Genomic DNA, 110,956 nt, shown 5'->3' with positions numbered 1-110,956 from the left:
CTTGTGCCCTCAAGAAATCAAACCTTAAAAAAAAAAAAAAAAAAAAAAAACCAAAAAGACTATCGCTTATATAGTTTAGATAAGATGAGATATTTTGTTAAAAGTTAAATAAAATATTAGTACCATATAATTTTTTAATATAATTTTTATTTTAAAATTTAAAAAAATTAAATTTTTATTAAATTTTGTAAGGGAGTTTAAAAAAATTATAATAATTATATAAGATAAGATAGTTTAATTTCATGTAATCAAACCAATCTTATGACTTTCCTATTCTCTATTATTTTTTAATCATCATCATTTTATCATTCTAGATGTCACATCAAATAATCGACAAACCATTTATTTATTTATCGACCTAAATTCAATCCCCGAAAAGCAACCCTGTTTCCCTTTATTTATATTTAGCTTTTACCCTCACTTCAAAAGTATGAGCAAGCCTGTTTCCCTTTATTTATTTTTAGTTTTTACCCTCTCTTCAAAAAAGTATGATTACTTGTGGCATACGCATAAGAATTCCAAAAGAATGAGAACTCTCGAAGAATGGTTGTCTCAATTTTAGATTGCGTTTGAACGTTGAAGTGAGTTAAATTGAGTTAAGTTGAAATGATAAAATATTGTTAGAATATTATATTTTAATATTATTATTATTTTGAAATTTGAAAAAGTTGAATTGTTTATTATATTTTGTATTAGAATTTAAAAAAATTATAATAATGAGTTGAGATAAGTTAAGATAGGTTGAGAAATTAATTAATCCCTCTACCAGTCTCACCATTATGTGTAAAGTATGATTATGTAAATGACCTCCCATCATTGATTTTCAATACTCTTAATGAAAAGCAAAACACATCTCTGTTTATTAACAAAATTTCAAAAGAGCTTTATTGCTTTGCTAACAAATTTAACAGATTCGGCTCCGTTTGGTAGGGCTGCTACCCGCATGGTGCGGGGCGGGGGGTGCCCTTCCCCGCACCATGCGGGGTTGGGGATTTCCCCACCCGCCCCGCCCCCCGCCATTATGTTAAAAAAAAATTTTTTTTGGTCTAAAAATATTTTTTTAGACCAAAATTATAATATATTTTAAATAATAAATTAAAATTTATAAATATAAAAAAATATAAACTCATTAGAGTTAGATTTTGGATTGATTTGGCCTCCTAGGCCAAAACAATCCAATGACTTGAATATAATTTTAAGTCTTTTATAAATTGTGTATATCTATATACAATATATTTATTTAATATATATAAATAAAATTTTTTTTTTTAATGTGGGGCGGGGGCGGGGGCGGGGCGGGGCCCCGCTGGGGTCATCCCGCCCCCGCCCCCGCTATACCCTCTCTATGCGGGGCGGGGGACCCCGCCCCCGCATGGGCGGAGCGGGTTAGCCCGCCCGCCCATGCGGGGGCGGGGCGGAAGCCGGGCGGGGCAGCGGGGGCGGGGCCCCGCTGCCCACCCCTACCGTTTGGATTCTCAACTCACCTCATCATTTTAACTTTTCTCAATTTTCACACAAAATATAATAAACAATTCAAAATTTTCAAATCTCAAAACAATAATAATATTAAAAATGATATTCTAACAATATTTTATTCAACTCATGTAAAACCATCTCAACTCATCTCTGAATCCAAACGGGGCCAGTTTAGTGTGACAAGCACGACACACATGGAGAGCATAATAGTTAGAAACTAAAACCCTCAACATAATGAATTGGTGAACATATAGCATAAAGATCCAAGAGCTGCATAGAATCTATAAAGAAAAATCAAGTTGAAAAAGAAAAAGAATCTAAAAAAATCCGGGCTCTAGATCTACATATCTGCTAAAAGAAACCAGTGGCTTGCTCAGGGCAATGTAGAAGAGAACTGGTCTTGTCTGGAATCACTTGGAACAAATACAGGAAGCTGGCCACCCCTCTGTGACCTACCCAGTTGATAATAACTTGATGTAGAGCCTCGATTCATGCCAGCAGCCACTGAACTTCCATCTCTTGTTTCTTGGGCAGGTTGTTCATTCACAACAGGCCCACTAAAGAAAATGGATTGACCTGTGTACAAAAGCTCGGTTCCAAAACCTCTGGAAGATGAGGAAACAAAACGTCCAGCTTCTTGATCCCAGAAGACAGAAGATCTCGTGTTTTCAGCAATACCCAAGTTGCTATTTCTACTAGGGATTTGTGCTACATTCTTATGACCTGCATTTTTGTTTTGTTCACTTCGCTTTGATGACCAAGGAGATTGATCAGCCGACGATTGATACATAGGATTGAAGTGATTTCCGTGTGCAGTTTGTTGCTCCAATGGCGAAGGTGTGAGGTTGGAGAATTGAGGACTGCTGAGATTATTCACACTATGATGACATGTTTCAATATCTTCCTTGCTGGTGCAACTTGGTGGATAGGAGCTCCTGGGAAGAGATAGCTTCATTGTCCTGGCTCTAGCATTTCTATTGCGAAACCCTTGGTCAGTACTGATCGGACTGCTTCTTCCACTCACATTGCTACTGGATAAATGGTCGGCATCATGTGGATGATGTCGTGAACTAATTGGACGGAGAACAGAAGATGATGCTCTAGCTTTAGTGGCTGCTTTAATTGCTTCATTAGAATCCAGTTTAGCAAGTTTCCATGCACTGATTCGGACTGGACGCTGGGGTACCTTTTTTCCCAGGTCAGACGGTACTGCATCCGGATCCACTGTAGATGGTAGGCGTCCTGGCTCCAAATGTGGTATAATTTCATCCTGCTCATTAGACACTCGTAAAACAATCAATTCTTGCACAAAATTCACTTTATCAAAGGAGGACAACACAAGCGATCATGTGACATCTTGCCCCAGCCTAATCGAATTCATTCTTAGTAAATTATTGGATAATATAATTAAGGATTTAGCAGGAAATTTCTACATTTAATCAAAGATTTAATCTAGATCCTAGTCTCCTCTATATGATAAACAAAGGCGGTAATACCTGATGGTCCATGAAGATTCTTGGAGGGGTACACCAAGCACCTTTATATTGCAAGCCCATTCCAAGAGAGCTTTTACCACTTATAGCAGTCACAGATGAACTAGTTGGTGATGATGCCAGACTTTGTTGATCACCACCATCTAGAGATGGACCAGGCGGTTCACTTTGGGTTCTCATGGCAACAAAGTACTCATAAGTTGTAATACCCTACAGCAAAAGCAACAATGGTTTACCACATGCATGTTTAGATAGGTAGAGGGGGTAGGCCATTTAAGGAACATACCTTTCGAATCAGAATCATGTGGAAAAAGAATAGTTCTCCCAAAGGCACAGTGGCTAGGAAAGAAACAACCGTGCATAAGGCCTGTTATCATCAGAGAATTCATGTTGTTTCAGGCTTTACAATTCCTTCATCACCCAGCATCTAAGATTTATTTTTTTGATAAGTAGCGTCTAAAGATTTATTATTATCAAAACAAGTGTAGTACATGCATTCTTGGTGCAAGATTACTTCAGCTGGCTTTGCTTTTCAAGTCATAATCTGGCCAGATCACTTCAGCTGGTTTAACTTCAGCAGATGTAAAAAGTTGTCACTAATAAAAAAAAATCCTTGGTGCAAGATTACTTCAGCTGGCTTAATGAAATAACAGCACTACATGCATTATTCACAGATTAAGCCACATAGGACCATGTAAGGAGACAAAAACCAGCCAAATATATCAGTTCCATTTACAGAATCTACCATTTTGATGTTACAAGTAGGTAGAGCCTAGTAGGACTGTGTGAGAAGAACCCAAAATTAGGTCCACTTTTCTGGCTGATAGATTCCCTGAAAAATAACTTAATATTTAATAGACCGATGATCTCTACAGTAAAGATTCTTTTGGACTCTGCCATTTTTCTTACCAAGAAGAATCCCGTGTTCCCATGTGTATGATTACAAAATCAGCCAGATACAAAGAATCCGACAGATAAGCCTGATTAGGCATTTCTTGGCATGGATGATAGGTGCCCGACCATGGTGATTCTTACAGGCCAATAAATACATCAACTGCAACAACATTTTACTATTTTTTATGATCTATAAAAGCCACACCAGATATAAAATCATGATACCATTTTGAAGGAGAAAATCAATACAGGCTGAAGGCAAACAAGGCAGCAAGCATACCACCACAGTAGCAAAGGGGGGCCGGGAGAATCCGACTCCAAGTTTATCAGCTATCTGGTTCTCTGTACCCTTTTTATCAATAAAGCATCGGACAATTACAGCAATGCCAACCCCGCATTCAACAATAAGCTGTTATTCACACCAACAAAAGAACCCGAGAGAAAATTTTTTAGATCAAACAACAGGATTTATACCAAATAAGACAGGCCATAATCCATGGAAAATGAGAATCCCAAACAAGGATATTATACTAAAACTTACCCAAATGAGACTCACAGCCATAAGGCAAACAAACGTCACATAATTTTTCCTCCCTACACAGTTATTCAACCACTGCACCACATTTTAGAAATGTCAATACAATAGTTAGAGATATGGACAGGATGTTGCTAAGCAAAACCAAGAATATCATCTTTAAGATAGAAATGTTGGAACATATTTGTAATCATCTAAGCAATAGAGTCTTCTTAGATGCCTCCTAGATAATTCTACATGACTGCAGGTCTTAAAGTAAATGAAGCTTACTTAGATGAAAAAAAAGTCCTTGAAGCCAGAGATTCACAAGAATATTAGAACATTTTTTAAGCTTACCCGGCAATGATGATCAAATCCATCAACACATTTGTCACAACTTCTACAATGTTTGCTGAACTGGCGTACCTACAGAAAAGACATAATGTGATCCTTATAATAACTCCTCTCAGTGGTTTCATCTGTAAATGAAGATTATTCTAACCAATGGTTGTAATGGATAAAACCATTTAACAAAATTCAATAAACATGACCTTGTTCTTGTAGAAGAAAATATTACACCAACAAACATTACAAAACAAATTCACAGATTGAGATCTAATTTTGACAGTCCATATAATCTAATTGCAACTTGTTCGCTCATAATATGTCTATGTGAAGATATGTATACCGAATATGCAAAGCAGTATATGATGTGAGGCTCCAAACAATCCTCAAGAGGCAGATATAAACCAAACTCTAGGAGCTAATGTTCCACTTTTCTTTATTTGAATTTGAAAAAAGGGAAAAAGAGTTGTAAGATGCACACTAAAAGCAAACCTTATTCAACAAATTATTACAGATGCAACCTCTATCGTCATTGAGTGCAACTCTTGCCACTTTTCATTTAATGCATTCATATGCATACAACACCTGCTGTACATGCTTCTTCAACACATCAACTAAAAGTGGGCCTCAGTGTATATTTTAAATGGGTAAAAAACACCAGTAACATCTAAAGATCACCTCCCTAGAGGGAGAATCAAGATTCAAAGTGCTACGTCAACTTAATAAATTTCACATATAAGCAACTATCTGAACTAGGTATTGGGAGTTTACCCCAAGTCTTGGAATTTCTGTTCTGTTAAAAGCTTTTTTTTTTTTTTTTTTCAGTTTTTCTCCTTTGTGCATACTTTTCTGGGTACATGTTCGGGACAGAGGAGATTTGCTAAATATAAGCAAACCATTGCATGTGTTGAAACAAACTTTTTTCTTGTTATATTTTTCCCAAAAAGAAGAAGCCTTGCCAGCAAGACTCTTGTACCTCAGCATTACATAATGTGCAGAATAAAGCATCCTCATCTCCAGATTGTTGCTGTAGAAAATCATCTCTGCGGCAATCTTCTTTTACAAGAAAACCACAAAAGAAATGTCCGACTTTTGAACGGCAACCTGAACCATGCCTATCAGATTTCTCTCCATCCTTTAATCCCATCTTGCCGGATTCTTCAATAGAAGATGCATTCCCTGAGACAATAATCACACACCATGCTGTTTCAATGAGAAATTGCAAAGAGCAAAGGCATAAGGAGATGTTCATGTTCTAAATTTACCCGGTGGTATACCAAAAAGGAAAAATGAGTATCACTCTCATTTTCATTAAGGGAACCAGTCCACTTCTGCCATTAAAGTAGACAAATCTAGGTGGCTAGACATGTCAGAGGTTTCCTGGTAAAGATTTGGACATCCTTTGGTCATTACAACTGTTTTTTTTTTTTTTTTTGAGAAAAAAAACCTCAGGTACATCAATCAAGATTCCTTTCTTCTAATGGTCCAATGTGTACATGCAACTGCATTAAAATCATTCGTATTACAAATCCAATCCCCTTGAAAGTACTTGCTAAATGGTGAGAACCTTGACACGAATATCTAATACGATACTTCACCAATTCTAATGTTTTTAAAAAGAAAAAAAAATAAAACTATACTGTATCACGAATACTGACCATGCAGATCCCTGTCATTGGCAGATTTATAGGCATATGTCTTGTCAGCATCAAGCAGAATTCCAGGATCAGCGGGGTCAATAGCCGTGCATCGAACATAAAGAATAAATACAGAGAGTGCCTGAAATGATAATCAAGAAATAAGACAAAGGCAGAAACACCCATCAAGTAATTATGGATGGGAAAAAACTTGAGGATTGTGCTTACCAAGAGAGAGTAAACACCAATAGCTACATATTCATATATTTCCGTTCCAATAAATGGGGCCAAAAAGGCATAATATGCGACTGATAGCAAGAAAAAAACAGTTATAGCCACAACCTGTGCAGGAGGAGAAAATGAGGCTTAGAAATCTTCATTATCAAAAACCACATAGAAGGTGCAGACAGTGTACCAACTCTCACGGCCACCCAAAACATAAATCCAACAACCCGTGATCACCATTGGAGGTTATCTTATTTTTTCTAGAGAGGGGGTTATCTAATATGACTACAATTGTGCTTGACTATATTCATCCTCACCACGACAACTTAGATCAGACTACTTCTATAGATTTAGTTCGACTTAGGCTTATTTGCAAAAAGTTTCCATTCCAAAATTTTTATCTCATCTCATCTCCTTCCCAAACATCACTCAAACATAGATACTTTCAAACTAATCATTACAACTTTCCTAAACTTTCAAACAACAATTCAACTTTTTCAAATCTACAAACAAAAATAATATTAAAAAATTATATTTTAACAATATTTTAACTTTATAATATTTTTTATTCAAATTTTTCTCTCACCTTTCCCAAAACTCCATAAAACTCAAACTATCTCCCTATTATTCACAAACTATCTTACCACTATTCACAAAATTCTAATCTCATCTCACTCCCCAAACTTGTCCGACACTAGTTTTAAAGAGACAGCGTATGAGAACAAAAACCTTAATTTCTCAGAACTATCAACTTTACCGGTATCATAGTTCCTAACTTTAACATAATTTACGAGAAAGCATAAGATTTAAAAAAAAAAAAAAAAAAAACAAATAATACGTAATTAGAAGTTGTATATAGAACCACCCCCCAAGGGAAAAAAGAAAAAGAAAAAAGCATTGGCTTTATGTACAAAAACCCCAACAAATGTTCAAGAAAAAACAAAGACCCCAACAAACCACATTTTCCAGAACAAGAGTTTCGTAGTCTACCAAACGTACAGACAATTCAATTCACCTGAAAGGTGTGGGCTGGAAGTTGCCATCCATGATGCCGAGCCATGGCCAAAAACTCACTCCAAACTCGTCAAGAAAGAGCAAATTGAAGCAAAACGAACCACCTCAACCTAATCGAGCCCCGGAACTTCAATCCAACTCAAAATGTCAGAGTCACGACTCACCAGTTAAGTACTGGTCCATTCTTGGAGTTCTTTTCTTTCACCAGTGAAAAACATGAAGAACTCGAAGCGTTTGCTTAGGTTTCAATATCGACCCAGAAGGAAAAAGAAAAAAACGGGGCTTTTCTAGTCCACCAATCCAGTTGGTTTCGTGTTCTAAAGGCCTGTCAAGTCCAATTCATAGATAAAAAAAACTTGGGAAGAAGAAGAAAAACTGGACTAACCAAACTGTGCGATACCATCTTTGATGTACCGCAGGTTATAACCATCTTATTTTATTTTATTACCTAAATCGTGTTTTTTTAGAGAAGTATTCATATTTTTTTTTTATTAAATGAAAAGCAATACATATTTCAATAAATTAATTCGTTTAAATTTAATTATTATTTTTCATTTTGTCAGTTGCTTTTCACTTAGAAATTGAGTTGGGATAGTTTGTAATTAGTAAAATAAAAATTGAATAATTTATTATATTTTGAGTAAGAATTTAGAAAAATTATTTTAAAATTTAAAAAAATTGAATTATTTATTATATTTTTTGTAAAAATTTAAAAAAATTATAATGATGAGATGAGATGAATTAAAATGTGTTTTGAATTCAAATGAAGCCGAGTCAGTGTGGCAGCCACGCCTAGTGTCCATGTCAAGCGTACACTCCAGTGATAAGGTAGCACTGCCATGCGAATTAACTTTAGACAAATTATAATAAGAAAAATGTTAATAGAAGTTCTCAAAATTACAGTTCAATTTAATTATTTATATATATATTATTTAATAATTAAAAAAGTGACTATTATTAAAATTATATATTTTTTAATAATTGAAAATGTTAAAAAAATATTTAAAATAAAATAATAAATTTATAACTAACGGTACAATCAGCAAAAAATACTAGACGGCCCGTTAGCATAATCCTTATAATTATTGTGTTATTTTATTAAAAATAATTATTAAAAAATGTGTCACTGTCTTTTCATGTGAATTGAAACTAGGTGTATCAATTAATTGAAAATATGTATCCAAATCCCAGAATTCTTGAGAGAAGATGCAAACAAAAAGGCAGTTCAGTTTTGGCATTTGATTGGGTAACATGAAGACAAATAAAAGATCACAAATATTCCACTTTCCTAAGATTCTGTATCTATTTTTGTGGAATGATTGAGAATGTAGGTTGGGTATGGCAACTCCATTGACGTAGACATTTCAGCGTCTAATCGGATCATCTTTTTGTTAAATGGTCAGATTCAAGATGTGGTCCAACCATAACTATAAAACTTGCATCCAAATTTATGTCGTAACCGATTTTAATTTTATAAGAGAAATGATAGTTACAATTGTGAGTATGTAAATATTGTGTAATCACTTTAAAAAAATAAATAAATACAGGATCCATATGAAAAAAAAAATTATTTTTTTAATTATAGATCATACTATTTTTTAAAACGACTGGATAGCGCTTGTATACTTCACAACTACATGTAGCATTATTCATTGTACAAACATCCTGCCTTTTATATTCATATAGAGAAGTGTTATAGTTTACAGCTATAAAAAAATTATATAAAATTAAATTTACAAACTTTATATAATACGTTAATTTTTTTTTTACAATAAAAAGTAACTTCACAATTTAAAATATTTACCGCATCAAGACATATCAGTTTGTAAATTTATTTTTATGAATAAATAATTTATGAATGAGCTATTTTGTAATTATCAATCATATTAAGCGCTACGATATTTTTTGAGTGATTTTATAAATTAAATATTTAAATAAAAATTCACTTCAAATGTAACATATAAACTTATCGATGAGCAACATTGTTGCAATGGGGCCAAAATAGATATGAGACATTTTAGGGATTATATATATACTATATATATATATATATAATATATATATTCCTGGAAAATAAGCGCTTTGACTTGCTTAAAGTGGGATGCATCAACAATTGGACTATAATTATATAATATATTATTGTTCAAGACGGACTTTATTTTTGTCTTAATTAATATGGTTGTGTTGTTTTATTGCGAGTGCTTTTTTCTTTTTCCTTTTTTATAATCTAGAGGAAATTTGGACCCTTAAATTATATGAAGATTGATGCATTTGTCTGTCCCACTAATGATTTGGAATTTTCTTTGTTTTATTAATTCGAAGTTTCCTTCACGGGAAAGCAACTTTTTTTTTTTTTTTCAAGAAAAGCATATATTTAACTACGTAATTACATAAATACAAGATTTTATAGGATAGGAGTTCCCAACAATCCTTCAAAAAAAAAAGCAAAAGCAACACTATCAAATAAAAATAAAAAAAGCAAGTTCTCGAATCAAAAGATTGACTCTAACCCATGTCTCGGAAAGAGAATGCAACGTAAAAGCGATTACAATGTCTGATAAACAGACTAAAAAACTACAACTAAAAGTTGCAGTCGAAATGAGTGTGCTGCATTTTGCTGGTCTAGTCCGGCTGAGGGAGACTATCACCGACATTTTATCTTAATCAGTGGTTAGAGAAAACAGGAACATATGAGAATAACAACCTGCAGATAAACTGATACACCGGCATAGGACCGTCACTGGTTGTGGTGGCGCGTGTAGATCACGCGCCACACTAGGAAAAAAAAGAATAGTCAGATTTGAGAGAGCCGAAACCACTAATCCCGACACTGTCACGTGTGGCGGCAGAGGGCTCCACTTGGCAAGGCGATGCGTGGAATCCATGTGCATTGTAGGCCGCGCGTGAGATACATGCGTCACTCGTTGGATGATATTCTCCTACCGTTCGACAGATCGACGATGGAGAGTCCGATGGTGGGGCGCGTGGCAGCCTTGGAAGGCCAAAAAGCAGTAGATCAGAGTATCTAGATGCTATCATCGGAAAGCTTGAGAAAAACTAAAAAAAACCTATAGACAGTGACGACGATGGCTGGTTGAGCGGAGGGAGGGAGGAGCCAAAGCTCCAACCCCCTGGGCGATGAGATTGTAATTGTTGGCTCTTTAGGTAGAGAGAAATAGGCTGGAGAGATAAACAAGCAGTCACGGGAAAGCAACTTAGCTAGACATTGTAGTGCCCATCAATCTAAAAAACTCATCGATTCCCATATGTGGTTTTGCTTTTGTCTTTTAATAGCTAGCCCTCCAAATTAATGTAATTAAATGCTACATCTTACTTTGATTAGAAGCATGATGTTAAAATCAAGAATAATACAGATGTGGTCATTTAATTGCATTTCAAACTCTTTAAAACGTTCTAGAAAATGGGTGACTTCAAAAAAATACAAAAAACCAAATTGATGAGTCGTAAGTCATTTATTGAGTATTTATTAATGTTGTAAGTAAAACTCTGAACTCGCATGAACAACGATAAATTTTGTAAGGAGAAATTGTATTTGCAATTTTAGAGTGCGGAAGTGTCGTTCAATTCATTTAAAAAAAGTGAATAAATATGAGATCCACATAAAAAAAAATATATTTAATAGTGGATCGATCCCACTCTTTTTCAAAATAATTATGCGGTGCTTGCGCACTCCACTACTGTACGTAGAATTACTCAACCCAATTTTGTTTGCATAATTGTTTTGTTGTTGTTACAAGAATTTAAAAAAACTACGTAGGAATTAAATAAACATGAGTTAGTATGGATGAAAGGGACTAATTACTTACTGACTCAATGGTAGCTCTACCCAAAAAGAAAAACAATTTAATTGTCAAAATTTGGGTGCCCTTTTAAGCCTTAGAAAATGAAAAATCAATACTATGGAAGTTTTCATCTCTTGGTGGTTGATCATGATGATCATGACCTATTGATTGATGATCAGGGGAACCGATCTGATCAATTTCTGAAAGGTCAGTATCATCTTGGTGGGATCTTGGGGAACTGAGAACACCAGCTTCGAGCTCTAATTTACTGGACTTGTACTTGTAGTTGTGGAGCAAGTGTCTGGGTGATGTTCCTTGGCTAGGTGTGTTTTCCCCACCCATCAATCCTGAACAACTAGTATCTACTCCACTAGCTTTCCTCAACTTGTTTCTATCTTTTGCATCCTTGTGCCATTTCTTAAGAGCCTTTGCTGTTTGCTCCTCAAATATAGCTTTCTTCATATGAGATCCCATCTATAGACATGATGAATTGAGAGTCAAAATTTTCATGTTTGATGATACATTTAGTTCACTGAATTCAAATTCAAAATGGGCAATCGAGACATTCTCTAATTTTTTAAACAGACTGGATGGTCTAACACTAAGAGATATCAGTTCAGGTAATTTAATGTTGTAGAACGTCTCACATAATGCATTTATCTCTTTTTAAAATCGAACAATCCAATTCAATCAATCCGCAAATATTAGCTACTACTTACATGTATTACTAAGGCATAGAGAGGGAAGGTGATATAGCTGCAAAGGATGAGAAGGGCTATGCCGAGTGAAACCTTAGTCAATGCTGCCGGCAAGTTTCCACGAAAGCAAGATGTCATCCCAAACTCATACTGGCCATCTAATATTTCCACAATTATATATGCAAGAAATTAGTTCCACTTTTACACTTTAATCAATGGATAAAATAAGGTGATGAGTTGAAATAATAGCTTGAGTGCAGAAATCATGACTTACACAAATCCACAAGAAAATATGCCAACTGGAAAGCTGACTGTACAAATGACTCAAGTCATGTTACAACTATGTAATAATATTGGAGATCAAATGATGTTCTTAATCGTAAATTTCATTATTTCTATGTTGTATTTAAAGTAAATAAATGACAAAATCAGTACAATATTAAGATAGTCGAGCGACATTTTACCTCGAAAATGGTAAAATGTATGAGAAAGAGAATCCATCGAGGACTGTTAAACCAGAAGTACTTATTGTTTGGCTCTACCACTGGAGCTCCCTCAACAACCGTTGCTCGATCTTGTATTTCTTGAGCCATCTCAATGATAATAAGCTCAAGCTTTGTGCCAACTAGTAGAAGTATCTGCGCAAGAAATTAATAATATCATACAGATCAGCAGCTCAGCTAGCACTAATATTTAAATAATTTCAAACTATAGTATAAGATGATTAGATTATGTATGTTTTGAGACAACCAGTATATAGAAATTAAGGTCAGTTCTGATCAATTTCTTACAACTAGTGGTGCCAATGACAACCAGGTGAGCGAGTACCATTCTGCATCATTTAAGAGAAAATTGTTAAAATCATCGTCATTAAATTTTTTAATTATTTAATATTGAGTAATGTTGGATACAGTTATAAAGTGTGCAAGTCTTGCACAGTCTATTTGAAAAAAAGCGAGGCCCACCATGAAAAAGTAGTTTTTTGGGTCCCAAATACGCCTCAAATGTAGTAGTATTATCTAACATTATTCACAGGAAATTAGATCAGAGATTTACTGTAAACATTGAGAAGCAAGAAAATGACAGCAGAAAGCCACAGTGGAAGGCTGCAAAAATAGGAACAAACAGAAACTTTAGGACGAGAAAACAATGCGAAGGAAACAATTAAAGTAGTACTGTAATTTGGACTGAAAGATGCATGGAGACTGACCTGATACCCACCACCATTTTGAAGTCATCTTCCATGGATCTTTTAATATACTTATGGAAATTGAACTTGCTGTTTGGGGCAAAATGTGCCTGCAATTCAAATAATGAATGATATGCATTAACTACTATTCACTTTCATACCTCATATCTATAGCTTTTTCATAGGGTGTGGATGTGTTTTTCATAGGGTGAGAGGGTGTTTTTCATAAAGTGTGGATTGTGGGATGGTGAATAGTACTGACAGATGAGAAGAATTTTTCAATTCAAATGTGTTTTGAGTTTGGTCTGATTTGCATGGTACACATACACGAAGACAGAAAGAAAGAGTATGAAAAAACTGGTCATAATTCACTCACATTTATAAATCCACGACGTATAGTAGCATAGTCCACCTTTGACACCGAGCCAAAGAATTGCCTCAAAAACGCCACCTATGCATGAAAAACATCATTCCAAAACAACAAATTCAGAGAAATTAAAATCGAAATAAGAAGAAGAAGAAGCTTACGATCCATCTTATTCCAGTTGTTGTTGAGAAGCCAGAGTGGCGCTTCACAAAAGATGTTTGATGTGTGAACCTAAATCTTGTTGGGTCTGAAGAATCAAAAGTTCCATTGCCTATTAGTTTTGGGTTCAATTCCTAAAAATATAGGCCCAACCCAATCAATTTGCAGAAAATAAAAGAGAAATTATTAATAGGCCTTTTTAATCACTTTTTTTTTTTTATGAAATAATTCATAAGAGAAAAATAATTTATTAATTATTATTTTGATGTTTCACTAATGTTAAAGAGTAATGTTAGATATAATTATGGGTTGTACAAGTGCCACACATTTTTTTGAAAAAAAGCGAGGTCTAATGTTAAAAAAAAATTTTTTATGTGAGTCTTATATTTACTTACAACATATGACGGTATCTAGTATTACTTTTTAAAAATTACGATGAATTTTATTTCTCAAAATAAAATGTAACATTACTCTTTAAAAAATATGATGAATTTCATTTCTCAAAATAAAATGTATAGTACTCCAAGAGAAGAAAAAAAATCACCATTGGTGCATTGGTATTCCAAGGATGATGTTTCCGATTCCCATGCTTTCCATTTGTTCGTCTGATCAATATCCACATGCAAAATAAGAAATAAAATAAAAACCTATAAAAATAAGAAATAAATAAATATCTCTTTGATGTTTATATATATTAACTTAATATTTCTAAAACAAATCCATAAAAATAAGAAATAAATAAATATTACCCTTTTTTCTCCTTTGTAAGCAGTAATTTTATATTAGCATGGAGAAAATATTTTCCAACCAAAAATAGTAAATAAATAGCCTTATTAAGAATTAATATAATAAAGGAGATCGACATACTTTAGCTTGCGCCAGTGCCATGGTAATGACGCTGTAGAGGACATGAAAAACAGCCAGGACGAATATGAATATGTGCAATTGGTGCACCCCAGACGGTGAGATCAACGGGACTTTATCCTAATCAAATACCACAAAACCTTAATGGGTTATTTGCCTTCACATGATCACTATACAAATAAATATAATTTTTCTTCAAACTTAATTGGAAAATGGAACCCAATGGATTAAATTTGTCATCTACGTCCCTTTAAAATTCGAATTAAAAAAAATGGTTTAGCCATGTATAAAAAAAATCTCACAAACTGACGTAACTTGATGTAGTATGTTAGATTATGAAATTACTTTTATTGTAAAGTATATCTAACACGTGTTAGTTTGTAAGTTTATTTTTATGAGATTTTTATTTGTGGTTATGACAGTACTTAATTCTCTTAAGAAAATATGTACTTGTTTAAGAGGTACTCAACGATATTTTAAAATTAGACTTTTTAAATAGAGAAATGATATTTGCAATCGTGAAGTGCATAAATGCCTCACAATTTATTTGAAAAAGTGAGTAAATGAAAAAAAATTAATTTTTTAATAATAGATCTTACTATTTTTCAAAACGATTACGTGCCGCCTGCACACTCTACAATTGTACGTAGTATTAATACTCTTTTAAATAAGACTTGCTTCTCCTATTTTCAACGGACACTTCATGTCAAAGTTACAAACTTAATTTGGATGAATATATAATCCGAAAGTTTGAAGGAAAAACCTGCTTAAAAGTCTTAAATCATGTTTCAGAATTAAAGTAATATGTATATATATATATATATATATATATATATATATATATATATACTAGTAATAGGGTAACGTCCAAGGGGCGTTTGCCTAATTTAGTTAATTAAGAATATTATCATATTTAAATTATGTTAAAATTCTAATTATTTATATAGTTTTACTTTTTTTAAAATATTTAACAAAATTTCATCATTTATTTAATGATGAAAGATTAGTATTTTATAAATTAAATTTGATAGTTTATTAAGATATGATATTTATATTTTAATTATCTATTTTAAATTAGTTCAAATCAGTGTTTAAATTTCTACCATTGGATTAAATTTAGAGACTTATGATGAAAGGTTGGATTTAAATCTCCAAAACTTTCATTTTCTCCTCACTTTCTCTTTCCCCCTCTCTCTCCTTCCACTTCAGCAGCCACGTCTTCCCTCTCTCTCACCCGATTTCCTCCCTCAAGCAGCCGTGCGCCACCGTGTTGCGTCACTGACCACATCACCAGCTTCCCCTCACACAGGCAACCAAACCCCACCGTCGAAGCCCCTTGACAGCTCCTCCCTTTGCCGCATGTGTGCAACTCGAAATGGGTCTAAACGCATGGGTTCTCCACCCTTGCGCCACAGCAACTCAACCCTAACTCCACCAAGCTGCACCACTATTGAGTTCCCCTCACGTTGTGGACCACTTCCATAAAACTCACCACCCGTAGCTCCTCCCTAGCCCTACCACACAGCGCCTCTACAAGCACATGTTTCTCCCCGTAGCGCTGTTGTTAGTCAAGCCCACGCTACCGCACCACCACGACAGCCTAGATCTGCCGCATACAGCCCATGACGCCACCACCAACCTTCCACGGCACCTCTCCTGCTCCTCCATGCCCAGTCGAGCCTCTTCCTCTCCCATTTTGTAATTTTGTAAATTTGTACATTTTGTGATTTTGTAAAATTATGATGATTTACGGTGAATTTGTGATCATCCTATGGTAATTTTAAGATAATTTACGGTGAGTTTGTGATCATCCTATGGTGATTTTGAGATGATTTACGGTGAGTTTGGTCTATACTTACTATGCTTGTTGTGATTTTGTGATCTGTTGTGGTGATTGTGATTATTTTATATGGTGATTTTGTGATTTATTGTAAAGATTTTGTGAAGAATATTACTGTGAGGATGTAGAGAGGAACGAAGAAGAAAAGTATAAAATAAGAGTACTGTTTATTGGGCAATAGACACTTTTAAGTATAAGGAGATATAACATGCAGTTTCTTACATATTTTGAGCAGTAGTCGTCTCCAGCAGGGCCGCCAGCCAAGACTCGGCGCCATACTACATTTTCAGCATATGAAAGTAACTTTCTTCTGTCATAATTGCCACCTCCTTTATCATCATCATCTGTGTCGTCCTTCTTATATTGATCATAAGGTTTGCATGGAAGCATTGTGTCTTCAAGTTCTGCTGGGATGCATATCTTTGCTATAAATCTCGTACTCACGGTGAGCAGTAGGGAAATAAAACCTAACAGCATCAACTCTGCAACACAGAAAACAGACAATTACTTTTAATGCGAAATGTGATTGGTAAATATATATCATGTTTCACTTTTGAATGTATCATTTTAATCTAATGCACGGTTGATGGATACTGTCGCGTCAGCATATAATATAATAAGATGAAATTGAGACGAGTGTCGTAATATATAGCATATATATATATATATATATATATATATATATGTAACTCGTTGGACCAACACTCCAATCTATTAATGGCACAATAATTATATATATATATATATATATATAAAAATTATAAATACGATACTCTAATTAATAGATAATTAACCAGCTTTGATTTTCTCCAATGCTTCACTCATGGCCTTCTTCCGGCGTTTCTGAAACCACTGCATGATCAGGACAGAAAAAAGCAAGGTAAATGGGGGAGATGTAGCAGTAAACCATGCATGCATGCATATATATGCTACGTACCCAGAAATTAAAAAACCCATGCATGATTGATATTGGCTAAAACAATATACCTTTCCAACGGAATGAATCCCATGTTCTATCAGGACAGATATAATCACAAAAACAGCACACACAACCGCCAGCGCCCATGTGGGTGTCTCCTCCAGAGTCCTATCTCTTGCAGCAGTACTACCGGCAGCCATTACTGCACTGCTTCAAGAAAATTAAGCAAACTAAAGTACGTACTTGGGATAGATCATATGATCAGTCGACACGATCTTAATTAAGAAAAACTAGGCTAATTCCCAGAATTATAAGTTTTGCATGCAGTTCCTAGGCAACAAGAGGATGGATCTTATAAGCATTTAAGTACCCTTGGAAAAGCTGATGATTGCGCGTTTGAGATCCTAAAATGATACGTTAAACTTGTCCCGTACTTATGTTTTTTTCCTCCAGGAAAACGATACGTACGGTAGGTAATCCTTAGAATGCTAGCTGTTGCCCCGTCAAGCCGGCTAGGCGCTAATATTGCAGTCAAAATAGAGAACGAAACCAGTCAAAGTCGAAATGGTTAATTAACAGTGGGTGTTCTTGACATAAATGATTTAATAATAAAGAGATCTCAAAAAAAATAAATAAGATTTAATGTGATATATTATATTATAAAATTATTTTTATTATAAAATAAATTTAACGTATCATATATATAAAATCATATCAATTTATAGATTTTTTTTTGTAAAATCTCTTTATATAAAACTGTAGCACCTCTTATTCTTAAATTATTAATTACGAGCTGATAGGTTAATGACAATTTCCCAGCTTCCTCTAGCTTTTGTTCAATCCGGTGATCTATAAGTGGGATTATTGCTAGTAGATGGTGTTAAAAATTTCTTAAGAGAGATCAGTATTATATCGATTATAGTTCAACTAGGATGTCATCCTTTTGTTGTTGGAAGATTGGGATCGTGCATTTTAACTCCGGTGTGCATGTCTAATATATGAGAAACCACAAAAGAAGTATGTATATAAAAGTAATCTCACAAATTAATTATGTAGTTTGTCAAAATAAATCTGACAGATAAAATAAAATTACGTTAATTTGTATGATTATTTATGTGTAATCCATTTGTAGTTGTAGCACTCATTGTAAGTATTGTTTGCCAAATTTAAAAAAGAAATTCCATCTAATTAATACCCTTTAAAAATTAGTTTTTATTTTTAAATATTACTTAAAAGGTAGGTGTGTAATGCCAAATAATCTAATGTATAGAATAAAGATTATTAAGGTCTTTTGGAGAATTATATAATATGTATGGATGTTTATAGTTATTGTTTTCCCCGCTAGGAAAGTAGGTAGCTAGCTTTAAAGACACCAAAGAGAATATTCTAATGTATAGAATTAAGATTATTAATTTTATATTTTATTTATAAATTTTTAATAAAGAAAATTTTGAAAATGTAGATGAAAGATTGCATAGTAAAATTTAAATAAAAAATTTTATCTGTAGTCACTTTTACGTATTTTTTATGCACTCCACTAATATAATTAACTGTATTATTTTTTTTAATATAAAATAATTGTTTTGACCAATCATATCGATAGAATGCATAAAAAATATATATATAGTTAGCAGAAATCAATTTAAATTATTGATTTTGATCATTAAGTACGGGATAAAAAAAATCTGGTAATATAACTTGTGGATTTTGATATTAAAAGGTTTAGGTTAAAAATGAAAATTTTTATTTTTAAGTAGATATAAAATATTTATATGATATAATTTAATTTAAAAGATAAATTTTAAAATTTAAATCATTCGTTAAATATTATACTTATCCGACTTGGGAATAAAACTTTTTATTTAAAAATGCAATAACTCGCTAAAAAATGGTCATAGTTTGGAACGAAATGTCTCCTTAAATTAAAGTTAAGTTTCCGCCTCGAAGCCTAGTAATCATCGAATTCCGGAAGCTTATCTGCTTTATTGTTCACTGCTGGAAACCGTCTCGCAGTTATTCCCACACTTCCTCTCTCGGTGCGCCTTTTTGCTTACAAACAATGGCCGCTGTTTCGAATTCGTTGATTTTGATGAGCAATCCGGTTACCCAGTTACCTGGTAACCTTTTCTCTCGCATTTCTGCCTTCCTTTCTCGGATTATTTTAATTTTTCTTCAGATTCTCCTACAGCAATTTCTCCATTCTGTGTTTTTTTCCTTTCTTTCTTTTCTTTGATTGCGTTCTTAAATTTAACAACCTGTCCGAAATATCCTATCGATCAAGTTGAAAGATATTTAGTAGCGCGTTCATTCCATTTTATTGAACTAGCTAATGTTTACTTCTCTCAGCTTATGTTCTAATAATTATCTTTGTCTTAAAGTATTTTGTTTTGGGAATCTGCATCTTTTAGTTTCATTCATGGGTTTTTTGCATGCTTAGAAAATTAGTGTGGTTCTCGGCGAGAATGAGAGAAAGAAGGCTGTAGAGATGATAGATTGACTTGTATATAATACCCTTTTTTTATGGGATGCTGATCTTGCTCATCTTAGAAAAACCCACAAGAGTGTAAAACATCTGAATGTAACTTTTCAGCTGAATATAAAATTGGGTCTTAAATGTATCGAGTTCTTGATATTGGAAAATTAAAAGAAAATATAAGATAAAAACACGGAAACAAAAAATATTTCGGACTTCAAGTCTCGATCGTAACGAAGATTTCTTTAGAACATATTTTGTCCCCTTTCTTCGTGCTACAGAGTATTGACAAAACCTCGTTATTTTAGATTAGCACTTTCTATAATAACTTAAAACACCCTTTATGAGAATTTTGAGATAGAAAGGAATTGTTGGAGAGAAGTTGTTATCATTTTCGAAATGGTCAGGTGATTATATAATTATAGACCATCAAGAGTACAATAAAGTTGGCCATTCAAATTCAAAACTGATGGCCATAAATCCCACATGATGTGCATATTAAATCCCCTTCTTGAATATGGAGTTTGTAACTCCTGTATGTAATAAGGCACATCAACAGCTAGAAAACGGCTAGTTTTCTATTTAATTTCGGATCTGTAACTCTTGTAGGCAAGACTTAATATTTCAAAAATAATTTAGTGCTCCTCATGACGATGTGTATGCTGCCACTGCTAGGCAGCTTTTGAAGCCCTCTTCTCCTTCACTTCAATACAATTCTATGTTAAGGAGGATTCAATATAAACATTATAAACATCTTGTCTATTTTATAACTACTCAATGTGGGATTCACATTTCTCCTACACTTCAAAATCTCCATGATTTTGGATTACCATAAATATAGTTGACTCTCCATCAATGCACAAGATTTTATTTAAACATATAAGGAAAATGAAATACTACATTGTTACATTATTATCTAAAATACCCAAAATAGTTTTATTATTTTAACAAAATCTAACACTTGAATCAAGGTTTTTTTTTTTTTTTTTAATTTTTTTATGGAGATTGGGCTTTGGATGTTGAGTTTCAGAAATCTAGCTCAGGCTCTTCAGATTTTTTAGGGTCTGCTTGCTTGGGTTATTTAGGTCGAAGAGTTTATCCGCACCTGGATTTTTACTTATCGTACTGGCATGGCCGCCTTCATTCCCAATCTTAAGATACTTGATAACCTTGTAATACTGGATTTCAGATATTTAACCATGCTTCATACTCAAATATTGTATTTTCTTGTATATGAGGCAAATAATCTTATTGGTTTGTTTTTGTTCTTGTTCTTTTTTGTTTTTAAAAAAATGATAGAAGTAATTTTTTTTTAATATTTGTAATAGAGTTGGTTGCCCTTTCCATGTCTTGTCGCCTTAGGAAGCAGTGGTTCTTGAATGTAGATGGCTGGCATACTTGACAGTCTGCTGAGGTTCATGCTGCATATTTACTCACCATAATTCAAACCCGTCGCAGAAGGTTTTATGTTGTTTTTCATTGTTTCTTCGTGGGATTATATTTTAAAAATGTATTTGTTGCTCACAATAAAGCTACATAATATATCTCTACCTGTGGAGCTAGGTTCCCACACTGTTTTCTGTTTAGTTTTAAAGTATGTATGTTTATCTATTCCTGTGGACTCTTTTCTAGGATCTTCCCTGAAGCCATTGGACCAATTTCTTGGAAATGCAGCCCCCACCAACCGGTTGCTTAGTACCAATCGCATGGGGAAAATGCAACTGAGTATGTCTAGAAGGCCACTCATAGTTCAAGCTGGGTATAGGTATTATATTTGCTGTTACTTTGTGATCCTAAAACTGTTGTTCTTATGTGTGGTTTCAATATGCAAGTTACAGTTCAAAATGAATCATAGCTCTTGATTTTCTGAGTTTAAAGTAAGGATCATTATTGGTTTTGAATTTATATGTTAACTTTAACTTTAGTTTTTATTTTTGTTTGGGTTAGGTTGGGGCATATTATATATGACAGGAAATTATTAATGCAAGTATCATGCTTATATTTTGTTATTACAGTGATCGTGGAGGGCCAAGTAGTGCAAGCATCTTTGCAGGTGGCTTTGTATTGGGAGGACTAATAGTTGGCGCACTCAGTTGTGTATATGCACCTCAGGTCTGGTGCTTCTTTACCCGGAACTTTACCTGCAAATGGTAGAAGCCACTATACTGTGGGTGGCCAGCAGCTAGCACTTCTCTTTGACTGTCACGTGTCGATCTGGATATGTTTTTTTTCTCACTACATTTTTTTATTTTGATTCATCTCCTACAGATCAGCAAAACTCTGGCTGGAGCTGACCGAAAGGATTTAATGAGGAAACTGCCCAAATTCATATACGACGAAGAAAAGGCTTTGGAGGTGGAAACTTGCCCTTGACTCTGTCTATAATCAATTCACAGGATTAGTATTTAAAATTTTAAATGCATATGATTTACTTGTTCCTAATGGATAATCATGAAATATTAGAATTTTATTGCTGCTTTATAATATTTATTTGGTTGCTCATGTAGTATTAGTGTTCTGCTGAAATGTGATTTCCCCACTTTCCATTTTCACATTTTCACTTGTTTTATCTCTAGAATACCGTAAACTGCTTTTGCTTCTGTTCTGAAATATTCTAAGTTATTGTATCACATTTCACCTTACATTTATTATCTGAAAATATTCATGTTTTATGAATGGTCCACTTCCTTCTATAGAAAACACGGAAAGTACTGGCTGAGAAGATTGCACAGCTGAACTCTGCCATAGACGATGTGTCTACTCAGCTCCGATCAGAAGAAACCCCAAATGGTGTGGATGCGATTCCTGATGAAGTTGAGGCTGCCATATAATTTCTCTTGATTACATTATGGTATAAATGGCCTTCGCTACCTGTATACTTTGAGACTTAATAAATTATTGTTGAATTTCTTGTAATGCATTCCTTTCACTCTCAACAATCACTTTAGTTGTTTCTTCAAACATGATGGCTTTTGGCAGGATGGGCGAAAAATACAATTATCTGGTCAATTTGAAATTGCTCGGAATCTGGTCAATTTGAAAGCAATATTGTATAGTGTGCGTTTCCAAGCGTGTGTAACTGCAGCTATTTGAAATGTCCATGTTGTAGGCTGTTACAAGTTAGACACGTTTTTTTAACTCTCCCAAGTTAACCCTTCTCAGTTTACTTTGTTTTGTTGAAGTGATCATGAGAGACTTGGATTGGATAAATATACACTGCATTTGTATCCTATAACGGTTAACATCCTAGCCATTGATTCATAAACCAGTTCTAACTCCAATGACAGAGACCCTAACAAGAACATCATTGAATATCGTCAGTTACCCAAGTTAGGAACTTGGGAGAATCTTGGACACCCTGGATTTCGTTGTCATATTCTATAATTAGGTGGTTCCCAAGGTGATTTCTGTCCTATTTCTCTGTTTTATTTTCCTTGTTATATAACAGGCTAAAGGTCCTTACAATTATGACTTACGAGTCATGTTTACCAACAGAAGCAGGGATTATTGACAAATTGCAATACTTATTCTTCTGTACATCATCAAGAAATTGCAACCTAGGCAAATTCACATACATATTATATAGCCTGGGAAATGTTGATCTTGAAAATGGTTTGGAAAGTCTCTTCCTGGTGATGGTGTTATTTCTTTCAGCTTGAGATCTCCAATGTGGCTAGCGTTCTTGATAATTATTATTTTAATATAAGGGGAGTAGAGGGTTTCGAATCAGATTTTTTATTTAGATAATCGGATTATATGCCATCATACTCTTGGCAGCATCCTCGATATTTACGCTGGCTTTGAGTGCCATAAATCGGCCCATGTTGAGAGACTTTCCAGAGCTCACAAACTTTCCCGTTGAATTTTTGGTAATATTAACTACCTGGTCTGGTCCAGCAGCATGGGCTTTTGATCCTAATTTTTTTTTTCTTTTTTCCCATCAACCTGTCAAATCAACGAGATGATACCTGGGACCTTAGCACATCCCTTTGTTTTTGGAAAGAAGACCATAATAATTTGAATTATGAGTTAAAGGAACCCTAATAAAATTTCAATTCCTGATTCAATCCCAACAAAATAACATAAGAGGAAGACGTTTGGGATTCCATCCATCTTAGGTGCAAAAGCTGATGGACTGAGCTTTTTTAGCTCAAAAAAGAGACAACATCTAACCCCTTTTTTAGAGGTGCATCGGACTATCTATGTTTTACTTCAGTGCCACGTATATTCTCCTTTGAGTAAACTTTCTCCACCATCATCCATGATTTTCCAATAGCCTGAAATTTGGTAATATATCTATTGGTTTGGATACGTTGTCCCATTGAGAAAATGCAAGGGCATTGCTGGAAGAAACTAATGGGTGATCAATCTGTGGCTAAGATTCTGAAGTTGCAGACACAAACAGCATCTTATCTCGTTTATCTTCACGTACCCTTCTCACCACATGTTGCTTACAACTAACTTGTGACCATAGTTTTTTTTAATGATTACAATGAACTCACGACTCTGCATGAAAGTTGATATATTAACTGAAAAAACGGAATAGTACCGTATAAAATACGAGGGAGTTCTATCACTTAGCTTTAGTTGCAGACATGGCCAGCCACGCTGCTCTAGCTTCTTCAAGAATACCAACCAACACAAGGCTCCCTTCAAGGAATTCCCCCTCTTTCCCCACCCAATGCCTCTCCAAGGTCTCTTTGATCACTCCCTTGGTCGTTAGACTGTAGCTTTATATTTTTACGGGATGTTCAATTCATTTTGGTCTTGCAGAGGGTTGGAATGGCTGAGTACTCTGGCCTAAGATCCAGTAAATGCATGACCTACGCCAAGAGTGGTAGAGAGTCATCCTTCTTCGATGTCGTGGCTGCCCAACTTACTCCCAAGGTTATCTTATTACTCCTTCGGATATGTGCATGTTTAGCAGTAGGATTGACTTGATTGTTGTTTTTGTTTCAGTAATCCATTGATAAATCTGATGCTTTTTGACACCATAACTTCAAGCATATCTAACATGCAAGCCTCTAAACTTTCGATTAAAAAAAAAGGCTTTGCCTTAACAAATGTGGAGCCGAAAGTATAGGCCAGACTTATCAAAGCAGCCTTGATCCAAGTTCAAGTAGCTTGGTTTGTTTTACAACCTTACTTAGCCCCCTCTTGTACTCTGCATAATTAACATGTTTCACAAGCTTAGACCTATTCACATACTATAACTAGCTCATGTAAGACTTTTCAGGAAAGATCTTCACTCTGCGCAGAGTTTAAAATTTTGGAAAACAAGCAATTATCTATTAGAATAACCATGCCAAACTGCCACATTCACTAAAAATTTCATGTAAAGCTTGTAAGTGGGATGCATAAGATTTACAATTCACTGAAGAATTCCCCCAATTAAATTGCCACTAACAAGTATGCTGTTCTTGAAATCAGACAACCGAATCAGCTCCAGTAAGAGGAGAAACAGTGGCCAAACTGAAGGTGGCAATCAACGGATTTGGACGCATTGGCAGGAACTTCCTCCGATGTTGGCATGGCCGCAAAAACTCACCCCTCGATGTTATTGTTGTCAACGACAGCGGTGGTGTCAAGAACGTAAGAACTTTATTTATAAATTCTGATCGATGCTGTGCTTTTGGGGAATAAACTTGGTTAGTATTGATAATTTTCATTTATGATTGCAAACACAGGCTTCACACCTGCTAAAATATGATTCTATGCTGGGAACTTTCAAAGCAGATGTGAAAATACTTGACAATGAAACCATCACCGTTGATGGTAAGCCTGTCAAGGTTGTCTCTAACAGGGACCCTCTCAAGCTCCCTTGGGCTGAGCTTGGCATTGACATTGTTATCGAGGTAGGCTTGCATTCAATACTCCACTACTAGCTTTAAGTTGTGTAGACAAGTGGCGATTTTTCACGATTTACATAACAAATTTCTGTAACCCAAGTGAAGAAATTTCCAAGTTGGCTCAACTTTTGACAGACCTTAGACGATTGCCAACAATTTGTTCTATAGGGAACAGGAGTGTTTGTAGATGGCCCGGGTGCTGGGAAACACATCCAAGCTGGTGCCAAGAAAGTCATCATTACTGCTCCAGCTAAAGGCGCTGACATTCCAACCTATGTTGTTGGGGTAAACGAAAAGGATTACGACCATGAGGTTGCTAATATTGTAAGGTCAGTAGTCCCAAGTAGTCTATCAAACTATTGAAACAGTTATCAGTTTGCTTGAGCCAATTGATTTCTTAAGTTACCTCTTAGATGGTATGTTCTAAACTGTTATGAAATCTTTTAACCATTCACAGCAATGCTTCTTGCACTACAAACTGTCTGGCTCCTTTTGTGAAGGTCATTGATGAAGAATTTGGTAAGGGCTCATAAAATTCCACTGCATTAGTATTAATATACATATATACAACCTTTTTCACATCTCTTTTCACATTTTTTCTTTTAAATGGAAGACATTTATGTAAACTTTGAAATTCAAATAAAATTTGTTTAGTATTTTTTTTATGAGGTGGCATCATTACATTGGTTGGTTACAAAATGGGTTATAAAATAGGTATATAAATATTAATTACTATTCTTTTGTAAAAGTACATCTTCTTTAAGACAGCACTATGTTGCAGGCATTGTCAAGGGAACCATGACCACCACTCATTCCTACACCGGAGACCAGGTAGACAATCAAACACAAAATTTCTTTCATCTCTGTAGGGTCTAATATATAGCTGCTATTTTAATTTAACACAATATTCTAATAATTTAAAAGATCAAATGATGTTCATGAATAACAAAGTCATGACCTACATTGTGTATCTTCAGAGGCTTTTGGATGCTTCACACAGGGACCTGAGGAGAGCCAGGGCTGCAGCCCTGAATATAGTCCCGACAAGCACAGGTGCTGCAAAGGCCGTGTCTTTAGTGCTACCCCAGCTCAAGGGCAAGCTGAATGGCATTGCACTCCGTGTGCCTACACCTAACGTGTCAGTTGTTGACCTTGTTGTGAATGTTGCGAAGAAGGGCATAACAGCAGAGGATGTTAATGCAGCTTTCAGAAAAGCAGCCGAGGGACCATTGAAGGGCATATTGGCTGTGTGTGATGTCCCTCTTGTTTCAGTAGACTTTCGGTGCACTGATGTTTCTTCCACCATTGACTCTTCATTATCCATGGTCATGGGTGATGATATGGTCAAGGTGGTTGCCTGGTACGACAATGAATGGGGATACAGGTAACATGGTTCAAACTTATAACGTAGTTTGCTATTAATTTCGAGTTCATTAATATATATGCAAGAGTATTTGTTTTGTTTAATAACTTTGAATATTTCCTAACAAATTGTGTGATTTTGTTTGCAGCCAAAGGGTTGTTGATTTGGCTCATCTAGTAGCAAGCAAGTGGCCAGGTTCACCTGTAGCAGGAAGTGGTGACCCATTAGAGGACTTCTGCAAGACAAACCCGGCTGATGAGGAATGCAAAGTTTATGAAGCTTAGATGGCTGGCTAAACCTCATCTACTTTGGCTAATTGCCTAGCAAGGGCCGAGATTTCAGTACTGTTTCATTTTATTTACCCTTATGTTGTAATCAAGGTTGAGGGAGATCAGAGGTTACAAAATCATCAGACTAACGTAACTTTTAAAATAAGGATGGTCAATGAGGAGCCACGTCCGTGAAATATTACTGTTTCAATAGTTGTGCCTACAACCCAATTAACTGTTAGAATCGAACCGAACCGAACCGGTTTTTGACTTGTTCTGTTAAATTGTGGTATATTTTAAATTGCGTTTGAATGTTGAACTGAGTTGAGTTGAATTGAGATGATAAAATATTATTAGAATATTATTTTTTAATATTATTATTATTTTAAAATTTAAAAAAGTTGATTTTTTTATTATATTTTATGTTAAATTTTAAAAAAGTTATAATGAAGAGTCGAGATAGGTTTGGTAACTAAACACACTTATTGTTTTTCGTTCAGCTCATGTTTTGGTTTGGCTCTCGAATGGGCCTTGAAATCCAATTAAGGGTTCGGTCTTACAAATGAGGATCAGCTTGCTATAAGTTATTATTTAAGTTCAAATCATCAAACAATTAAGAGAAGTGCTACAAATACAAAAAAAATTATATAAAAATAAACTTACAAACTGACGTGACTTCATATGATTCGTTAGTATTTCCCATCAATACCATTCCACATGATGCGTTCATGCCATAGGCGTAAGAAATGGGGCGGAGACGAGACAATTCCACATGATGTGTCCATGGTTGTAATGCGAATCAATAAGTTATGAAGTACGTGAATGTGATGAGGTATTGCAAGTAGAAATCAATTTCACAAAAGAATACGTGAAACAGGTCTTGGCTTAATATCGCAATACTGTCTCACAAAACATGTTTACATAATCAGCAAGCAGTATTTTTCCTCGATTGATGTTGTAGGAGCTTCCCAGGACTGGTTTGAGGTACCAAAATATGCTGAATTAATTTGTGCTGAAGCTCTCAGACAGGAGGAACTCGAAAGGACTTGTACAAAACATGGTACGATCAGTTGTCAAGCACATAAAGAGTGGCAAATGCTGTGAGCTTGGGAGCGGTAGTGTACAAAGTAAAATTGATGCCTAAAGCCGTGGTTAGGACAAAGCGTAACAAATCCTGAAAGTACAGCATAAACAAAAGGATTAGAGAGATGAAAACAAGGAATGTGCAATGTCCATGGGTGTGTATCTGAGATGTATGCGTCTACATATTTATGTATTTATCTGTATGTGTGCCTGTGGACACTCACACAACAAGCACAAAGTAAGAAGCACGTTGAAATCCCTTGACTTGAAATATGCATTGAAATCCTTGAAACAAGATCTTGGAAAGCAAAATGCTTCCAGAGTTATTCTTATAAAATAAAGGTGCTTTCTTATGGTGCTAAACAAATATAAATGATATGATCACACAAAAATATAAATCACTCACATGTAATGATACTATGATTAGGGATGCCCCAAATGAAAAACGAAGTTAATTGCTTGAGCTGATGTTGGTCCCAGTAGTCATTCCAGTCTGTCTCCTACTTACCCACTCACTGTCCTTGGAACTTTCAGATAATGATCTTTCCACTTTCCTTCTTTTACTTCCACTATTTGAGTGGTCTACTTTCTCATCCATCAATGACAACAATCTCCTGACACGCCCAGAAATTGAGTTATTTGGACCAGCTGAGATAGATTCAGAGGGGGCAGTTCGGCATGACTGCTGCATAATCTGCAAGAAATATATGAAGAGAGCAAAGAAGCAAGCTATCCCACAAATAAGAAAGAGACCCCAGAAGCTTTTAAGTTGAAGCTGATCTGATTCAATTTCAGCAGTCTCTAAACTGCAAGTACTTCGCATCAACCACTTATCATGGATCCGCTGAAGATCACCATTCTCCGACAGTTGTAGAATAGCAGTTGACATGTCAATTGCTAAAGGAGAGTCCCGAGGAAATGCCTATCATGTGAAAGAAAGGAAAAGGAAATGAAAAAACATCAAACTTAAGTGTGTCTTTATTTACTACAGGTTGGAATCTAGATACAGATTTACTAAAGTACATCTGTCTTTGATCAAGTAGATAGCAGTGTATCAGTTACCATATAAAGGAGTATTTTTCAGCCTTTTAGAATAATTTCAATAGATCTCTTCCTGTTATAATTTGAAATATATGTTATCTAAAATTCTCATTAAAAATCCCTCTGCAAAACAGATACTCACAAAACCCCAGCCGCTTTTGGTGAACTCTTGACCTACAACCCTGAATTTGCACTGGCTGGAGAGGAATAGTTCTACATAAGGAAGTTCATCAACAATCGCTGCAACACCGCCTTTTTCAGGACCGCGCTGAAGGGCTAAAGCATATGCATCAGGTGATCCAAGGGCAACAAGCCTAGATCTGGATATGCCAAGTTCCTCCAAATAATGTTCAGCAAAGGAGCCCACTTGGTACCCTATTTGCTCCTCACTCATCTTCAAGCTTTCAATCCCTTTAATAGGCGAAGACAGATGCTGCACTGTGAGGATTGATGTCAGACTCGCAGTATAGCTTGAGTTGATTATCAATACCACAAAGAGCCATATGATTAGCACCATTCGACCAAGGGTGCTCACAGTGTTTTCTCCTGCAAAAGGAATAGAGGTGGCAATTTTAATATTAAAAATGCTGCACTATGCTTATGAAAGGAGTCAAGGACCTGATTTCTACTTACTATGGGCAAAAAACATAGTTGAGAGGCTAAACCTGCAAGTTTAGCAAACAGGAGATGGATCAGAAACAAATTATTTAGAATGTTAGGAAGATGTTCTATGGGTTTCCCTTTTCAATCAATCTATGGGTTTAGAAGGTGACCATCTAAACAATCTATAAATCATGAGACATGATTTAGAGGCCCCTTAATAGTTAATACACCTCGGTGGTATTAATAGAAAAAAGAGTAGAAATTAGCCATATGGCAGGAGGCAGGGTAAAGAAAAGAAAACCATGAAACCCTACTTCCCAACCCCCCCAGACACCTACACGAAATTTCAACATAGTGGAGCCCATTTTACGTATCAGACATGGAAAGCTCTTGATTTAGTGAACAATTTGGCTTCCTTGTGTCCCTACATTTTCTGTTTACGGTGGGCCAATTTTTTTTACAAGAAGCTCTGTATGAATGGCAAAAGAAGCTCTTAACATACAGTAAGGAGAATGCCAAATGCGTCTACAAGAACATGTCAACCCAGACCAATCAACTTGATTGATGTCTCCCCCAACCATCCCCCACCATTCCACTATCAAGAGATGTATTATCCTAGTTAATTATAGGCTTTTTTGTCCATATATAATACATACCAATATATAGACATGAAGTAATTGCAGCAACCAATAACTCACCATAGAATGGTTATAAGTTGTTTTTTAGGAGGGCCCCTGAACTCATCATTTGTTCTATGCTCCAGAATCCACACAACAGTGCCAATCAAAAGGAAGAAACAAGCACTGACAATCCACATATTTCGACTAAATGGCCGCAGGAAAGCCCAAGCACCAGAGTTTTTTTTTTTTAATGGGACCACAACAACAAGTCCAGATGAAGCATATGGCTGTGTAAAATCCACAATTCTTGTTCGATTTGTGACAATTGCAATGTCACCAACAGCAGCATCAAAATCCTATTACAAGGAAATGAGAGATTTAGCCAGTGAAAAAGAATGAATTTATATAATTATAATTTTGTAAAGTAATACTCACACCAGTTGTGATCATATTTACAAGCTCTGTGTAGCTTGGGTTTTCGAGACCATTTCCAAAAGGGACAAATCGGTATGGAACAGCATAAGGTAACAAGTTTACAGCAGCTGTAAATACATCTATGCAGAAACCCTTAAACATATCAGTTCCCTGCACTCGTGATACAAATGCTCGGTAACTAGCTCGATTAGGTACACCAATTTTCAGTTGCTTCCCATTGTTTGGGAAAACCCATCCACGGGGCTTCAATAATGTTTCTCCTGGCCAGATAACACTGTATAGTTGCTGGTTTGCACTTGAATGATTAGGTGGCATTGCATAGAGCGTCTCAGGATCCACAACTGATAAGCCAGAATAGTTTGACCAGTAACCAATCCGTCGAAACCCAGTTCCTATGACATTAATGATATCATATGCAGGACGAATAAGAGACTTATCTGAATTAAACTTAATAGGACCTGTCAAACCAACAAGGTTACTCTGCAGGATGCTCTGCAACAGTAGAATTCCATCATCAAAAATATTCATTGCTTCAAGGTGGAGATTGTCACCTAATGCAGACTGCAACCTAGAATCATTAGAAAAAGAAATCACCCCTCCCTGGTTAAAAAATGCATCAATAGCATGGGCAAGCAGCCAAACAGAATCATAAGCAGAAAGACCATATGAATGCAATCCCAAAGAACCACCAGTTAACTTTTTCCACCTAGAGAAAAAAGCTTTTTTTCTATCTGAATATGGTGTATGTTGGCGCAAAACAAGAACTCCTTGTATTGAATCCATTGTCTCTGAAGGAAGAGGAGCAGCAGAATCTAAAACAGAGGAGAGCCAATCAGTAGCTATCCATACAAAGCCATTTCCCATCATTCCAAGATATTGTGCTACAGAGAAAACCATAAATCCTGAATCAGGATTTACATGCAGAACAATAATTCGAGACTCCATTAATTCAACCTTGATAAGAAGATCCATAATGTCACCCCGATTAACTTCAGACCCAGGGCTAATTCCCTGCTTGTAGGAAATTCTACAGCGCCTCTCTGCTAGTTTATCATCTAATGCTGACACACCATTCCGTCCGTAGTCATCGTCAATGAAAATGGCAATTACATCCTTCCAACCATAATAATCAACAACGTCAGCCACTGCTGTCATTTGGTACAAATCGCTCGGTCTTGTTCTAACAAAAAAGGGAAACTGAAGGGAAGAGAGGGTGGGATCTGAGGCCCCAAACGATAATAGAGGAACTTGGAGTTCATTTGCTACATGGGATATAATATGCGCAACTACGGAAGATTGCGGGCCGATGATGGCAACTATATCAGTCTCCATAAATTGCAAAGCTGTAATTTGACATAGCAGTCAGGCCATGTGATTAGGATTGTTAGATTCTTTTGGGAACAGAATACTTGCCTATAATAAAAATAAGCTAAATCGTTCAAGAAACTTAGTAAAATAAAGTACCTCCAACCATGCCAAAAAACCCACTGCAATTGGAATCTTGCATAGTTACAGCAAGTTTTGTTCCATGGAGAATGCTGGAATCGGAGTTGACATCTTTCACAGCTTCCTCAATGGCAATCTTGGCGACTCTTCCTATGGTAGATTCAAACGTAAAAAGAGCTCCAATATTCACAACAGCAGGTCTTGAAGAAACATTCTTACTAAACCCATATGTGGACAGCCCAAAATAGAGAAACAGCGACAAAATAAAGCAAATAAGATTCATTTTGAGAGGCACAACAATTTCTTCACCTGACCCAATATTAATCTTACGCAGGATTTCCGCCAAAGCCTTTGTACAGAATTGATAACATAGAATTACCCATCAGAGCTCGTATTAAATGATTTCCATCTGAAAAAGAAAATTGAAGTGTCAGAATGCGTATAAAAGACACAGACCAAAGCCTCAGTCTCGACAAAACCAATGACCCATACTCCATTTCATTTCATATCTTTCCTTCAGGCTTCTCGTCGACCAATATAACAATGGAAAAACAACCAAAAAAAAAGGAAAGCTAGCGTATTATCATAAAAAAATCAGAATCTTACAGATTAATGAGAAAGCAATCCACTCAGCCAAGTAGTATAATCCCCACCGAGAGAGATGGGACCATTAATGAGAAAGCAATCCACTCAGCCAAGTAGTATAATCCCCACCGAGAGAGAGGGGATAGCCCGGGCGGGCGGGCGGGGGGGAAACGAAATATAACTCACAGGTCAGGAACAGTAACGACTACCACAAATTGCAATTCACGACATTCACGTGGGGAAAAAGGCACACAAAAATAAAGAGTAACGAAAGATTTAAATCTCAAATAGATAAGTCTATATAAATTTTTTATAAAATAATAGACTAATAAATAATAATTTTTTTTATAATTTTTAAAATAAAATTTAATTTTTTATAAAATCTTATACGAAACTTGTCTAAAATTTATACAAATCATTTCTCTAAAAACAAAAGCTGAGGAATTTATTCTGGGAAAGTGACACTGAGACAGCACGCTATGCTGGTGTGTCCGACACGTGAGAATCTAAACATGCTCGAGAACCACTTTTGTTTTTTTTGGGGTACCTTTCTACTATTTATTTATTATTATTTATTTATTTGATTTTTTAAAATTTTTTTATTTAATGATTAAAAAAAGACTATTAATAAAATTATATATATTTTAAATTTTTTTTAATGATTAAAAATGTTAAAAAAATGCTTAAAATAAAATGATAAAAAATAAAAAATTTTAAATACACTACAAATAATAAATAGGTAATAACCTATAACTACCCCCTCACGTAAATTATTTAAAGAACAAGGGACAAAAATTGAGAGGTAACGTTCAAAATCACGGTCAATCTCTTTGGAATTTAATAAATGCTCAGATGTATCAAAAAATAAATAAATGCTCAGATGTAACAGAGAATCGGTAGCTCGAACTTTTTAATCCTGATGAAGCGGACAAACACCATATAACTGTAAGGAGAAATTAAAAAAAAAAACATATTATAAAGTACTATATAATAAATAATTTAAAATACCGTTGATATTAGCATTTTGATAAATTTAATTAAATATATCATGTTTCATTTAAAAATTTCACTTTTAATTAAATTAATAAGCCAATTTGAATCTTTTATTTTTTATTTTTTATCAAGTTTAGAGAAGTATTATATCTATAAAGAAATTTTATAAAAATAAACTCATAAATTAATATAATTTGATGTAATATGTTAAATCTTTTCATAAATTCACTTTCATCAAATATTACGTTAGAATTTAGCAATTTGGGGAAGGAAAGAATAAAGTGAACATATGATTACAGCCCATAAGCAAGTATAGTCTGTTTCTTTACTTTTATTGTAATGGAATTTTTTCTTTACACTCTTTTTTCTCTTTAATTTTATAGACGGGAAAATGAAAATGTTACACGACTTGATCAAACCAATCTAGGATTCTACTAGAAGGGGCGTGATTGAGTTTGGGAAAGGAAGAAGAGAGGAATTCTCGATAAGGTGTGTCAGTCAAACACGTGAAGTAAGATGAGATTAACAAAAGTCTTAGTCGTTTGGGAGTCAACAAAAGGGCTGGACCGGGCCAAGCTTTATCACTAGATTTGCTTTATTTTCGTTAATGGGCTGGGAGTGTGCTCCCCTAAGACTCAATTATTTTATGTTTGTATTTCTTTGCTCTGGCCATTTGGCTTTACGACAATATGGCCTCTATGGTCTGTTGCTTTTATTGTTAGTTTATTTTGTTTGTTTTCTGACTGTTAGCCAGCTGACACCTTTTTAAGCTGGACAATATCCTTGCTACGACATGCTAAATGAATTCAGACTTTTTGTCATCTTCTATCTTTTCTCCCTATCTCTCATTCTCTCATTTCTGGAGGAGCTCCCCTCGAAGAGAGCAAACCCTAGTTTTTCTAGCCTTTTTTTTCAATAGGCTTGTTACAAAGTGGTACCAGAGACACCTCCTATGAAATCCTGCTTTACCCTTTTCAGTAATGGCAAACAACACAAGGCTCAAGGACTTACAAGAAGGACTGAGCAACCTAAAAAAAAAATACAAATGGCCAATATAAAACTATGGAAACCGGAATGCTGTTAATAAAAAGATAGATGGATACAATGCTACAATAGATAGCAATAATATCGAGAGGGTTGTAGAAGAAGGGTTGCAATCACAACTCTAGAGGATCTTCTTCAGAACTGCATGATCACGAGGAAGATGGGGACAGGAGGCATGCAGGTGATGTGCAGACAAGGACTGTAAGGCTTGACTTCCCAACTTTTCATGAAGATGATCCAACTGGATGGATCTACTAGGTACAACAATTCTTTGTTTTTCATAACACCCTGCCACAACAGAAAGTTAAGTAAGTCTCATTTCACATGAGTGGTAAAGCTTTAACTTAGTTTCAAGATTGAGAAGAATCAGGACAAGAACTTGAATGGGAGTATATGACTAAGGCCTTGTTGGCCAGGTTTGGTCCAAACGGGTATGATGACCCAATGGAGTCTTTGAGTCGGTTAAAACAAAGCAATACGGTGGAGGAATATAAGGATAAATTTGAATATTTATCTAATAGACCGAGGGGCTTATCGGAGCAATATAAGCTAAGTTGTTTTCTCAGTGGTCTAAAAGATGAGATTAGACTAACTGTTAGAATGTACCCACCAAATCTAACCATAGCTTATAGTCTAGCAAAAATACAAGAGGAAAAAGTGAACCTCTCCAAGAAACCAAACAGATTTGGTTTTATGTATTCACCTGATCCAGAAATACTCAAAAGACCCAACCTACCCAACAGTGAACCTCCCAAAAAATTTCCCAAACCTAACCTGCAGATCCAAAAAATAAGCCAAAACCAAATGAAAGAAATAAGGAAAAATGAATTATGCTACCATTGTGACTCTAAGTGGACAATAGGACATAAATGCCAAAACCTAAAGTTTTACCTGTTAGAGGAGGTGTTGTTTGAATCTGAAAAAGAAGGGGATATGGAGGAAACCGTGGGTGAGGTAGAGAATCCAAACATTTTAAAAACAGAACTAGACCTAGCCATAAACCCAAAAATATCTCTCCATGCCTTAACAGGATCCCAAAACTCAAAAACCATGAGAGTGATCGGGAAGATTGGACCTCAGTGCTTGACAATACTCATAGATACTGGATCAACCCACAATTTTTTGGATCCAGCTGTGTTAAACCGAGTCAAACTACCCATTAATCTTGAAGAGAAAGTAAAAGTGAAGGTGGCAAGCGGGGAAATCCTACCTAGTGAAGGGAAGTTCAAGAGAGTGAGTGTTAACATTCAGGGTACCAACTTTATAGTTGAGGTGCATGTATTAGTCCTAGCAGGTTGTGATATGGTGCTAGGCATCCATTGGCTACAGGAGTTGGGTATTATTTTGTGGGACTTTCAAAAGTTTACCATGAAATTTTCTGTTAAGGGAAAAATAGTGTAGTTACAAGGGTTGACAGCAAAAAGATTGATTGAGGAAGGCTCTCTAAATGTCTTTAATAAACTGGAGAAAAGGGGCATAATTTTACATGTCATGGAAGGTGAAAACAAACCAGTTGAAGATCAAATTCCAGCAACTATAAAGAGAATACTCAAAGAATATCCTTAAGTGTTTAAGGAGCCAAAAGGCCTACCCCCCCACCCGAACCCATGACCATTCTATAAATCTCATACCCAACACCAAACCCATTTCCATGCGCCCTTACCATTACCTATATTTCCAATTGAAAAGATAGTCAGTGAATTGTTACATTCAGGAGCAATAAGGCCTAGCCAAAGTCACTACTCTTCCCCGGTGTTGTTGGTTAGGAAGCGGATGGGTCGTGGAGGTTATGTATGGACTATAGGGGCCTTAATGTAGTCACTATTAAGGATAAATTTCATATTCCTGTAGTGGAGGAGTTGATGGATGAGTTGCATGGTGCCATGATCTTTTCTAAACTAGATCTAAGGTCGGATTACCACCAAATTCGAGTGAAACCCTCTGATATACACAAAACAGTCTTTAGGACCCATGAGGGTCATTATGAATTCTTAGTGATGCCCTTCGGGCTAACTAATGCCCCTTCTACTTTCCAAAGCTTGAGAACAAGGTGTTCAAACCTCATTTGAGGAAGTTTATACTGATATTCTTTAACGATATAATGATTTACAGTAAATCTGAAACTGACCATTTAAGGCATTTGCAGGTGACTCTCGAAACTTTAAAAGAGCACAAGTTGTTTGCTAAGCTTTCTAAATGCAGGTTTGGGTGCAAGGAGATAGCCTACTTGGGACACTTAATTTCTGGACAAGGGGTGAAGGCGGATCCAGAAAAATTACAAGCCATGCAAGAATGGCCCCTTCCCGGATCTATCAAGGCATTACGCTGATTCTTGGGGCTGACCGGATACTACAGGAGATTCATTAAAGGCTACGAGACATCGTTAGCCCACTAACTAGAATGTTGAGAAATGATGGATTCAAGTGGAGTGAGGAAGCTAAAATAGCTTTCCACAAGTTAAAGGAAGCTGTGTCTTGCCCCCCGGTGCTAGCTTTACCAGATTTTACAACACCATTTACTATCGAATGTGACGCTTCGGGCATAACTATTGGGGCTATCCTTATGCAACAAGGGAGACTCATTGCGTATTTCAGCCAATCACTAAAAGGGAAGGCTCTACACTTATCCACTTACGAGAAGGAACTATTTGCACTTGTGAGTGCAGTGGTGAAATGGAGACTGTATCTACTTGGGGGAACTTTCAAAGTTAAGACGGATCAACAAAGCCTCAAGCATCTTTTGGACCAAAGAGTAGGAACTCCAATGCAATAAAAAGTTTCCAAATTGTTGAGGTATGACTTTATTGTGGAATACAAAAAAAGGGCTGAGAACAAAGTTAGTGATGCCCTATCCAAAAAGGAGCAAAATGAAGAAGGGACATTAATGCTCATTTCCTTCCCCACTGTGGAATGGCTAGAAGACCTAAAGGCTGCCTACGAAACTGACCCTAAGGTACAAGCTCTAATCTCTCTTTTTAAGGAAGATAAATTAGGCCCCAAGTATACAATGAGGTCAGATTTACTTATATACAAACAAAGGCTGTACATTCCCCAACATAAGGAGTTTAAGACTTGTTTGTTGGAATTGGGCCATAGCAGCCCATGGGGGGACACTCAGGTTTTGATAAAGCCATTTAGAGGATGAGGAGGGATTTTATTGGCCAGGTCTAAAGAGTGAGGTCAAGCAGTTTATCAGAGAATGTGACCTCTGTCAAAGAGTTAAATCTGTCAAATGGGTTATTACAGCCCCTTCCCATTCCCACTCAACCTTGGACACACATCACGATAGGCTTTGTTGAGGGTTTGCCTAATTCTCAGGGGTTTAACAGCTTATGAGTAGTAGTTGATAGACTCACAAAATACTGCCACATAACACCCCTAAAGCACCCATACACTGCCTAAGACCTCGCTAGTTTGTTCATCAAACATATCTTTAAATTACATGGCTTACCCCTCTCAATAGTCTTGGATAGAGACAGGACCTTCACAAGCAAATTTTGGCATGAGCTATTCAGTTTACAAGGGGTCCAAATGGCATTTAGTACAACCTACCACCCTCAAACGGATGGTCAGACAAAGGCTGTAAATAAAACCCTTGAAAATTTTCTAAGATGCTTCTCAGGTGACAGATCTAGGGACTAGGTAACATGGATACCACTAGCTGAGTGGTGGTATAATTCTTCCCCACACGAGTCAACCAAATTAACCCCCTTTGAGGCACTATATGGATACCCCCCTCCCCGTTGGTTAGAATATATACCAGGCACTACAAGGGTTGCAGCAGTGGAAGAACACCTCCAAAATAGGGACCGAATTTCATGGGTCATCCAACACAACCTACAAAAAGCCCAAGACCAAATGAAAAAATACGCCAATCTGAGAAGGAAAGAGAGGGAATTCACAGAAGGGGAATGGGTTTACCTCAGACTCCAGCCGTACAAGCAAGCTATGGTGGCTCTCCGTCGAAATCTCAAGCTAGCTCTGAAATTTTTTAGGTCGTTTCAGATTATCCAAATGGTGGATAAGGTTGCTTACAGACTAGATCTACTACCACATGCACAGATCTACCTCACTTTTCATGTATCTTTACTCAAAAAGAAAATCGGGTCTTCAACAACAGCCATGCGCGATCTCCCTCCAGTAGACCACGATAGAGTCCTCTGCCCAGAGCTTGCTGAGATACTAGCATGCCGAATGGTGAAGGTGGGTAATCAAGTAAAGGCCGAAGTTTTGGTGCGATGGCAAGGCCAGGACAACAGTGAAGCGACGTGGGAGAAATATTTGAAGCTGAGAGAGGATTTCCCACACCTTGCGGGTAAGGTGTTTTGAAGAAGGGAGGGTTGTTACACGACTTAATCAAACCGATCTATGATTCTACTAGAAAGGGCATGATTGAGTTCGGGAAAGGAAAAAGAGAGGAATTCTCGAGAATGTGTGTCGGTCAAACACGTGAAGTAGGATGAGATTAACAGAAGTCTTAGTCATTTGGGAGTCAACAGAAGGGCTGGACTGGGCCAAGCTTTATCACCAGATTTGCTTTATTTTCGTTAATGGGCTGGGAGTGTGTTCCCCTGGGGCCCAGTTATTTTATATTTGTATTTCTTTATTCTGGCCGTTTGGCTTTACGACAATATGGCCTCTATGGTCTGTTGCTTTTATTGTTAGCTTATTTTGTTTGTTTCCTGACCGTTAGCCAGCTGACACCTTTTTAAGTTGGACAATATCCTTTGCTATGGCATGCTAAATGAATTCAGACTTTTTGTCATCTTCTATCTTTTCTCTCTATCTCTCATTCTCTCATCTCTAGAGGAGCTCTCCTCGAAGAGAGCAAACCCTAATTTTTCTAGCCTTTTTTCAATAGACTTGTTACAAAAAACAAATCATTGAGCTCATATGTGTGTTGGTATGCAGGCAGGCTCTCCGACATGTCATCTTCCCGGTCGATTCCAGCTTCTACTCTTGGCCATTCAACACCTCCCACCCCGACCACTCCCCCCCACCGGCGGAGAAATGAGACATTGATTATTCAATATTCAAGTTGTGTACGTTATTTAGTATTCATTCATCTAATTACATGATTGTTTTAGATTTTATGTTTACGAATAGTTTATTTAATTTTCAATAAATTCAAAATTGTTGATAAATTGATTGATTATTTTCTTAAATGAAACAAATTCAACTAATGAAATCTTATAAATTTTCATAAATTCAAGTTAATAATAAATTAATTATATTAAGATTATATCATTCAAGTAAATAGTAATTAGGAAGACAAGCAATTTATAAAAAGCCAAATTAAAAATTATGATTTTTTGAGTAAACCATACTTGTCTTTTATTTATAATCTTGTCTACAAAATTCAACAAATTGAATTTGAGTTTAAGGATTAAAACATTATCTATTGTTTTTTTAAAAACCTTGTAGAGATGTGGTTTTTGGGAATTTTGTAGAAGTGGTGAGACCATTAAAATTTTAAGTTAATGGATCGACTCAAGGAAGTCCATGCAACTTAAAAGATAAAACAATTATAATAACCACTTTACACACCGATGTGAGAATATAATTTTTATGAATAATATTATATATAATTATACAGTATGTAAGCATTGTGCATTCTATTTGAAAAAGAAGTGGAATCTATTATAAAAAAATAATTTTTTATGGATTTCATATTTATCTATTTTTTTAATAGAAATATCTGAGATGTACATACCCATGACTATATCAAATTCAAAATTCTTATATATATAAAGAGATAAAATATTTTCTAAATTAAAACACACACAGCCTAGTATTATAAAAGACGTGAAGATTCCAGAATTAGACACAATTGTTATAAATTTTTAAAAAAATAATATCATTTTATTAAAAATTGTGAATAATTATATCCAAGTAAATTCTCATTGCAAAATGATTGGTGGTACTTCGAACGAGAGGCACCCGGCCCTCTAACGGCCGTTAACGAACCTTGGAGGAGTTAAGGACGACGTGACATAGTTGAACCGTCCATTTCCTTGTTTGGGAGATCGAAAGGTTGGGAAGCACTGGCGGAACCGGTCCACCAACTAACACAAGGCCCATCAGTGAGCCAGAGCATATCCAACCAAGTCTAACCACGTGTCAATACCCCCATACCCACCAATACAGCTGGTAGACCGTAGATCCACCCGATTACCTGAATCCTCGGTGGCCAACCACATTCCAACAAGTAAGATCTCCCTCCCCCCCCCTTCTCTCTCTCTCTCTCTCTCTCTCTGTTGCCCTCTTCTGAGGGTTTCTTCGATTATTCGACCACGAAAGAGAAAAGCATAAGCATCAGGATCGTCATCGTCTTTTGTGAGAAATTATCCAACTTTATACTGGGGTTCCGTGCTCAATTTGTGTTGAAAGATTTGTAATTACTGTGATTCTTCTTCCTCGACACATTTTTGTAAATTACCGGGGGTTTAATGGTTTGATATGCTAATTGATTTAGGTTCTGTAGCGTGTTCGAGATTTGGGGATCAGTGGGAAGCTTGAAAAATTGAAATTTGAGGGTTGCTTTCTATACTTTCGTGTTTGTCTCCGACTCTTTTTCTTTTACCTTCAAGGAACTATAAACTTCAAAAATCAGATTGGGTAGAATTGGGAATTTCTTTAAGCGTTTACTTTGCTTGGTATATATTCTTCTTTCTGCTTTTGTTAGATAACTTAAAGGAATTCTGTACCTCGTGGAGTGAAGTTTGCAAATTTTGGCTGCTTGTGAAGCTTCCATTTGGATAGATTCAAATATTTTAAGCTGCTTGCTCTTGGATTCTGTTGCCATAAAGCAATTTTGAAGTGTGTTTTGCTTTGAACCCCCTTAAACTTGAGTTATTTAGGGGAATCTTGCAACGCGGTTTGTTTGGTTGAGTTAAGCCTCAGGGCTTAAGGTATTGTGTTGAGGTAATTAGATTTGTATGGGATCATGGCTGCGAGTATGGATTTTTCGCCTCTGTTTGTTATATTAGAAGGTGGTCAAAATAATAAGGATAATGTATCAACTGTGGAAGATCAGACGTCAGAGAATAATTTGAAACAAATAACAAATTGGAAACCTCCACGGCATCTTTCGGTTACGTGTCATAGCATGAGCTCGCTGCTGGCCACAGCTGAGTTGGTAAGTTAATCCCCAGTTTTTTTACTTCTAATCATTAGAAGTTGATGATCTCATCTTGTAGGATGATATTAAATGGATATATTGTTGGGAAGTTTTATCCTAAAATATTTACATCCTGATTTAAAAATTTCGCTTAGTTTTGGAAATCATCAAGATTCTGAAGCCTGTAAATGTCTGCTTAAAATTTAAGATCACTTAGTCGTATCCTTGATGTCATTTTGCAAATTAGTTGCCCCGCCAGGAGGGGAGGGGGTAGTTTTTTTAATTTTGTTCTCTAACTAGAAATTCTGGCTGTAATATAATCTGTTAAAGATTGCAATCCTCATTTTGAGTGAGCTCATTTTGTGCTGTCACAACTATTGAGGCGAGAAAACTCAAATTCAGAACTTCTTTGCAACTGTGATATAATTTTTCCTTTGTTATTGCATTTCTGCTGATGCACTTGAACTAACTTTTCCTACTTTCCATATATCCTTCTCCAGGATTTGGATGTCAGTATTGTTGCCGGTAAATCACTTTGTGATGAAAAGTCAGATTTCCTACCCGTGTTCCGCTCAGGAAGTTGTGCAGAAAGAGGTCCTAAACATTACATGGAAGATGAACACATATGTATAGATAATCTTATTGAACATCTAGGGGCAACTGCAGACTTCCCTTCTCCTGGGGCTTTCTATGGGGTAAGCCTGTTGCTTTTTTACCACACCATCTGTACACCTGGTCCTTGACTAGAGGAATAGCTTATCAATGGATCTCCTCTTCCATGAAAGGATAGATAATGGGAGATGTTTTATCACTTTCGGTATATGTCTATGAACTTCCTCTAGATCATATGGCATAATTGCTACTTGATGCTCAAAAGCATGTGATCCACTTGGTAGTCAATTCACTCAAACCGTCACAAAGATGGATTATGATGTAGTAAGATCAGTGCAATCATGAAGAAGTACCTTAAACGTGTGAAGATATCCAAACTTCATGTTTATGTCATACACTGACCTAAAATGTCCCGAGGATCTACCTCTCTATTTCAATTAAAGTGCTTGTGTATTATGAATTTAGAATGAATTTGAGTTTGTGGATTATTGAAATAAAGTGGCTAATAGATGGAGTTAATATACATACAGTGATTTTGGAGCTTGCTTATTTCCATGTTAAGGTGGCTGTGTTCATTAACTGATCTATTTCTATGGACAGGTGTTTGATGGCCATGGAGGTACAGATGCGGCATCATTTATCAGAGATAACATCCTTAGATTCATAGTTGAGGATTCTCAATTTTCAATTTGTGTAGAGAAGGCAATTAAAAGTGCTTTTGTGAAAGCTGATTATGCATTTTCTGACGCTAGTTCTCTTGATATCTCCTCTGGCACCACTGCTCTAACTGCCCTTATTTTTGGCAGGTAAGTGACATCCAGAGCTACTTTTAATTCTATTTTGTTTTTGGATTAGATCCAAATATTTTTTTAATGAGTAATTGGGGATTTAGATCCAACTATTGGTCATGATAAAAATTTATTGTTCTTTTTGTTATCATGTTTAGGCAAAATGTGCAACTCCTCCTCATGTCCGACATCTGGCATTAATTAGTCTGTCACCTCTAAAGATTGTGTCAGTACATTGCATAATAACATCATTAACTGTATTTGATTATATGTTGCTGGGAAATGATAATTTAAGGCATTTTCTTCGTGCTTTGAACAATCTTGTGTGAAAAAAAATAAAAATAAAGAGTAGCATAAAAATTTTAATTTGGCGTAAAGGGAATATAGTCTTGTGTCATTGGGCTATGCCTTTCACTTGTTGTCTTAATAATAAAATTTTGTTAAGAGTAGTGATGTTACATCGGAAAATTACTACAATGCAAGTCTAGTATTACATCATTTATTCTTGAATGGCTAGAAGCATTAGTGTCGGCTGATTATCTCTGACAATCTTTTACCCTTCACAGGACAATGATAATTGCAAATGCTGGGGATTGTCGTGCAGTGTTAGGGAGGAGAGGTAGAGCGATTGAGATGTCAAAAGACCATAAACCCAATTGCACATCTGAAAGAATTAGAATTGAGAAACTCGGTGGTGTCATTTATGATGGCTACCTCAATGGTCAATTATCTGTGGCACGTGCATTAGGAGATTGGCACATGAAAGGCCCCAAAGGTTCTACCTACCCTTTAAGTGCAGAGCCAGAGTTGCAGGAGACACACCTGACTGAGGATGATGAGTTCTTGATAATGGGCTGCGATGGCTTATGGGATGTAATGAGCAGCCAATGTGCTGTGACTATGGCAAGGAAAGAATTGATGCTCCACAATGACCCTGAAAGATGCTCAAGAGAGCTGGTCAGAGAGGCACTCAAACGCAACACGTGTGATAATTTAACAGTTATTGTGGTTTGCTTTTCGTCAGACCCTCCCCCTCGGATAGAGATACCTCAATCCCGAGTTATGAGGAGTATATCAGCAGAAGGCCTGAATTTACTCAAGGGTGTATTGGACTGTAATTCATGAGAACGAAGTGGAATGCTTAGAAGATGAATGTACATATATTGAGGCGACAATCGGTTCAGGGCATTTTAGCCCCCAAGCTGCTGCGACCGCCATTTTACTTGTGCTGCTGCCCCTATCTTTGTTGTAGCTGTTGCTGTTGTTGTTCCCTTTTCCACGGCTGACATTCAGTCTCATTCATAGAAATAAAATTATGTAGGATTTGACTCACTTTTTATTTGAGTTCTAAACCCTGTACATCCCAAGATAGTTGTGTTGTACCAATTGGAAGATTCATTGTTTATGTTATTCTAATTAGAAAAATTCTTTGTTTCTCTAGCATAACTCTACCAAGGATTTGGAAGGGATCCATCCATCTCAGGATAGCCAGGTTTAAGACTTAACTGACGCTATTTTTTATGTTTTTTTTTTTCCCCATTTATTTTGGGAGGTTAAGAAATAGTAAATGAATAATAATACAACACGAAAAGCATGGCTAATGCATGACAAAGGCTATTTTGGGTCGAATCAGACAGCAACTGAGGCTATTAATGGATTATAAAGGCATCGTTGCTTGTGATTGCGCCAAGCACGGCATCGTTGCTTGTCAACAACAGGTTTTGTTATTAATGGATTATAAGCCATCTCAAAAGTTGAATTAACCATAAAAGCTTATACACTTCCTATCATCGAGAAACTGTTTTTCTTGTCTGCGTTTATGTATGAATGGACAAGGAAGTTCGAATTTCGCCTAATGAGGAATAGAATGCATTAGCAAATTCTCTATAGCATATGCATTTGATTGGCTGGGAAGTATCGACTTATGTTTGATCAAATTCTCTATATCCTGTGTCAACCGAAAAATGAGAATGTTCTGTTGCAATTTCGACCATAGTTTCATGCTTGCACCTTGCATTGTGATAAAACAGAAACGATTTGAAATGTCAAATGTGGAAATGTCAATCTGAAAACAATCATCCTTAAGAATAATACGGAATTTAAGCTTGTACTAAATTTCCAGTTCAAGATCACAAATTGGCATGCAAACACAGGCTATTCTATCATTGAGTGTTCTTCAAATATGCGCTCGAGTCATTTTCATTTATGTGAAACTCAACACATTGGTACATCCAGCCAGTTGAACAACTGGAAGCAAAATTTTTTGGGTAACAAATTAAGCATAACTTATTCACTTTGAGAGTGACGCCAACTAAAAGTTCTAAAACTACAGAAACTTTTTTCCTTGGGAGTTAATCAGAGTTCTCCATCTGATCCATGATCATTGCCATCCACCTGTTGGAAGCCACTGCAAGAAACATTAAATTAAATCATTTAAATCTCCCTGTTTGTCCCACTTCTAGGCATTCAATTCCCAAGTTTTTGTTGGTAAATAGGCACAAACTAGAGGTGGCTTAAGAATACAGCTCAAAGTTCCTGCAACTTAATTTTTTGGGCTCTTCACCTTTCCTTGGAGAAAGAAAAGGTGGGTTGAATTACAGGTTTTGAAGTTCAACACTACCTTGATTGACTGCAGTGCTTGCTTAAATCTTGACAAAGAACCTTGCTTACATCCCCTACTTCAACAGATCCTTTCTTTATCAAGTCTGCCAACTGCAAAGGGCATCAGTAAAACTGAAATAGCCAGACGCAATTCACCAACAAAAATGACCTTCAATGAAGCTAAAATCAATAAGCAAAATATAAAAACTTACATCATCTTCCGTTTCTTCAAGTAACCTGCCCCATTGTAGACACAGGTCAGACTCTGTCAATCAAAAGTACTTAAGACACTAACAGGTGCATATTGCCCTCATTTGTCACTAGAGCAAAGAGAAACAAGTATAGAAGTACGAGATTGACTTCTGGCCACAAGAGGAGGTATACTGGTACTGTCTAATGTCTCACCTTCCACAATAAGATGATATAGCTTTTGAATATGCTCGAGCTTCTTGTTTATCTATCATAAAAAAAGAATAGAACAGTTGTTCAGCAAGCATCACAATTCTTCAGTACACAGATTATTACTAGACAATAGGAGTAGATGGATCATCAGGAAGTCAATGTAAGTAATAAAATATGCATCAAGGACAAGCTCCATGTTTGGAAAACCAGTTCTCCCCGTTTTCAAAATAATTAATTTCTAAAGTCACCATTGTCCAAAGGATTAACGATTACAGAATATTAATCACTCCAACACATCAAGATTCAAAATTTCAGATGAATATATTCAGGTAAACTAAGCCTTTGTCCATCTTGTTTACCTATGTCAAAAGGTTTGTCTTAGAACGAAAATGAATGAACATCACAAATGCCTATAGCAGTATGCCACAATTCAAAAGTCTGACTAGACAAATCAGCCAGTAAATTACTTATTTAAAGCAAATATCTGAACTTATTAAAGAAGGGAAACACCAGCCTCTTAAGCACAAACCACATTGTATGTTAGCTTATTAGCAAAATTGAAAATTGAGCTTATAAACCCAAGCCATTATAAGACAGTACGTACTTGTTGTGAGGTTATCCCAGTCATCCACTTTGACCCACTCTTGCCTGTTTGAATCTATCTGCAAAATGAAGACACAAAATAAAACATACTCACGACCGCATATCTAGGAATGTCAGGTAGTCACTATATATTAACTGGGCAGATAATTGCAGCCGCATAAGATGCCAATGAGTATTTAAACATATTTTCTATCGAAGCTACTAAAGTGAATATCATAGGAAACGATGCAAAAGATACATATATATATATATATATATATTAATGAATTAGAAAATTGTGTGAGAATGGACACGATAAGAAGATATTTGGAGAAGAAACTACCTTCTGAAGCGTGTAATCCTGCATCTTTTCACAAAGGCCATCAAGGAGTTCAACGACTCTGAGTTCACTGACTCTAATGCAAAATAAATTGCAGAATTATGTAGTCAGACTGAGCCACTGGTAAATAGACTACAGAAACAACTTTCACAAATGATCATAGATGGCAAAGTATTTTCACAATAAAAGCACCCATGATGTCAGATCTCCAGTCGCCTTTCAGAACCCATAACATGAGTTCCATTAAACAAGAAGATCTATAAATTCCAACTTCGATAAAGTTTTTTCAAAGAGACCCATCAAAGTTGATATCAGTATAAGAATTCCAAATGACTCGGAATGGAGATACGGAAGCTGTACCTGTAATCAATTACCTTTCCTTTACGTTCACCTTTAGAGTCCAGACGGTGTCTCATATCTAGATGATTCCTCGGTTTTTCCTATAAAATTTGTTAATGCATGGACATTATTGCCTCATAAAATTAAAGAAAAAAGGGGCAGGGGAGGGGAAATAAGCGGTGAAGAGAAGATTGTTACATTAGAAAGGCCAATCTCTAGTTCCTCCTGCAAGATCACAACATAGTTAGGAGGAGAGGGAGGCAAATCCAAATCCAAATCCAAATCCAATTGATTTTTAAAGAAAAGAAAAAACAAATAATAATAAAAAAAAAAGGATCGTGAAGGATACCGCGACGGCATTGCAAGCTGCGCATTTGTCGTCGACGCAAGAAGCGAGGGAGAAAGCGGCGAACAGGGTCAGAAGCAGCCACACCCACGCCGTCGAGTTTGCCATTTTCTTGGGTGTTTGGAACAGAATAGAGCTCCGTTGACGTTGGTATGGGCGACGATTTCTTACGGCGAGACTTTGAAGTGTCGCTACATAGTGCTATGTATTATACACGCGCCTCAACTCATTCTCTGGCCATGGGCCATGGGCCATGGACTTGAATTTGATTTTATTTTTTACTTTTTTTTTCCGACTTAAAAGTTGAAACCGGTCCATTTCCGGACTGTAAAATGCTATTTCAAAATTTAAAATATAAAATTAATAGATGATCTTTGAATTTTCAATTTAGGCTCGAAGTGAAGGAAAATGGTAGATAAATAAATTTTTTTCGAACTTTTACATAATTATGTTTTAAATTAGGAGTATTTTTGTAAATTAATTTATAAAAAAATCATTATATAAATATCCTCATTTTAAAATATAATTATATAAAAAATAGTAAAAAAAGGTTGCATATATCATTTACTCGAAAGAGAAACGATTCCTAGTAAAAAGAAAAAAAAAAATTGTAAGTTTAATTATCAAGAGTCGATTGATGCGGAAGCCATTCCACATTAGCTAGTAAAGAAAAAAGAAAAAACTAACATTTTGACATTTTTTTATAGCTACAATAAATTACATAACAAATAATATGTTTATCACGTATTCACATCGGCTATCTAAAATGAAGTAAAACCCCTCCCTTGCTACGTAAAATCTTGATAAACACTTCACATAGGTCAAGAGAGTGGTTTAAATTCATACATGAGTTGAGATGATTTGAGAATAGTAAAATAAAAGTTTGAACTATTTATTATATTTTATATGAAAATTTAGAAAATTTGTTTTGAAATTTAAAAATGTTGAATTGTTTATTATATTTTGTGTTAGAATTTGAGAAAATTATAATGATGAGATGATGAGATGAGTTGATGTGAGTTTTAAATACAAACGAGGTTGTTTGGATAGTGAGTTGAAATAAGATAAGTTGAGATGAAAGTTGAATAAAATATTATTATTATTTTAAGATTTGAAAAAATTAAATTGCTTATTATATTTTGTATGGAAAATTGAAAAAGTTATAATAATAAGATGAGATGAGATGAAATACTTTCACTATCCAAACAGGGCCTTATCCAATAAACTATATTTGGGCACTTAGATGATATCTCGAAGTTTTTCATAATTTCCTTCTCAAACATCACTCAAACATAAAATACTTTTTAATTTCAAATGTTCAATTTTTTCATCTAATCATTATAATTTTCTCAAACTTTAGAACAAAACAGAAAAAACAATACAATTTTTAAAATTTCTAAACAAAAACAATATTAAAAAATTACATCCAAACAATATTTTAACTTTATAATATTATTCCTCTCAATTTTCAAAATTCAATAAAATATCTTAATTCAAATTATTTTACTATTATTAACAGAATTTTCATCTCATCTCATCTCATTGCCGAGCATGCCATCTCATTAGGGCAAGTAAAGTCTCTTCAGGTTATCCCAGGGTCTATTGTATAGTTCGTACTCGCCTGCTGCTCTCATGTGATTTGGGAAGACATCTCAGAAAAAGATGAGGAAAAAAGAAGAACACTTTCATATGGACCCTCGAAGGTGTACTATTTTGTACATTGATAGCAAAAGAAAATATTTAACAATTCCAATCTCAACAGGAAGTGAAGTGAAGTGCAGTGCAGTTCAAGTAAAGAAATGGAAGTTGATGGAAACAGAACCATTATTTAAGAACAAATCAGCAGCTTTCAAAACCCCCTACAAATGGGAAATAAGAAAATCTGTATACAACAATATATATATTTATGATTTCCAAGCCAGCCATGAAATAAAAATGCTCGGGAGAAAAGAAGAATTACATACGGATCCTTGTACTCATCAACTTAATGAGTACAAAGGGCTTATCCCCTGTTTGGAAAGATTCCAGAGAAGTTGGGTAACTTATCAACATGCTTCAAGGCAAGCTCGGCAATCTGCCGGGTTCGATAGTCAGCACGCTGAAATGCGTCAACAAGTGCGGTAGTCACATTTGGATCTCCAGCAACTTCATACGCTATATAATCAGTTCGCAGAAGTCTTTCAACTGCCCAAACTGCTCTCCTCTTTAGATTTTCTGACTGTTTCTCAAGTAAAACATCAAGTATAGGTTTGATTCCCTCTGCCTCCGAGAGAACTGTTACTCCTTGTTCAACATCAACCCCATCATCCAGCAAAGTAGATAATGCCCCAAGTGCTGCCTCAACCACCTTCTCATTTGTGTGGTCTAAAAGAGCTACTAACTTCGGCACAGCCTGTCCTTCCAGAAGACAAAAGGATTCTTTTAGTGAACATGTTCCTCGATGAAGCCTACACAATCCAGTTATGACAGGTGGTTTGCTAAAACATGGTAATATTGCGCCACAAAAACCAGTTGCTGGCAACTCGGGCATTTTCGTCAAATTCTTGGATTCTAGAGACAAGTTTTCCAATGCTGTGGCAGAGATCATCTGTACATTGTCTAGTCCATTGGCCTGAAGCATTTCAATAAATAATGCAGCAAGATTGTGCTCGCGGCAGAGTGCAATGCAATCAGGTTCATCGGCCAAGAAAAATGTAACTCTCGCAAGGACCCGTACAAGACCTTCTTGGAATGGAGTGACAAAGCGACTGCCCCTAGTCTCCCCTTGCCGGATCCTAACCACTCTAGAGAAGATCATCCGAAAGGCACCCTCATCTAGCATCTGCCTGGTAAGGCCCAAGTCCCTCTCAGGGAGATAAGCTAAAAGGCCAACAGCTGCAGCCTGCTCTTCACTGATTCCTATATTTTCTGATATGACTTTAATTAGGCTGCTGAGCTGGCCAACTGAGCCACGAAGGGCATCAGCCAGTTCCTGACCCATGAGTGGGGAAAGGTTATGCAGAAGTTTAATGGAAGCTAAACGCAAATCATTCTGTGGAGCCTCAATAAACTGAACCAAACTGATAGTAGCACCAGAACTTTTTATGGCAGCAACAACATTAAGAATGGAAGTTGGAGAATTAGTGAGTCCAACAAGAACCTGGAGAAGCTTGCACTCAATTGCTGGACCAGTGTTGCTAATGAGATGTAGTAGGTTATGCACTATGTCTTCTGAGACCAGAGTCTGGTGGTCAGATCCAACTGGGATAGAATCACAGTCATAACCTGAGTTCACAACATTAGCAAGAATTGTGGCAGAAACCTCTTTTAGTCTCATTGGAAGCTGATTGGCACCGACAGTGAAAAGGTCCTTCACAAGAGGGGGAAGTATCCCTGCCTCTATCAACACTTTGGCACTTGCCTCGTAAGATGAGATCTGGTTTAGAGCTTTTAAAGCAGCTTCTCTTGACTGAATACTACCATTTCTCATGATATTAATCAAAGACAAACCAACCGTGTTAGCCACAAGGACTTTTACATCATTGTTCAAGACCAGCTCACCAAGGTATGCAGCCATGGACTGTTTGGTTTCTGGTGGCCCTACAACCATCACAAGGGAACAGTTTACCGTTAACCACATGACATTGACTGGAGCAATATTGATTTTCCTCATAATGATATCAACAATGCCTACTTGCTAAAAAAAAATGAAAACAACAATACCTAAGATTACACTTAAAAGACAACAAATTAGAGACAAGTATAATCCAAACTCAAACAACAGACCCAGTGAGAAGATCACCCCTTTTTTGTTTGGTTATGCACCTGGTGAAACTAGACCCATAACTTCACCCTCCAACCCGTTCTTTAAGTCCTTATGAGGTGGAGACGTGCCAAAGAGCAAGAGCTCATTGGCCCCCTGAATTACTTGAACTTCTAAAAATTACATGATTAAAATCATGCTGTTTCTAAATTCTTCCATTGTAAGGTGGTCCCACCACTCTACAAACTGCTGTCTTCCCTAGCTGCCAACCATTAATTGGAAGACAGCAGATCTCCTAAAAGAAATTCTCTAGTTCTTATTTCAGCAAATCATGTTCAGCATTTGGAATGCCCATTAATATATTCAAACCAAACAGAAACAACGCTTCAAGTAAAAAGATTAAAAGAAAGAACATGATACAGTATTTTTTAATTGGAAATAGAAAAATGAGAAATTACAAACTCAGCTACCTTATCTAGCTAATATAACTTGGCAATGCATACAACCCCTAGAGGTTTGCTCAAGTGGTAAAGGCCTTGGTCTTGGTGGTATGCTCCCTCCAGGTCTAAGGTTTGAATTCTCTTGAGTGCAAACAATTTCTATGGACCATCGGCCTAGGAGAACTTCTTCTTGAATTACCCGAAGTGCACTGTAGGAAATTCCTTGCCGAGGGCCTGTGCACCCCCGTGATTAGTCAAAGCTTTGTTCCCAAATACCTGGTGCCAATCAAAATAACTTGGCAATGCATACAAGTTTGGTTTATTAAATCAATGTTTTTTACCCCTGATGAGCGGAACCTCACCAAAGTCCCACCCCTGGGGAGTAAATCTTGGATACACAACCCCACCTGTCAGAACTGTGCATCAGGTAATCTGGGGGAACCCAGGATGCCCAAGTCTAGAGCTTGTCTCAAGCCTGGCCTTTGACCATCATGCTGCACCTTGATGGGAGTTTATTTAATACAAGTTATAATTGACATGCATATTTGTACATAGTCTTTAAAAAAAATTAACTTCAGCAAACAGTATAAAATATTCCTCGCTCTACCACGGCAAGAAGCAGCATGTCTGATCTACAATATAACCTACATAGTTGTAAGATCAACAAGGATACTTGCCTATGAAGAAGTCCAGGCGAAATTTGTAATTCAACAATTTCTCAAAATTATGAAATCTCAGGATTTAGATATAAATATATTAAATCAGTTTACCCTTTTTCTACTATGGGGAGCAATAACTATATGGGAGCACGTACTGTCAGGATGTGGTGTAAAACTTAATTTAACACTCTCCAATTGCATATTACCACCTAAAGATTATAATGCTTTTCAAAAAGATTGCACCACACTTTTATAATGTATTTAAAAAATTTTAAAATAAAAAACTCTGGCAGTAGTGGCCGCCACCCCTCAAGGTGATTGGACATCCATCTCATACAGAGTGGCGGCAAAACACCCTGTGCATGGTAGCGAGAACCACCTATGGGGTGGCCAAACCTGGGCAACTTTCCCTATTTTTCTTTACTTTAGATTATTTTTTTGTTGTGCTTTTTTATTAGATGTGATACAGTGTGAGTGTGAGTGTGTGTGTGTGTTTTTTGTTTTTCAATAAAAACTGATGTATCAGCTTCTTATTAAAGGCTGTAAAGAACCTGGTCTTACAGTAAGTCCTGATTGAAGTTAAATTCTATCTATATATGTATTTAGTACTAACAGGTTTCAAACAAATCTAGGGAGCTTGGTAATAGAGAGAGATTCGAATATTGTTTTATACAAAGTCTACTTCAAACAAACATGACAAGCAACATTTTTGTGGTCCCTTTTTTTTTAAGGAAAAAGAACCTGGCTAAGGAGTATAGTTTTTGCAATAAATCAAGCAAGCATTAAAAAAAAAAAAAAGGAGTGACAGTGCAAGCACCTTCAAGGATTTGTGTCAGAAGAGGCTGCAGTCTGCCACTTTCAGCCATCTGCCGCACATTGTTCTCAAACTTCTCCAGATTTTCAAGTGATTTATTAGCCTTTTCAACAGTTAAAACATTCTCTGATTTGCTGCTTGTCATTCCGACCAATATAAGAATTGCTCCATTAATTGAGCCAATTTTCTCACACAATGTTTCAGATTTGGAGAGTTCATAAAGCAAAGATACAGCTTCCTCCCTCTCTTTGGAGAGTTCATGAGACAATAACTTTACTATAGAGCGCACGGTGTCTCCCTCAGCCAACATTTCCTATGAAAAAAAACAAAAAATTAACAAGAGGTGCTAAGCTATCTAAGTCAATGATTTTGTAGAGAATCATAAAAACAGTGACAACCTTATTCTCAGCATCATCCTCCACCACAATTCGAAGAGTTTCCAGAGTTTTACACCGAACTTTACGGCTGCTGCTCTTTAACATGTCAACAATCAAAGGTATCAAGCCTGCATTACGTGCAATATGCTTATTTGATCGGCTCTTTTGGCAGACATACTGAACACACTTCAAAGCTTGCAGAACATCACTTTCTGAACTCCCCAGGTTCAATGACTTACGAGCCATATCAATCTGAACAGCTTCATTCCTAGCAGTCCACTCTTCAATAGTGTTCCTCAAAGCTATACTAGGTTTCAGATCTGTGCTTTTTAATTCCTTTAGCGTTAATGGGCACGCCAGCTTTCTTCCACTCTCCCTGCATTCCATGAACCACTTTTCAATTGCTTCTCGTTCAAAAGTTTGTCCATTCTCTAAGGTAACAGGATCGAGCATAACTTGCTTCGTCAATGGGCAGACAAATGCATCATAAATAGGCTCAAGGTACAGTCTTTCAAAATGATTGCTCTCATCTGACTGGCTGCCAAGGTCATAACTCCCATGAGTCCCATCCAAGCTATCGGCCATCTCATCTAAATTACCCCCTGCAACAAAGCAGTATTGCAGAGAATGTAAAACCAGCGTAGCCATAGCTTGGCAATTAATAGTCATCATAGAATCATAGAAGTGATGAAAGAAGATTAAACCAAATCAATTTGTCGAAGGGGGAGATGGAAGGAAGCTTCTTGACAACAACAAATGGGGCATGCCTAATCGTGTACCAAAAAACAATGCACATGGAAAACTACCACGTTGTCTTTACACTTAATTTCTTAGTTTAAGGGGATGGAAGGAAGAGGGACATAAAAAGCTCAGCATTTACAGATGCTTCGTTTAAGGCAGCAACATGTCACAGAAACGAAAACTTTGTAGAGAAAGTTACTAAGTTTGTGTGCCGGACCCATACTTCGAAACTTGGGTTCAAATCCTCCAAATCGCCAAAGATTACTCAATTTCAAATAAAAGGCAGTTCTTATTATTCACTCAATTATAAAGTGTCACTTCAATTTTCAACTACATAAACACAGGTAAAACTGAACCAAACCTTGCGAAAATTACAAATTACATTCAACCGCAAGAACAACAGCACGGTGCCAATCCTAAAACATCCATAAAAAAAATTAAACAAAAAAAAAAAAAAAATTCTAAATTTAATCAACCACCCCTCACAGATTGATCATAAAAACAAATTGACTCGAAGTCAATCCTAATTTTTAATCTCAAAGAATCCAGGCCAAGGTGTGTTCCAGGCAATTCAGATTAAACCCATCCCTGATTAGTTGCCGTGCTCTCAAAGCTATCATGAGCAACCCGGAGAAGCATGAGGAAGCACAGAGAGAGAGAGAGAGAGAGAGAGGGAGGATCAGAAAACAAAACGAAAAGGGAAATGTAAATAAAAGAAAAAGGGTATATAAAAAAAGAACCATACCTGTGCCTTAAATTCTTGGAAGACTCTCTCCGAGGAAACCCTAATCCTAGTCTGACAGTTCGGAGGCAATCATCGTTTGGTGGAGACGTTGTTGAGCAGAGAAGATTCCGATGCGCAGCTCTAGCTCCATAGACTTTTTGACACACTGAGAGAGAGTGGTATTAAAGACTGTTGTTGTTGGAAGTGGGAAAGTTTTGAAGATATAGAAGAAGGAAGGGGGGGGTGGGGCTTTGTGAGGAAGCAACAAAACAACCCAAAGAGGAGAGAGCAAGGAAAAAGTGATATGATAATAGAGGCGGTAAATATCGTGGAAGAGAGAAAAAGGTTGACTGGAAGAGAATAGTCATGAGAGAGAGAGTGGAGCCGAGTTTACCTTCCGATGACCCACCAGGCACAAGGCTCCAACAAACGGTTTGGCTGGGCTGTGGCTGTGGCTGTTCGACGAAGCCACCATATGCACATGTATGACTGAGGAAGAAAGTGCTAGTTCCGCGTCAAAATATGGACCAACAAATTGGTATTTATTTTACGTTTGTTTTCGGAAATGGAAGGGAATGTATTAAAATTAAAAAATTAAATAAAATATTATTTGAATGTTTTTTTAATATTATTTTTATTTTAGAATTTAAAAAAATTAAATTTTTTATTTTATTTTATGTAAAATTTTGAGAAAGTTATAATGATGAGATGAGATTAGATAAGAGGTTTTCAAAATTTTGGATTTTGTTCCTGAAAGCAAACGAGACTGATTTAGGTCGGTTTGGATATAAGAATCATCTCATCTTATTACATCATTACGACTTTTTTAAATTTGATAAAATATAATAAATAATTCAAAATTTTCAAATCTCAAAATAATAATAATATTAAAAAATAATATTATAACACTATTTTATTCAATTTTTATCTTAACTCATATCTCAACTTACTATCTAAACGACACTTTAATGTTACTTACACTTTTAGGATACGCAAGTCTTGCATATTCTTTTTATAAGAAATGAAATTTACTATTAAAAAATAATTTTTTATATAGATTTTAAATTTATTCACATTTATCAAAGGGAGTATGTAGAGTTTGCATATTTCAAAATTACAAATATTATTTTTTTTTTATTTTAAGATGCAGAAATGTTAAATTACTTATAAATTAAATTTTAAAATTCTTTTAATGGAATAAAAAAATAATATTATTAAATTTCAAAACAATAATAATATTAAAAAATAATATTCTAAAAATATTTTTTAAATTTTTATCTTTCATTTAAAATCATCTCATTAATATATATATATAATATATATATATATATATTTATATATATGAATCCAAACCAGCAAGGGTAAAGAATAACTGCGCCATGGATCATGGTTGTCGACTGTCGTGCGTACAGTAAACTCGTCCAAGAAGAAGAAAGCCAGAGTGTCGCAGGAAATTAGAATGATATGTCTGACTTTGTTGGGTTAATTTTCACATTAAAATAAATCAAATTCAGTCATATGTGATTAATGTCTTCTGTTATACTTTTAAGTGAAATCCATGTGATTTACATTCCTCAAACTGATGAAATGGCTTGAACACTCTTAACCCTTTAAAAGGATTATTGCCATTTTGGAATCCCTTGAAAGATGATTTTGTTCTGTGCCTCAAACGATAACACGTTTTGGGGTTACATAAAGTTATAACCGAAGGGCTAAGGGGTAAGAGAGAAGCTCCCCAATACCAATTGCAATGGAAAATTGGAGTTTATTTTTTCACCAATTCTGTTTTGTTAGTTTGAGAAATTCTATTTGTAATCTCCATTTGAAGACTGTATTTACAAGCATTTCATTAAATAGAAAAAAATATCATTTTGATAAGGATATTATTGTAATTTTAAAAAAATTTAAAGATAAAATTAACTTAATTTACAATACAATCACCATTTAAAGACTGTATATAGTATTGCTCTGTTAGATTTATCCACAACTATATTGTCTCCAACGTCCTCTTTCCCCCCCCCCCCCCCCCAAAAAAAAAAGAATTTTGTGCTTTTTAGTTATGAAACCTTGTATTGACCAAATTTGATTTCAAGAAGTAAAAAAGCATTCCATCTTGACCATTCCTGGCTGCTGGTAGATGAGTTAACACGAGATAATAAATACAGTAAATTATGACAAGAGGTTTACCATAACCAAATGTCTGAATATTTCTTCCATATTATAATCAGATGTCTGAATATTTAAAGTTAAAACTTTAAAGATATTAAGATCATTTAAAATAAAAGTTAAATCAGAAAAATAATCAAAATGAACAAAGTTACTATATATATATATATATATATAGGACGGCAAGTAACATGCCACGGTGTTGAAATTACTAGATAAAGTCCCTCTAGTTCCTCCAGATAAGCACTCCACAAAAGATTCTAGAAGGCAGTAAAAAGAAGATTTTCTATTTTGGTTGTTACGATTCTTTTAGCAATGAGCTGTAATTATATTCCTTTATTCTTCTTTTATTCTTTTGCTCTATATATAAGTGCATCACGTATTGTACAAATGTAATATGAAATGGAATCACTCTTTCTAGACTTCTCTACGTCATTTTCGTTATAGTACCAGAGTAATGAGTGAAGAAAATCCTGATTCAATTTCGTCAACCAACCCATACACAAATCCAAATATGCAAAACCTTCCAAATCATGAGAGTAACCCTCATTATCCCGCAAGTCCATATTTCATTCAACTCGGCGAAGGTACTTCTTCTTTGCTGGTTCTAGAACTTTTGACAACAGAAAATTATGTGACCTGGGCGAGGACTATGCGACGCACACTCAACATAAAAAACAAACTCGGCTTCATCGATGGTAAAATTTCTAAGCCTACTGATACATCAGATCCTCTATTTACTCCATGGGAGTGTTGTAATAATATGATTATAGTTTGGATTCAACATTCTGTTAGTCTTGAGCACAGATCCACTATTGCACATGCTGACACTGCTGCTAATGTATGACATGATCTTTGTGAACGTTTCTCCATCCAAAATGCACCAAGAATTTTGCAGCTCAAGAAAGCAGTTTCCTCCTTAGTTCAAGATGCTGATTCCGTGAGTATTTACTACAACAAGCTGAAAGGATATTTGGATGAACTTGACATTTATGAACCAATGCCTATCTGCACTTGTGGCTCCGTGAAGATTTTAACAGATTACCATCATCGAAGTAAAGTTATGCAATTTTTAATGGGGCTCCGAGACTCTTATGATTCTATTTTAGTCCAGATACTTTTATAAGATCCACTTCCCACGTTAAATCGCATTGTCCTTAGTCTAACAAGAAGAAAGCCGTAGGCAACTTCATTCCATCCTAGTGCCAATAGCAATGATTACCAGAGGCCCAGATCAACGGAACAATTCTACAACACGCAAGGATAAACTATATTGTTCTCATTGCAATACCTCTGGACATTCTCTGGAAATGTGCTTCAAAGCTAATCATGGTCTTCCCGTCTGCTCGCATTATCGCATTCCCGAACACACCAAGGAGAAATGCTACAAGCTCCACGGTTTTCTCCCTGGTAGGGCTCTAATCGAGCCGAGTCGAGCCAGTCTTTGGCTTGCCAAGCTCAGCTCGACTCAAAATACTAGAGCTCGAGCTCGATATTTTTTTTTATTCTTTGTTCGACCTCGACTCGATAAGCTAAACTCTTAACTCGAGCTCGAGCTCGTCCCACAAACGAGTTCGAGTCGAGCCGAGCTCAAGCTCAAATTGTTTATTTTTTGAATAAGATTTAATAATTAATAAAATAAATAAATAAAAGATCTAATATTAAATTTATACAACTAACAAGTAGAACCTCTATTGAATTATAAAATCTTAAAAAACTTATAAATAATTAAAATATCTAACTAGTTTATATTTATCCAAAATAATAATATATTATATGCATACATATATTATTAATACATATACTTAAAATGATAGCATATATCTATTTTATATATGGTTCCCACATACTAGTATATGAAATTATTAATTTTATCGACTAATTATTATACAAATTATAAAATATACCTATAAAGTATATTCACTATATAGACATAAGTAATTAGATTACATATTATATATTTAATTATAAAAGTGGTATACTTATATTATTAGCTAATACATATATATATATGTATATATACATAAATGTGTGTATATATTTATCAATATATGAATGGGTTTTAATCGAGTCGAGCTAACGAGTCAACTCGAGCATAAACGAGCAGGCTTTAAAGAGCCTTAGCCGAGTCTAGTCGAGTTTTGTCAGGTATGTGTCATTTACAAATCAAGCGGGTATTTGCTTTCATGAACGAGCTTTTTTTTTTACGAGTTGAGTTCAATTCGAGTTTAACCGAGCAAGTACTGAGTGGGTTATCAAACAGACTAGTTCATTTACTGCCCTACCCCCCGAACACAAAACCTCATTCAAAAATAGATCATCTGCTAATTAACTTTTCTTAAGCAAGAACTTGTCAATAATGGTTCAACCATTACTCAAGAGCAATATAGCAGACTCATTGCCTTACTCCAAACATAACCAAATTAAGCCATTCTTCTTGCTGCTAATCAAGTCCAAGCAACTTCATCTAATCTAACCAATCCTCCCATGTTTGGTACATTATTTTGTTTATCATCACATACACACAAAGCTACACAAATTATTGATATACCGTGGATCATAGACATCGGAGCTACAGATCACATGATTTGTAGCCCTAAGTTATTTACTCGTGTCACTGCCAAAATTTCACATTCAGTCAGATTACCAAATGGTGACTCTACCGCAGCTACTCACATTGGGGATGCTTGTTTATCTGCCCATTTAACTCTCAAGAATGTGCTTTGTATCCCGACTTTTTCATTTAATCTCATTTCTGCAAAATCCTTGGCTAAAGGTTCAAATCGCTGCCTAATATTTTTCTCTGATTCTTGTTACATTCAGAACATTTCCTCTTGGATGACGACTGAATATGATAAAGTGAAGGATGAGCTATATCATCTTTAACACCAGAAAACTTTACCTACTACTTTAATCTCTCATCTTCAAACTTTATTTTGTTCAAAATCTGTCAGTACTGTTGTTACTACCAAATTTGATGAATTTACTTTATGACATTATCGGTTAGGACATAACTATATGACTGAACATGTTTTGAGTGATATTCACAAAGTTTGTGATAAACTTAAGGCCAATGAAAATTTTTCATGTGCTATTTGTCTCCTTGCAAAACAACATAAACTATCTTTTCCACACACTACAAGCAAAGCCACAAAAGCTTTTGATCTCATTTCTATTGACATATGGGGTCCAAACCCCATGCAAGCCCATGATAGATCAAAATATTTTTTGACCATTGTAGACCAATTTACAAAGTGCACATGGATTTACATGCTGAAAGCAAAATCAAAAGCAAGAGCTGCTCTTCAGAATTTTTGATCCTTGTTGAAAACTAGTTTGAAACCAAAATCAAAACTATCCAAACTGATAATGGAGCAGAATTTCAAATGCCAAATTTTTATCAAACCAAAGGAATCCTTTATCAACTCACTTGTGTTGCCACTCCATGGCAAAATGCCTTAGCCGAAAGAAAACACCATCACATTTTAAACGTGGCAAGGACTTTAAAATTCCAATATGGTCTATCCATGAAGTATTGGAATGAATTTGTAATAACGGCAGTATACTTGATTAATCGGACACCAACTCCAATTTGTAATGACCAAGTGTTGTGTTTTGCATCAACACTTGGTCATGCTAGAGCTAAGTTCAACCCATGGGCCCAAAAATGCTTATTTCTAAGATATCCATACGGTGTTAAAGGGTGCAAGTTGCTTGACTTAAACACTAAACAAATTTTTATTTCTTGTGATGTAGTGTTTTATGAAGACAATTTTCCTTTAAAACAAACCCCATAACCTCATATTTCATCGACATACCCTCTCAAACACAACCTGTGTACCCTCTAGATAGCCAAGAAACATAATCACCTACAGAGAGTTTTAATCCTCCCACACCACCAACAGAAAATTCCATGCATCCTCTTGACTCAACCAATGTCGAAGAGACAAACCTAACTTCCACTAGCATGCATTCCTCTTCTAATGATCCTCCCTCTCAACCCATTCTACATAGGTCCAACAGGACTCAAAAAGCACCTGCATACTTACAGGACTTTCATTGTCAACAAGTTGTCGCACTTGAGCCCTCATAGTCGGCATCCAAGATTCAAGGTTCATGTCCTTCCACTTCTAAAAGTTCAAAAGTATATTTTCCCTTATCGAATTATCTTTCTTATGATTCTCTTTCAAAGCTTTTAGTACCTCCATATCTCTGCACACTGAGCCAACTTCCTACACCCAAGCTATTCAACAAGAGCTTAGTACACTTGAACATAATGAGACTTGGATTATTGTTGACTTACCTCCTAAAAAGAAAGCAATTGATTGCAAATGGGTCTACAAGTACAAATTCAAGGCAGATGGGACAATAGAACGAGGTAAGGCTCGCTTGGTTGCCAAAGGATTTACACAGCGCGAAGGGATCGATTTTCATAATACTTTTCCTCCTGTTGCTAAATTAGAGTCCATCCGTTGTCTTATTGCAATGGTAGCAATTAAAAGATGGGATCTCCAACAATTAGATGTGAATAACGCTTTCCTCTATGGTGATCTTGACGAAGAAATTTACATACGCCTACCTCCTGGTCATCCCTCCTTAAACTCAAACAAAGTGTGTCGATTGCAAAAAAGCATTTATGGTCTGAAACAAGCTTCAAGGTAGTGAAATGCCAAACTTTCATCCTTCTTAACTGAGTTTGGGTTCATACAATTGAAAGTGGATTATAGCTTGTTCGCTAAGTCCACAACAACGTCATTTACGGCACTTCTCGTCTACGTGGATGACGTAGTGTTGATGAGCTCCGATACTTAATCTACTGTTGCTGTAAAAACATTTCTGGAAACAAAGTTTAAAATTAAGGATCTTGGAAGTCTCAAGTACTTCCTTGGCATCGAGGTGGGGTGCACAAAAGCAGGTTACAACTTTGTCAGAGAAAATATGCATTGGACATTCTCTCTAAGACCGGACTGTTAGCAACCAAACCATCTAACTTGCCTATGGAACCAAATGTCAAGCTCAGTAAAGATGAAGGAGAAATATTCATTGACCCTGCTTTGTATCGAAGACTAGTTGGCAAACTTCTCTATCTTACAAACACTAAACCAGATTTAAGTAAAAGTGTGCATCTGTTAAGCCAATTCATGGAAGCTCCAGTGTCCCTCATTTTAATACAGTTCTTAAGGTTATTAGATATGTGAAAGGAACCCCGGGATAAGGCCTCTTCTTCTCTGCCGATTCAAAATTGGAAGTTCTTGCTTACTCTGATGCAAGCTGAGCTAGCTATCCTGACACAAGGTGCTCTACTACTGATTTTTGTGTTTTCATAGGCAATTCACTTGTGTATTGGAAATTCAAAAAAAAAAAAAAAAAACAAAACAAAACAAACAAATCACTGTGTCCAGATCATCTGCAGAATCTGAATATAGAGCAATGGCAGCTGTGCTTTGTGAGCTTACATGGATTCGATATTTTCTTACTGATCTGAACTTGCCCATCCCAAATCCTACAATCTTATATTGTGATAATTTAGCAGCTATTCACATTGCTGCAAATCCTGTCTTCCACGAACGGACAAAACTTGAATTAGATTGCCATATAATTCGTGATAAGATTTCAGACTGGCAAGTGGTAACAGCTCACATTTTTCTCATCTTCAATTAGTTGATCTGTTTACTAAGCCTTTCTATTCTCCTGCTTTCACCCAACATTTATCCAAGATGATAGTCATTAACATATACTCTTCATCTTGCGGGGGGATGTTGAAATTACCAGCTAAAGTCCCTCCAATCCCTCCAAATAAGCACTCCACAAAAGATTCCGGAAGGCAGTAAATAGAGGATTTTCTGTTTTGGTTGTTATGATTCTTTTAGCAATGAGCTGTAATTATATTACTTTATTCTTCTTTTATTCTTTTGCTCTGTATATTAGTGCAGCACGTATTGTACGAATGTAATATGAAATGGAATCACCCTTTCTAGACTTCTCTGTGTCATTTCCGTTACACGGTGTGCTACAGGTTAGTCCAAGTTTTTACACATTGATTGTACAAAGGAAAGGATGCAGCAAAGAAGGCAACCTAGCAACCGAATTAAAAAAATGAAATGCAAACATAATAAAGACTGTAGAGGGATAAACATGTCATTTTGGCTGGCTCATCAACAGTTTTTGATTCTGAAAGTCAATGTATGTTTTGACAGAAACAAATTAACCTGTCTTTATTGGATTGAGGGGAGGGCTGCAGCGTGCCCCTATCTCATGCATAGCAACGATGCCCTGATGTAGTTGAACATCGATCTCCCAAAGATTCTCTCAGAATGCAGCTTTTATGGAGTCTCCTTACCGGGTGACAAGCATGCTGGATGATCACACTAATAAACATCAGAATGTTTCCACTTTGTGCACTACTTCTGTTATCCAAGATACACAGTTTTGTACCCAAACATCAAAATGAAATCAATAGATTTCTTTTGCAAATATGATATCAGAGATAGTTTGAACTGTAAGAAAAATGCTGATATCATATGTTAATTGTGTTATGATCAGCAAAGACATTGGACAACGTACATAAACTACAAAACTTGGTGAAGTACACTTTTTTCCCTGAACAAATGTAAATTTAAATTGGGTGAAAATTTTGTCAACAACCCATGCAGCAACCCAGTTTGCAGAACCCATCAATGCCCAAACCAGTATTTCTCTTTTTCTAATATTTATTAAATTGCCATGCTATATTGCAATTGAACAGAAGAACTTTAATCACTAGTGCTGCAAAAGTGCAAAATATATAGTCCAAGATAGATGTCTAAGCTGAAGAACAATAAAATTCACACAAAGAATGGAACTAAAAACAAGTCAAGACACATGATGACATTAACACACTAACCAAACCCGCAATAGAGAAAAGTTAAGAAGATACATGGAGATCCAATAACATATGGATCGGTTAAACAAAATATATTTTGATTTTCTTTTTTGCACACCTGGGTTTCAAGGAAGTTGATGATGGTGCTGAAACCACTGATGCCTTGAGATGGTACCTGGCAAACAAAAAGTAGGCGAGTACTTAATAGTCAAAATCTATATCTGGCAGCAATACTGGACCATAAAATTTAAAGGACATGTTACAGATTTCCCAGATACAGAAAAGTTCCATACTCTGAATGATACATCTCATTAAGAACCATAAGCCCATCTAAGCAATCCGCAAAGCTGAGTTTTATGCCAACTCATAGCTGCAGTTGTTTAGCAGTCGGCTTATTGGAACCACCTTTAACTTGTTATTTACTATCTCGATGAATCTTCTCAATTAAAAAAATAATGTGAAACTCTTCCCTGAAAGTATTATAAAACACAGTGATACTGTGAAATTGTGAATAAATGAAAATTCAAGGATCCTCTCTATAGATGATAAATGCCTAGGGCACGATCTGAATAATTTAATTAAAAATAATGGTTAGACGTTTAGCTGTTTAGGAAATGAAATGCATACAGTGTTTTTGCTCAATTTATTGCCACCAAATTCCTATGATATCTACGTACATTTATCAAACCACTGATATGCATCCATGGAAAAGATTGATAAAAAGAAACTCACATGGTTGTTTTCATACAAAGCAAAATAATCTCCAAAGAACCCATCTGCTTTCTCAGCGCCTCCTCGTCTCCCATGCCGTCGAAACAATTTAGAGCCCCATTGTGGAGAGATAAAATGCACATAGCCCATAATTGGGCCCAGCCCACCAAGTCACCATTAGAGACAAAATGGAGACAAGAAAGAGACAAGAAGGACATGAGGGCCTATAAGTGCCAGAAGGTCAGAGGAAGAAGGGAAAGAGCTCACGCAAGGGAGACCTGTCACCCCATGGCAGGCTGGCATGTGCAATAAAGGGCCAGACAACATAAAAATGGGATTTTTACTTCTCACACCGACTGAACTCTCCCTCAATCAGATCTTTTTATTCAAGTAGCCTCTCAAGGAAGATAGCGCCTCCAATAGGAAGAACTCCAACCTTCTCTATACAGTGAAATATGATGAACCATGAGTGATTGTCAATAGTTATATTATAGTGGAGACTCCCCTCCCCAAACCCCCATAGACGTAGGCCTGTTGCCGAACCACGTAAATCTAGGTGTCCATCTCTCTTTACTTTCCTTGTACTTATTTTCTATTCACCACCATAGACGTACGAATCATCACCGTACAGCCACACCGAAACACTATCGGGAGTTCCAAAAAACACATATCGTAGCACTGTCAACATAGAGTTGCCCAGGCCGTGAAACACAACGTCAACACCCATAATTCCTAAAATCTTGAAGCACCTGATCACAGCCAACGACGCCCAAAAACTCAATACACCATGCTAAACTATATTTGAGAAGAAAAGATACAGTGCATAAAATGTGAAACTAGCATGTTAGCATGTCCTGCAACCTCTCAATGATGGAGGAGGCATTCCTGAACTGTGAAATTACGTGAGATTGAAGCTCGTCCCAACGATACATTTCATCCCTAACCTTTTTTGAATTTTTGCCCCAATAACACCAAATATGAAAGAGACAGAATCAGAGTGACCGAGCTAGCAACTTGCAGCGCCATTTTCAATCCTCTTGTTGCTCTTTCTTTGCTAAACAATAAGTCGTAAACTATTTTAGAACTCACTCTACCCGTATAAAGGTGCCTATTGGCTATCGTATCAATAAATTAGAGTTTTGCTGATCATCATCTTCATTCACTACATTTATTTTTATTTTTTTAAATATTTTTTTGAATCTTTTTTTTTTAATTTTTCTTATCTCTGACCTTTCAACGGCTGATTTGGTGAAATCATATGCCATTTTGACTAAGGAAAAAAGAAACTGATGATAATCTGTTTGGTTGCTTGGAAAGTAGTATTGCAATTATCTACTTCCTTGGATGACAATGTATGTCATTAAAAACAAGAAGCTGTCGACGGAAATGGAGACAGAAGTGGAAAAATAGCAAATAAAAAAAGAGAGATAGAAGTAACATACCGGCCGATGGAAAGGGACGATGAAGTGGGACACAACATTCCGAAAAAGTCTCATTAGTTTGTTGATCTCTGTATCTGTAGAAGAACTCTAATAATTTACTCGAATTCGATTGAACAAACTCTTAATTATTGGGTAAAAATCATATATTTAAGTCTTAATGTGTTAACTTTTTGCTATTATGCGTAGAATTTCGATCTTCTCAAGTTAAATTTAATATATATATATATATAGAAATAAATCATAATCCAATTCATTTAAAGAAATAGATATTATATTTAATCTTTTTAATCCGAATGTTTTGTTGTCAACCTTGCGTAGGCGATGGTGCTGATATATTATGCTGATAAAATTGACTGCATTTTTAGAGTTCTGCTTAAAAAAAAAGTCTTTGTTAACGTATCATTTATAGTTGAACCCATTACAACTTTAAAGAAAGTAAAACACCAATCATATTTTACCATTGTTGATGTGAAAAAATTTTCACACTAACGATGTGCTAAACGTGTAAAATATAAGGCTTATAAATAGATTTTCTCTTCTCAATATTTTCAAGAGGAATAAATTTCCAACATTTAAAATTTTTTATAATGCATGCTAAAATCTTTTCTTTCATAAAAGAGTAATGATTTGTATAATTTTTAAATAGATAAGTTCTATATAAGTCTTTATAAAAAAAATAAATCTCATCTTAAAAAATTGTAAAAAAAAATTATTATTTATTAGTGAGATATATTTTTTTATAAAGAATTTATATCTAACATTACCTTTTAAAAATAAGTATTGGTTATGAACTATTTTTGTCTAATAACGTAAAAAGAGCAGTTATATGTATAATTTGCATTTCATTAAGATGAAGTCATTGTTCATCAACTTTTTAAAATGCTATATTTTAACTAGTTTTTTTTTTTTTAAATAGTGCGTAAGATTTACATATTATACAACTGTACTAATATAAAATTATTCTAAAATAAAATAGAATAAGAGTAGTTAAATTATAGGAAAATACTTTGTCCATCGAGAGTGGCCACTAGTGAAAAGTATCAAATTGTTTTTTATTTATTTAATAATTAAAGAAGTATTGAAATTATTTTTTAATAAATTTATATATATATTTTAAATGTTTAAAAAGATTTAAAAAATATTTGAAAAAAAGAAGTACACATTCGTGACCACTCTCGACGGATGTAGAGCATCATCCGAAATTATATGATTCAATAATTTGTTTGATAATAAATATTATCAATATAATTTATTTTATATATTTCGTAATTTGTAAATGACAAGTAAGCCCCCCAAACTTCTGAAATTAACAGTAACTTCCACGAAGTTACCATCCGTGGAGCGGACGGACTATTAGGGAAAGGGTGGGGATGGAGAAGTTGGTGTTTTAGTCGTGTTGTAGAGCTGAATCTGTGTTTTCGATGGAAGAACAAGACCAAATGCAGAGCTCCATAGAAGTAGAAGAATTAGAAGAACAACAACAACGAGAAGGAAAACGTTTGGAGGAAGAGAATGTAGTGCGATTTCTTGATTCGTTGGATAGTTACGTAACCCTGTTAGACTCATTGTCCTCGACACTCCGTCAGGTAAAGTGAATTTCCATTCCTAACCTAACCCTAATCTGATGATATTGATCTTTTCCATATTCTTCTTACTACTACGACTAGTTCGTATTTGTTCCTGATCATACTTAAAGGAAATTGATTTCAAACAAAGAAAGAACGCAATCAAATTTGGAGATAAGAAAAGAAAAGTTAGGGTTATTTTTTGGGAATTGGATGATCGAGGACTTATGCGTCGGTTTTGAAAACAATTTTTGGAAAGCAGAGAATGTATCTCTGAAATATAGGAACATAAATTTGTCATGAGTGTAGCCTTTTTAACTGCTTAGTGACAGACCTGTTGATTGCTTTATGCACTTAATTTTGTTTCCTTTAGAATTTTAATGATACGTGAAGGAACCTTGGGCCTTGGGTTTTCGTGAACATCCTTTCGAGTTTTTCGACAGGGATGGCTGGAATTGGCCAGTGCTCGACAATCCATGGGTGCGTCACGAATCAATGGTGCTTTGTTGGACCTGAAATCCCACTCTGCTGCTACATCGTTGCAAGTAACTCATCATGATGGTAATTTTGTTTCTGTGCTTCTCCCCTTAAAATCATTTCTATGTTGAGTGGGGAATTCCGGCCATTAAGACATCAATAAATTGAATGACACATATCTAGTATAGGTTAGACTCAGATATTGTATGGTCATTAGTTGTTATTCATTAGGCCCTGCACTCCAAATTCTTAGCCAAGAATGACAAAGGACATGGAATCTGAAGAGTTTTGTGGGCAGTTCTCTCAGAATAGTTTTTTTTTTTTTTTTTTTATAAGTAAAAATAAGTATTATTAACAAGAATGGGCATCAACTGCCAATTACAAAGAAGTATGCCCTATCTACAAAGGCACATTAGCAGCTAAGAAATCATAAAGATTCATGCCATTAAAGTCTACAGCAATGGCCCAAGTACATAGAGTCCTAAAAAAGAAAACTTTTAGCTCCACCATAGTTCTCTCCTTGTCTTCAAATGTCCTTTCATTTCGCTCCTGCCACAAGCACCACATAATACAAATGGGAATCATCTTCCAAATCGCTTTGATTTGATGCACACCTTGGATAGAAGTCCAACACGCCAATAAATCCACCACGGAATCCGGCATAACCCATGATAAATCCATCCTTTTAAACACCTCATTCTAGAGAGTCTTGGCTACCTCACAATGTAAAAGTAGATGGTTCACCGACTCACCCCCTCCTTTACACATACAACACCAATCTGCAATGATTATCCTCCTCTTTCTCAGATTATCTGTAGTAAGGATCTTGCTTAATGACGCTATCCACACGAAAAAAGAAGCTTTGGGAGGAGCCTTGTGTCGCCAGAGCCTTTTCTTTTCCATGGAAATTGAATCTCCGGCACTTGTGTAAGGACCTTATAAAAGGAACGAACAGTGAAAACCCCTCTGCCTGCAGGAATCCACCGCAAACCATCTTCATGCTGGATGTTTGGACGACACGAATACAGGAGCCTATAAAAGTCTGCAAAAATCTCCATCTCTCAATCTTGTGCCGCCCGATTGAAATTAATATTCCGGTGAAGACCTCCTCCAGAGATTTTCGTAGCCTCCGCCACTGTGGCATCTTTGATACTTGCTAACAGGAAAAGAATAGGAAACACATCTTGGAGGGCACTGTCGCCACACTAAACATCCTTCAAAAATCTGATTCTGGCACCTGTACCCAACTGAAGCCTGGTGTGTCACTGAAAACCTCCTCCCTTTTCTAATATGCTTCCATAACCCCACACCATGAGCCCCTCTAACTTCTCTAGTACACCAACCCTCCCCTAAACCTCCATATTTATTTTTTATCACAGTTTTCCAAAGGGCTTCTAGTTCCTTGCTATATCTCCATAGCCATTTACCAAGTAATGCCCGATTAAACAACCTTAAATTTCTAATGCCCAAACCACCACAAGAGATAGGGCGGCACACCCTCTCCCACTTGACAAGATGAAATTTAAACTCTTCTCCAAATCCACCCCATAGAAAATCTCTTTGTAGCTTCTCTAGACGACCCGCCACACCTGCTGGTATAGGGAATAAGGATAAGAAATAAGTGGGTAGATTAGAAAGTGTACTTTTAATCAAAGTAATCCGACCCCCTTTCGATAAGTACATTCTCTTCCACACTGCCAGTCTCCTTTCCATTTTTTCAATCACTATATCCCAGATCGAGCGTGCCCTCGTAACTATACCCAATGGTAGTCCCAAGTAAGTCATAGGAAAAGACGCTATCTTGCATCCCAACGTGTCAGCCAACTCCCTAATGTTCTGAACCTCTCCAATCGGCACCAACTTGAATTTATCATAATTCACTTTTAGACCAGACACTGCTTCAAAACAAAGCAAGCATGCCTTCACAACCCGCATCTGGTCTCGATCAGCTTTACACATAATAAGCGTATCATCTGCGAACAGCAAATGAGAGATAGTAATAATACCCCTGCTCGGAGATCCAACTTGGAAACCGCTAATAAACCCATTATCCACCAAAGTGAAGATCATCCTACTTTGTACCTCCATAACGATCACAAAAAGTAGAGGAGATAACGGATCCCCTTGTCTCAAGCCACGAGAACTCTGAAAGAAACCCTCTGGGTTGCCATTAATCAACATAGAGAAACATACCATAGATATACACTAGCTAATCCAAGACCTCCACCTTTCACCAAAACCACACCTACCCAGTAGATATATAAGGAAGTCCCAATTAACATGGTCAAACGCATTTTCCATATCCAGCTTACACATAATTCCTAGGTTAACAGCCTTCAGACGACTGTCCAAGCATTCATTGGCAATCAGAACCGCATCAAGGATCTGTCTACCCTTAACAAAAGCATTCTGAGGCTTAGACACAATCTTACCTAGCACCTCCCTTAGGCGATTAGCAAGTACTTTTGAGATAATCTTGTATACTCCATTCACTAAGCTAATAGGACGGAAATCTGTGATCTCAATAGCCCCGGCCTTTTTAGGTATTAAGGCAAGGAAAGTGGAGTTAGGAATTTTCTCAAATTTTCCAAATGAGAACAACTTCTGAAACACCTGCAAAAGATCTTCTCTAATCACCTCCCAGCATTCTTGAAAGAAGCCCATAGATAACCCATCAGGTCCGGGAGCCTTGTCTTTTACCATTTTCCTTACTACCTCAAACACCTCTTCCTCCTCGAAAACCCTCTCCATCCTGGCAACATCCCCCGGTTCAATAATGTTAAACACCAGCCCATCAAGAGTAGGCCTCCACTCCACTTACTCTGTAAGGATCTTCTCAAAGAAATCAACCACATGATCTTTGAGAGCCTCTTTTTCTCTACACTCCTCCCCCTCAATTTTCAACACCTCAATGTTATTGTTTCTTCTATGAGAGTTTGCAATACTATGGAAAAACCTCGTGCTCTGGTCTCCTTCCTTTAACCATAATGCTCTTGACTTCTGACGCCAAGACATTTCCTCTTGCAAAATTATCCTCTCAAGATCTGCGAGCAACAATGTTTTCTGTGCTTGCTCTTCCTCAGTAAGTGGTCTCCCCTCCTGTAGTCTTTCTAACACCTGTATTTCCATCCACTTGGAATTTTTGTTTTCCTCAACATTGCCAAAAGACTTTATATTTCATTCCTTTAGGTCTCTTTTTAACGCTTTTAGCTTATTTGCAAAAATAAAGCTAGGTGTACCTTCAAAACAATACGAAATCCACCATTGTTTGACCCTCTCCACAAAGCCTTCTGATTTCAACCACATATTCTCGAACTTAAAACACTGTCTACCACTCTGAATGCCTCCACAATCAAGTAAGATAGGCCAATAGTCCGAAGCTAAACGAACCAACCGCTTTTGCCATATGCCTGGAAAATGGCTTTCCCACTCTGGCGAGATTAGTAAACGATCCAAACGAGTCCATGTATGATTATTGGACCATGTGGCAGGGCCCCCTACTAGTGGTAGGTCTATCAAGTTCAAGTTAAAGATACACTCTGAGAACTCCAAGCTTGCAGGCCTCACTCTTCTATTTCCAAAACTTTCACTTTGGAGCCGAGCAACATTGAAGTCACCCCCAATATACCAAGGAAGCTCCCACCAACAGTGAACTCCTACTAGCTCATCCTACAATAATCTTCTATCAACGTCTGAGTTGGGCCCATAAACACCTGCAAATGCGCACAGGAAATCATCTAACACACATCTAAAAGAACATGCTACCATATCTCCCTATGTAGTCCTCTACTTTTTCCACCACCCGTTTATCCCACATCACTACAATTCCTCCCGATACCCCTGACGCAGCCAGGTATACCCAATCTACATAATTACTGCTCCAAATACTCCTCACCATCTTCCTATCAATTAATTTTAGCTTCGTCTCTTGTAAACAAACGATGTCCGCTTTCCACTCACGAAGCAAATGCCGAATCCGAAGACGTTTCTCCACCTCGTTAAGACCACAGACATTCCAAGACACAATCTTTGGCTTCATTTATGAATCGCCGGCCCCTTCCCTTTTACCCTGCTCCTACTGGAGCTACCCTCTGAATTCATCGACCACATCAACCTTTTAAGCTCCCGATTCTTCTTCGAGTCCCCCTTCCTTTTTTGTTGATACCCAGCTTCCATAGCAGTTAACAAAGCAATGAACTGCTCTTCATACCCCTCACAATTAATCCCCACAAAATGTTGGATCTCTTTCACCTTATGTATGACCCAATCTGAAGCTTGATCTGGAAAACAGTAGTTCAATGGGATAGGATTTCCCATCTTGTTACTCTGAAAGTTCTGAAAATCTTCCCCCACAGAGAACTCCTCCAAACCCATCTGTTCGCATGCCTTAGGGAGAAATAATTCATCCTCCACATAGTGCATGAGGTCATCAGACTCCTCATCTCCTTCATCCAACTCAAAACCCTCAAAGGGGTGGACAGACGTTGCCGTCGGATCTAAGCCCAGGCCACCCAAAGTTATCGGCGAAATCTGGGCCTCCCTCAGCGAAGTTTCATGTGATTTGAACTCCACCAACGCCCTTTGCACACAGCACGCCGGCGATGCCTTGTCGGCGACCTCCTCTACCACCGTCGGCAGTGTCTGTGCTACCTCCGCCGTCGGTAGGCTCTCCGGTACGAATACAAGGCTAGGCAGTGCGTCGGTAGACCCCGGGCTGGGGCTCACGCCACTGGGCCGAGTTTCTTGCCACTGGGATGGATCTCCCGTGGCCTTAGAACCAGACCCCTGCCCACAAGATTGGGCCCTGGGTTGAGGCGGCCCAGGCCCTTCCAGATTGAATGAGCTGCCCCGCTGGGCTGGAATTCCACTGGCCTGAGAAACAGACCCCTGTCCACCAGATTGAGCCCTAGGTTGAGACGCCCAGCCCCTTTTGAGTCCCTCTGAGCCTTGGGTCGAGCAGGCCCACTCAACTTACGCCAAACGGTCCGTCCCTTTTCCTTTCTGTTCTGTTGGGCCCCTTTCTTACTAAGCCCAGCCATTGTATACCTCTGTGACCCACCCACTTCATCAACCCCACCTTTTTTCCTTTTTAATACGCCCGTATCACCACTTTCCTTAAACAGCCCCACAAATTCCACGATCTCACCCATGCTTCTCTTCAGAAACCGTAGCTGTCCTTGCATCTCCATTAGTAATCTTCGTACCTCCCACGCCTCCTGACATGTCACGGATTTCTTGCCATGGGGATGGTTCGACGCAGCATACTCTCGACGCCACCTCCCTTGTCCCCTGTCAGAACCTGTCGCATCTCCATCCCATGTTCTCATTGCATGTGGCACCGGCGACATAAGAACCTCCTTATACGACCGTGACTGGTGTCTCACCGTCCCCTTCCCGTGATTCAACTGACCCCCACCAGTCCAAACCCTCGCGTTTTTAACCTCTTTTCCCCTTTCTAACAGCACCTCCCTCAATTTCCTCCAACCCCAACCATTATCTCCTTCTGGAATGCACAGAACCTTCCTCCTTCCCCCTGGTTATACTCAGAAACTTCAAGGTATCTCCCTCTACGATTTGCGCAACGTTGTGCTGTAAGACTGTAGTAACCTTCTCTAGTTGCCGAATAGACTTCCTTCTTCCCCCCTCTTAAGCATTCCTCTAACACCTTCACAAGCCACTGAGTAGAAGCTGAACCCAATGACACTGTATGCTCCAACTTCCAACTTCTCTCAGTGATTCGCAATACTCCACCGCCTTCCTTTGACAGAATAAAACACTTAGATTCAATCACTGCTTCTATGGGATAACCCATCTTGATCACCATATAACTTAAGAAACAATTAACGCATCAAGCATTAACGAGGAAGAACTTTCAGGTAGCAACGAGAAAAAGAAAATATGCATGTGTACGGAGAGAGAAATTCATATCAGTATTCACGTACACTAGCGTACATCTCCAATTAGATAGTTCTCTCAGAATAGTTAAGGAGAATATACTAATCCAAAAAAAAAAAAAAAAAAAAAAAAGCTAAGAGAATTTACTTGCATGCAACTAATGAGTGGTGGCATATATTTGCCATTTGTTGTCACTATAGGTGATACAAAATGCGTTGGGTTTAAGATGAAGCATACCAATAGACAATCCTAGGTTTACAACCGCACATACTCACACATACTGTATTAGTGATCCAACTTTTTTCCTTTACTTTGAACTTGTGTCAAACTAACTTTTGTGATATATGATCTGTCGTAGATGAAATTTTGAACCAACCACATTTTACATTGTGCAAATGGGCATCCTCTAAAAATGGATATGGAGACGAAAACCTCAGGGAGAACAAATTGCAGACAAACTCTGATGGTCCACAGCTTAGACACCGATCCCAGTTTGCTGGTATAGTTTTTTTGTCCCGTACAATGAAATTATGATAATCGTTGACCATAAAATTGTGTAAGCTGAACCTTTGACCAGCCGATTTCTATGTAATACCGGATACCTAAAAAGTTACTTGGCTACTTCTGTCATAACATCTTCTGAATGGAATGTGTGATATTTTAACTTCTACATTTTTATTTGCATGAAGGAACTCCAGAGAAAATTCCAGAAACAAAGGGAGTTCCTCTTATAGTCGATGATCAAGTAAGTGTCTCACAATCATTAATGTTTTGTTATTTGTTATGACAGGAAGATTTGAAATTTAGCATTTTTCATTTTTAGAACCTTTCTCATACACCAGAACCCTTGTGATGAAGTGTGAACTCATTGTATTAAGTTCACTTGGTGACTCAATTGTAACAAATGAACTTGGTAGAATCCATGAGAAACTTTTCAAATTGCATTTTGTGAGATTTGAGTAAAAAGAAGTGTAAATGGAGTAATTGTCTACATCTTATCCCTTCCATCCTAGGTTCAAAAGGAGCGAACTAAATCACTATCAATGTTTGGGACTTTGGTTTCCCCAAAGCTTCGAGCTGCTCAACTTTCATTTGAGACAGGTGCATAACTCATCACGGTTGCTCATTAAGACGAACAAAACTCTCTCTCTCTCTCTCTCTCTATTTATCTTTTTGTGCACAACAACCTACTGTCCCACATTGTAGTTGTATACAATTTGGGTTTCAATTCCATTTTTTTAGGTGCTACGAGATGACTCATGCCAAAAATAATTTTCATGCAGCTCTGGAGACACTTGTAGAAATAGCAAATGTGCGTTTGACAATGCTTTCTACTTCTGACCAAGTCCGTAAAGAACTGGAAGTTACCGAGGGATTGACAAGAGGAGGTCTATAAAACCCTATTGCTTAGATGCATCACCCCGGCATGGTTTCTCTCACAAGTCACAACTCAACCAGGCAATATACTTTAACAAAATAGCAGCAGCGTCAGAGTGGGTCTAATGTAACAATGATACCATGATGATTATGCTTACTTTTAATCTTTGCATCCAGCTTTGGAATTCAGAAATGGGAAATAAAAAATCTAGTACCAATAGGTTCTGTATTACCTAAAGGTTTTCATTTGATCATGCTTACGGGATCTTCCTCATAAGATAAGCAAGAAAAGGCTCGCATTCAGTGATGGGAATTGTCGAAAATTAAAAATTAAAAATCTAAGGTCTCAAACAATTGTGAGTTATGTGCCAAATTTGTTGAACTAAAGCCACTTCTGGAACAGCATGAAACTGCCAGTTATAACGACTTCAACGATCTAGAGTTTGTTACTTAAAGAACAAGCTTTTTAATTTCTGTGTTCTTTCATCACCGAAAAAAACAGAACAACAAGGCCATATACCGTACAGCAAAATACGGACAAAATAAAAAATAAAAAACAACAATACAACCGTCGAGATTTAGTTCCAAGCTATATACATTACAACAAAAAATGGCTACCATCAACAACCCCGGAAACAAAATGGGGGAAAAAGGGAGGCAGTAGAAAACAAGGTAAATTGGCAGAGCTAGAAAGCACTCCAGTTATCCGAACTCCTCTTCTGGGTTTGACTCTCTGATGAGACCTTAAATGGGCCAGAGGAGCCGAAAGGGTCTGTGTCATCGAAAGCAAATGCACCACTGTGGCCGAAGTCCTTCGTGCTGCTCATAGAATCAAACCTTGTAAGCCTCTCACGATTGTAGCCGAAATCTGTGCTGCTGCTCATGGAATCAAACCTAGTAAACTTCTCCCGTGGGGAAAATCCGCTATCATGCATGCTAAAGGAATCGAACCTCGAGGAGTTGTCAAAGAAGTGATCCCCCGCCTCACTGTACCTTGGAGAGTTACCAAACTTGGACATGGGAGTGCCAGGAACAGAATCATCAAAAGCAAATGTACTCTTAGTCTGAAAGATGCTTTCTGCATGTGAGGATCCTGTTCTTACTGGGTTAATACCAAAGTCACTAGATCCAAAGATATCTTTGTGCTTCTCAGTATCCGGGTACTGCAGGATGACATCATGGAAGGAAAATTAAACATAGTGCATTAAAAAGATACCATGTGCAACAAAGTGGTTTGAAAGAGCAAGTATATGAATTAAGCAGTCAGTCCTCCATGATAGAAGCATCAAATGTGTTCCTAGTTTCTTATGGGCTAAGGATAAGAGAAGCGTTTTTCTCGCTCCAAATGGAATAGATAATTCCCGTTAACCTATTCTACAGATTCTATCAATTAATTTCGCAGTCAAAATATATGTATCAAATGGTTAGTTTTCTTCAAGCTCAAACCCTTTCCCTCAGTGGAACCTTGATTTTAAACAGCCTATGAGTATAGATCAATATATGAGATCCATCTAAGATCTGAATATTAGAAGTTGTGGAAATCACATTGTGGCTGAGCCTCTGTCGTTGAAGCTGTCCAAGTTCCTTCCATATGATAAGGCAGAAACAATTTTCCATTGGGCATTGCATGTCTTACTGTGCAATTTTTATGTTATTACATAAATTCAATGTAAATTTTGATAAATTAACAAAATCCTAGGGAGCTTATAAACACAAATCTTTTCCACTTTTGAGTTTATTATACACCTATTAGGAAAAAGTCCCAACATATATCCTTGTGCTCAAGGAGGTTTTCACTCACCTTGGTATTGGTACTGTTAAATCCCCACACTGAGTCCATGTCATCATTATTGTCAAAGGCACCCAAGGTTGATTCGTCAAAACTTCTGCAACCATGAATAGACGATTTCAGCATTACCAAGATATATAACACAGTTAGCACAACAGCAAGAAAGAGATGAAACAGAAAAGTAGGTGAAACAAAGACATGAATCAATGCCTATACCTATGTGTTTCTGTATCTGCTTCGAACTCTTTTCCATAATGAATATCTGAAAACTCTTTAGATGGACTCTCAAATGCAGACCTTCCAGCAAGGCTGTCATGAGGGCTTCTGGCCAATTCATCTTCACTGTGGGAATATGTAGATTCACTCTCAAAGGCGGGTTCACTGGTACTCAAAGAATTCCCTGGCTTTCCATTAGCATATGAATCGCGGGGTGAACTATCATCGCCATAAGCTTTTTCATTGTGAACAGATGCAGATTTTGATTTAGGAGAGACAGAGACATTTTTCGCATCAAGAGTGAGATCATTGACAAAACCTGAAAGTTAACACGCATAATAAATAAGCATAATTTTTTTTTTTTTATAAGTAAATAAGCATAAATAAATGTCAAAAGACTCTTTTTGTCAAACTGTATAAGCAAAACTGAAAGCATTAGCTGGAGACAGGAAAACAAAGGGAAACAGTAAGATCTTTGAAAGTTTTCAGAGCATACCTTCATCTTCAAACTTATCCCACTCTTCATCCCAAAGAGCTGCTCCCTCTTGAATTCCAGGTTCCCAACCTTCAAAATCCATCATGCAAAAAGACCATATATGTTTTGCAGTTTAAGAAAAAATAAGCATGCTCTCTAAAGTACAAGTCAATGGTAGCAAATTGTGGCTACTCCTACAACATCACCCCCACCCCCCCGGGGGGCGAAAAAAAAAAAAAACAATGCAGACTGTTTTGAAAAGTGGACAGCAACATCTGCTTCCACATCATATTCAATAACCATTATCTGTACACTATTCGCCACTGTTTCTTGTCGATTGGAGGCCATCATGCATATGGGCCGCATAATAGCAGGTGGTCGTGTCCAAACCCTCTTAACACCAAGAGAATTTAGTTGTAGATCTCCAGAATATAACCAAGAGAGTTTACCAATTAAATCCACATGGGAAAAACAATGAGAGGTTTCTGTTAATACAGGTGTGCATTTGGGATCCAAGTACCGACATGAGATATGGAATCCTCACACTTCATGGAGAAATCTACATAATCATTGTTATTCTCAATGATTAAGAAGGCCAATCAACAGCACATTTGATTCCTAAATCAGGTAATGAATAAGTTATAGGCTTCCTCAACCATCAGGAAAAAGACACATTTAATGCATTAATGGACAAGAGGAAGGAACATTGTCACCCCAAAACTCCACCCAGGATACAGTGGCTGGTCACCAACCCACTTTAAGGAACATGGACTCGTTCAATGTCTTCTAAGCTAGACAAGAAATGAAATGGACTGCAAACCATTTGATGCTTTTCTTTTTTTTCTTGGCAACCAATTCAATCCTTTAATTTGGAAAATAATCAACCTAAAATAGAACACGAGTGCTATAACAGATTTCAAGAACTTGGATCACTATGGTACATAAAGAGGAAATGCACATTTCAATACACAGGGAAGAGTCCAAAACTCAAGTAGAAAAGATTGGAAAAGGCATGAAATTAATTGTATTTTATAGGAAGCCACAGGGATGAGTCTAAACAAAGAATTAAAATGAGATTAAAGATACCAGTTGGAAGCTCAATCAATGCAGTTGACTTAATATCTAATCCATGTTTCTTGCAACGTTCAGTTAGAGCCTTCAGTAGCTCCTCAAGATCTGACTGAATACGGTCAGCTCGCACCTATAGAAGCAGCAAACGCAATGTTGTTGGACAAGATCAAAGGGAATCTCCATTGACTCATAGTAGTAATGGAGTAGATGTACCTGAAGGATACCATCAGCACTGCCTCCATTTTCCATGTTAACTATTGCTTGATGCAACTCCATCTTCCTCTCCTAAAAGAAAATCAAGTAAAATCCAAAATCAAACAACAAATGACCTTGAAACAAATTCTAATAATAAGGTAACAGACGGAAAGGTATAAATTCTCAATCAAGGAATGAACGTCACCAATGGGCTGCATCTCGAAATGTAATTGCATAGATTTTCTTACTTAAAACCTCCCCTCCCCTCCAAAAACGAGAGAAAAAAGCTATGCTGAGACTCACTAGTGGCAAGAGGAATCAGACAAATTGACAAATTAATGACAGATAATAGGATAAAGAGTCTTCCACTTTAGCAAAATTTTGATGATGTCACTTCAGCAAGAAATTATTTTATTGACTACCTATAATATATATATATATATATATAGGGGGGGAGAGAGAGAGAGAGAGAAGTCATGCTATTTCAAGTCGAAAAATCTATGATTGCAAGTGGGGGATCAATTGTGGTGAAAAAAAACACCACACCAACCATTGATGTATGAGAAACTGCTGCTCTAATTGAGCAATGAGGCAAAAGAAATTTCTGTAGTATCCCATATGTTCATAACTACATTGTACTGGTTTGGTTGGATCAACCAAATCTCTAATTTGAGAAATTGGCAAAAAAATATGTTGGGCATGCTATAAGCTCACAGCCTCACACTCACATAACCTAGTCCAGGCCATCACAACATAAAAGCAAAGAATATCTGTTACCTGTATATCACGCAATCTAGCCTCTTCAATGGTTAACTTAGATGCTATTTCTGCCACCTGCTTGTACTTCTCTTCATATTTCTTACCCAGCAATTCTGCCTGCAATCAAATTTTTGTTATGTATAGAATAAAAGATCTACATCTTTTCAGATGAATGAAGCGCAATTCTTTATATCATAGAGAATACCTCACGCTTATCGGCAGATGCCCTTTCTGTGATCTCATTTAGCTTATTATCACATCTGCTTTTATATAGCACCTGACAACCAGAGAATAAAATGAACCAAGACAACTAAGAGAAAAGATAAAATAAAAAAAGACAAAAAAACATGATATTCACAATGAGCTTCTGAGGTTGCACCTTTATGGATATACCAAGCAGTGGTATCTATACAAGATCAACCTACACGAAACATATTAAGGCTCCCAATAATTCTTCATGACAACTAACCATTTCATGATTCAACTCCAACAGGAATTTCAGGAAGTTTAGGTTTCATCATTCTTTTTGTAAGTACATTACTTTTTTACTATTCCAACTGAATTTGAAATAAAGATCCGAGTTGGTACAGTCCTTGGACTCCAATTAGGTTGACTTGATTTTTTGATGAACTTTTTTCATTAATATACACAGCCGTTCTAGCATCACTAACCACTCCACACATAAAGTAAGGCAGCAGGCCTTTCAAATACTGAACAAGTTACTGACCATTAAGAAAAGAGAAACAAGGATTGAGTACTAACGAAAAAACTTAAAGCAAATGAATAGTAGACAGAAACTACTCACTAGTTCTTGCATTTTGGTGCGGTACAACTCGAGCTTTTCTTTAGAATCCAATATCACATTTTGTGTTTCTTCAACCTACCATGAATAAAGAAAATATTTCGAAAGCCCTCAAACGCTCAAATGGTATACTTAGATAATAACATAGCTCACAAAAATAAGATGAAAACAAATAACTAGTGAGTTCAAAAAGTTACAGAAGTCACAGACTTAAGTAATATCTTGATATAAACAATCTTGCAAGAAAGAATAGAAGACAGATAATTAGAGACCAAAATTATTACAGTGAAATGAACTGAACCACTGTTTTTCAGACTCTTCCGGCCAAAGAAATGCCACTCTTGAAATGGTTAAATGAAAACGAATGAATATAGGAAGACTAAGTTAAAAGCATTAAATATTAAAAGAAAATAAGATAGACACAAGATCTGAGAGAGGGAAAAAGGAATAAGAAGAAGAAGCGCGCACACATATATGACCAAAAAGAGGAATAAGTAGGAGCATACACACACATATGGTGATAAAGATAACCCAATTTGTATTAAGATACAAACATAAGAAAGTCAAGTGAGATGTAGAGTACAAATTAGCTCTTTATGAGCCAGAAGAGTAGGGGATTGAAAGTTATAGACTTTGCAGACAATTTTAAAACAATCTTTTTGAACAATTTCATTTCCAAAATGGGGAACATGGAAGAGTTGAGTACACCTGTTGAGATAATTTGATGGAACAAATGGTTATACCAAAATCCAAAATTTCATGTTTTACAACATTTAAAACGTACCATAACATTTTTTTGGTCCATTAAGTCAACAAAAGGTATCCATTTCATTGCTTTTTTTTTTCAAGAAAATAATCCTATAAGGTATGTATATTTTTTCACTAAACATTTATTCACAATTCAAACACTTATGGTAAGAGAACCAAAAGACAGAAGAGGTGCCTTTTTCCCAGCAGTAGTTGCCACTTGAGACTTTGAGTTCGCTGAATTCAATCCCGTATTAATTTGGTTTAAGAAGGAATCCTCTAATACAGGCGGTCCAGATTTCTGTTGATTTGATTGTATTTCACCATCAGCCAGGGGGCCACTTGACTGGACGGGGGGCCTTAAATTAGTTGAAGGTGCAATCAGCTGGGCACCTTGCATCCCTTGCTGCTGTCCAAAACCTAATTATAGAAATAAATGCTTCATCGAGAAAATCTAGTGGAAAAGAGGGAAGGAAATTAAAGCATATTAAAAGCAGTTCTCGCCTATACCAGGACTGGGGCCCCAAGCTGCATTTCCATAAGGGACTTTGGGTTGACCTGTCATAGACAGCAGTGTCTCATCAAACATGACATTAGGTGGCAGCGCAGCTGGAAGAGGGCAACCTTCCCTGAATCTTTCCATCAAATAGAGAGCAAAGCAAAATTCCCTCAAAGACAGCATACTATCATTATCCTGGTCTGACAAGTCCCACACCTGCTTTAAGACCTCTGAGAAAGGACAACAAATAAGTTAGCATAACACGACAAACTCCCCAGGAATCTTCTGGAAAAAAAAAAAGTTCCTAAGAAACACAGGAGTAAAGATCAATTCCACAACAAGAACACAGGGTGCAGTAAACAACTAATCAAATAAAACCATTCATAATACATTCTAGGGATACCATCATCCTATTGAAAAAAAAAAGAGTCCCTAAGAAACAAAGGAGTATAGGTCAATTCCACAACAAGAACACATGGTGCAGTAAAGAGCTTAATCCAATAAAATCATTCGTAATACATTCTAGGGATACCATCATCCTAGGTTGTGACAGATGTCTTAGCAAAAAGATGAAATTTGGTCATTCCTTCACACGCGCGCGCACAATTCCACAAAAAGAACACAGGGTGCAGTAAAGAACTTAACAGATAAAATCATCCATAATACATTCTAGGGATACCATCATACTAAAAGCGCAACAGATGACTTAGCAAAAATATGAAATTTGGTCATTGCTTCACACACACGCACAAACTCCACATGTTAAAAGGTTTAGCGTGGACGTAGTTGGACCAAGAAGCAATAGATGTTTATTTTTTGGTTACCCCAAAATGTCAACTGGATTCTATTTTTATAATCCTAGCAAACAAAAGGTTTTTGTGAGTAAGAATTCTATTTTTCTTGAAGAAAATTATAGTAGAAATGAAAATTAGAAATAAAGTTTCTCTTGAAAAAGAAGTTGACAATCCAATGATTGGGTGTAATGAGAAGAATGATGAGCTAGTACCAATACCTGCTGTAAAATATGAACCAATTACAACATAGCAGGCAATAAGTGATAAAAACGATAATTTTTTTTTTGATAAGTAAGAAATAATATTATTGATATGAATGAAAAAGGCATAGGCCATGTACACAAGAAGTATACAGAAGAACACCTAAAAACATTCTAAGTACGATAAATTAAAGACAAGAAGTCATGGACATTGTCCCCATTTAATACAATAGCGGAAAACCAAAGCATTAAGGTGTCGAGAAAGAAATTCTTCAGCTCAATTATTGAGCGTTCCTTATCTTCAAAGCAGCGTGCATTCCTTTCCGTCCAAATACACCACATGATGCACAACGGGATCATCTTCCACACTACTACCACTTGCTGATAGCCTTGCATCTTCCTCCAACAACCCAACAAATCCATCACCCTCAAAAGCATAACCCAAGCAACATCAACCCTTTGGAAGATCTCATCCCACAACACCCTTGTTACTTCACAATGTAGTAAGAGATGGTCCACAAATTCTCCATTCTTTTTACAAATGCAACACCAATCCATCACTACACATCCTCTCTTCCGCAGATTATTCGTAGTCAAGATCTTCTCAAGAGCGGCGTTCCATACAAAAAAGGCTACTTTAGAGGGCACACAAGACCTCCAAATATTTTTCCAGGGGAACGGATTATGGTCCTGAGTAGCCAAAATGTTATAATACGCCTTAACAGTACATTTTTTGTGATTATTAGACCTCCACTTCAAACTATCACACTGTGCCAGAGGAGTCCCCATGGAATATAATAGACTGAAGAAATTTGAGACAATAGATAGTTCCCAATCATGAAAATCCCTAATAAAGAAAATATTCCACTGATGAGAACCATGAACAAATAACCACATATCCGCCACTGAAGCCTCCTTATTAGCTGCAATATGATAGAGGGCCAGAAAAGCCATTTCCAATGCATGATCACCACACCACACGTCCCGCCAAAAACTGATACGATTGCCCTCACCGGCTACAAAACGAATCTGTTTTTTGAAACAAGGCCAGCCCTTCCTTATAAACTTCCATAAACCCACACCATACCCCCCTCTCATTTCATTGGAACACTAGCCACCCCAAGCAGCGCCATATCTAGCGTCGATAATCTCCTTCCACAATGATCCTCCCTCCAAGTGATATCTCCATAGCCATTTCCCCAATAAAACTTTGTTGAGAGTTTTCAAATTACACACTCCCAACCCCCCATATACAACTGGGGCACATAATGTCTTCCAACTAACCAAATGAAACTTCTTCTCCTCCCCCATACCCCCCCATAAGAATGCCCTAAAGAGTTTCTCGATCCTATTCACCACTCCTACAGGCATAGGAAACAGAGATAAGAAATAAGTGAGGAGGTTAGTAAGGGTACTCTTGATAAGAGTGAGACAACCCCCTTTCGATAAAGACACCCATTCCAGCCAGCCAACCTTTTCTCTATTTTTTCCACCACCCCATCCCATATAGCTCTAGCCTTGAAAGTTGCACCCAACGGAAGACCCAAATATTTCATTGGTAAAGAGGAACCTTACAATCCAATAAGCTTGCTAAACTAAGGATATTTGAGACCGCACCCACCGGAACCATCTCGGACTTACCAAGATTCACTTAAAGCCCTGACGCTGCTTCAAAGCAGAGTAGCAATGCTCGTAAGGTTTGGATCTGGCTATTATCCGCTTCACAAAAGACTAAGGTGTCATCTGCAAAAAGAAGGTGTGAAATGGTGATAAGCCATCAGACCCACTGCCCACCTGAAAACCAGATAAGAAACCTCCACCAACAACAGCCTGCACCATCCGACTTAAGGCCTCAATAACTATGGCAAACAAAAGAGGAGAAAGAGGATCTCTCTGCCTTAAACCCCTGGAACTATCAAAAGAACCAGCCGGTGTACCATTAACTAGAACTGAGAACCTGGCGGTTGAAATACAATGACGCATCCAGGAAATCCACCTATCCCCAAAGCCACACCTCTCAAGCAAAGCAACTATAAGAGAAATTCTCAGTTCACATGATCATACGCCTTTTCCATGTCAAGCTTGCAAAGAATACGTGAACCTCCCTTCCGCAATCTATGGTCCAAGCATTCATTTGCAATAACCACTGAATCAAGAATTTGTCTCCCACGGATAAAAGCGTTCTGAGGCTTGGAGATAATATGTTCCAGCACAGGGCTTAACCTGTTGGCTAGAACCTTTGAAATAATCTTATAAATACCACTAACCAGGCTTATAGGGCGGAAATCCTCAAAAATCGAAGCCCCATATTTCTTAGGAATGAGAGCAATGAACGTCGTATTAAGGGATTTTTCAAACTTTTGAAAAGAGTGAAATTCACTAAAGACCTGCAAAACATCACCTTTCACTATGTCCCAACAAGTTTGAAAGAAACCCATAGAAAACCCATCTGGACCTAGTGCTTTATCCTTAGCCATCCCAGAGATAACCTTGTAGATTTCTTCTTCATCAAAAGGTCTCTCCAAAACACTCACACTCTGAGAGTCAATTGCTTCAAAAGACAAGGCATCGAGCTTCGGCCTCCAAGAAACCGTTTCTGAGAGAAGGGTCTCATAATAATGCACAATATGAAACCCATCTCATAATAAAAACGATTATTAGTGATAAAATGCAGCCCTCAGCATAGTAGAAAGATTATTAAACCTCCAATGAGACTCAAATTTGTAAAATAAGATCTATCAAATTAAGTCAAATCAATCAAAAAATGATCCTTTGACCTCTAAGGAGGCAATAAGTGATAAAAACGTTTATCATTGGAGAAGAGCATGTAATCAAATATGGACTCAATGTATTCCAATGAGATATGGACCTTAGTAGACAAACCAAAAGGTATTAAGCCTATAGGTTGCAAACAGATCTACAAAAGGAAATTGGGACCTACTGAAAAGGTATAGCCTACAAGGCTAGGCTAGTGGCAAAAGGTTATACTCAAAAGACTGGATTATGAAGAAATATTTTTGTCAGTGGCCATACTAAAGTCAATAAGGATTCTTATATCCATTATTGCATGCTATGGTTATGAGAGATGACAAATGAATGTTAAAAATGCATTTTTTAATGAGTACATCCAGGAAGACTTTCACGTGGATTAGCCAGAAGGTTTCATATCTCATTGAAATGAAACAAAAGTATGCAAGTTGATGATATCAATTTATGGCCTTGTTTAAGTATTAGACACATTAAGGGGAGAGATTGAATGATCTAAAGAGGACTTTAGGGATTCAAGAAGAGAGATTGTAATACCCGGAAGGGAGAAGCTCTTGCTCTTTATAATGATTTCCCGGGGCTTCAATTGTAATTTTGACTGGTCCATTTGGAGTATAAGTCAAGGTGTGGCTTGAGTTTCTCTTGGGCTATTACATATCATATCAGAACCACCTAATAATAGTAGAGCATTGAATTGGCCCTGGGTGAATTAGCCATGTGACTTAGCACTCATGACTACTAAGGTACTCGCACTGTGTGAATTATTTTTTTTACCAATATAGGACTAGGTGTTACAAAGACCTTGGTGAAGCATCATAGACACCTGGAATTGAGTGTATAAAGACCGAAGGAAAATATTTTTGCGACTTTTAACACTGCATGATATCGGCTAGACTCTGCTTGCAAGATTCCAAGAAAGGGTTTTTACCCTTAAGGCATGGAATACATCTTTTTAAATGGATGTGACAAAACACAGAAAGAGAGAAAATGAGATTGTCCTCATGCTTTGGCTGTATGAAGTCTCATCGCTTTGTATGAGACCAAATGTTAGCCAAGCAGTCAATGTTGTGAGTAGATACTATCCAACCTAGGTCCAGACTACTAATCAAGCAGTCAATGTGTGGTGGTAGGGCTCTTTGTGCTGTTTTTCCAGATCTTTTTCATATTTCTCAGTATCCGGATGCTTATGTGGCTGAGTTTTTGGATTGTTCTAGTGGCTCTACTCATTGGACTGTTCTATTTTCTAGAGCTGTGAACGATTGGGAAATGGGGGCTGTTTCTGAATTGTCCGGTTTATTGTATGCTACTCAGCGCGGTAAGGATATGAGGGATAAGATGGTCTGGATGCATACTGGTAACAAGAGGTTTTCAGTTCATTCTTGGTATGAATGGGGTTCATTCTTTTCCTTGGAAGGGTAAGGTGCCTTCAAAGGTTGCGTTCTTTGGCTGGTCTGCTTCTTTGGGGAAGATTTTGACATTGGATAATCTCAGGAAGCATGGATTAATTGTTTTGGATTGGTGTTTATTATGCAAGAAATTTGGAGAATTAGTGGATCGTATATTATTACAATGTGAAGTGACCAGGTTGTTATGGATTGAAGTGTTCAATAGGTGTGGTATGGCTTGGGTGATGCCTAGGAGGGTGGTGGACCTTTTTGCTTGCTAGAGAGGTTTAAGGAGTAATGTGCACATAGCCGCTGTTTGGAATATGATCCCTTTATCCTTTTGTGGTGTATTTGGGTTGAGAGGAATGGTTGATGCTTTGAAGATAAGGAACGCTCACTGGATGAACTTAGATGTTTTTTCTTTAATTCCTTATTTCAGTGGGCTTTGGCTATTGTATTTAATGGAACTAGTGTCCATGATTTTCTTGTTTTCTTTTTCTAGCTCATGACATGTAATAGGTTCATTTTTTGTTTACTTCAAGTTTGCCTTGTTACTTGTCTCAATAAAAATTTTATTCATAAAAAAAAAAAGAATATTGGATACCGGCGAAGCACATCCTCAAGTATTTGAATAGAACGAAACACTATTTCTTAGTGTTTGAAAACCCTAAAAATACACAGAGAACGGCGTGTATTCCTTGGGAGGCAACGCACTTGGGTTAAATCATGAGATAAGTTGTCTTGAATCAAAATAATACCTTGTGATGTATGCTGATCCAAGATTGAATTTTTCAGAAAATAGTTTGGTCAAAATGAGTTTTCCGCAAACTTTCACCCTTACCTCTTGGTAATCTCCAGCTCAAAAATAGATTTCGTGCCTCCTCACCAGTGATTTTCCCATCTTTGTCGACATCTACTTTCATAAACACTTTTGTATATTTCTGAACATCAGCGGGTTTCATCTTAGGCCAAGGAAGCTGCACATTGTCAGGAGTAGGACTTCCATGTCCAACTGAAATTCCAGGTGATGCAAGTGAGGAAGAACCTAGAGCTGAAACCTGTTGACTTGGGTTCAATGATAACTGGCCTGGCTGAATCTGACCACCATCAGGTTGCATTGAAAATGCACTTTGCAATGAATCAAGAGAGCTCTGCTTGCTTAAAGGTCGAGGCGCACCAGAAACAAGATTGATGGCCGAAGAGGCAGGTGTGCTACTAACAGAATGACTTGGCCCAGAAGCAAACCCATTTCCTGAAACAACTAAGTCTTTAGAGGCATTCGCTGCTGGCTGGAATGCCATAGAGACAGGAGCTTGCGGCTGTGAAGCAGGCAAGGGAATTGATGGACCAACACCTCTGGGTCCATTAGGAACTGCACCAGTCCTTCCACTTAGCCAATCGTTTGATATATGTGAGTTTGGGACATTGGGACCTGACATATTACCTCCCGTTGTGAGGTGTGGACTAGCAATACCCTGTAATGGATGGGAAGCAGTAACAGCAGGCATAGCTTGAGATGGTCTCATGGCCTGATTTTGCTGAGAAGGAAAATAATGCTGGTTCATACTAGGATTTGGCACTCCTTGTGCTCTAAAGCCAAGATTTTGAGAGGATGCTAGTGCATCTGCACCCATCCGCGGAGCTGATGCAGCACCCATTGAATTCAGTTGAGGCGCAGGTATGGCAGCAAGATTAATTTGTGGTGGAGGAATTTTAGCCGCGGCCGGACCATATAGCGCAGCATTGACAATATCTGGAGTTAATTCTCGCTTACTTTGTGCCACAGTTACAAGTTTGAGAGCGTTATAAAATTCGTTGCGACCAAGGAAACCAGTTTTATTACGATCAGCATGCATCCATATCTGCAATCACATGGAATATTATAATCAGCACCAATCCCTAACGTTTGATTAAAAAAGAAAACATCCTCAATCAGGTATTAAAATCCATTGCACAAAAGGACTAAAAGATGAAAGCCATAATCATGAAGAAGCATGGACTAAGTATATTGACAGGAAAAAAAGGACTAAGATATAAAAGATGCGAAAATATAACAATTTGCACGTTGTGAACCAGCACATTAACAATGCAGAATATAAATTTAGCATACTTAGGTGAGCAAATCCAAAGACCATATGAAGAGAACCTTTTGAAGATCTCAAACTTGAAAGCCTGAGATCTGAGTCTCCCATCTCCTCGCATCGGCTTATATGCCCCATAGCAAGTGTCAAATGCTCAACACCATTATAATCACCCCAAAACATGAAAGTAATCACTTGATGAGAATCAATCTCAGAAGTCACTAATAAAATTCTAAAAAAATACGCTTAGAAGTCTTACCTCATTTCAATCATTCCAATATTCACCAATAAAGGGATATATTAATTTACTAGTTTCTTTGTTTTCATTTTAAAAATAATGGTATCCTTATCCCCTAATCGCACATATATTGGCATAAGTAAACCAGGCCATTGTAGACAGAGAACTTAGCAGTAACTTATTGCAGTCTCCAAGATTGATCCCAATGCTTTCACGTCTAGTTAGCAAGAAGAGACAGATAACGTTAAGGTCATTTCCGATGCGTAAGAGAACATCAATCAAGTAATAAACAAATCTCACTATCAGATACCAGAAATATTCAACACAGTATCAGAAAGCGGCGTTTTGACCCAATTCGGAAGCAAAAATAATTTAATCGAACATGAGGTAGCTCGTACATAATCTGAATCCGTCAATCATTCAAACTAAATGCAAAATAGCTTAATTTATCCATAAAATGCATTATAAAATCGAAATTGGAGGTAGAAAAATGGCGAAACCTGAGCAAGGACTTGTTTGGGCAGATTGGATCCTTGAAAGAAAGCAACAGCTTCAGCTCCACTGATCCTTCCATCGCCGTCGAAATCCGCTCTCCTAAAGTAAACCTCGAACTGATCCATATTAGGCCCTTGATTTTGCCCCGCCATTTCCCCTTATATTCTACAACAATTATTTCGATTCAAGTTCCCGCAGACCACAACTTCAAAACTCGATCAAGATACCATAATATTCAAGGGAATGACGAATCGAATGGCGAAACATAAGATCGAAACAGTGGGAGTGGGCGAAAGAGTATACGCACGAATCGAAACAGTTTCGTCGGATCAAGGAATTGGTTGGATTAGATGGTTAGGTCGAGGAGAGAGACGGAGAGAAACAAAGTTAGTTATACGAATTTCGAGTTTGGAGCGTGGAGAAGGAAAGAGAAGAGAGGGAGAGCAGCCTTCTCTCTCTCTCGCAAAGATGCATAGCCATGTTATATGGCGTATTGTACTGTTGACTATTCTCTCCCTCGTCGATCCCTATCGACGGAAACGGAGGCTATGACAGGAAAAATAATAAGGATTAACGATATTCTTGTCCGTATTTTATCCAGTGATTTTATAAAATTTATATAATTAAATAATAAAAAAATTTAGTAATAAAAATTTAAATACAGCTCAACCTCGTATAACGGGTGGAGGTTGTTTTTTAAAATTAGGTAGTGTTTGTAATAAGCGATTTTATAAAAATATTTCCCATTTAAAATAAAATTGTACAAAATAAATGAAAGCACACTAAACTTTCACCCATGTCCGAACGTCCGTTAAGTTGCATTTGGATAGTATTTTTAAGGTATTCTATGAATAATAGTAAAAAAAATAATAATAAAATAATGATATAATATTAAATAATAATAAAATAATAAATAATAATGATGTATTCTCAAAATACCTAATACCCAAACTACATATAAATCTCGGGTATATGATGGTAGATATAAGAGTAAAAATATTATGCTAGTTTTTAGTTTTATTATTATCTAACGTGGCATTAGATAATTGATAGATAAATACAAAATAACATGATAAATAAAAAAATAACAATAATAATAGTTAAAAAAATGGTCAAAAACATTTCCTCCGAGTCTCCGACTCCATGGCTCTTTTATTTTTTGCCAGACAGACGACCCTATGCAAATGAGAGGCCCAACACCCGCGCTCTAGCATGCTGAGTTGCTGACACAGGACAATGGCAGTTGTCACTGGAAACTCCTCGTTAATCGAATAGCTCTAGCGTGTCTGAGTATTATTGATTATAATGGGGCTCCCGACACGACCGCCTCCATTACCATAAACTACAGTCTAGAGGGCATGCGTTCTCTCATAGTTGAGCTTCCACACATCAGCTTTGTTCTTCATCATCTTCTGCGCAGAAGTGGAAGCAACGGTCTCACTGGCGGTTGTACTGCCTGCAGAACAAGTTTTTGTATTCCAGTAAAGACTTTTAAGGTAACATGACTTTTTCCAAATTTCTTAAATTTAACAAACAAGAAAGAAAAATTTCAAGACTTCAACACTACCTCATTTAGATTCAAAGATGAGATGAAATAAGATGAGTTGAAATGGATTGGAAACTCATCTCAAGACCTAGTTTGGAGGGGCATGTAAGCTCATATTCACCAATTTATTTGTGCCCAACTGATTCAAGATAGACAACTAAAACCCCGGATTGAATTCTCAACTCATCTCAAGATCCCGTTTGGAGGGGCATGTAAGCTCATATTCACCAATTTATTTGTGCCCAACTGACTCAAGATAGACAACTAAACCCCCACCTTACTATTTTTTCCAATTCCGTATCTTCTGCTTCACAGTTCTCGCCAGATTTCACATCACCACTGGCTTCTAGTTTCTAACTTGATTCAAGTATCCATGTGGCATCACAAGTTTTCAATGCCCTAAACAGGATATATACCGTCGTCCTTTTAGCATGTTTAACGATAATGATATCCGGGTGTAAAATATAACGGGCATGCACCAACATATCTTTCCAGTCTCCATTAACAAGTGAATGGTGTCATATTTCTCAACGAGGAGAGGCTTCAGTATCTTGTCACCAGGAATAAAGCTACGAAAAACTCTCCCCCTGTAGATTAAGAAAAAAGGGCAGAAAGAAAACTTTTAGAATTGGAAAAGAATAAGCCTTGCAGCTATCTATTCATGTCTCTTTGATGCTACTCACAACCGAAACGGATTTCATACACTGATTCATAAAGGGAACCGCAAGTATAATTTGAGATGAAAGAACTACCTCCATTGGTGAGCTTCAAGTTGCACTCCAGCTTCAGGTATAATTACAACAGACTCTGCATTTAAACAAACAATAAAATGCGAGTACAAAATACACTAACAGGAAAAAAAAAAAAATCTTACAATCTGAGCACAGGCAAATTTGTTTCATCTTTTTTATATTTCTGGAAATTAATATGGTACGAATCAAACATACCAAACCAGGACAACAGAAGGTTGGAAATTAAGAACAATGAAGCCGATAAGAAAAGGGAAGTTAAATGTCATGTTCAAACACATGAGATAAAAGTTCGTGTAGATCCTGACTTGCATGTATAGCAAAAGGAACACACTATATGATGAATAACTGATATTCTGAACGCTAAACTAAGTCGAAATCATGTACAAATAGTTTTACAGAGAAAAATCGAGAGTTGAAATATAAATAATTAAGATGAAAGAGTGTGAAATCAACTACATTTAATAATCAAAGATCGAAAGAATTTATGGACGATATGAGAACAAAGAGGTAGGAAAGGAAAACGTGTGCATAATTCCTTTGGATGACAGTTTGGTGAAGGTCCAACTGATGATGCCCTTCACAGTCATCATGCATAAATATGTATAACGTGAATTAGCAAGTTGAATTTCAGACAATTTGAAGCTAAAGCCGACGACTTATTCAGACGATTTGCATATGCCTAATATCTAGAGGATTCACATGAGCACAGTGAAACCTTACAAGCCAACCTTAGAAGCTGAAAATAAATATACCACTGTGACAGCTATACTACCAAGATACGCATAAAAGATTACATAAAGAAATAATGATATCGGTCTATCGGAAAACAGAGCTTCTCAAAACATAGTTTTTCAAAAAGCAGAGAAAGTGATTGCACGGAAAGAGTGTACAAACCAGGTTCTAAAATAAATTATTAAAAGAACGTCAATCATGTACTTACTAGAGGGATTATTTCATACTGCATGCAAGAAATGAACCCGCTGTGGGAAATACAAAGCAAGGGACAAACAAATTGCACTTGCTGCCGACAAACATGCCAGTTTAAAAGTGCCAGCCATTAGCACGCCAATATATCCTAGCATTTTCATCACGACGGGCACGTTTGATTTTCAAATACAGCTTGTAAGCCCTCTCAACTTTATCCGAAGCCAATAGCTTGTTATTTAGTTTGCTATATATAAGCCTGCCTGGGCAAAAACCTTTCCGCAAACACTCCTCCATAACCAGTACAGCATTTTCAAGTTGCCCTGTGTTGCAAAGGCCATTGATGACATACTCATAAACTTCCATATCCGAAGAATGACCGCATTCATGCATATCGTCCCATACGTTTAACAACATTCCACATTTACCAAACCTAGAAAGCCGCATAAGCAATAGCTTATAACCACTCAGAGATATTCTACGTCCAAATTTTCTTGCTTTATTGTAAATGACCATAGCAGCATGGGGCGGACCATAGCGGCATAAAGGTTCAATCCAAGAGGTTATAGTCCCCGTACTGGGAAGAATCCCACGACCTAACATCTCATCAAACATTTCAAGTGCGTCAGCAACCTTGCGAGCCTTAAGAAAAGCAGCAATTAATTTTGTAAAAGTAGAAATATCAGGCTCACAGCCATTACTCAACATACTCTTATAATATTTCACACATTCATCATAATCTCCAACAGATATGAAGTTAGATATTATTGCATTGTAAACTCCAGTGTCTGGCAAGCAACCTTTCTTCTCCATGTTCTTAAAAATCTGAACAGCATCATCAATCCGACCAGCCCTTCCTAAACCCTCAATAAGATGACTGAAAGTAAAGCTATCAGGACTAAACCCATCTGCCGACATTGCCTCCAAAACACACTCCATTTCGCTAACTCGACCAAATTTCGACCACCCACCAACAATGATATTGTATGTCATACTATCAAAAGGTGTCTTCCCTCTAATCGAATTCAAAAATGAATTTGCAGCACCAACATGGGACCGCTGACAGAGAGATCGTAAAAGCACATTCAAAGACTCGGTATCACATTTCAATCCAAACTCCTCTGAGTTCCCAAAAATCTGTATTGCTTTTGACACTTGATGGACCCTAACGAAACTGTCCAACACAATCGATAGCGTCTCCAAATCAATGCTAACGCCTTCGATCCTCATGTCACGCAGCATTGTCGTCACAAATCTAAAGAATTTTCTTCTCCCTAGCGCTTTTATTATCACGCGATAACTATTAATGTCCTTAGGTATCTCCGGCTGCTTTGTTGCCCAATTAAAAAAGATAACCATTGCTTCGCCACCTAAGTTTCCTCTGTTCACTACTTTAGCAACAACATCAAGACTCAATTCCACACCAACATTTGTCAAAGCCTCCTCAATTGCAGCTTTGCCTCTCAGCTTCTGAAGGAAGATCCCTCGTAATTTCTCTTCGGGTAACAAAAACCCGTCAACTGCCCTAACTTGTGCTATTTGTTTTCTTGGATTGCAATCTTTAAATAGGTTCGGGGCGGAAGCATTACCAGGGGAGATTGGTAAGAGGTCAGAGAGTTGCTCAAGAACGAAGCGTTCTTCGAGATTCGTTTTGCAGGTGATGTGATCCGGTGGTGGCCGGTCATTCAAGGAATTTGATGGAAAATCTAGGCCGGTTGAATAAGGAAATGAAAATAACGAACTTGGTAAAGAGAGGTAGGGCGAATGGTACCTGGCTCTGTTGAACTTCACGAGAAACCATAGATATCGGTGGGGTAGAAACGCCATCAAAGGGGACTGCGAGAGGGAAATCGAGGCACAGAGAGTGAAGGGAGCTTCTAAAGTGGTGTCGACGTCTACAACCTGCGACGCCGTTTTAGACCAGAGACATGCCACGACACGTCGACGACATGTCGACACGTTTGGCTTCACAGCTAAGGCTGAAAAACTGATCTATCGGTTCGGTTTTGAGCCCAAACTGAAACCGACCGCTTTTTTGGAGAGGCTAAACCAGCCGAAACCGACCGATCTGGGAGGGGGAGAAATCGGCTGGTTCACAGTCAGTTTATTAGTTTGAGCCACTCTATTTGGACTATTTTAAAACTCAATTCAACCTCTTTTTGAGTTTAATTTGTTATTCAAGATCATCTACATTTCAAATTTTTTTACAGAATTTTTAAAATTAATTTTATTTATTCAATTTCTTTTTAATTTTAATCATGCCATGTATATATTATTAGTAACTAATAACTACTACATATATACTACTTATATTTTATAGTCTTATTTATCTTATATACTAAATTACTAATTACTAGATAAATAAAAAAAACACCATTAGATGTTTAATACACATTACAAACAAAAAAAAATTGTCTTAAGCAAGTAAGTAACAAATAACAATTGTTCTTGAATAAAACTCAAAAAATTTTCATTCTTCGACTGCAGTCTTCTACTCTTCAATCATCAATAGTTGTAATGTATGATACTCCTAACTTTATAAGAAAAACACCAAATAATCAATATTAGTAAATTAGGATAATGAAAAAAAAATTAAATTAAGTTATAAAAATAAATGAATATAGAAATTGAATGAGAAAAACACATTACCAAATTCTACTATAAAGCTCTCAACATTATCCATGGAGTCTCGAATATCAATTGGCGTTGACGGATGTCGCAACCAATTCTAAGTACAAATAAGTGCCTCAACAGTTCTCGGAGCCAAGGAATTCCGAAAAGGATCAAGTACACGACCTCCCGTACTAAATGTTGACTCTGATGCAACCGTGGAAACAGGCATGGCTAACACGTCTCGTACAATCCTCACAAGTATATGATAGTTAGGCTCATTCACTTTCCACCAATTCAACAAGTCAAAAGATTAACTGAATGTCTCACAACCATATGATAAATACCAGTCAATCTCTGTTTTGGTAGCTGTAGATCCAGAGGCAGTCGATACTAGCAACCACTCATAAAAAATTTGTAACTCATGATTGTCTTTAACATCATTTGGAAGTGCAGATGTCGGAGGGGAAACATGTTCTCTGCTACTCGAGGAAGAACCGGACGTAGCATTATACTCCACATACATGTCTGATAATAATTGTCTCACCCTCGACAACAAATCTTCAGCCAAATTCTAATCATAAATTTTTTTCAAGTGAAAAGTAAGAAGCCTCAACTTACTACGTGGATCAAGGACAATTACAATCAACAACAACAAATTCATCATATCCAATGAACCCCAATACTTATCAAATTTCATTCTCATGCTTATGGTCATGTTCATCAAACAAGTATTCTCACTCTCACACAGTCTAACCAACTCTTTTTGGAGCATACAAATCTCCAAAAAATTTGTGTTTGCCGTGACATGTAAAGAACCAGAAAATCGACAAGTGACATCATAAAACATCTTCAAAAATTTCACAAAAACCCGCATTGTCTCCCACTCGTCAGCTCTAGGAGGCCCAATGTTTCCATCCTTAAAGTAAGAAAGAAAATTGTAATCCTTACTCTTCATTCGCCTAAAAGCCTTCTCAAATTTCTAAACAGCCAACATCATGTAAGTTGAATTCCATCAGGTTTGCACATAAAGACACAACATTTTTTTACAATCAATTTTTTCCTTTTCTGCACATCTCTTAAACTTGTCTAATCTTGTAGGGAAAGAGCGCACATATCTAACCGCATTTCTAACCATTGTAATGGCATCATCACACTCCTAAAGACCCTCATTCACGACAAGATTCAGAATATGAGCACATCTCATGTGCATATACTTTCCCTCCAACATATTCTTTGTTAAAAAATGTCTCAAATATGCAATTACAGTATCATTTGAGCTAGCATTATCAATAGTAACAATAAATATCTTATCAACATCTCAATGAAGGAGGCATGATTCAACATATTTTTCAATGATATCCCCTCGATGATTAGGGATTAAACAAAAATTAATGATTTTCTTTTGCAATTTCTAATCACTATCAATAAAATGGGCAGTTAGGCACATATAATTAAGATTTTGTACCGATATCCACGTATCAGTAGTTAATGAAATCTTCATTTCCCCATCTTTAAATAACTTTTTAAGTTTGACTTTTTCAGATGCAAATAGTTTCATACAATCTCTTACAACCGTCACTCGACATGACACTTTAAATCTAGATTCAAGCAACCAAACCATCTTCTTAAATCATTATCCTTTAACAATTCTAAATGGTAATTCATCGAGGATTACCATCTCCGCAAGCGCCATCCTCATAGCCTCCTCACTATATTTATGGGTTATAAGATTTCTTAAAGAATTATCACTCTCACCAAACCCCTCCGAGGATACCTCACTTGTCAATGTTGTTTGGTATTTATCTAAAGGCCCACGTTTACAAGGATTTTTGGGACATTAAGATAGATGGTTTTGCATGGTTGAAGTTTCATTCCTCTTCGAGTGGCAAGCGTATATCTTGCCACAATAATTACACTTGGCCTTAGGATCATCTACGGAACAATCCTCAACTTTTGTAAAATGGTCTCAAACAATTGACGGATCATTCCCCTTCCGTTTCTTAAAAAGTGGACAATTACTACTATTAGGGGCACTTGAAGCTGAAGGTTTTGGTATTTGGGAGTTCGAATCAAGATCAATTGGACTTGACGAAGAATCTATCTAACATGTAAAACCAATAAAGAACAAAAAAATCAACACAATTGAATTGTCAATTACACAGCAGCTAGTTTGCAACGTGGCAAACATCACAAATCTAATATTTTAATCTACATTTTAAATCGCTCATAAATCTCACAAATTATTTTACTTTCAATAAATTATGAACATTTATTGTCAATAAACACCACAAATTATTTATAACACATCATAAATTTTACTTTCAATAAACATCACAAATTATTTTACTTTCAATAAACATCACAAATTATTTTACTTTCAACAAAACTCTCAATCAACAAAACTGTCAATAAATTTATAACACAATTGTCATTTGTCAATAAAGTTATGAACATTTATCAAATTACATCTTCAAAATGACAAAAACCACCGATTGTTCATTGTACAAAATCTATAAAACATCTTCAATCCGTGAATGCACACTGCACAGTCACAACATGGTGTTCAATCATTTTCCGTTCATCACCGATTCACTATTTCACCATCCCAAACCAGAAAACACAATCCCTAACCCTAGACCCAAATACCACAAGGCACAATCAAAAAATAAATTTCACGAAAATCACTAATCACTGTAATCAGACTCATCAATCGACAGTCATCACTAAATTTAACACTATATTTTAGAATTCTCATCCTCATAAATCTCACAAAATCATACCTAAAAAATATACTGGAGGTTGCGTCGTTTGCCGGAGAAACGTGCCAACGTGGAGCGGTGGAGGCTGTGCCGCTGCTGGACGGTGAACCGCTAGGTGTTGGTGAGTGGCTGGAGTCGCTGGACAGCCTAGACTGGTCACTGGAATGGGCGGCACTAAGGGGGCTCGAAATCGAAGGAGAAAAGTCTGAGAAGATGGAGGAGGAATCTGGGCTGGGGGATAATATGCTCTAGTAGTAGGAATGGCGTCGCGTTCCCTTTATTTTTTTATTCTAAACTTAAGATGCAAACGATGTCGTTTCACTTATTTAAGTGAAACGGCGACATTTAATGAATGAATATATTTAAAAATAAATAAATGTATATGACGTCGGCCGATTTATCGGTTTTTGGCTGGTTCAAACCGGGACCGAACCGGCTGACGCCGGTTTTGATAATTTACCACCAACGGCCGACCGGTTCCCTGCTGGTTTCGGCCGGTTTGAGTCGATCCCGGTCGGTTGGCCAATTTTTTGTATAGCCCTATTCACAGCATTACGAGAAAAATATCCATGTATTGCAATTTGCAAATATTTCCTAGTTTCTAACTACAGCCGTAAAACAAAAAATTGAAAAATCGATGAATTGGATTGAACCTGGATTTTCATTTGATCTAGTTTTGAATCGGTCCTTCCATATCGGTTTTTATTTAGTAAAATTGATAGAAAATTCGTCCCATTTTGGATTTCAAAATACCAGTTCGAATCGAATTAAACGCGGTATAATTTTTTATATTATATATAAAATACTTTTATGTGATTTTGCAAGTTCTTTGTAGTTAAGTTTAATTTTGTAGCCAAAATTCCTTTCATTTTGGAAAATTTTAACAATTATTGAGGACATTCAGCACATAGCCAATCTTCATCAAGATTGAAAATTTGCTAAAATACATCGATCTCAAAATCGATGTGCACACTCAATTGCACAATTACCAATCAAGTTTTTGGAAACCTACTCTTAGATAAAATTTCTAGATGTTTTTGTATATTGATAGTAGAAATGATCCTCTTTAAACTTTGTATCTTTCTTTCTTATATAATATGCTTTATTAAAAAAAAAAAAAAAGAGTTTAAATTTTGTAGCCGTTAGCATTAAGCAATATTAGTAAATACGACGAGAAATGCCTACACACGTATTCGTTTAATTTTATGATTTTCTTGGTGTTAATATGCTAGTAATTTTAAATTGAGCATGAAAACCCAAAACCTGTCACAAGACTATGTTGCCTAAAACCAATACCTAGTATAATTTGCACCACTTAAAGCAAATTAAGTGACACGATTGGCATGAATCCATGGGTCTATATAGTATATAATATATATATATATATATATATATATATATATATAATAGGTATTATATGATGAAATGCTAATCTATATAACACGAAATTTTAAAATCTTATTACTCATGTCTATTAATCTTATAACATAAAATTAATATAACATCTGATATAACATAAAATTAATGTTACAAATCTTAATATAATATTTAATTATGATATAACATAAATTAATCTTATAATTTTTAATATAACATTTGAATCTTAATATAACATATCAATTTTAATTTTATAACATAAAATTAATATAACATTAAGATAACATAAAATAGGGATATGGATCAATCATTTGTTAAAATTTTGTTGGAGTGTCATTTTGTTTATTCGTAAAACTGCAAAATCGAACCGGACCGAAATAAGAAAAACTAGAAGTTCCAATTTCAATAGTGAATCGATTCTTAAATTTTAAAAACTGGTGTATACTAGTTTAGTTCTAAAAATTGTCTAAAACATGACTGAATCCGACCTGTTACACTCCTAATTCTAACATCTTTTAAGAATAGTTCTTAGATGCTAATTTATATTTGCATAGGTTCCACGTTTGTATTGATGATTCTCCTACTTTTTGAAATTGAAATTAATTTACATATTTTTAGACAAAAATTTTATTCATAAGTCGATATGGATAACACATCTACTAAAGTATTTACATGACATAATTTGATTTGTACAAGAAATTTTAAAATTTAAATCTTATAAATTAAATCTTACAATTTAAATGATATAGATAGTGGACTCTACATTCCAATTTAATAATAATGGATCTTGTTGATATTTTTTTAATAGATAATATTAGTTTCGTCTTTCACCCGTCTCTATTGTTATTTGTTTTTGGCATTCAAGTTTTGAACTTTGAAATAGGCCGAAATCTGGGTTTGATATCTTTGACTCCATCAACCCACCTGCTTGTAATCCTAGTCAAACTGGCTTTAACGAATGAAAAATTAGCCGTTTTGTATCTCTTCCGTTTCTAGAATCTAGGAGCAGTTTTTGGAATGCAACTTATGCTAGTAGGTTCCGTAATAAAGCCAAATTCTTGTTATTCAAAGGACTAAGTCACTGACGTTCAGCTTTTGCCTTTCAAAAAGTTCTATATATAGGTGGCTGGGGTTCATGCACGACATTGTAGAGAGAAAAGTCATTCTTTCAGCTTGCTATGTATAGTGAAAAAGAAAAGAAAATAAGATAGTGTCGAGATATTAAGAGTTTCCAGATAAAAGAGAGGTGTTGTTTTTATAGCAGCTTTGAGCTCAATATCTTGTGCAGAGTTTATTCGAGCTATACGACAATCAGTTTGGCTGTTGTATGCTGAAGGAGACAAGTCAAGAGAAGATCTTCTGCACCGGTTCAATTGAAATTTTACATACCGCAGAGGGCTTGAATCTCCTTAAAGAGAGGGAGATTTTCGTGCCTCAGTCCAAGCTGGTTTCGTTTGAATTTTTCATTTCATTGTAATTTTTCATTTTATTACTGTGAATTTCACTAACAATTTTAAGGAGACTCAACATGGAGCTTTCAAACGAAAAATCCATGGAAAACGTTGGAGATCTCAACAAGCCCTTCCGCTTCAAGGGAGCCCATTTCAAAAGATGGAAGTGCAAGATGCTCTTCTATCTAAGCCTTCTCAACGTCTCCTATGTTCTCACTGCAAAGAATCCAAACAAGATCACTACCGAGAACATGACTGAAGCCCAAGTCAAAGCTCACAAAGAAAATATTGAAAAATATACAAAAGATGAATATAATTGTCGACGTTACCTTTTAAATTGTCTTGCGGATCAATTTTATGATTTCTACAATACCACTTACTCCTCTGCGAAGAAAATTTGGAAAGCTTTACAGAATAAATATGATACGGAAGAAGCTAGAGCAAAAAAATATGCGGCAAGTCGCTTCTTTCGATATCAAATGGTAGATGGAAAGTCTGTCGCAGAACAAGCACAGGATTTTCAAATGGTTGTAGCTGAAGTTCGATCCAAAGGCATTAAGATTGGAGACAATCTAATTGTCTGTGGCATCATTGACAAGCTACCACCTTCGTGGAGGGAGTTTCAAAAGCCGATGCGCTACAAACAAAAGGAGACATCCCTGGAGACCTTAATTACGCGTATTCGTGTAAAGGAGGAAGCTAGAGGCCAAGATGCTTTGATGGTTCAAAATGGAAATGAGAATTCCATGACAAAGGTAAATTTAATTTCTGAAAATGGTGGCTTGCCCAAATGTCAGATTTCAAAAAATAGTCATTTGAAGCCGTAAAGAAAAAATTTCAAAAAACTTAGTAGACCTCACAAAAAAGATTTTTCAAATCAAAAGGATAAGAACCAAGAACCCTCTTCACAAATTCAAGCTTGTTTTGTCTGTCGCAAAAGTGAGCACTTTGCTTGAATTTACAAATTTCGAAAGCGAGGAAATAATCCTCAAGTGAACGTAACTGAAGAGCCACTTGTGGCAATGATTAGAGACGTTAACATGGTTCAATTTGTTGAAGGGTGGTGGGCAGATTCTAGTACCAATAGACATGTCTGCTATGATAAAGATTGGTTCAAAAGGTATACTCCCTTTGAAGAAGAGAAATCTGTTATACTTGATGATTCAAGCAAAACAAAAGTCCTTGGGAGTGGTGAGGTCGAGCTGAAATTCACCTCTGAACGTATATTAACGCTCAAAGATGTGCTCTATACATCGTCTATGAGGAAGAATTTGATGTCAAGCTTTCTACTCAACAAAGTTGGCTTCAAGCAAGCTATGGAATCTGATCAATATGTTATTACTAAAAATAGAGTTTTCGTGGGCAAGGGTTATGTTTGTGATTGAATGTTGATAATAAAGTATCGGATGTTTCTGTTTATATGCTTTCTTCTTTAAATTTTTGGCATACATGTTTATGTCATATTAATAGTAGATATGTTGCAATCATGAGTAGTTTAAGATTAATTCCCATACTGAAAAAAGATTTTAAAAAATGTGAAGTTTGTAGTCAAGCAAAAATTACGAAAGACCTCATAAAAGTGTTGAAAAGAATACCAAATTGTTAGATCTAATTCACACCGATCTTTGTGAATCTGAAGGAATTTTAACTCGTGGAGGAAATAGATATTTTATCACTTTTATTGATGATTTTTCAAAATACACGTATGTTTATTTATTAAAAAATAAAAGTGATGCTTTTGAAAAATTCAAAGAATTCCTCCATGAAATTGAAAATCAATTTGGTAGAAAAATAAAAAGATTTAGAAGTGATAGAAGTCGAGAGTATGATTCAAATGAGTTTAATTATTTTATTCAATAATTGAGAATTATTCATGAAACTACTGCACCATACTCACCTGCTTCAAACGGTGTGGCTGAAAGGAAAAACAGAACTTTGATTGAATTGACAAATGCCATGCTTATTGATTCAGGCGCTCTCTCAAGTTTTTGGGGTGAAGCAATTTTGACTGTTTGCCATGTTTTAAATAGGGTGCCTTATAAAAATTTAAAAACTACACCTTTTGAATTATGGAGAGGGTATAAGCCAAGTTTAGGATATTTTAAAGTTTGGGGTTGTTTGGCATTTGTGAGGCTAACAGATCCTAAAAGGCCCAAATTGGGTGTTAGAACTACCACCTGTGTCTGTCTTGCATATACAAAAAATAGCACAGCCTATAGATTTTTTAATATTGAAAATAAAGTGATTTTTGAATCAGGCAATGCAATTTTTCATGAAGAAAATTTTCCTTTAAAATTCAAAAATAGTGGGGGTCAAGAATTTAGACAAAATATTTTTTCTGAAATTAGTCATTCTACTCCTCCAGAAAATTTTGAATTAAGAAGGAGTAAGAGAACTAGAATTGAAAAAGATTTTGATCCCTACTGTTATATTTATAATATTGAAGAAAACCCAAATTCTCTACAAGAAGTTTTATCTTCGCTTGATTCTATGTTTTGGAAAGAGGCTATGAATGATGAGATGGATTCATTAATTTCTAATAAAACTTGGAAATTAGTTGAGTTACCACCAGGTTGCAAAACCATAGGGAGTAAATGGGTCCTTAGGAAAAAATTTAGACCGGATGGAACCGTTGAAAAGTTCAAGACTAGGCTTATCGCTAAAGGTTTTAAACAAAAAGTTGACCTTGATTTTTTTGACACTTTCTCTCTGGTTACAAGAATAGCATACATTAGATTATTGATTGCCATTGCAGCAATCTATAATTTAAAAATTCATCAAATGGATGTTAAAACAGCTTTTTTGAATAGGGACCTAGATGAAGAAATTTATCTAGATCAACCCGAAGGCATTGTAGAACCTAGCCAAGAAAGCAAAGTGTGTAAGTTGACAAAATCCCTATATGGCTTAAAACAAGCCCCTAAACAATGGCATGAAAAATTTGACTCTTGTATGATTGAAAATGACTATAAGTCAAATGAAAGTGATAAATGTATTTATCATAAATCTTGGGATAATTTTCATGTTATTATTAGCCTATATGTGGATGATTTGTTGATATTTGGTTCTAATTTGCATGTTATAAATAAAACAAAAAGCCTGCTTAGAAACCATTTTGACATGAAACATCTTGGCGAGGCTAATTTTATTTTGGGTATAAAAATCACCAAAACATGTAATGGTATTTTTTTTTTATCAATTGCATTACGTAGAATAATTATTAAAGAAATTTAATTATGTTGGATGCAAGCATGTTGTTACTCCTTTTGATCCTAGTGTTCATTTATTTTCTATTGAACATGATGATAATGTGATTAATCAAAAGGAATATACTAGCATGATTGGTAGTTTACATTATGCGACTGATTGTACTAGACCTGACATTGCTTATGCAGTAGAATTACTTAGTAGATCTACCACCAAGCCAGGAAAAGACCATTGGTATGCAATGGTTTGGATAATGTAATATTTATCTTGTACAAAATATTATGACTTGTTTTATAGAAAATATCATGTTGTACTCGAAAGCTTCAGTGATGCCGATTGGAATACCTTGTCAGGTGATTCCTTATCAACTACTAGTTATATTTTTACCTTGGGTGGTGGTGCTGTATGTTGGAAGTATAAAAAATAAACTATTATTGCTAACTCAACTATGGAAGCCGAGCTTATAGCTTTAGCTTCAGCGAGTGAGGAAGCAAACTGGTTGAGAGATCTACTATATGAGATTCCATTGTGGGAAAAATCAGTTCCACCCATATTAATTCATTGTGATAGTACAACTACTATTGGTAGAGTACAAAATCGTTATTACAATGGTAAATCCAGACCAATAAGAAGAAAACACAGTACTGTGAGATCCTATTTGAGTAATGCTGTCATTAATGTGGATTATGCTAAATTATGTGATAATCTAGCAGATCCACTGACCAAGGCCTTAACAAGAGAAAGAGTCTGGAATACATCGAGGGGAATGGGATTAAAGTCCATACAGTCATGAACCACATATGAGGATACCCAACCCAGAGATCAGAGATCCTAAGACCTGGATTCAATGGGAAGAACGAATCATTTGGCGGTTGTAAGAATGCACAATTTATTTTAACTGAGAATTTTTCCATTCCTATGGTGTAAGTGCATTCATTCTATAATGATTGAGATGATGAGTTGTTCTAAATACTCTTAATAAAAATCTGTAGCTCTTATGAGTAGGGTGTCAAAATTACAGAAGCATCATTGACAGATTTCACCTATGTGAGTAGGGGTGTTACCCGCTCCCTGCAGGGCGAGATAGCCCCCACCCCACCCCCTGCCCCCGCATGGGCGGGGGCCCATTTTTTAATCCGCCCCCGGAGTGCGAGGGCTGGGGACCCCGTCTCGTATAACGGAATGTGAGTGGAGGGGGTCCTCCGCCTGCCCCCGCACCCTACTAGGCCAAAGCACACAAAAAAAGCACATGCACAAAAACAAACACACGAATCAAACACATGCACAAATTTCTCCACAGTACACAAATTCACAATTATTCCAATACTCTATCTCCGATTCAACCCAACCTTCCTCCAATCTCTAATCCAAAACTAAAAAAAAAAAAAAAATCTAGAGTTTCGGATTTTACCTTTGAGTGGCGGCGAATTCGAAGTGAAAAATAACTTTAAGTTCGCACGAATAAAGACCGACGGTGGAGTGACTGGAAAGTGGAAACTCGGTGGTGCTGCTCGTGCAGTCGTGCGAGACAGAGAGAGAGAGAGAATAGTTCGAATGAGAGAGCGCGAGAGACTCAGAGAGATCGAGACAGAGAGAGAGTGAGAGAGGAGACTGGAAAGTGAGAGAGGAGAGTTCGAGAAGGTCTGAAGGAGAAAGACACAGGGAGGGGGGAAACTTAACTAAAAGTGAAACGGCATCATTTCACTAAAAAGTGAAACGGCCCCGTTTCACTTTTAGTTGAGGCTTACCTAAAGTCTAAAAGTGAAACAGCACCGTTTTGTCCATGACAAAACGGTGCCGTTTCACTTTACTTATGGTTTTTTTTTTATATATATAAAATTTTAATTATATATATATATATGGAAAGCGAGGCGGGGGAAAAGTGGAGCGGGGCTTCACCCCCTCCGTCCCCAGCCTCCGCATCTGTCCTGGGGTGCAGGCGAGGCCTCCCGCACCCCGCTTGAGAGGGCCAAAACCCCCGCCCCGCATGGGCGGGGGCGGGGGCGGGTTAGAAGGGTGCGGGGCCCCGCTACCCACCCCGATATGTGAGTGTGGGAGTGAGGCCACTTTCTATGAGAATTGGACTTGTTCTCAAATACACTCATGAAACCGGGAATAGCACAAGGCCGTAATGTGCTGGTTAATAAAACTCATGTCAACACCTAGACTGTTATGTGTGAGCAGTAATTTTTTATTTTCCATTAGAAGTTATAGTTCAAGTCTGAGACTACTACTAACTCTGGAGTAAAAATTATTATTTCACTAAGTGAGTGTTCAATGCAAAGCATACCTTCATGATGCATAATAATCCTTCTTTGTCTGGAATTATATCTCTTTTTTATTTATTTTATCATTAAAAATAGTGGGGGAATGTTGATATTTTTTTAATAGATAATATTAGTTTCGTCTTTCACCCGTCTCTTTTGTTATTTGTTTTTTGCATTCAAGTTTTGAACTTTGAAGTAGGCCGAAATCTGGGTTTGATATCTTTGACTCCATCAACCCACGTGCTTGTAATCCTAGTCAAACTGGCTTTAACGGATGAAAAATTAGCCGTTTTGTATTTCTTCAGTTTCTAGAATCTAGGAGCAGTTTTTAGAATGCAACTTATGAAATTCTTGTTATTCGGAGGACTAAGTCACAGACTTTCAGCTTTTGCCTTTCAAAAAGTTCTATATATAGGTGGCTGGGGTTCATGCACGACATTGTAGAGAGAAAAGTCATTCTTTCAGCTTGCTATGTATAGTGAAAAAGAAAAGAAAATAAGATAGTGTTGAGATATTGAAAGTTTCCAGACAAAAGAGAGGTGTTGTTTTTAGAAGAGCTTTGAGCTCAATATCTTGTGCAGAGTTTATTCGAGTTATACGACAATTAGTTGGGCTATTGTATCCTGGAAGAGACAAGTCAAGAGAAGATCTGCTGCACCGATTCAATTGAAATTTTACATACCGCCGAGGGCTTGAATCTCCTTAAAGAGAGCGAGATTTTCGTGCCTCAATCCAAGCAAGTTTCGTTTGAATTTTTCATTTCATTGTAATTTTTCATTCTATTACTATGAATTTCACTAACAAATCTCATGTCTTTTCAAAGAAGTTGGCATGCATATCTCCACACTCCGCTAACGTGTAATTTTTATTTTGTTTTAAATCAAACGTGTGTTTCAACTTTGATAAATCAAAATGGAAAACTCTACCCGTAGTCAAATTGGCGCACTCCCTGCTGACTTGGAATGGGTTTAATGAAACGGTGCAGATTGTTTTTTGGTGGGAGACCAAATTGAAACGGTGCGTTTCAGCCTTCTCCTTCTTCCTCATTCCCCCAGAAGCACCTTCTTCCTTCTTCCTTGTGATTAGAACTTTCAGTTTGTATAAAACAGGAACTTGGCATCATGGCTCTGCATATCAAGCTCCGTGCTACTAGTGGGAACAAGACAAAAACACCTAGTCCTAGGGCACAGTCTGCTCTCCATGCTCTTGCTCGTTCTGGAATGAAAATTGGACGTATAGGTGGGGTTTTTGTTTCCATAAGGCAATTTTCACTATTTTGTGTTCTAATTGAATGGACAGAATGTTATAGAATGATAACCTAAGCTATTATTTTAGGGACTGTTTAAATTATCCAAAAAAAAAAAAAAAACACTTTAAGAATTAATTGAAAGATATGAGCAATAGGAGTGCCTATTATTGCATTTTGAGGTTTACTTCTTTGGTTTGAAACTTTGTTTTGTAGTTCATTTTCCAGTGTTTGTGATTATTTAATTTTAATTTTACTGTGTTTTAGAGGATGTTACTCCAGTTCCTAGTGACAGCACCCACATAAAGTGGCATGCATAAACAATCACAGACGATGTAGAAAATTACAAAAGGCTTTTCTGGTTAGAAGACTAATCCAGCGGCACCTTTTCTGTTAGTTTATCTTTGGTTTGAACTATTCTTAATCCCAAAACGTGTCTTTTGGTTTACTAGATGATGGTACAATGTTTTTTGCATTACATTTAGTCTTAAATGTTTCTTCTGTTGATGCTACAATGTTGTTTACATTGGAGTTTAAACACTTTAGCAACCAATCATAGATTGTCTTAATTTTTATTTTATGAATCTTTCAGGAGTTTATCAATTTTTATTTTACATGATCCAGTCTTAATGTTTCTTCTGCTTAATTTGAAGATTTACTTATAGGAGTTTTATTACAGATGGTTGTTTGCATTATTGGTCATGCCAATTTGCATTACATTTCTGGGTTGTTTGGAAAATGATAGTTTAGGAAGTTGTAGATGTAAGATGTTTTTGAAAAACGTATCTTATGGAAAAGTAATATGAAAATCAAATCTCCTTATTACTTTTTTATGCTTTTGGAATGGGTTGCTTACTTTTTCACGGAAGTACACGTCCAATAATTTAGCATTAGTGTGGCTCTCCATTTGAAATCATGTGGGAAATTAGACAAGAAGTGGGTGAAATCTCGTATGCCTCGCCCCTCATTATTTTGGAAAAAAAAAAAAAAACCTTGATATAAGTCTGTGAGACTCCAAATATTCCAAACAACATTAGTCATGAATATATGGACTGGGATGTTAATAATCTCAATCCTATCTCTGTAGGCTTAGACCTTATGTGAAAGTGTACTTTCCAAATGGTTTTAAGTTTTAAATGTTAAAACTGGTGTCTAACATGGTTCTCCCACTCACAAATGTTGTTTTAAATAAGCTCATTTTTTTCAAATTTAATGACTAGTATCATATACTAAAGCTTTATCACACATATATAATCACCTATTATATTTATATTTATATATATATATATATATATATCTCCTGCATTCAAATCTTCCAAACCCAAATAATTTCCTAGAATTTTTGTCACTCTTACCATTCGATGTAGATGATACTTGATATTGAGACAGCTGTAAAATCATCCAAGACTAAGTACACATGCAACAAATGAAGATCCAAGAATTCAAAACTCAAAGGACTCTGCAGCAAATTCAAACCAAAAGGATAGAGATAACAATAGATAGCGTTTTGATAGAATTTGTTTTACTGTAACTAACTCTCTGTAATTATCCATATAAATAAGATCAAAGCTCCTGAAAATAGTTATGGGAAGCATATTCAAATATTTCAACATGGTATCAAGAGCCAGAAGCTCCTACCCGCATTAATCATGTCCACCACAAGCTCTGCTACCTCATCCTCTTCTTCCTCCACGAAGTCTCACTCTACCTCATCTCCAATTAATCCCACCCACCACATCACCCTCAAATTAATCAAAGATAATTACCTTTCCTGGAAAGCACAATTGCTTCCATACCTTTGTGGTCAAAAACTTTTTGGTTATGTGGATGGCAACATTACTCCACCCCCTGTTCATCTTCCTCCCATCTCTTCCTCTGATCTGCCCCAACCCAATTCTGAATATGATTTATGGCTTGAACAGGACTAGCTTATATTGAGC

At 36.5% G+C, this 110,956-nt stretch overlaps 12 protein-coding genes and 1 long non-coding RNA gene across 19 annotated transcripts; 5 read left to right on the top strand and 8 right to left on the bottom strand.

Moving 5' to 3' along the window:
• Positions 1-1,712: 1,712 nt before the first annotated feature.
• Positions 1,713-7,999, bottom strand: LOC121263432 (protein S-acyltransferase 21-like). The gene is made up of 10 exons (XM_041166319.1): positions 7,600-7,999; positions 6,588-6,701; positions 6,381-6,501; positions 5,699-5,901; positions 4,735-4,803; positions 4,405-4,476; positions 4,144-4,272; positions 3,256-3,336; positions 2,973-3,179; positions 1,713-2,746 (listed from the first exon to the last, which is right to left on the bottom strand). Exons 1-10 carry the CDS (start codon positions 7,642-7,644, stop codon positions 1,850-1,852), a joined length of 1,938 nt encoding a protein of 645 aa, XP_041022253.1. The 5' UTR covers positions 7,645-7,999; the 3' UTR covers positions 1,713-1,849.
• A 3,489-nt stretch (positions 8,000-11,488) lies between these two features.
• Positions 11,489-17,637, bottom strand: LOC121261998 (MLO protein homolog 1-like). The gene is made up of 14 exons (XM_041164446.1): positions 17,506-17,637; positions 17,313-17,370; positions 16,741-17,000; positions 14,682-14,798; positions 14,359-14,419; positions 13,817-13,902; positions 13,665-13,739; positions 13,310-13,398; positions 13,156-13,205; positions 12,891-12,931; positions 12,564-12,737; positions 12,384-12,410; positions 12,121-12,249; positions 11,489-11,875 (listed from the first exon to the last, which is right to left on the bottom strand). Exons 1-14 carry the CDS (start codon positions 17,635-17,637, stop codon positions 11,489-11,491), a joined length of 1,686 nt encoding a protein of 561 aa, XP_041020380.1.
• Positions 17,638-19,330: 1,693 nt separating this feature from the next.
• On the top strand, positions 19,331-22,926 carry LOC121262654. 2 transcript variants are annotated; one of them, XM_041165222.1, is made up of 6 exons: positions 19,331-19,554; positions 21,543-21,675; positions 21,926-22,022; positions 22,179-22,265; positions 22,607-22,761; positions 22,890-22,926. In XM_041165222.1, the coding sequence occupies exons 1-5, from the start codon at positions 19,497-19,499 to the stop codon at positions 22,739-22,741; spliced, it is 510 nt and encodes a 169-aa protein (XP_041021156.1). In that variant the 5' UTR covers positions 19,331-19,496; the 3' UTR covers positions 22,742-22,761; positions 22,890-22,926. The 2 variants fall into 2 exon arrangements, with proteins under 2 accessions (XP_041021156.1, XP_041021155.1); XM_041165221.1 differs by lacking the exon at positions 22,890-22,926 and having other exon boundaries at positions 19,332-19,554; positions 22,607-22,826.
• A 1,495-nt stretch (positions 22,927-24,421) lies between these two features.
• Positions 24,422-27,602, top strand: LOC121262653 (glyceraldehyde-3-phosphate dehydrogenase B, chloroplastic). Its single transcript, XM_041165220.1, has 9 exons — positions 24,422-24,604; positions 24,684-24,797; positions 25,341-25,502; positions 25,598-25,765; positions 25,928-26,088; positions 26,217-26,278; positions 26,541-26,590; positions 26,737-27,143; positions 27,271-27,602. The coding sequence occupies exons 1-9, from the start codon at positions 24,506-24,508 to the stop codon at positions 27,404-27,406; spliced, it is 1,359 nt and encodes a 452-aa protein (XP_041021154.1). The 5' UTR covers positions 24,422-24,505; the 3' UTR covers positions 27,407-27,602.
• A 636-nt stretch (positions 27,603-28,238) lies between these two features.
• LOC121263493 (glutamate receptor 3.3-like) lies at positions 28,239-33,286 on the bottom strand. Of its 3 annotated transcripts, none has more exons than XM_041166408.1 (8): positions 33,226-33,286; positions 32,638-33,028; positions 31,174-32,516; positions 30,817-31,094; positions 30,149-30,180; positions 29,658-30,061; positions 28,881-29,396; positions 28,239-28,565 (listed from the first exon to the last, which is right to left on the bottom strand). In XM_041166408.1, the coding sequence occupies exons 2-7, from the start codon at positions 32,900-32,902 to the stop codon at positions 28,926-28,928; spliced, it is 2,793 nt and encodes a 930-aa protein (XP_041022342.1). In that variant the 5' UTR covers positions 32,903-33,028; positions 33,226-33,286; the 3' UTR covers positions 28,239-28,565; positions 28,881-28,925. The 3 variants fall into 3 exon arrangements, 2 of the variants coding, with proteins under 2 accessions (XP_041022342.1, XP_041022341.1); XM_041166407.1 differs by having other exon boundaries at positions 28,983-29,396; XR_005940273.1 differs by lacking the exon at positions 28,239-28,565 and having other exon boundaries at positions 29,264-29,396; positions 29,537-30,061.
• Positions 33,287-41,415: 8,129 nt separating this feature from the next.
• LOC121262695 (probable protein phosphatase 2C 27) lies at positions 41,416-45,203 on the top strand. The gene is made up of 5 exons (XM_041165283.1): positions 41,416-41,576; positions 41,716-42,378; positions 42,861-43,055; positions 43,573-43,778; positions 44,327-45,203. The coding sequence occupies exons 2-5, from the start codon at positions 42,187-42,189 to the stop codon at positions 44,883-44,885; spliced, it is 1,152 nt and encodes a 383-aa protein (XP_041021217.1). The 5' UTR covers positions 41,416-41,576; positions 41,716-42,186; the 3' UTR covers positions 44,886-45,203.
• Positions 45,204-45,850: 647 nt separating this feature from the next.
• Positions 45,851-48,570, bottom strand: LOC121263848 (protein canopy-1). The gene is made up of 9 exons (XM_041166925.1): positions 48,374-48,570; positions 48,223-48,249; positions 48,046-48,125; positions 47,689-47,761; positions 47,368-47,425; positions 46,767-46,818; positions 46,574-46,598; positions 46,381-46,472; positions 45,851-46,167 (listed from the first exon to the last, which is right to left on the bottom strand). The coding sequence occupies exons 1-9, from the start codon at positions 48,476-48,478 to the stop codon at positions 46,116-46,118; spliced, it is 564 nt and encodes a 187-aa protein (XP_041022859.1). The 5' UTR covers positions 48,479-48,570; the 3' UTR covers positions 45,851-46,115.
• A 1,606-nt stretch (positions 48,571-50,176) lies between these two features.
• LOC121262551 (U-box domain-containing protein 44-like) lies at positions 50,177-56,313 on the bottom strand. Of its 2 annotated transcripts, none has more exons than XM_041165066.1 (4): positions 55,889-56,313; positions 54,424-55,004; positions 54,029-54,338; positions 50,177-51,949 (listed from the first exon to the last, which is right to left on the bottom strand). In XM_041165066.1, the coding sequence occupies exons 2-4, from the start codon at positions 54,985-54,987 to the stop codon at positions 50,373-50,375; spliced, it is 2,451 nt and encodes an 816-aa protein (XP_041021000.1). In that variant the 5' UTR covers positions 54,988-55,004; positions 55,889-56,313; the 3' UTR covers positions 50,177-50,372. The 2 variants fall into 2 exon arrangements, with proteins under 2 accessions (XP_041021000.1, XP_041021001.1); XM_041165067.1 differs by having other exon boundaries at positions 50,177-51,940; positions 55,889-56,228.
• Positions 56,314-60,948: 4,635 nt separating this feature from the next.
• Positions 60,949-74,998, bottom strand: LOC121263250. The gene is made up of 3 exons (XR_005940224.1): positions 74,866-74,998; positions 66,037-66,047; positions 60,949-60,962 (listed from the first exon to the last, which is right to left on the bottom strand). It is a non-coding gene; the product is annotated as an uncharacterized LOC121263250 (long non-coding RNA).
• On the top strand, positions 68,381-77,007 carry LOC121263118. Of its 2 annotated transcripts, none has more exons than XM_041165913.1 (6): positions 68,381-68,634; positions 69,057-69,174; positions 75,344-75,484; positions 75,684-75,730; positions 75,999-76,086; positions 76,269-77,007. In XM_041165913.1, the coding sequence occupies exons 1-6, from the start codon at positions 68,470-68,472 to the stop codon at positions 76,379-76,381; spliced, it is 672 nt and encodes a 223-aa protein (XP_041021847.1). In that variant the 5' UTR covers positions 68,381-68,469; the 3' UTR covers positions 76,382-77,007. The 2 variants fall into 2 exon arrangements, with proteins under 2 accessions (XP_041021847.1, XP_041021846.1); XM_041165912.1 differs by having other exon boundaries at positions 75,675-75,730.
• Positions 76,783-91,443, bottom strand: LOC121262819 (epidermal growth factor receptor substrate 15-like 1). 2 transcript variants are annotated; one of them, XM_041165439.1, is made up of 13 exons: positions 90,880-91,443; positions 88,902-89,922; positions 82,921-83,145; positions 82,613-82,836; positions 81,673-81,747; positions 81,073-81,144; positions 80,886-80,984; positions 80,127-80,198; positions 79,929-80,043; positions 78,864-78,932; positions 78,368-78,686; positions 78,164-78,248; positions 76,783-77,525 (listed from the first exon to the last, which is right to left on the bottom strand). In XM_041165439.1, the coding sequence occupies exons 1-13, from the start codon at positions 91,024-91,026 to the stop codon at positions 77,049-77,051; spliced, it is 3,000 nt and encodes a 999-aa protein (XP_041021373.1). In that variant the 5' UTR covers positions 91,027-91,443; the 3' UTR covers positions 76,783-77,048. The 2 variants fall into 2 exon arrangements, with proteins under 2 accessions (XP_041021373.1, XP_041021374.1); XM_041165440.1 differs by having other exon boundaries at positions 82,927-83,145; positions 90,880-91,442.
• Positions 91,444-92,908: 1,465 nt separating this feature from the next.
• LOC121262892 (putative pentatricopeptide repeat-containing protein At5g43820) lies at positions 92,909-96,029 on the bottom strand. The gene is made up of 3 exons (XM_041165573.1): positions 94,109-96,029; positions 93,173-93,227; positions 92,909-93,007 (listed from the first exon to the last, which is right to left on the bottom strand). Exon 1 carries the CDS (start codon positions 95,921-95,923, stop codon positions 94,214-94,216), a length of 1,710 nt encoding a protein of 569 aa, XP_041021507.1. The 5' UTR covers positions 95,924-96,029; the 3' UTR covers positions 92,909-93,007; positions 93,173-93,227; positions 94,109-94,213.
• Positions 96,030-102,134: 6,105 nt separating this feature from the next.
• LOC121263098 lies at positions 102,135-103,358 on the top strand. Its single transcript, XM_041165891.1, has one exon. The coding sequence runs from the start codon at positions 102,374-102,376 to the stop codon at positions 103,121-103,123; it is 750 nt and encodes a 249-aa protein (XP_041021825.1). The 5' UTR covers positions 102,135-102,373; the 3' UTR covers positions 103,124-103,358.
• The last annotated feature ends 7,598 nt before the right edge of the window (positions 103,359-110,956 follow it).

The sequence above is a fragment of the Juglans microcarpa x Juglans regia genome, chromosome 4S (genome assembly GCF_004785595.1).
Source record: "Juglans microcarpa x Juglans regia isolate MS1-56 chromosome 4S, Jm3101_v1.0, whole genome shotgun sequence".
NCBI lineage: Eukaryota > Viridiplantae > Streptophyta > Magnoliopsida > Fagales > Juglandaceae > Juglans > Juglans microcarpa x Juglans regia.
This window is presented reverse-complemented; position numbering and strand designations above follow the sequence as displayed.

What these genes read in the sequence shown, in the direction of transcription:
- LOC121262819 (XM_041165439.1), bottom strand. Translation starts at nt 91,026, where the DNA reads ATGGCGGGGCAAAATCAAGGGCCTAATATGGATCAGTTCGAGGTTTAC. An exon ending in GGGCCCCAGTCCTGGTATAG is followed by an intron (nt 82,837 to 82,920) that starts GCGAGAACTGCT and finishes TTCTATAATTAG; the next exon opens with GTTTTGGACAGCAGCAAGGG. An exon ending in ATTGATTGAGCTTCCAACTG is followed by an intron (nt 78,933 to 79,928) that starts GTATCTTTAATC and finishes TGGATTTTGAAG; the next exon opens with GTTGGGAACCTGGAATTCAA.
- LOC121263848 (XM_041166925.1), bottom strand. Translation starts at nt 48,478, where the DNA reads ATGGCAAACTCGACGGCGTGGGTGTGGCTGCTTCTGACCCTGTTCGCC. An exon ending in CTGGGATAACCTCACAACAA is followed by an intron (nt 46,819 to 47,367) that starts GTACGTACTGTC and finishes TTTTTATGATAG; the next exon opens with ATAAACAAGAAGCTCGAGCA. An exon ending in TTGAAGAAACGGAAGATGAT is followed by an intron (nt 46,473 to 46,573) that starts GTAAGTTTTTAT and finishes TGCCCTTTGCAG; the next exon opens with TTGGCAGACTTGATAAAGAA.
- LOC121262551 (XM_041165066.1), bottom strand. Translation starts at nt 54,987, where the DNA reads ATGGCCGATAGCTTGGATGGGACTCATGGGAGTTATGACCTTGGCAGC. An exon ending in AGGATGATGCTGAGAATAAG is followed by an intron (nt 54,339 to 54,423) that starts GTTGTCACTGTT and finishes TTTTTTTCATAG; the next exon opens with GAAATGTTGGCTGAGGGAGA. An exon ending in TCTGACACAAATCCTTGAAG is followed by an intron (nt 51,950 to 54,028) that starts GTGCTTGCACTG and finishes TGATGGTTGTAG; the next exon opens with GGCCACCAGAAACCAAACAG.
- LOC121261998 (XM_041164446.1), bottom strand. Translation starts at nt 17,637, where the DNA reads ATGGCTGCCGGTAGTACTGCTGCAAGAGATAGGACTCTGGAGGAGACA. An exon ending in ACGACTACTGCTCAAAATAT is followed by an intron (nt 14,799 to 16,740) that starts GTAAGAAACTGC and finishes GTATTTGATTAG; the next exon opens with GATAAAGTCCCGTTGATCTC. An exon ending in TGGCACTGGCGCAAGCTAAA is followed by an intron (nt 14,420 to 14,681) that starts GTATGTCGATCT and finishes GATATTGATCAG; the next exon opens with ACGAACAAATGGAAAGCATG.
- LOC121262695 (XM_041165283.1), top strand. Translation starts at nt 42,187, where the DNA reads ATGGCTGCGAGTATGGATTTTTCGCCTCTGTTTGTTATATTAGAAGGT. An exon ending in CTCCTGGGGCTTTCTATGGG is followed by an intron (nt 43,056 to 43,572) that starts GTAAGCCTGTTG and finishes TTCTATGGACAG; the next exon opens with GTGTTTGATGGCCATGGAGG. An exon ending in ACTGCCCTTATTTTTGGCAG is followed by an intron (nt 43,779 to 44,326) that starts GTAAGTGACATC and finishes TACCCTTCACAG; the next exon opens with GACAATGATAATTGCAAATG.
- LOC121262653 (XM_041165220.1), top strand. Translation starts at nt 24,506, where the DNA reads ATGGCCAGCCACGCTGCTCTAGCTTCTTCAAGAATACCAACCAACACA. An exon ending in ACAGCGGTGGTGTCAAGAAC is followed by an intron (nt 25,503 to 25,597) that starts GTAAGAACTTTA and finishes TTGCAAACACAG; the next exon opens with GCTTCACACCTGCTAAAATA. An exon ending in GGTCATTGATGAAGAATTTG is followed by an intron (nt 26,279 to 26,540) that starts GTAAGGGCTCAT and finishes ACTATGTTGCAG; the next exon opens with GCATTGTCAAGGGAACCATG.
- LOC121263098 (XM_041165891.1), top strand. Translation starts at nt 102,374, where the DNA reads ATGGAGCTTTCAAACGAAAAATCCATGGAAAACGTTGGAGATCTCAAC.
- LOC121262654 (XM_041165222.1), top strand. Translation starts at nt 19,497, where the DNA reads ATGGCCGCTGTTTCGAATTCGTTGATTTTGATGAGCAATCCGGTTACC. An exon ending in TCCGGTTACCCAGTTACCTG is followed by an intron (nt 19,555 to 21,542) that starts GTAACCTTTTCT and finishes ACTCTTTTCTAG; the next exon opens with GATCTTCCCTGAAGCCATTG. An exon ending in ACGAAGAAAAGGCTTTGGAG is followed by an intron (nt 22,266 to 22,606) that starts GTGGAAACTTGC and finishes TTCCTTCTATAG; the next exon opens with AAAACACGGAAAGTACTGGC.
- LOC121263118 (XM_041165912.1), top strand. Translation starts at nt 68,470, where the DNA reads ATGGAAGAACAAGACCAAATGCAGAGCTCCATAGAAGTAGAAGAATTA. An exon ending in ACACCGATCCCAGTTTGCTG is followed by an intron (nt 75,485 to 75,674) that starts GTATAGTTTTTT and finishes ATTTGCATGAAG; the next exon opens with GAACTCCAGAGAAAATTCCA. An exon ending in TCAACTTTCATTTGAGACAG is followed by an intron (nt 76,087 to 76,268) that starts GTGCATAACTCA and finishes ATTTTCATGCAG; the next exon opens with CTCTGGAGACACTTGTAGAA.
- LOC121262892 (XM_041165573.1), bottom strand. Translation starts at nt 95,923, where the DNA reads ATGGCGTTTCTACCCCACCGATATCTATGGTTTCTCGTGAAGTTCAAC.
- LOC121263493 (XM_041166407.1), bottom strand. Translation starts at nt 32,902, where the DNA reads ATGAATCTTATTTGCTTTATTTTGTCGCTGTTTCTCTATTTTGGGCTG. An exon ending in CAACTTATAACCATTCTATG is followed by an intron (nt 30,181 to 30,816) that starts GTGAGTTATTGG and finishes CTAAACTTGCAG; the next exon opens with GTTTAGCCTCTCAACTATGT. An exon ending in AACTATGTTTTTTGCCCATA is followed by an intron (nt 30,062 to 30,148) that starts GTAAGTAGAAAT and finishes TTCCTTTTGCAG; the next exon opens with GAGAAAACACTGTGAGCACC.
- LOC121263432 (XM_041166319.1), bottom strand. Translation starts at nt 7,644, where the DNA reads ATGGCTCGGCATCATGGATGGCAACTTCCAGCCCACACCTTTCAG. An exon ending in TTGGTGTTTACTCTCTCTTG is followed by an intron (nt 6,502 to 6,587) that starts GTAAGCACAATC and finishes TTATCATTTCAG; the next exon opens with GCACTCTCTGTATTTATTCT. An exon ending in TGGCTGTGAGTCTCATTTGG is followed by an intron (nt 4,273 to 4,404) that starts GTAAGTTTTAGT and finishes TGTGAATAACAG; the next exon opens with CTTATTGTTGAATGCGGGGT.